Source organism: Urocitellus parryii, chromosome 6 (genome assembly GCF_045843805.1).
Source record: "Urocitellus parryii isolate mUroPar1 chromosome 6, mUroPar1.hap1, whole genome shotgun sequence".
NCBI lineage: Eukaryota > Metazoa > Chordata > Mammalia > Rodentia > Sciuridae > Urocitellus > Urocitellus parryii.
Window position 1 is genome coordinate 154,571,503 of NC_135536.1, and position 144,179 is coordinate 154,715,681.

Consider the following 144,179-nt stretch of genomic DNA (forward strand, 5'->3'; position numbering starts at 1 on the left):
ATCAAAAAACACTTCATAACCTGTTTCTTTTTAAAATTGTGAATTATTTTCAACATAGAAAAATGCAGACAACATGAAAAACATGTAGACACCTGTCAGATTTGACAAATACTTGATAAATCTTAATAATTTGCCATATTTGCCTAGAATATATATTTTCATATTGTAAGCATAAATAATATTTATAAATTCAGGGTAAATGATAAGACCAACATATTAAAATCATTCAAAAATATTTTAAAATATACATTTTCCAATGTATGGTAGAAAATTCTAGAAAGACAAAACCAAAATTACACTGTAATATATACTAAAGATTTTGGCTCCATCTTGTATTTTTATAGTGAACAATCTTTAAAAATTTATTAGAAAATGAGTGGCTATCAATGATGAATGAAGAATATGGCCTTATTTTTTTATACTCACATGAAGTTGAGGGAATATTTTGACCAGAATTTACAATATATATGTGGTAGATATATATATGGAATGTGTATGTGTATATATGTATATGTATATATATATATATATATATATATAATATATGTATATTTTAAAGAAATAAGCTGCTACTAATGTACTAATGCACTGAAATTCTTCTTATGCCACCCACCTTCCTGCCCCTTCTTTGCACTTATTCATTTATTTTTGTGATGCTAGGGATCAAATCCAGGGCCTAGTGCCTGCTAAGCAAGCACTATATTACTAAATTATATCCAGACCTTTATTTTATCCATCCTTTTTTTTCTTCTCAGAGCCAATCACTTTCTTGAAGATTTCAGGAATCTCTTATGCATGTTTTTACCCTTACTACATATGAACCTTTTTATATATGGTTTAAATATGAGTTCTTACCAAAAGCTCATGTGTGAGACAATGCAAGAATGTTCTGAGGTGAAATAGATTGTGAGAGTTATAACTTTATCAGTGCATTAATCCACTGATATGAATTAACTGGGTAGTTAACTGTAGGCAAGTAGGGTATGGATAGAGGAGGTAGGTGGCTGAGGGTGTGTCTTCTAAGTAGTTTAGACTATAAGTGTGTACTAATACGTCTGATCTAAGTAAATTTTTGTATATAATGTAGAGACTGAATTTCTATTTTTGCATGTAGCTGTCTAGTTGTTCCCTCATCTTTTGTTGAAAAGACTATTCTTTCCCCGTGAATCAATATTCCATTAATCTATGTGTCTATCCAGGACCAAAATGTCTTAATTACTGGAGGTTTTTGGTAGGAGTTAAAATCAGGAAGTGCAGGAGTGTCAACTTTTCTTTTTCAAGATTGTTTTTCGCTATTCTAGGTCCCTTGAATTTCATCTTGTCAATTTCTACAGAGAAAGTAACTTGAATTTTTATTTCAGAGACACAGACAAGATTTATTTAGGAAAGCACAGAGATATATTCAAGGAAAAATGTGGGCTATCTTGAGAGTAAAACGTTTTGGGGAAAAACAAGGAACAGACATTCAATGGAGAATATGGGCCATCTATAGAAGGAGAAACAGTGGTCAACTTGAATTTAATGGACACTGCACTCATCACTTTGTTTCTTGGTGACACTTATAAATATGCTAGTTCATATTTCTATCAGGAGATTTCACTTGAAGAGCAAATGTGTTCCCATGTTTTCCTCTTGAACAAATTTAAAAGGACATGTTTATTTTGGATACCACATATAAACACAGGGTTGGATATCACATATAAACAAAGGGTTTCAGTTTATTTAAAGTCTTTATTTCCAACAGATGTTACAGCTTACTAGTCGTAAAAATCATCAAAATCATCAGCGGATGTGTTATAGTTTCTAGGACGCAAAGCAGCTTCAATTTCTGAGTTACTGTCATCAGACTCTCCCCAGAAGGCTGGAAAAGAAAAGCAGACAGCTATTTAACATTTTCTGCATATGAGTTTGTAGAACAGCACTCTACTGTCAAAAAAAAAAGTTTATGAAACAGCACAGTGGGACTGGTTAATTAGAGCACTGGCCTGCAAGAGATCTAACAGGGATACCACATAATGTACCTTACCAGACACACACAGAATAAATGTAGGTACTGTAAAAATAAAAATATTTCAGTGTATTCTATGCATTGTTATGGAAATTCCTTTGCAGACTATTTCTTTTCTCTTGTGCCCAATTTTTTACTATAGGATAGGGATTTAAAATCAGGCTTTACAAGGAAACAGGGCTGCTGGGGGTTTTCATCAGGCCTGATACTAACTAGCTTCCTCTGTTCTTTCTAAGAGCAGAGAGAAGGGGGAGGCATGGTAGAGGAATAAACAGTGATGCTAAGCCTAAGACAGGATGTGGAAACACATCATTTATTTTGAGAGGTGATCTTATGAGCCATGTGGAGGGGAGTGGGAGAGTGCCACAGGGAAAAGGTGAAGCAGTAAAACATATATTAACAAGTGGGTGCTGGCAGGGCACAAAAGGGACTAAATTCTGCTCTGAAAGACTGTGTAGAACTAGAACTCACTTCACATTGTCCCAGTGAAGACTAAAGAAGTAGGGATATTGATCCATCAACTCCCGTTTCCTGGTTGAGAGTTCTCAACTCAGGGCATCAACTCTCTGCACTTGGGCTGCCCTGTGAAGGCTAGACATGCTGCATCCTGTGGCCAGAGAAAGCCTTTAGACAGAGATTCATGGCTGCTTGATATGGAAGGCAGCAGGCATGTCCATGAACTGGAGCTGAAGTAACCTCTGGACAACTGTTAGGATGTGGTGAGGTCACCAACAGTGAGTACTACTACTCTGACAATCTGCATGACTACTGATATCTTCTCACGTCTTGAGAAGTCCTCAGATCCCACCCTATAGGCACTGCAAGGATGCAGGCACACTTCACAGTCCTCACATAAGGATGCAGAAGACTAATACATGTCATAAGCAACTGTTTTGATTAAAATTAAAAATAAAAATTTTTTTGTCCAGTTACTTCTCTTACCATTTGACTTTATATTGGTCATAATTTTCTTTTTGTTTTCATGCCTGTGAAATAAAGAAAGCAAATGAAAACAAATGACATAAAAGTTTTACAGACTACATTAGGGAAGAAGCACTATTATTCATTAGAAGGCCAGAAACTTCATATACTTCTCAGATTTTTTTAAAACACAAAGAAAATGTCAAGACTTATTGTGGCCAGAGCTATTTGCTGATGCTTTGGTGGTACACTGCTACTCCAACAGCATCACCAGTGACCTTTGCATGTTCCTCTCAGCAGGCTCTGCCCAGGTCCCCTCTGCCCTGATGTGCCATGTGTACATTGAGCACAGTGGGTTCTTGCTGGAGGGTGATCACCTGGGAGAGTAGGCAGAGGATGATTTCTATCCAACAGTCCTCTTAAAACACTAATGTATATAAAGTTTTATTGCTTTTAGGTAAACACAAAGGGAACTACCTGAAGTAAGGAATTCAAGATGTTACAATGCAAAGAGATGTTAGTGAGGAAGTTAAAATATGTATCTCTCTACTGCCAGTGACAGCAATGCTAACTAAACTAACTAAAGGAGGTCACCAACAAACATGTGGTAGGAAAATGCAAGCATGATAGACACTTACATGTTTAGGTTTCTATGTATCAAATACATAAAAATGCTAGAATTGGTTTCATCTAGTTAGCACCCAATGACTTGTCTGCTGAAAACCAGGAACCTGGCTCTGTGGGATGGGATTTCTTACTGTGCCTTTTTAGGAGCTTTTGCAATTTCAATGAATTCTGAAGTCCACACTGGGAGCAGTGTTTAATTTTTATTATACTTAAATCCTTGAAGGCCTGTGTAGAATGGACAAGTGGTCAAAGGAGATATTAGGAAAGTGTGAGTTACTGTCTCTATTTGGGGCCACCATCGCTCTTCTCATGGCTGGGACACTGTTCCTCTTGATGCAGGAAACCCTAAAAATTCATAGTTTTCTTCCCCTTGGGCCAAGCCTGGTTAACTCATGGTTTAAAAATCTGCCTTTTGTCATAGCTGCCATAATTTACTTATTTTTTTCTTTCAGTAAAATAAACTCCAATGAGGTAAAATTTTATAGGTTCAGTAACTATCAATACTCCCTTGAAATTTTGTGCCTGTTATTTGCTATAATCAAATAGTACCTGTGTTGTTTCTCCACGAAAGCAGAAAACCCCTATCACTCTCAGAAAGGACCTAGCAGCTAACCAGTAGTCAAGCTACTATTAAAGTGGGCAACCAATGAAGAGAGCTTAAAATAATTTGTATTATAAAAAGTGCAAACACATGTGTGTGTGTGCACATGCAGACAATAAATGTGACTGTGGGTTGAGTCACTATTTACCCATCTCCCACTACCTGAAGACATTGGGCTAGGTGCTTAAGGGGAGGGGTGGATTACAAAAATACCTGTAGGCATTCAAATATGCAAAATTTCCAGGCATGGTTCAAATAATAAGACTCTGGGGGAGAAGGCAAGTTTGCTGCTGCCTGGGAGAACTGGGAACTCAGTGTTGAGGGATGGGTAAGGGACTGCAGGATCCCCAAGGAGGCAAGGTGGCTCTGGACTCAGACTCAAGAGATGGTGAGGATATATCTCAAGACAAGGGAGGAGGAGGCAGTAGGGAGCCTTGATACAGGATCAAGTGCACAGAGGCAGGCAAGCTCAGGCCAGGTTCCTAGAATCTGGGCCACTTTTCTGAGCTCCAGAAATGTGTCCAGTGTCCAGCTGGTAGTACCATTTGGCCTCTTCCAAAGCACCTTGTGGTCAATATTCCCATCTATGAACAAACTCACCAACCTTCCAGTATGATCCCCCTCCCTTGCCAAACCAGGTTTTCCTCTCATCTCAGTAAATGATCCATAACCTTCCATTTCCTCCCAAGTACACCCAATCAGCCTATATGTCCTGCCAAGTTGACCTCCCAATACTTTTCAGGTCTTCATCATTTCCCTGCATACTGCCCCCACACTGATAAATGAATTGATATCTCCTTTCTGGATCTCTGCAAAAGCCTCTTCATTCTGGCCACATTTACCTTGTCCTACTGTCTGTCATTCATTTTCTACTCAATAGCAAAAGTGAGTTCTTTGAAACACAAACCTGGCACTTCATTTCCTTGCATAAAACTCTTTAATGCCTTCACAGTGCTTTGGGCACAAAGACCTAAATGCTGAACAGTGCCTCCAAGACTGATCTCCCAAATGAGACTGGGTTCTCCCACTATAGTCTTTCCTATCCCTCACCCTACCCCATCCCACCACCAAGTCCTCATCAAAGTTGCTGTTTTCCACCCATTTGTGTCACTAATTGATTAGCCATTTTACACCCATTTGTGTCACTAGTTGATTTCCCTGCTAGGCTAGAAGCTCCATGATGGAAGCAATCATACCTGCTTAGCTTACCTGGGTAACCTGGTGCTTAGCACTTAGTAGGTGCTCTGGGTGGAATGAATAAATGAACCTCACTCAGCACCAGACTCTGCTTAAAGGCACATTATCAATGTACAATGATATAATATTTGATTTGCATGTTTTTAATTAATATGTAGCTTTAGAATCACTTGTTCACCTTTTTTTTTTTTTTGGCTTTTATAAGCTGGCAAGTGGCAGGAGGTGGGAGTGGTGGGAAAGGGACCCAGAAAAGCCAAAAAAGAAAAGAAAAAGAAAAAGCCTTGCACAATGCTGCATAATTGCCAAGTGGAAATCATCTATGCAAGTTACTGTTCATAACCACACAACTCATCAAAAGCAAGTGAGCTAGCAATGCTGAGTGCTACCATGGAAGGTGACCCACAGAGCATGTCAGGGACTCTCTCATTCTACACAGGGCATTCTAGGCTTACCATATCTTTGTGAGGCCACTTGAACTTATATTTTCCGTTTGTCCTGTAGTTATACAATGTGACTTTGAGAACATTTAAGCCACAGGAATCCGGTGAACATCTCAGTAAAATATGAATTAATTATGCAATAGTTCTTAATTGTCTGATTTATTAGATTTTTTTCAAGAGAAATATATTTCAGAACTACGTGCATCACAGTTCACCCACTGAGAAAGGTGGAGGATGCTTTTAAGTGTTTTCTACTCTACTCTAACCTAAGCAGCAATTATTTTTTCCTTTGGGAATCCACCTCAAAGAGTCAATATGACACTGCAATTCAAGGTTGATTTTTATTAAGTACAATTCTTAGGGTCAACATTTCTTTCTCTGGGTCATACCTAACATGTAAAGCTATGGCAAGGCTGAAAAGAACAGAGGGAAAATTTCCCTTAGAGTGCTGGATAGAGCCAACTTGTTAGCTGCCATAGTCAATGAGAAAAAAACAACCAAATTTACTTCTGAAAGCAAAAGAAATGAATGAGTTAAAAGTTACAGACTAGGGGCTGGATTGTGGCTCAGTGGTAGAGCGTTTGCCTAACATGTGCAAGGCCCTAGGTTTGATCCTCAGCACCACATATAAATAAATAAAATAAAGGCATTGTGTCCAACTACACCTAAAAAAAAAATTAAAAAAAAGTTACAGACTAGGGGATATGGTCACCACACTCCATCATATATGCTTGGAATCTGATTGCCTAATATCTGCAAGTGTGAAAGTGACATGTCTGTCTTATACGGCAGAGGTTGGCAAAGGTTTTCTATAAATAATCAGATAGTAAGGAGTCAAGATGGTAGATCAGAGGCACCCAGCATTCTCCCGCTTTTCCATGAGATTTAGAGCCAAAACAATAGTCAAGTTCAGAAATCTGAACACATTAGGTGGGTGCTATGCCACTGAGTTACACTCTCAGCCTAGCTGAGAGGAACTGTATCTAACTCCAGCCATGACCCAGCCCTGCCCAACCTAAAGGATAGAGGGGACAAAAGTTCCAGGTCAATGATATGTCCACAAGTGGGTATAGATGGTGGATAAGGGGTCCGATGTTCTACTCCTAGATAGTCACTCCCATAGAAATAGCAAAGAGAAATAATTATTGTGAACACTATACTTATGAGGGTTCTTAGCATTGGTTGCTCCTACACCATGTCAGATCTTACATTGGCAATAAGACTGAACGTGAGTGCCAAAGAGAGGGAGCTCTGATCCTGGCATTTGCCTTGCCACATGAACCACCAGGAACTGTACTAGTAGCTAAACAGAGGATAAAAAGCTTCAGGCCCTTCACTGTGACTGGAGCAGCTATTATCAGAATGAGTAATAGAGTCAGTATCAGCAGTACCCACTGAAACCACCACTATGTAATAGGGGCTTCCACTCCTATTGTACAAGTAACCACAAAGGGTATACCTCATATACACTATGGTCTACACCACACTATACTAAGTTATCAGAGGGATCTTACTCTTGCATGATCTATAGATAAAGTGGGACACTTGGGCTCTGATACAGTACACATTGTATCAAAAATCACTAATGACAGCTAAAGAAGCCACAGGGAGATTACACTGTGAAGCTTAACTGAAAATAAATTCTACAGAATAAACTGAGATCCCAACATACATGGCCAAGAGGTTGCTTATTAAGAAGGTCCTCAAGGGGCTGGGATTGTGGCTCAGCGGTAGAGTGCTCACCTAGCATGTTTGAGGCCCTGGGTTCAATCCTCAGCACCACATTAAAAAATAAATAAATAAAATAAAGATATTGTGTCCAACTAAAAAACAATTAAAAAAAAGAAATAACTTAAAAGAAGGTCCTCACATTCCAAAGACATCAAAATTGATGAAATGTTGCATAAAAAATTCAAAAGAATGTCTTTTGAAAGCTCAATGAATTCCAAGAGAATACAGATAAATCAATGAATGAGTTACAGAAAGATAATGAGGGATATGAATGATAAATTTAATATAAAGATTTTGATAAAGAGTCAAACAGAAATCTTGGAAATGAAAAGCTCAAAAGTCAGATAAAAACTCAGTTGAAAGTTCACAAGCAGAATAGATCAGGCAGAACAAAGAATATCAGAGCTTCAAGACAAGTCTGATGAAATATCATTTTCAGGAAAGTATGAATACCACATACAGGATTACTGGGACAACGTTAAAAGATCAAATGTATATATAATTGGAATACTTAAGAGAGAAGAGCTATTAGACTAAAGGCATAGAAAATTAATTCATTGAATAAATAGCAAAAACTTTCCCAAATTTTGGGAAAGACATGGACAGTCAAGTGTAGGATACATTTAAAACCTCAAACAGCCATGACCAAAGAACCACTCTACAACATATTACATTTAAATGGCCCAAACTACAGAACAAAGAAATAATATTAAAGTCTGCAATTCTCCAATTTAAAGATGTAGAATGGGTGACTAGATTAGAATCCAAGACTCAAGCTAGGTGCAGTGGCACAAACCTGTAATCTCAGAGGCTTGGGAGGGTAAGGCAGGACTGCAAGTTCAAGGCTAGCCTCAGCAATTTAGCAAGCCCCCAAGCAACTTAGAAAGATCCTGTCTCAAAATATAGAATAAAAAGGGCTGGGGATGTGGCTATGTGGTTAAGTTCCCCACAGTTCAATCCCTGGTACAAAACAAACAAACAAACAAACAAACAGAAAACCCCAAGACCCAACAATACGCTGCCTACAAGAAACTCACCTCACCTGCAAAGACAAACACAGACTGAAAGTGAAAGGATGAAAAATGATACTCTAAGCAAATGGAATCTGAAAGCAAGTGGAAATAGCTATGCCTGCATTTGACAAAATAGACTTTAAAGCAAAATCAGAAGAGACAAAGGTCGCTATATATTGATCAAGGGAATAATTTGTCAAAAAGATAAAATAAAAAGAGTAGGGGGTATAGCTCAGTGATGGAGCTGGGTTCAAACCCCAGTAATACAAAACAAAAAGAAAAAAAATCATACTATAGATTGAATAAACTTAACAGACATCTGTAGGATATTCCACTCAATAGCTGTAGATATTTATTAGCATGTGGAACATAACCAAAACAGATCATATATTAGGCCAAAAAGCAAACCTGAAGAAATTTTTAAAAATTGAAACAATTTCTTGTATCATATCTGATTACAATGGAGTGAAACTACAAATAAATAGCAAGAAAAACTGCAGAAATTATACAAATTCATAAAGATGAAACAACACACTACTGAATGAACAGTGGGTCATTTTCAGAGGTGAGATTTAAAACTTCTTTGAATCAAACAAAAATGGAAATATAATATACCAGAATTATGAGACATGAAAGCAATACTAAGAAGGAAATTTATAGTGGTAAGCGCCTACCTAAAGGGAAATGGGGACAAGGAGATAAATATCTCAAATAAATAATGTCATTAGGTGTTTGAAATTAGAAAAACAAGAAAAAACTCAAACCCCAAATTAATAAAAGGAAAGAAATAATAAGAATAATACAAAGCATTGATGGAACAGAGTTGGTTCTTTGAAAAGATAAACAAAACTAACAAACCTTTAGCTAAACTATCTAAAAGTGATGTCAAGAACCAAATAAAATTATAAATGAAAAGGAAGACATTACAACAAATAGTACTGAAATTCAAAGGGTCATTGGGGAATACCTTGAAAAATTATATGGCAAAAAATTGTAAAACCTAGAAGAAACAAACTTCTTGATGCAAATAACCTATCAAGATTGAACCAAAGAGAATATAAATAACCTAAACAGATCAATAGGTCAACAAGTAATGTAACTGAAACAGTAATAAAAGACTCCCCCAAAAGAAAAGCCCAGGACTAGCTAGATTCACTGCTGAATTTTACCAGATTTAAGCACTAACACAAAACCACCTCAAACTATTCCATAAAATATAAAGGAAAGGAACTTTTCAAATTCATTCTATGAAGCCAGTATTACCTTGCTACCAAAATCTGATAAGGACACAACAAAAAAGAGAGCTATAGACCAATATCCCTGATGAATACAGATTAATAAGAATTCTCACTAAAACACTTGCAATTTCAATTCAATGGCACATTAAAAAGATAATTCATCATGATCAAATTTATTTCATTCCAATGATGTAAGGATGGCAAAACATATGCAAATAAAAAATTAATATACCACACAAATAGATTCAAGGATAAAAATCACATAATCATCTCAATGGATACAGAAAGTCTTTGATAAGATTTAACATCCCTTCATGACAAAAACTCTGAATAAATTAGGAATAGAAGGATCTTATCTCAATATAATTAATGCTATATATGACAAACCTATTGCCAACATCTTACTAAATGGGGAAAAAGACCAGGGTACCCACTCTCAACAACTCTTATTCAATATGGTACTAGAAATTTTAGCCAGAGCAATCAGGCAAGAGAAAGAAATAAAAGGTAAACAAATAGGAAAGTCAAATTATCCCTGTTTGCTGATGATAAGATATTCACACAAAGAAAGCCGAAACTGTAGACACCTCTCACCCTATATAAAACTTTACTCAAAGTAGACCAAAGATATAAATGCTTGGAGAAATGATTCAACATACTGGCACAGGTAACAATTTCTTGTATATGGCTCTAATAGCTCAGAAAAAAATAAGAAAAATGAATTAACAAGTGGAATTACATCAAATTAAACTAAGGAAACAAGAGGATGAAGAAGATAATTATTGAATGGGAGAAAATCTTAATCAGCAATTCATCTGATAAAGGATTAATATCCAGAACAAAAAATTTAAAAATAAAGACCCAAGTAATCCAATTTTAAAAATGGGCATACCACCTAAATAGAGACTTCTCAAAATAAGAACAATTGGCCAATAAATTTATGAAAAAAAGCTCAAATTTAGCCATCAGAGAAATACAACTTAAAACTACACTGAGGCCAGGCCTGGTGGCATGCCCCTGTAACACTTGTAACATCAGTAACTCTGGAGGCTGAAGTGGGGAGATATGAGTTGCCAGCCTGAGCAACACAGTGAGACCCAATCTCAAAACAGCAGCAAAAAAACAAAACAAGAAAACTACACTGAGATTATACCTCATCCCAGTTAGATGGATATATATATATATATATATTTTTTTTTTTTTGCTGGCAAGGATGTAAAAAGAAAGGAGAAAGGAAGGCTTATGCACCGTTGGTGGGAATGTAAGCTAGTACAGCCACTATGGAAAATAGAATGGAGGTTCCTCAAAAAACTAAAACTAGAATTACCATGATTCAGCTATACTACTCCTTGGTTTACATTATAAGAAAATGGAGTTAGAATATAAAAGAGACACTGCATACCCATGTTTGTTGTGGCACTATTCATAATAGTCAAGATATAGAATCAGCCTTGTTGTCCAACAACAGATGAATAGATTAAAAAATACAGCACATATATACACACGCGCACACACATATAGGAATAAAAAGAATGAAAGCCTATAATTTGCAGGAAAATGGATGGAACTGGAGTACATCATATCAAGTGCAATAGTCAGACACAGGGAGAAAAGTATCCATATTTTCTATCATATGCATTAACAACAACAAAAAAGTAAAAGTAGAAGAGGGTTTGGGAAGGGGGCAGAGAAAAGGGAAGGGAGAAGAGGGCAAGAAAAGGTAAAAAGGAGGGTGGTTGTGATCAGTGCATGACATATGCATGTGTGGAAATGTCACAGTGAAACTCACTGATTTGTACAGTTGTTGTTGTTAATTAAAGAAAGAAAAAAAGAAAGAAAGAAAAAAAGAAAGAAAGAAAATGAAGGAAAGAAAGGAAGAACAAACCAGAAAGTAAACAGTTCAGGTTTTGTGGGCCATATGGCCTGCCAATTCTGTGGTTGTAGCAAGAAATCAGCCATGGACAATAGGTGAACTAATGGATGTGGCTGTTTTCCAATGAAACTTCATTTTATAGATACTGAAATTTGAATTTCATATACTTTCAGGTATCATGAAACATTCTTTTCCTCAAACTCTTCAACATATAAAAATCAATTTTACCTTGTAGGTTATACAGAACCAAGTCTGGTCTTGGCTCAAGAACTGTTATTTGCTGAACCTGTTATGAGCACTGCCAATGTGTAACACATGTGCAGCAAAACAGACAGCCTGCCTTTCCCCTTCATGGCCTCTCAAGGGTAACTCTTGGAACCCAAAACAGACAACTTGAATTTTTTTCCTTAAAAGTTTACAATTAGACTGGAGGACCTATTTCAAAACAAACCACAGACAATTGATTGAGTAAACTACAACATAACTGCTGGTTCTGCTTGTCTCATTATATTGGACAATTATCTCTGCAGAATTTCTCAGTGGCTTTGATAATTTTTCCTCCAGCTGTACCATGAACTACCACATACCCATCAGGGGGATGTTCAATGATTAACATCTTGCCATATTTTCCTGTTTATCCATCAAACCATCCCATTTTCAGATGCATTTTGGTAACTTTTTGAGTTCTCCTGCTATGAATAAATCAGGTTAGAATGATGTAATTCAAAGCCACTCTCTTGGTTCTCACTCTTGTTAAACTTAAGAATTTAAGATGGGCCATAATCTTATAATAGCTTTCTTTAAAAGCAGCCCTGGCACAGATGAACATTCCTACATAAGTAATTATAGTGGCAGAGCATATTAATGAAATTATGTGCATCAGTTGTTCACTTTCTATGAGCAAAAGGCTCATAGAAAAAGTCTACACAGTCAACATAAACACAAAATTAGGTGGTAAAGATTATTGCAAGTACTAGGTTTTCCTTTGTGAAGCTGGCAAATGGAAAAAAATGAGATGAAGAAAACCTAACACTAAGAAATCAATTCTTAAATTAAAACAGAGCATTTATGTACTGCAAATCCAGATCCTTCACTGTATGGGCATATTGAGCCCAAAGGGGTTGAGGGATGTGTCCCAGGACACAAGAAACATCCTAATAGAACAGAAATGGAACAAAATGGACTTATGGTATACTGACTCTTATAAAATGTATGTATAAGTTGCAAGCACCTATTTTCACCTTTTCACCAGCCTTGTGAGAAGCAATACAATACCAGGGTGAAGGAAAACCTTGAGTCAGTTCCACAGGGACCCTGCCCCAATGTGGGACTGGTTGTGTTGAGTTGCTTTCAGGAATTAGGATGTATCTACTCTGTATCAAGACAGTCCTGGCTTCCAGTATCCAACTCTATTCACTTTGTGGTTATGGGCAAGTTCCCTACCTCTCTGAGCATCAGTCTTCTGGTCTGCAAAACGAGAATAGTAATTTCTTTCTTAATGTATTCTGAGAAGTTAAAAGATCATGTCAAATGAAAGCATGAGCAGCAGACTTCAGTAAACAGGTGCTGCACTGTCAAAAGCATTTTCGTGAATAAAGTAATACTTGTCTGGTAATGTGCAGGTGTGGGCTCAAACTGGTGATGATGAGTCTTCAGGTACAAGGCCAATGAAAATCAAGGTTTGGGACAGGCTGAGAGGAGACAAGCCTGTGTTTCCTTGAGGGGCCTGACAGGTGGGAACACTGAGGATGACCTGTCAGAACCTCAGAGGAAGAAAAGTGCCTTAGCTAGGCCTTAAAATGAGTGGGTGGGCAGAGTATCTAGTCTGAGTTCATGCACTCTTTTTTTTTTTTCATTTCTTCTTTGAGCAAATGCAAACAAAAATCAAAAAACCAAAAACCAAAAACCAAAACAACAACAACAAAATAGGACATTATGAGTCAGGCTCTAGGATGAGGCAGCAGTGAACAAAACACTACAGCACCAAGCTACATGTCATATCCTTAAACAACATGCTGTTCCATGTTCATGTCTTTTATACCTGTTCTCTTGCTGGAATGCTCTTCACCTAGTTTTGTTCAACCTTCTTAAAGCAAAGGATCTGGCTGTACAGGATGCCCCTCCTGTGGCCTCTGGGGCTGTTCCTATCATAATCTAACACAGGCACCTTCTACTCCCTACCCACTGTGTAAGCTTTCCTTTGGGGTGGCAGGAATGTACTTGGCTGTGTTTCAGGGTTTGACATGTATCCTTTGCTCAGGAAACTTTAAGACTAAATACTCTGCCTACCCACTCATTTTAAGGCCTAGCTAAGGCACTTTTCTTCCTCTGAGGTTCTGACAGGTCATCCTCAGTGTTCCCACCTGTCAGGCCCCTCAAGGAAACATAGGTTTGTCTCCTCTCAGCCTGTCCCAAACCTTGATTTTCAATGGCCTGTTGTTTCAGGTTATGACATGTAGCCTGGTGCTTGATCTCTGCTCTCAAGCAGCTCATGCTCCACTGGGGAAAACAGATACCAAAATACTAACTGTGATATAGGCAAACTGTGAGAATTGCTGAGAATTGATGGCAGTGGAACTGCAGGATGACATTCCAGGTTCCTGACATGTGCCAAAAGTCTGTACACCTATGCCAAGGTCAGGGCAAGAGCCAGATAACCTTTCCATCAGCAGACAGGACAGCAGTCAGGAAGGGACCCAATAAGATTCTCTATAAGTACACTCCTCCAGGTTCTGCTTCCTGAAACTGTGAAAATGTAATGGCAGAGCAGAGAAAGCCGAGTCAAAACTGACCATGATATTTCTCTTTGAACATGTGTACACACACACACACCACACACACATATTCCACACGTGCAGATAACTATAACATACATGACTCCATATATCTCTATATGTGATGCCATATGGAGATGAGGGCACTTGTATTATTGACTCTTGTAAGAAATAACACTTCAGTAAATGGTGAAACTCTATATTGATGCTCACTCACTCAGGAAATTCAACTATTATTCAGTGCTTGAGATTGAGAAACCTGCCACCCCAAAGGAAAGCTTACACAGGGGGTAGGGAGTAGAAGGTGCCTGTGTTAGATTATGATAGGAACAGCCCCAGGGGCCACAGGAGGGGCATCCTGTACAGCCAGATCCTTTGCTCAGGAAACTTTAAGAAGGCTGAACGAAACCAGGTGAAGAGCATTCCAGCAAGAGAACAGGTGTAAAAGACATGGACATGGAACAGCATGTTGTTTCAGGGTATGACACGTAGCCTGGTGCTGTGAAGGATATTCTGGGAGCAGGGGACATAGGAGATAGGCTGGCAAGGGCACACTGTGTATAGCTTCTCTGTGCTAGAGGGGGTGCAGGTGACAAGGGCCTTCTGAAAGATAGGCAGCAACAGAGGTGAAGATATTGGGTTGGGGACTCAGATTCTTGTTCCTGGCTCTCAGGGAAGGAGAAATTTGAAGAACAGCACATCTTGGGGATGTCCTGTTAATAACACATTGACTCTCAACTGCATGGACAGTATCTCTTTTTTTTGGTAACAGAAAAATATATCCAAAGTTTATTAACAAACATATCCAAATTACTGTCACTTTGAGGACATGTCAGTTAAATTTGGAGATGAAATTGAGGGGTTCTGCTAAGAGCACAGTCTATAGTTTGGTGCTGGGGACAAGGAATGGCTCCAAGTAGTGTCCTTCTAGTTCTAGGGACTTAGTATAATGATGATTGAAAATAATTAACTCAAGTTGTGGTCTCTAGGGTTTTTTTTTTTTTAAAGAGAGAGTGAGACAGGAGAGAGAGAGAGAGAGAGAGAGAGAGAGAGAGAGAGAGAGAGAGAGAGAGAGAATTTTTAATATTTATTTTTTAGTTTTCAGCGGACACAACATCTTTGTTGGTATGTGGTGCTGAGGATCGAACCCGGGCCGCACGCATGCCAGGCGAGCGCGCTACCGCTGAGCCACATCTCCAGCCCCGGTCTCTAGGTTTTGAATTCTAAAAATTTTATGATTTTGACTGTTAGCTGAAATCAATATTAAATTCCTTTAATAGCATCTTTAGTTGGAATTTTCCTAAAGCAGACATAGGTTTCTAAAAAGATAGAAGAAAATAATCCAGAAAGAAAAAAGTCCAATGACAAAGCCAATCAATCTGTAAATACTAATTTTAAGTTTTAAAGATCCATTCAAATTGGAGGCTGTTTTGATTTGACAAAGTCTGAGTGCCCCCTGATGGTTAATTGAGGATCCTACAACAGATACCATTTTTCAGCTGCCTGGGGACAACTTGTTAACTTCTTCCCTTCAAATAATGAGTGTACTGTTCATATTACAGAATTGCTCTGTGTATTAAATAAAAATCAAAGTATATGGACGGGCTTATGATAAGAAATGTGAAATATTTTGGAAGCTGCTAATTCAGTAGAATTTAAAGAGAATGCAGATTTGCTAAGCCAGAGATGGAGATGGGCACTTTTATAAGATAAACTAAAGAACTTCCAGGAAAAACTCATTTTTATTTCACTGGACAATTTGGTTCTTTGTAATCTTTATAATATCCCAGGGAAAACAGCACAGTGACCAGGCAAAAGGAATCCAGGGCCCCCATCAGAGCATCAGCAGCAGGCTGGCGCCCCCCACTGGTCGCTCCTATTGCTGCATGGCTGGCACGGAATGCCACCCACAGCGGCCCTATCAGTGTGCATTGGCTGGGTGACTTCTGCTACCTTTCCTCCAGGAAATTATGTTGCAAGCACACACCCCTTGGTTCTTTTGGCAAAACCTGGCATCTCCAACCAACCAGTAAGCTGAAGTTACAAGGCAGGAACCAGTAAGCTGAAGTTACAAGGCAGTCGTTTAAGATATACTCTCCATTGAATAAATGGATCAGGGAGAGTGAAAACGGCTTCCTGGGGAAGGTAAAGCGAGACAATGTTTGCAGAAGAGAGGAAGCTCTGGCATGCACCCCTGAACAAAAGGGAACAAGTGGTCTTTACTTGGAGAACGGCTTCCTATTAGGACTCACTCCTTCGTACATTATGCCTTTCATCCCCACTCAACCACAAAATGATTTTGCTAAAGCAAATACAATGGTAGAAAAAGATTTACACTGAAAGAATCTTTAATAATAAACTGTTGCCGATCTGCCTACTTGCCAGTGATTTATAATACAATAAACATCGGATTCTATTACGGCTCATGCACTGAAGCCGTTGCTCTGAAAAACGGAATATGAAAGCACCCAGACCCCACCACCATCACAATGAAATGAGCATGTATAAATGTGCTAAGAGTATCTCTTTGCATCTTTTATAGCTTGTGTGTATTAATCTGTAACGCTTATTAAGAAAGTCATTGCTATGCAAAGCAGCACCCAATCCCTTTCTCTGGCTTTTCAACAGAGTGCACTGTTTAGCCAATAGGACGGACCCTCTGGCCTTCATTCTGCATTCATCACAGGCAACATTTGCACAATGTATCTCTCAAAGGCGGCTGAAAAGAAGGCCTTAATACTCATGTAAACAACTGCAAACCAATTACTTAATGAATCAGGCCCACACATAATGAGGTGCAGACAAAGAGCTATAAATGCATTTTTGCGCCCAAGCCGCTGCTTTAAAGTAAAATCCCTCAGCTGTAGTTTGGGCTTAACTAGCACATCATAATTATTGTCTCTAGGACATCAGAGGAAGCCTTTTTTTTTTTTTTTTTTTAGGTCCAGCGGGGCCTTTTTTTTTTTTGAGGTCGCTCATCAGCTCACTGACAAAATAGAGCAAAGAAGAATTTTTAAAAGTGCTACAGCAGCGCTGCACTGTTATGTTTATTCTCAAGTACTGGGTTTCGAGACCACTTGTAAAAGCAATAAAGCACAAGGAGTGACTGCAGTAAGTGGGATCCTTAAATGTAAGCCTCTAAGAAATTTCAGTGAAGCCAGGCACAAACAGCAAAACCAGAGCTCTCCAAAGCCCAGGGTGGGGTATTAACAATACCAAACCCGGCACAAGAACCAAACTGTGACAAACAGCACACCAAACCCAGGCACTCGAAGGCCAGGTCTTTTCATCACTGGATTATTATCAAGTGTCTAAAACCAAGGGTTCCTTGAAGATCTTTTTGAGGTTTTTTTTTTTTCTTAAAGGTCATAAGATTACTTGTAATTCATTTTCATAAAGAAGCAATAGTAATAAGAAAAGGTCCCTGACTTAATTTGAGGAACAAAAAAAGTTCAATTTTAGTTGGTGAAATATAGACATGATGTGAAATTTTCAAGCTGATAAAATGTTCTGCAAAACCCAATTGCTTTTGAATGTATTAAAAACTACCCAAAGATCATATATAAAGTAAGTTTAAAAAGAATTGTTTTAGTGTCTTTAAAATGTAATGGAGAAAAAAAATACATATGTACCAAACCTATTTGAGGAAAAATGTCTCTGAAAATCACCAATATAGACTTAAATAAAGGAATAGCAATCTCATGTTCTTGGTAATTTCAGTGTCATTAAGATATTAAGTTTCCCCAAATGATATGCAAATTCTATGTGATCAAAAAATATCATTTAAAAAGGTGGAGCTCTTTGCATTGCTTCTATATTCATGTTAAAAATAATGATACCTAGTTAAAAAATTGTGAGGAAAAATACAAAGTAATATTAATAAAAATTATATATATATATACACATGTATATCTAAAAAAATGTAATGAAAAATACTTCTAATAATCTTAAAACTACAGGGGTATATTATTAAGCCAAACTGTAACATTAAACCCTGAAAACTATCTGTAAATTTATTGTCCTTTAACAACTTGAATTTATGATATAATCATAATAATATAATACTTTAAGACTCTACCTGACCCAGTTATCTCCCACTTTCTTTAACAATATGGATAAAAACTTGAATATAAAGACAATAATTTCTGATAATTAAATGAGCAATCTAGATGCTTGTCAAGTTTAAAAAGCAAGACTTTTAGAAAACCTACCTCATTTTATTATATTCCAAGTCCTAAAATATTATAATGTTTTTTACAAAATATAAATAAAAGAAAGATTCTTTTCATTTTCAGTTCATTTTAATAGGACATTTCTGGATCAGATCATTTTATATTATGGGACATAACATTAGAAATGTAAAGTTCCTGTTTTAGAACTTCACCAGGGTCAAGTAGTAAATTCAAATGTAAAGCAATCATCTAAAGGACATCTTTTTAATGACCGATGCTATTACAAAAGAAACTTGCTATGCTGTTTTAAATGATATTTAGCCCAAAGCAAAAGGGTAGGCATTTCAACAGATAGTTGCTTACATTCCCATCTATAAATTCTTTTTAAGACTTGAAGCCACTGAATGATTAGTATTTTATCCTGATGACAAATTCAGCATACGACTCACTTACTGTAGTTCAAAAATTTACACAAGAAGTTTCACTGTTTATCAAATGTGAGAAAAAAAAATGTGTTCTTTAAGTAAAATAAGAAAGTGCCAGAAAAGGAAAGAATACTGTAGCCTAAATACTTGACATAAAAGAAGAATACAAAACCTAATATCCAACATTTGCTAGGTTATGTATCAGTGGTCTCAGAAAGAAGAAAAATGCCACTTTATTTCTTTTAAGGCCTGATGTTTTCTCTCTGCCCTTTTTCTGACAAACTCCATTGTGTGGTCTCTAAGCAGTCCTACTGAGAGCAGCTGTAGACGCTAATTTGTGGTTCACTGAGGTGTCAATTGAGTCTTAAACCAAGGAAACAACAGCTGCAAAACAATACTTGGCTCTGGTGCAAATATTTTCAAAGGTAGACTAAAGTTTCAACTGTTATTTTAGATAAACAAAAACCCAAACCATCACCCTCCATCAAGTCACACAACAAAATAATATGTGGCCACAGTTTAATTCATTGTATGGTGACATTTCTCATCTTGTTGCTGCTATTCAAAGAGGCTTTCACGACTTTACCTTGACAAAGGACTTCCTTCGCTAGATGAAAAACTAGCTTCCGAAGGGATTTTGTGAGTTGTCTTTGTCTTGAGTGTACTGCTGCCAATATTCAAACCTGTGGTAAGCACAAAACATGGAGAGCGAGCCTTAGCTTCTGTGCAGCAACGGAACAAATGAATGATGAGCGGCCTCCCACTAACTTTGGTAAAACAAACACCAACAGAGAAAGATGTTCAAGCCAAAGAAGTCATGGGAGCTTCTGAGGCAGACTGAAATGTTGCAAACATACTGAAAAGAAATGAGGGGGTTTCCTTGTGACACTCAAACAGAAGCCGCAAAATGTAAAAATGTAAAAAATAAAACCACCCAAAGAACCCTATTTTAAATGACAAAGATGCATGTTGATAATACGCACATAAGTCTCGACTATGGGATGGAGTATTGGATAATTCAAATTGTTATGACAAACAGGCAGTGACAACTCACCAAAGTATCAGGTGCTGGAAGCTGGGGCTCAGAAATAATCGACAATCCTGGTGATAGTTACCTACCCCATCTACTTTTAAGCCCCTCTACCAAATCCTCTATTTTTCACCCCACAGAGGAAAATAAATCTGCACTGAAATACCATCAATGCCACTCTTCCCAGTCTGAAAAGGTGGAGGAAGAAGATACACAATCCACCTCTTTGCCTAGGGCTGAAGGAACTGAACTGTATCCACTGCTCCCAGCTTCTCTGATCACTGCTTCCTGGGTGCCTTCAGCCTTGGATATTTCTGCTACATCTGGTTCTTAGTTGGTAGTCACCTAAGATCTCAAATAGATAGTGCATGGGCATCTTAGCAAAGGATTTACTGAGTTTCTAATCTGTAACCTGTTCGCCTTCATGTAACCTCAGCAGCAAAGCATTTCTCTGAACCATATGTTCACACTAAGGCTCAACAGAGTCTCCAACATGATTAGCAGGAGAAGGACTTTTAGAAATGAAAACTGAGGCTCCAGGTTTAAGTGGCTTTCCATAGTGACAGGTCCAGGGACAGAGACCTAAAATATCTGATTCAGAAAGTAACTGAAAAATGAACTGCTTCTTCACAGTTAGATTTGGAGGTAAGATCTATGTTCAAAGCACATTTACACCACTACCTATAACAGTGCTGTGAAGTTCCCCTTTACCCTTCCAACTGGCCTTCTGCTTCCCATTGGAACTCAAAAAGGTCCCAGGATCAGAGGGAGAGAGGGGTAAAAAGATAGTTCCTGACCACATGTAAAAATGAAAACCAGAGGCCCTATCTAAGTATAACAAAGGCCAACGCCACCAGAAGCACTTGTGCCTGCCCACCCACCTTCCTTCCTTTCTCTCTTCTTCTATACACACTGGAAATTGATCCCATTGTCATTTTACGACCTAGCTCCAACCATTTCTATTTTTTATTTTGGGACAGGGTCTTACTCAGTTGCTGAGAATCTAAGTTGTAGAGGCTGACCTCAAAATTGTGATCTTCCTGCCTCAACCTCCCAAACTGCTGGGATTAACAGACACCTGGCTGCACTTGTGTGATTCTACCTGGAATGTTTGGAGTCTTACAAAGTATACAATATAATTTGGGCTATGAAGTGAGGGAATTGAATCTCAAGATGTTTGATTTATAAAGTATCATTTTACTTATAAATACATTAATAATAGTACCATACTTTTTTATACATACCCAAGGGACTACAACTTATGCCAAATTTATTCATCTTTTGCACCTGTACAGTTAGGTACCAAAAGATGCTTTCCAAAAATATTTGTGGAGTCACCTTCCCGATTATGTGTTTCTGCTAAGCAGCTGTCATGCTTGGAACAAGATTTTTAGTCTATTTGTTAAAAGAACTCAAAAACCTCAAACATTCTAGTGAGGGCAGCCCAGCACAACTCTGCCCATTTGATGATTAAAGAACTAGGAGATGTAGAAAAGAGAAGGAATTTGGGGCATCTCCTCTGGTGTTTACTGACGAGCTACATGGCAGGCAGAATCCAAGGTCTGTAGAGGGAACTTCCATGCTGGGTCAGTGCACATCAAGAAGGAAGGACTTCTAAATGACTACTTCCCTAAGATGAAAAAGTGCTTATTCATTTTGATCCAGTGACAAACTGTTACAATGCAAGTTCCAGAAACCTTCAAAGAATGACCACCTTTCCTTCAACCCAGTACTGGTTGCTGCCTAGGCCTCTGGACACTGGCTTTGAGTGCTAAATTTGCCCTTATTTACCTGAAAATTGTGATGTAGAAGCATGTGCCTTTGGAAATCTGTCTTCAATTTGGTTTGTATTATCCTGAAGGGTAGACTTCTTCAGCAACTTGTAGGCTTTTGTTTCTATAATTTAAAAAAGCACACAAATACTAAATTTTCTACTCTCCAGAGAGGTTTCTTCTTTTTAAATATTTTTAAGTAGTTAATAGACCTTTATTTTATTCATTTTTTTATATGTGGTGCTGAGAACCGAACCCTGTGCCTCACACATACTAGGCAAATGCTCTACACTGAGCCACAACCCCAGCCCCCCCAGAGAGGTTTCTTAAATGTTTCCTATAATGTTAATATTTCAAATTCGTAAAAATGACTTTTTTTGAACTGTCACCTTTTTAGAAACTCTAACTACAACAACAAAAAACACAATTTAGTTGAATCCAGGTTTCAAGACTCAAAGATGAATTTTAAGAGAACATTTGAGGCAGCAAATGCCCGTTATTAGGGGAGCAGGTCTGTGGATAGACTCAACATCATAGTACAATAGATATCTTGCATCCAGACCTTGCAGAAGCATCCCCCAGGAATGAACTTGAAGAAACAGTACTGACTTCCTAGGTGGTCAGGTCACTGGGAATGCTCCCTGCTCCAGGTCTCAGGTTCTTACACTGGAGCTGGGAAGTTCTGGGAGAGGGCTGGGTGAGTGGTGAGAGGGTCAGGAAGGACAGTGACAACAGGGTAAGGTCAGAGTCCCACAATTGAGGATTTAACCCCATGGGATTGAAGAGGGAAGGTATCTGAAGAGAGTAAAGCCAAATGCCCAGAGGGTCAGCAGCAGCCTAGACCTGGCTCAGGTTCAGGATGCCCTTGGCCATGTAGGGTTTCTAATGGCATTTGCTACAAGTTACATTGAAGGTTTTTGGGAAAAACAGTAATCAAAAATTATGAAAAGGACCTGAGTGTTATAACCTTTCCTATTACCTTACATCTTGAGGACATCTGGATGAAATGGAAACTGAAGAATTAAGAGTTTTAGCACAGATAAGACAAACAGCATCCTTGTCTACATCTTCAATAGGGCCACTGCTGACAGTGTCAGGAATCAGTTGTATTCCTGCTTTTGCTGGCTCAATTTAAGAACTTAAGTGCAACTTCTTTATTACTAAATAAAAACTATTACATTGAAGAATAAAGTATGCTTTACTGAGAATCAATCAAGTTAAAAAATGAGTCTTTAAAATGAGCACCATACTTGGGAATACTAAATGTTGAATAATTAAAATACTTACGGATCTGGTACTCTTAACTCTGAAGAAAAGAAATCCTAAGGCCACACTTTTTTAGTTTACTGGATTGTGAAATAAATTAGATGTGATGGAACTAATATTTTTAAAACTTTAATAAGGAAATCATGAGATCTAGGGAAAAATATAGTGAGTGTGGCCTAGGGTAGAAAGTATTTACTGGTGGAAGTATGGCTCCAATAGGATGGCTCTGAAACACTATTCAATTGATCCTAACATCCATACTATTGCCAATGTGTTGTTAAGTGATTTGGGGAGGAAAAATTAGAATGTCTGAACTTAAAGGTAAAGAATATACATACATATATTTTTTTTCAACTCTTAGGAAACAGTCCAAATCTTAATAACCACAAGCTATTACTACATTCAATTAAATTTATTTAATTAAAAAAAGAGAGGGACCAGGGTTGTGGCTCAGTGGTAGAGTGCTCGCCTAGCATGCACAAGGCACTGGGTTCAATCCTCAGCACCACATAAATGTAAAATAAAGATATGGTGTCCACCTTAAAAAAAACCTAAAAAATAAATATTAAAAAAAATTAAAAAGAGAGACAGCAAAGATTGAAACTAAAAAAAGAGGGGCTGGGATTGTGGCTCAGCGGTAGAGCACTCGTCTAGCATGTGCAAGACCCTGGGTTCGATCCTCAGCACCACATAAAAATAAATAAATAAAATAAAGATATTGTGTCCAACTACAACTAAAAAATAAAAATATCAAAAAAAGAATAAAAAGGGAAGTAGCTGTTTCAAAAAAAAAAAAAGATTCTGGTTACTGGCCCCTAGAAGCTAGACCAGAGTTTGCAATTCCTATCTATTATTTCAAGGTAAAAATCATCTGACTCCAGGGAGACTCTCTCCTGCTTTTCAGAAACTGGTAAAAACCGTGTCACCAACTTTCGGAAGAGGATTTCTGGGAGAAATGTCAGGCTTATGAAATAATTTCAGATTTGGGGGAATTAAGCATTCTGTCCAAACATAAGATAATGCTAATGTCGAAAAGGGAGAAAATTATCAGTGTAAAGTGAATTGACTTTAAACAACACTCTGAAAATGATGGGCCCTTTTCATTTTCCCCACACTTTCTATCTGGTCTCTTTCTTTTCCTATTTGAAGGACTCAGGCCCAGTCATCAGGCTTTTCCCTCAAGGCTGCCCAAGTCTGCTTTCTGCTGACCTATAGACTTGGAGGGAGATGGCTTACTCTCCTATCGCATCCCACCAGGACTACCCTTTCCTAACCAGGATTCTCCAGTATTGCATCTATAAGCCTTCTGTAGCCCTTCTCCAATCATAGAGTCATTGATAGTTGCCCAGAGAAAATCAATTTGTATCTAGGATGTAGTGGCCCTGTCCTGAGTAAAAGGTTGATAAAATCAGGCTGAGGACTGCTGGACATGTCGTTTACTACCTGCTCAGTGCATGCTTTTTTTGATGATTTAAGGACAAAGTGAAGTTTACAAGGAACAAAGATGAAGTGCAAACACTTGGAGGAATTAACAGGAATTGAGGCAGGGCCAGAGACACAAACCAGCACAGGAACAGGACATTCTGATTGAAGAGTCAGATGTAACAGAACTGAAATAGTTCTCCCTATGGAGAACTATTTTATTTTAGTCATAATTACTGCACAAAACAACATATGAAGGATTAGGAGATGATCCAAAGAATAAAAACAAAATTAATAGGGTTTGATTTTAAAAAATCAAAAGTTAAAGGATACGCAGTCTGCATAGAAACAAAGTTGGGTAAGGGAGGGAGCTCAAAGACAGATATTGCAAATGGAGCAGACAGGAAGGGTACCATGATTGCAGATACCTTTTAGGGCCAAGAAAGTACACAAAGAAGTGACTCTGTCCAGGTGGACACAATGAAAAAGGAGAGCCCTGTAGCAGGCTGGGGGCATACCCCTGTCCACAGGGACAGCTGTTCCCTGGCTATAGCCTATTGCTGCCAGGTGGGAAAGTGGGCCTAGTCTTGCTGGACTTGTGCCTTTTCTTTTTTCTTTACATGAAACACTACACAAGCTAAATGAAACACATTTGCAACCTAGAAACTAGATGTTAGTAAATAATTTTTATGTTTACTAAAAGTGGCACAAGAACACTTAGGGAAACTGCAGCCAAAGGATACCAAGCTAGATGCTGAAAAAAGCTTTTTGTTGAAAGGGTTGAAACCCTGGAAAATTATCAAGGGAGGCTGCAACAGTTACATGAAGATTTTTAAGTAGCTATCTGTATTAAATGGACCAGGTTACAGATTCTTTGGATTGAAGAGAATACTTTTTGCTAGGGGTTTTCAAGCAATTCAAATATTCTCCTCTAACAGCCAGGATGTCAACTTCATGATGTAAAAGACACATGAGCCACAAGTAAACCTGAGTATAAAATTTGAGAACAGAGTGATCATTAAAGGCTTCACTTCCTAGCCTGTAACTTAGAATTCCAGAGAAATATTTCCTCCCAACAATAATATTAAACTCTCAAAAACTATTGAGTAGTGAAAATAATGAGATAAAACAGACATTTCTAAAGGATTCAATTATTTTCAGTTGGAATGTTCTCATATACACAGAAACAAATACACATAGGTGCTCAAGCTTGCAGTTCTGAATCTCAGTCAAGCATCTATTATATACTCGAATCTGTGTCAAGATTGAGTTTAGAAAGTGAAAAATATAGCAGTTTCAATCATAAAACATGGCAATGGGTCCCATCCTTTGTAGTATCCAACTCCAGGAGATTAAAATCTATCCTTGTCTATTCCAGACTGATGACACAATAAGATAAACATATTGTCCTTACTTTGTTACATAAGCTGACTGAACCCAATCTTCCACCTTCTTGCACAGTGCTGAAGGATCACTAAGACTATTTTTTTCCCTTTTTGATATATATTTTTGTGTCTAGAAAATAGAAACAGCTAGAGAAAGAAAGTGAAAACCTGATGAATAGAGAGAGGTAGGAGAGAGATGATGTTGAAGAAAGGAGAAAGAAAAAGCCTAAGTTATCTTTTATTCTCTTTTATATGCAAATGTACACCTGCCAAAATACTTCTAAATCTACAAATAAAAAGAAGAAGAAAATATCTGATGAACAAGTGCTTTTTGCAATCTATTACAAGAGCCAGATAAAGGCGTGGCTCGTCAGCCTCTAAGGGTGTCTGGAAGCAGGGAATTTGCCCATAGCTTCTGCAGAAATCCTTAATAAAAAAGAGTTGGGCCTAGACAGGAAATAACAAAGGGAGATGCAAACAGTACTATCACTAAAGCTAGAAAAAAACAACCTTGAACCCACAAAGAACTGGGCATCTTCGAGTAAGGATAAGCACTATTCCTAGATGAGGTGGTTAGAAATTTTAAAACTAAACTTGAAAAATATCTTTTGTCCATAGGGTTTTTACTTGCTTTTGTAAAATAAAGTAAAACGTCTAAGATATATTTCTTAAGTTAATTTAAAAGACAAATATCATCACTGAATATCCAGAAATTATCTTATAATCTGCTCAAACAAAAATGATAAAATATTAGGTGGTATGTGCCTTTTCAGTTCTTAAAATCCAGAAAATTCACCTATATTTAGGACTTTAAATAAAACTGTAAGTCTATGTGAGTTGAGAATAAAAATTTTTGATCCAAAACAAAAATTACTTTTCACAGACTTTCTATGATAAACTCAATTCCTCCAGTAGACCTGGTCCTGTAAACTTACTGCAGAGGTCTCTCTCTGTGGTTTCACCAAGAGAGTTGGTGCAGGAGATGAACAACTCTTAATTTGTAGGAGCTGCATGGGGATGACCCACGAGACAGAGATTTACATTACTGTCTTAATTTCTATGAAGCAACTCAACACTGAAACTTGAAAATAAATGCCAGATTTGCAACTGGTATTTAATGAACATTCCCAAGATTATCTGAGACATTTTGGGGATATTACATTAAGCCCTCTCTATACTTGGGTTCTGCAACCAGATTCAAACCTAGATTGGAAATACTTGGGAGAAAAAAATGCATCTGTACTGAATACATACAGATTTTTAAAAAATTATTATTTCCTAAACAAGACAGTATAACAACTATTTACTAGCATTTACACTGTATTACTTTTCCTAAGGCATCTAGAGATGCCTTAAAGTATATGATGTTAGTGAGTTTTATGCAAATACCAAGCCATTTTATATATGGGAGTTGCAGTCTTTGCAGATTTTGGTATTCAAGAGAATTCTGCAACTGATTCCCCATGAATACCAAAGGATATACTTCCAACACTGTTCATGGGAGGTGATTTTTCAACTCTCAAACTCATGGAACCCTTAAGCCGGTATAATCTTGATCAGAAGTTAATTTTCTTCTTCTTTTTTTTTTTTCTGGTGCAAAGATTGAATCCAGGGCCTCATGCATGAAAAGCATGTGCTATACCATTGAGCTATGCTCCCAATCCTAAATAACTTTTTTAAAAAAAAACATTTTAATCAATTTGTACTTAATAATTCAAGAGAGGAATCAGAAATAATGGCAATCAGTATTATCTTTATCATCTAAAGAAAGACTAGAAATAATCTGTATGAGATAAACTATATGTTAGAAATGTCAAATATGGACCCCCCCACTCCCACCACTGACTGTAGCAGGTTGAATGGTATTTCCCCTACTCAGCCACCTCCACCCAAATTCATGTCCATCCAGAAACTCAGAATGTGATCTTATTAGGAAACAGGTTCTTGCAGATGTACTAGCTAGAAGGTCAAGATGAAATCCTCATGCACTTACAGTGGGCCTTAAGTCCCTTTAATAAGAGGAAATGACCCAGAGACAGAAAAGAAGATAATGTGAAGATGGAGGCAAACATTGAAGTTGTGCCACCATAAGCCATCAGAGGCTGAAAAAGACAAGGAAGAATTTCCCCCCAGAGTCTCTGGAGGGAGTACAACTGTGCTGACACCTTGATTTCAGACTTCTGCATCCATAACTGTGAGGGAATAAGTTTCTGTTATTTCAAGTTTATGGTAGTTTGTTTTTGAGACTTGCCTAGGCTAGTCTCAAACTTCTGGAATTCAAGTGATCTTCCGGCCTCAGCCTCCTGAGTAGTTGAAACTACTAAGTTTGTGCCACTATGTCTCACTATGTTTGTGGTACTTTGTTACAGCTGCTCTAGGAAAATAATAAACCTTCTGGGCCCCGATTTTATCAAAATACCTAAACCATGACTTCTTTTCTCTTTTAGTTTGTCTCCCGTGCAAAGATTGAACCCAGGGCCTCTTGCATGAAAAGCATGTGCTATACCATTGAGCTATGTTCCCAATCCTAAATAACTTTTTAGGTGGTACTTCAAAACATGATCTACAAAGGCACTATGATGGCTTTGAGACATCTGCTCTATTCCCAAACTTGGGTATTCACCTGGATGTGTTAGAAAATGCTTATGCCTAGGTTCCACCCACCAAGGGTTCTAATGTAATTGGCCATGGGTATGTCATGGGGATCCCACATGGGATTCTATCATGCAACCACTGTGGAGCATCTCTCCACAGAAGCAGTTAATTTCCTTGAATGCAGAAGCACTCATCAGAAAGGTGTCTTTTATTCTTTAATGACCACATTAACTAAACACCACCACCCAACAATGAAATAAGGAATGCTGGCTATTGGAAGCAGCAGATAGGAGACCCCACAGGAGAAGCCCCAGCAGACTGACTCCTGCCCAAGAGACAGGACCATGTAGACTGCAATGGACAATCCCACAGCATATGATGGCTTCCCTGGTTTTATATAAGTAGGGGATTCCCTGTCCCAAGCACAGCAGGTAATATGTCTCCACTGATTCTAATTAGTAAAGCATCTGAGACAAGACAGGGGAAGCACATTCTAAGCAAAGCCTTGGTACTGGAGATGATATGCCACTATATTTTGGAGGTCCAAAGTTGTCAGTGCAGTCTTTTCTTCCAGGATAAATCTAATCACTGATGACAACCTGGCCATTGTATGTTTTTAACTCTTTTCAAATTTAGTGTAAAACTCAAATAACAATGTTTGGGGAGGTAGTCCCCCAGAACTCCAAGTGGCATCATGCAAATCTATGCTGACCCCCAGGAAAGATGCTAAATGGATGTGTTAGTATGACCTGAAATATTTCAGCTTGCCAAAGAATATCAGTGAGGAATGGCACAGGGAGGCAACCACTTTCAACACAGCTTGACCAAGAGAATTGGTGTCAAAAGAATAAGAGGCTGAATGGACATTCTTAGAGGCTTAATCCTCTTGAGATAAAAGCAGAGAGGCCTTTTCACATGGAGCTTAAGGAGATGAGTTTTGCCAGGATGGGCACGTGGGTGGGAAAAGCATTGGCGGAGTAAATGACTGAAAGAGACAGTATTCTGGTCTGAATCAATAATTTAAAGAAACTACTTAATATCCCCATTTTTATTCATTTGTTTGACAAATTAAGTGTCCACTATGTGGCAAACACTGTGTTAGGTGCTGGATTTTCATGACATTTAACATAAGGTAAAATGAAAACTCACTGCTAAAAGTTAAATTTAGGTAAATTTAGTGTAAATACAAACAAAATTTCCAACAGAAGAATTTGACCTTGGAGGGTTATAAGTAGTTCAAAGGGCAATATTCTCTTATAATATTGATAATCCTCACTGTCCTCCTGGCCTGAATATTTCTGGGAAATACTGTTCAGAATTTCCTTTTACCTGCACATGATCTCAGAGGCCTAGCTATGTTGACTAGCCCCACTTTCCTCTCAGTATAACCTGTACTTGGAAATTGTTGGGAGTTGCTCACTTTTCCAGGCATAGCCCAAGAGAAAGAAAAGGTGTGGCTTTGTATATCATTGCTTTCAAAAGCATTCTTGTGGAGCTCATCTTTGTTATGATATACACTGATATTTGATTGAACTAGACACTCTGTTGCAATTGCCTTTTTAGTAAAACAAAAGAAACAGGTGACAGAATAAAAGGAATTCAGGACTCAAATCCTAAAGTCAGTTTTATTCCTGATCCAACACACCAATTACACAGCCCTGAGAAAGACATACCCTTTCTAAGTTTCTGTTTGATCATTGTAAGATGAGTTACTAATATTTACCTTACAGGATTATTATGAAGATTAGAAATGATGGAGGCTTACTGAAAACAGGGGCCCAGTCAGTGCTGTTGTTGGTATCCCAGAATTCAGCACAAGAAAAGATGTAATACACATGTAAATGATACTGCTTATTATATATGGAAAACTATATACAGATATCAAAATTAATCTTTAATTTCCATCTGGATACTTTAGTGAGAACAACAGACAAATAAAAGTGTAGACTGTATTAACAACAGAGGATTGTTAAGACTATGGGAATGTTTACTCTGGTTGTGTGTGTAGATTTGTGTACATGAGGGCTTCTACGTAAATCTTAGGACAGAAAACGCACATAATGGTGATTAACAAAGCAAATGCCTTTGGAATGACAGCAAACTCCTTAAGGATGAGCCCTCTGCCAAGAAAACTCAAGTTTTGGGGGTGATCAGGAAATAAGAAGGGAAAATAAAATATGAGAATGTTGGCATACTGATTCCTTTAGTATAGAATAAGAATTATGGTCTCAGTATTAGAATGATGCCAAAGTTCCCAGAAACAGGAATTTGTTCCCTTAAGAGAGCCACGATTCCTGCCACAGTTCAAACACCCGGCACAGAATCTTACACCTGGAAGACAGCTTAGTGTTGCTGAAATGAAGAGCTTGAAAGTTCTTTTATTACTGAGCCATACTCTATAATTGTGTTCTATAAATGTTCTGCTTTGTATATGGCAGTCTCTCAAATATTTAAAGATAGCATTATGCCCTTATCAGGTTAAACATGCCCAGGATGTTTCATCATTGTGAAAATGGTGTAACTTCAGAGTTTCACACTCCAACACCTCTTGTACTTGCCTTGGATCCCACCTCACCCTCTTTCTTTACTATGTGTCTTCTGTAATGGCTGCAAAGCTAACAGACACAGAGAGAAGGATCCACACTAAAGAAAAGCACTCTGGACTACTGAAAGTTACCAGCACCAGGTGTGATGTTTAATGCCTATAATCTCAGTTATTTGGAGGCTGAGACAGGAGGATAGCAAGTTCAAGGCCAGCCATGGGATCTTAGTAAGACTCTGTCTCAAAATAAAAAAATAAAAATGACTGGGATGTAGCTTAGTGGTAGACTTCCTCTAAGTTCAATGCCTAATTAAAAAAAAAAAAACAAAAAAAACTAACTGCTGTAATCTGGTCAATTTGAAGAACTGCTTTAACATATAGCTTTTAACTAAAATATCTGGTTGTAGTTACATTAGAGTAACCCAAAGTCTCATTTGAAAGCAATACTGTCCACCAGGGAGGTTCACACAAAACAGAGCTACAAGAAAACAACAAAGATAACTTTACTGTAATGAGAAAACTGCCCCTATTAGATTGGTTGTTTTAAAAAACATTCCATGCATGTTTGTGTTCTTCCCACTCCATGTTCCATGAAACATTAATTCTATTGGCTGTTAATAGGAAGTATTCCATTTTCAAATAGATGATAACTTATTTGAAACTCTACGTTTATACTTTTTGAATAATTTCTCCACTGAAGGTTTTCTTCACATCTTCAATATGCTCCTGTGTATTCTGTATATTGCAGAGGGAGACAGATCACACAGGGTTTGGCCATAAAAAATGACACATTGTTGAAGTATTTTCTGGGTGAAGCATTGCATAGAACACATTTTGAAAAATGCTACATTCTATAAACACTTATAAGGCTGCACATTAGGGGAGGCTTGCTGCCTGGTGATCAGGTGCCCTGCAATGCCTTCAGCTGTGAGCACATGAGGGTTACTAGGGGCAGGCAGGCACTCATGGGCAGAGATCCAGCTTTGACCAGTGAGACCCCAGCTGACTCCATCAGCTTTCTGAGATTCTTCTCTAAGTTTTCCTAATTAGAAGTCCCAAAGTAACATGAAACTCTCTTCAAGATTCCTTTTTGATAAGGTAAACATCCTTCTGGATTCAAATCATCAAGTATGTACTCAAGTGGAAATTTTGCAGGAACTAACTTGATGGTACTAAATTACAGTAGGTCCATGCTTGGGCTGGTCTTAGTCCTAAGAGGCTACCACAAATCAGGGAAAGTAAGCAGGTGACAAATGACAGACTGGAGGTGTCCAGACACCATCTGGGGGCTTGTCATCAAATTTCTCTTTCTGTGACATGGCATCCCATTTCCTCTGCTTCTTTTCTTCTTTAGAGTTTGCTTTGTGTGGTTCCTTTGACTAGATGTCATTGGTTTAGAATTTTGGTTTAGAACCAGCACAGAAGAACAACAACCCTACTATTATTTACAAGATTATTATTATACATCAGACATAATATGTACCAAGTATCTAGTTTTTATGTGGCAGATGAACATGACTGCATTTAAACTTGGAAGACAATCCTGTCAAGTCCGCTTTCTCTGTACAAAGGCTCAGTAGGTAGAGAAACAGAGCAGGGAGTGAAAAGACATTGATGGCCGATGCCAAAGCCTAGGCTCAATTGCTATACTGCCTTAACTTCTAGGGGAGAGTCTGATATTCCTTTTCTTTGGAATATTTTAGAAAGAATTCAGACCATACAAACACAACCAGTAAGCACCTATACAAACCCATACTTCAACAGAACTATTATAAAGGGGTGAGTGGAATCTGTCTTAAATCAAACAATACACTTGCCTTATTCTACTAAAACACAAATCTTTAAATAATTATGCCAAAACCACAAAAATTTAATGATGGTCAGAAACTTAAGAGACCAAGGTGGCTACAATGACAGCAATAGTAATAAGCAGAACCAAGATGCAAAACGCCCTTCAATAAAAACTTTGTGGGAGATTCAAGGGTTGGGGGCACAGAAGAATGAAAGTTTGATGGCAAAGACAGAGAACAGCAATGCTTTAACAGGCAAGTGGCTTTCCAAAAGTTTTTCATGTCCAGCAGGTTGTTGGAATTGTAGTTTCTTTTATAAAGTCTTACTTGCAAATAGACTTGATTACTTTTAGACACATCATACTTCTTTCTGCATGAAAAGAAGATTTAAAACCTTGAGAAAGTAAGTGACACAGACATAATGAAGAATGAAATTATGTCATTTGCTGGTAAACGGATGAAACATTGAGCTAAGTGAAATAAGTCTGATTTAGAAAGTCAAGGATTGAATGTTTTCTCTTATGTGAAACTTAAGGACGGGGGAGATGGGGGAGAGAATGAATTCTAAATCTACCAAACAATGCTGTGTCCATGTACGAATATACCACAATGAATACTGCTTGTATAATTATAATGCACTATAATTAAAATAATAATTATAGAAGGAAGATCAGTAGAGCAGAGTAATAGGGTTAGAGAAGGGAAGAGGGAGGGAAAGGGTAGATACTGGGGAATGGGATTGATCAAATTATGTTATGTGCATGTATGATATGATATAATGAACCCCACTATTATGCATAATTATAATGTACCAATAAAATTTTTAAAAAAGAAAGTCTATGAGGTAATAACATTTGCATTAATTTGGGGGCATTACTTACAGCAAGGGAGATGGGAAAAAGTACAGAAAAGAGAATTAAGAAAGGGCAATGCGGTCATTTTCTGGTTTCTCCTCAATAAGCCTTATAATTTTAACTCAAACAAATCCAGAGACCATTCATTACATACTTCTGCATTCAAAAGTAAATACAAGTAAAAGGCATCCAAATGATTTCCTAGTTATCTTCAGTTTAGGATCTTCTAAATTTCTCCTATTAATAAAAATAATCAAGTGGAGACCATAACAGTTTTCTCAAAACAATAAACATCACTGAAAAAAAATTTAAAAGGAAAGAAAACCCCTGTATTTTGGAGTGAAATACTATCTGATATACAAAATAAATAATAATTGTTCCATTATAAGCTCCTTTTTTAAAAACCAGAGTTCATCACAGAAGCATGAGTTTAAAAAATTAATCATCATGCCATGAATTGTACTGCCATAAAAACAAACCATTCTTTTCTGCTTATAAACAAGAACAAAACTTCCACATATGCAGATGCATGCCTTAATACCTCAGTGCAATGGTGTATTTACTTGTATAAATATTTAAAGTCAGACCTTTGAATTTATAATGAAGTAGTACACCCTTTACAAAATAAGGTGCTAGTAAATTTAGATGTATAATAAATAGAACTCTGTTTAGAATACTAATTGCTGTTGTTGATATTCTAAACCTAAAAACAGTAATTATATCATTCAGATTCCCTCTAAACACACCTAATACTTGTGCGGAAATCTTAATAGGTCTTGATGAAGGCTGACTGGTAAAATTTTTGAAATACCAGGTAGGATGTGTAATGAGGCACCAGAAAATTTCCTGTCTGGAACTTTTTTCCCCTGTTCTTATTTTATGGATACACCTGTAATTATTACAGGAAAGAGTAAAATCAGAAACATCTGTACTTCATCATGCAATAACTGGGTGTTCCTCTGGGGACTGACCATTCTCATACAGATGCAGGTGCTAAAAGGCTGCATGATGGAGGATGCTCACATGTGTAAATGTATAACAACATCATGATGAAGAGTTCAATAGACATGGTCTTCTGCCACCTTAGTCTAGGATAATGTAAGTTTGTATGTTATGATCTTATAATTAATGCTCCAGCATACTGTAGTTGAATATACTTGCTCCTAGCAGGGTTCACAAACCACTAATTATAATGTTCTGGTTATGTAAAAAGACTACAGACTATGTTTGAAACTGTCAGGCAACCATAATTTTACCTGTGATTGGGACCTTTGCAGCCAGGCTTTCTTCTTTACTTTCATCTTTGCTGCCACTTGAAGCTTCTAAAAGTTGAATACATGATCATAAAAATGTATTTCAAAGTGATGGAACAGGGTTTTGTTTCCTCTATCCCTCCCTCCCTCCCTCCCTCCCTATTTTTGTTGTGCTAGTGATGGAACAGAGAGCTTTGCACATGCTAGGCAAGTGCTTTACTACTAAGTTATCCTCCTAGCTCCACTTTGGGCTTTTAACTGCCATTCATTTTATTTTCACTGTCTCTTCATTCCTATTTTTGGTTAGTTTATTTCTTGTCTGAAATAGCACTGCTTCTAAGAGGAAACTTATACTAAGGTGTCTCCATGTTGATGTCATGAAAAATAATTTAGCTTTGACATCTATCAAATTTGGAAGGGACTTAAAACAAATGAGCCTCAAATCCTCTGCATGTAAATTGGCTTATGGATATTTTTTAAGCAACTCATAGCTATCTTGGAAATACCATTAAAGTGGTTTACTGGCAGGTCTTACTAGTAATGCCAAAATAACCACAGTTTCTAGGTACTAACAATTGATTATTAAAATTTGGAGCATAAATTCACTGATTCCTAATTATCTGTGTAGACTCTGGTAAGGTTCTATTACAATTTAAAAGCATGTTTAAAATTAAGTGGCATCAAAAACTTCATAGTACTTCACAGAATCATTTTAATGAAATCATCCTCATCTTTATGGGATCAAAATTATCCGCTGCCAATTGATTAGATTTGCTAAGATTTCATAACTTATAAATTCTTACTCCATTAGAAATTCTGCAGAGCTACAGACCTACAATTAAGTTTTCCAATCCTGTTGGACTAAATGAGAATGTATCTATCTATTGCAAGGTGAAATAAAACAAAGAACATTTTGCATCTTAAAATCAGAGATAGCTTCTAGTCATGGTATTTTATAGGTATACCTTAAGAAGGATGATGTTGCATTCACTCTGAATGCCTTTTTGCTGTGGATAGACTAACAATAATTACCTTGTTCCCTTGTACAAACACTGTTGAGCCACAGAGCCGGTTTTGCTTCCTTTATTCCACTATTGTCATTCAGAATAGATGGCAAGCTGCAAGATGATTCATTACTATGAATAGCTGACCTATCACCACACTCTTCTGTAAGGGCTTTTTTCAATAATGCTGTTGCCTACAGTGTTTCAAAGAAAGCACAAAGAAATCAAAACAAATTGTAACCACATTCTCCTTGGTCTCAAAGACCCAGCCTTCAAATTTAATTTTAGGTTAAGTCTTACTTAGGATTTAATTTGCTTCCTAACATTAACTGAAATTAAAATGTCCTCAAGATAAAATAACATCTGGTTATTTTTCCAGCATAACTTAATTCTTCACAACCATTTACACTTATAATAATATATTTTCTGAGGAATGAATCTTATGTAGTGCAGAAATGTTCTTCTACTTGTGAATTATGTGTATAAGATGTGATCACTTCTGTTAATCTGGGCTGTTTTATCCTTCCTTCAATATATATAAAAGTCAGAGTGGCTGACCTCCTTTCTGAAGAAAAGATTTACACTTTCATTGCACAAATCCTAGTTTCCAGGCATGTAACACAGAGGTGGTCTGGATTGAGAAAGACATCTGGAAAAAAACATGACCATGAAGTATCCCCAATCTCCTAGAGGTGACTCCTGAACTCCCTCCAAATGAGAAGATGGCAGAAAAACTTTGTGGCCAAGGAAGATACACTGAGCAAAAAGATAACTGACCTGATTCTAAATCCTAATCTTCAATCAAGGTTAAAGAAAATCTGCACTTTGCCTTTAAGTCTGCTGGTGAGATGGGAAAACTTACCTGCCATACTGCCTATCTTTTTTCAAAGTGCACTAGACTGTCTTTCTTAAGTAGGGGGACACAGATTTTATCATAGCCAACTTGAGAGATGAAAAAGTGGCAATAAACAGGAGCAAGGTTAGAACCCATATATTTTAATTTTTCAGTCAGCACTTTTCCCCAAAGACATAAAAATATGCTGGTAAGAGAGTTAAATGTTTAGTACACAACCATTGATCACATCCTATTAAAAAACGACAATTTGCTAAGGTAGTTGAAGAAAAAACTTAGGTGGTAGTGGTGGTCACCTTTCACTGCTATCTGATAATGACAGAAATACAGGGCAGTGTCCAACTCAACATGTGAGGAGTGGACACAAGACTTCATAATATGAATAAAATAACTGGCCAAAACCTCACAGGTCATCTTTAGTCCATGACTGTATAAGTAGTACAATTACTCAGCAAACAATGAGGAAAAGAATAATCTATGCTTGTAATTAACACAGAAGAAGACAGAGATGCTCTGGCAGGGAGAATCAATGAAGCAGAGCATGGGAGAACTAGCCTTGCTCATTTAGCTCTAAAGATATTTCAAACCACTGTCTTTAGTCCTGACATCCCTGCAAGGATATTGCCTTCTGCCTTCCTAGAACTGACTGGTTTCTTGGACTCAGGGAAGGAACAGCTGATTTGGGAGATAGGGATAAGGGATTCTAGTCATTGGTCAAAGGACTTGGGGTCAAGTTAGCCCTGAAGGCAGGACCTTGCTGCAGTCTAGTTCTAGCGACCAGAGGCTTTTGCTCTGTTTGTGTAAACTAGTTCCTGGGTTTTATTCTAATTGAGATAAATCTCTGTTGGAGTGGTCTGCTCAGTATTCTCATTTCTGAAGACTGGGAGACTGGGCCTTTAAAGCTCAGGCCAAAGCTGGTTCCCATCACTAGCTGTCATACTGCCTCTATCCTAGCAGCATATGTGGAACTCTTCAACTTACCTGCTTCCAAAATCTGCCCAGAAAGAAAAAGGGAAAGAGTAGATATTGCCTGTTTGAACTGCCATCACTCAACTATGAATGTGCCCTCTGGACTGTCCTGAGGGTCTCCATCCATCCTGATCTAGTTGGTGCCTAGTAATCCTAAGCATATGAAAAGCATTTAAAAATATGAACAAAAACAACTGGGCTGAATCCTGTAGCAAAAGCTATAATTTTCATTTGCTGAGGTTTAAAAAAGTTGATTCTCAGAGGCTTCAAATCTGTACTTCTAAATTATATTACTTTATGTAATAGCTATAATTAATAATTTATTGATGTGACTTCTTAATAATAATTTTTTTTAAACAAATTAGAGTACTGAACCCAGAGGCACTTTACCACAGAGCTACATCACCCCTGCCCCACTGAGCCACCCCACCCGCCCTGTTTTTTGGAGATAGGACCTCACTAAATTAGGATCTCTCGCCTTTTGAACTTGTGATCCTCTTGTCTCAGTTTCTTGAGTAGCTGGGATTATAGGTGTGTGCTACCATGCCTGGCAATAATCACTGTCTTAGCACACATTTTAAGAATAAAATTGTTAAAGGTCTTTTGAAGTTTTTAAAACTTTTTTCCTGTAGAATTTGTAATGCAAAGATTTATAGTTCTTTTTTTCTCTCCCCAGTATTGAGATTGGACCCAGGGACTTCACCACTGAGCTATATCTCCAAACCCCTTTTTGTTGTTGTTGTTGTTGGACTTTTTTGGTACTGGGGAATTAAACCCAGGGGTGCTTAAGCACTGAACCACATCCCCAGCTCTTTTTATTTTTTGAGACAGGGAAGTTGCTTAGGGCCTTGCTAATTTGCTGAGGCTGGCTTCAAACTCATGATCCTCCTGCCTCGGCCTCCTAAATTGCTGGGATTACAGGCATAGTCCATCATGTCTGGCTTTCCTTTTTGTTTTTTTCTTTTGATGGGATCTCATTAAATCTCTGAGGCTGGCCTCAAAATTTACAATTCTACTGTCTCAGCCTTCCAAGTAGCTGAGATTATAGGCATGCACCACTGGGCCTGGCCCAGATTCAGACATTTTAAAGTAATTTAAAATAAAACAACTTTATCATTGCTCTCCTCCCCTAAATCCTGAAACTGTTTTGGATTATAAATGACTCAGATTATTTCTCTCTAGTCCCCAAGCAAGGTATCAGAATCAAAAGGAGACATGTCAAATTAACAAAATGGAACCAGAAAGGCCATATAAGAAAAGTCCTTTATATATATGCTTATGACAGAATCTATGCAAGGAATTCCTCAAAACTGCAGTATTCCACTCCACACAAGCCAGCTGCAATATTCCTGTTTAAACAAGGACATTTGCCTAACAATAGCTGTCTCCACTGGGGCATGAACACTAACTTCTGCAACAAGCTCCTATAATCAAGGTCTTTGTTTTAAGATAGTTATGTGGACTTCTCCATTTCTAGCACTTCTCTTTTAAAGGTGCCCCTTTGTCTAACCACTTTGGATGCACCTATGGTCCACCACAGCATGTGTATCCAGGATTGCATGTATCTATAATCACAAATAAACTCTGCTTCAGAGAGCTGGTATCTGTTAAGCATTTTAGACTGACACTCCTAATGCTACAAATTGATCTCTCTGTTTCATGTGTCTGTTTCATATAGACCCTTTTCTTGTTTGAGATGGATTTGAACTGGGCTTCAAAAGAATACAGAATAAAATGCTGTAATATCTTTCTAATATGTCCCCATATGTTTGATAAGAATAACAATACTACCAACTAGTTCTGTGCTGAGATCTCTTCTCCATGGTGAGATCTCTACTCGATGGTGAAGTAAGTAATGTGGTGGGCATACCACTCCAAATTTAACACATTAAACCCATATTTTGAATTCTATGAATATTTCAATAAAATTAACACTTAAAATATGTTGAAAATCATAATCTAAAGTTTACATATCCTTATATATCCTACAAAATTTTCATATATATATATATATATGAAATATACATATATTTTCAAATGCTTGAAAAACCATCTATTTATTACTTTTCTCAAAAGAATACAACTCTAAAAGCATAACATTATTTCAAAATTACCATATGTGGTATATTGATTGACCAATTTAAGTTTTTACAGGTTTTGCTCATCTGGGATGATAAGATTTAATGGGTTAATTGATTTTATATATTTTATCCCATTTATGTTCACCAATCAATATTCATTTCCAGAATTTTTTTTGACAGAAACATTTATAAAAGAAAGCACTCATCTCAGGCTGAGGTTGTAGCTCTGTGATAGAGTACTTGCCAAGCACATGTGAGGCATTGGGTTCAATCCTCAGCATCACATAAAAATAAATAACTAAGATAAAGGTATTGTGTCCATCTACAACTAAAAAAAAATTAAAAAGCAATCATCTTTTAGAATACTTCTGTAGGCAATTTCTCAAAAATGAGTAATTTATATCCATAAAGATTTTGGCGGATGGTAAAATTGCAACATAAGAAAGAATGATTTGACTCTACTAGACCATGGAACCAAAAGAGAGAGCTGTGGATCTGCCTAATTGGTCATCTGTAAAGGAATCCACAAGTTCCTAACAAGCAGGAAATAATGATAAGGGGATACAGAAACAAAAGTCAGTCTTAGGCAAGGAGAGGTTATAAGTATTCTAGTCAAAGACAACTTCTTCAGAGTCAGGGAAAACATCTGTAAAAAATTCTCAACACATAATGCTTGCAGATGTCCCCAAAATAGGTACTTGTGGGGAAGCCCCAATTTGAAAGAGCTTATCTAAGAATGAGGAAACAGGGACAAAGGCCCAGAGAAGGGTTAGCAAGCTGTTTTACATATCTCACACTGGGACTGAATGAGTTTTGCAAATTAGAGTTCCCTCTCAAAAAAATACTGCCAGATAATCTACCATGGTCCTTCTGATAGGGCTTATGAATGGCCTATGCAAAGCTTTTAACTTGTCTACTACTAATAAAGGCTGTCTTTGAATTACATATTTTTGGAGCCCAGGAAGGGAAACTGAAGAGTATCTCACTGTTCTCAGTAGTCTGAAGCCTAGGTAAATACCAACAAATAAGTCCCTCACCTTTCTGCCTTTCCAGGAGCAGGAGACAAGACTTGGAAATCAAGCACCAGGGCATCTATGAGTGACTGATGCTGATACCTCTGTATTTCAGATCTTACAGCAGTTAAGTCACTCTATGAACTATACTTAGTAGTTTATTTCTAGAATTATAAACCCAATTCTATTAGAACTTTCCTCAAAGTTCAGTTTAAATATGGATCTTATGATGTTTAGAACCACAAGGATCATCTAGGCTGACTTAAGTTACACCAAGAAACAATTTACCAATTTATATATTCAAATGCATACATAGCTATTAATGGAAAGGACATTGTGTTCTGACACCATTAAGAAAAAGGAAAGGCTGCTAAAAATATTTAAACAAAATGCACAAATTTATATTTTAAAAGTTCTCATAAATCAGTAAGAAAAAGTATTACTTATCTAATGTACAAATGAGCCAAGAACATGAACTGGCAAATTATAAAAAAGGTACAAATGGCTAACAATTGGGTAGGAAAAAGTTTGACCTCAATTGGAATAAAAAGGTCAAATGAACAACAACAAAAAAGGGATATCATTTTTACTTCTCAAATTGGTTCCAAAAAATTGATAATATTTGTTTTATAAAGAAATCAGAGAAATGATATTTTCATTTATTATGGCTAATTCCTATGACCCTTCCAGAATGAGATCTAGCAATGAATAGCAAAAGCCTGAAAGATGTACATATTTTTTGACCTAACAATCTATACCTAGGAATTCATTTTAGGGAGATATCATAGATACTTGAAGAAACCAAATTGTACAGATGTTCTCTGAAGCTTTCTTACGGGATGAAATATTAGAATAAATTTATTTGTTCAACAACAGGTAACTAGTTAAAGAGAAAATGACAAGGAATCTGTGTAAACTCATTTGAAGTGAGGTAGAAGAACATGTATGAAAGAAAATTCTTTTGAGGCAAGTGGAGAAAAAAAGGAGGTTATGTGTATAAAAAATGGAACGCATGTTTGTCAATAATATTAAATGTTAACCTCAATGCCAACAGTTATATATGAATTATATTTGTTTATCTTGGTATTTCAAAGTTTTCTTGCTTCCTCCTTGATTTTTAAAGAAAACACATGATAGCTCTAAAGGAATCTGATTTCTGTAAGGGTGGTACAAATACAAACTGAATATGAAAGGAGCTGATAAAATTAAATTCCCTTCTACATATAAACCAGTTCTACTAACACAGTTGCAAAAAAGCAAGGGAATTAAAAACCATGGCTATAGATGGTAGATGACATTTTCCCCTACTACACAGATTTAATTGACTTTTCCTCAAGAAACTTCTTTCTGGACACCAGAAGTAATTTTTTAGTGTTTAAAAGGAAAACAGCACCATCACTTAAATTATACTTAAGTGAAAGGAGAGGAAGATATTTTGTGCATTTAACAATTAAAAGAAAGAGGAAATATTCATATGAGTCTGCAAATGAGTATTTAGGAAATAAGAACAAGAAAACAGCCCATCATTTAGGGACTGAATCTTACTGGTGAATACAATTAGCATGTGTATGATGGGGGACATGACTTATTCTGAGTTGCTCTGCCTTGTTGAAGTTCTCCCGATTGGAAATAAGTATCACTTAGGAAAAAAAAAGGACTTTTAAGTCAATTTGTATTTTTTTTTTTTTGAGAAGGGTACCAGGAATTGAACTCAGGGGCACTGGACCACTGAGCCACATCCCAATCCTCTTTTGTATTTTATTTAGAGACAGAGTCTCACTGAGTTGCTTAGGGCCTTCCTGTTGCTGAGGCTGGCTTTGAACTAGTGATCCTCCTGTCTTAGCTGCTGCAAGTGCCACTGCACCAACCCAATTTGTATTTTAATGAAGCATCCAACTCACATTTTTTTCCAGATAAAGTAATTACAAATATTTCTGAATTAAAAGCATGCAGCTCAATTATGTAATTGCTCAATGGTTATATGGGCACTGCTGGATCTTATCTGGTCTCAAGAGGATATAATCTGAGTTTCTGTGGCTTTGATGATGTATTTACTCAAGAGAAGGGATTGACTGGAGCTGACAGCACAGGGACCCACAGGTAAACATGATTTTCATGTGGCTGTTTAATTAGCCATTTACCCAAGAGATCAAAGTAAATATTTTAATCTTTACCAGACTCTGAACCAAGTAATTTCTAATAAAGCTTTCTTAAATTTTGAAAATGACTTACTTTTAAGATTTTATCCAGAGAGAGATATTTAACCCATAGTATTTACTAAATTTATATATTACTTCAATACACAAAACAATTAAAAGATACTGTATTTGGCTAATCATTAAAGGATGGTGTGGTCTGGGGACAAAGCTCAGTGGTAGAACTCTTGCTAGAGTAGGGACTACAGAAATCATTTCATAGCACTGTCCAAACACCTCCACTAGCTCTCTAAAACCTACTAACTGAACAAAGTCTCTCTAGCTTGGGACTAGAGTAGTGCACAATATGGCCAGGGATTGAAATCAGGGGCACTTGGCCACTGAGCCACATCCCCAGCCCTATTTTATATTTTATTTAGAGACAGGGTCTCACTGAGTTGTTTAGTGCCTCACTTTTGCTGAGTCTGGCTTTGAACTTGTAATTCTCCTCCCAAGCCACTGGGATTATAGGCATGTGCCACCATGCCTGGCTGGTCCACAATTTTGATTAAGAAAACAGGTTACTTACCTCTTCTTTCAGAGGATTATGTTCTTTCAAGGTGGTAATACACTGACCCAAATGTGCCCCCAGTAAGTCTGGGACTTGTTTAGATCTGTAAAACAAAACAGAAGACACACCACAGATTTACAGCATAATATTCCCACATTTTAAAAGGCAAGTTAGTAGGAGAAAGTTTATCCAGAAAAGTCTGGAACCAAACATATTCTGAACTAAAGAAACTTTGAGCTTTAAGTCCAAATATTTTTTTTAATTTTAAAGTTTTTGGTTATGATTTCATTGCTAAATGAGCATTCTCAACTTTGGCTGCACAGAGAACCACCTGGGAAGCTTTGTAAAATCTGGTACCTAATATCTTACAGAGTATAATGGAATTGGGCTATGGTATGGCCTAACTCATGAAGTGATTCCAAAGTGTAGCCATGAACTTTGGAAGTCCCTCCAATTAAAGGTAAGTAGAAAGACTTTTTTTTAAAAAAAAAGTATTTCAATCATTCCTGTAACTAGTGTAGGAAGTACTGTGTGAATGGTTAATTTCCTAAACGTTCTTAAGAGAAACAGATCACATTTGTTTCACTTTTACCATGTTCTGCTTATAATTTAAGAAAAAATTAAGATACTATTATCAGAAAGTTAAAAAGTAAGTCTGACAGGAGTGAGATGAAATCTTAGAGTAGTTTTGATTTGCATTTCTCTAATTGCTAGAGATGTTGAACACTTTTCATATATTTGTTGATCAATTGTATTTCTTCTTCTGTGAAGTATCTGTTCAGTTCCTTAGCCTCGAATCATCAAGAATACAGGCAACACAGGCTGGGGCTGTAGCTCAGTGGTAGAGTGCCTGCCTCACACATGTGAGGCACTGGGTTCAATCCTCAGCACCACATAAAAATAAAGATATTGTGTCCACCTACAACTAAAAGAAAATATTAAAAAAAAAGAATCTAGGCAACAATAAATGTTGGCGAGGATGTGGTGAAAAAGGCACACTCATACATTGCTGGTGGGACTCAAATTGGTGCAACCACTATGGAAAGCAGTATGGAGATTCCTCAGGATACTGGTAATGGAACCATCATTTGACCCAGCTATCCCATTCCTTGGTCTATACCCAAAGGACTTAAAATCAGCATACTATAGTGACACAGCCACATCAATGTTTATAGCAGCTCAATTCACAATAGCTAAACTATGGAACCAACCTAGGTGTCCCTTAACGGTTGAAAGGATAGAGAAAATGTGGTATATACACTCAATGGAATATTACTCAGCTTTAAAGAAGAGTAAATTTATGTTATCTGACAGTAAATGGTTGGAGTTGGAGAATGTCATGCTAAGTCAAATAAGCCAATCCCACAAAACCAAAGGCTGAATGTTTTCTCTAATATGCAAACACTAAGTCACAATAAGGCCCTGGAGGTGGAAGGGTGGGCACTAGGGAAGAATAATGTTACCATAGATTAGGTAGAGGGAAGTGATGGGAGGGAAAGGGAGGGGATGTGAGGATAGGAAAGATATAGAATGGAATAGACATTATTATTATATGCATATATGTAACTGTATGACCAATATGATTCTGCAACATGTACACTCAGAAAAATGAGAAATTATATTTCATCTATGTATCAAAGTGCATAAATGCATTCTGTCACATATAGCTAATTAAAACAAATAAAAAAATTTAAAAAGTAAGTCTATACTGCTGTGTAGACAGTGATATTATTAAACTAAAAGCAACCCAAAGAAATGTCTCATTATATGGTTGCAGAAAATGTACAAGATGAATCTGGAGCATCCTGCTGTACCAGAAAATAAGGAAGCTCTTAAAGATAGGGTTATGACTGAGTCATGTCAAAAGGACTTAAGGGCTATCATCTTGAAGGGGCTCCCATTGGTCAAAGATGGGACAATCTGAGCCACAAAAAGAATAACAAATGTAATGGACTGAAACACAGCATAACAATCTGTGAATTCATTTAAAAGTAAATAATAAAAATAAATAAAACTTTAAAAAATAATAAAAGCCTTGGGAGTCAGTCCTAAAAAGGGAGAAAACCTCATCCAATATAATGATATACATGAATCCTGAGGACACTATGCTTTCTGAAATAAACCAGACACAAAAAAGACAAACACTGTATGATTCCACATATGAGATGACTAAGAAAATTATATAACAATACACTTTTATACTGGTGGCGTCAATCTGCCAATGCAGTCTCAGCATCACTAACAATGGGATGATAAGATGTCATATGCTGCCTGAGGAGATGGAATGAGAAGTATCAGTGCCATCTATAACATCCTTTTGCTTAGTCTGAAACACAATCACATATCCAGATCTCTAACAGTTTAGAGGTAATAGAGGGAGAGAGGAACTGGTTAAAGAATACTATAAAAATATAACCAGCCAAATCCAGCATGTGAATTCTCCAGGACAAATGACCCCACTCTTTTAACAAACTGATGGTATAAAAAAGCAGAAGGAGAGCCTGTTACAAAATTTTAAATAAGAGATTTTAAGAGACCTACCAACCAATTGTAACAGGGGGACCTTATTTGAACCCTGATTCAAACAAAACAAATGTAAAAAAACATGGACTAGGCATTAAGTAAACTAACTGAAATCTAATTAGGTAATTAAATTAATATCCAGTCATTGGATAACTAAAGAATTTTGTATTAGATCCTTATATGTTAGTGATGCAAGTATTTGTAAGTGAAATGATATGTTGTTTGTTTTAAACTACTCAAGAGAAGTATGCAGGTAAAGGAGAGATATAAAACAAGACTGGCAAAATGTGGACAGTTGATGGAGCTAAGTGACAGGTATGTGGAGCTTCAAATGTTTAAAAATTTTCAAATACAAAGTTTTAAAAAAGGGTACTGATATTTGACACTTACTCTGAAATACACAGGTATAAGAGACTGATAAATGAACAGAATAATGGATAGAAAAATATGAGGGTGCATTAAAACATCAATGGCAGAATCTGAGTGGTAGATGTTCACTTTTCAGTATGATTGCAATTTTTTATAGTAAAATGTTTAGAAGATGTGTGGACAAGGAGATGTTTTAAGCTGCTTCCTTGTCATTTGGTATCATTGCCTTCTGCTCTTCATGGGTACAGTGTCCTCATTGAATCCTTTGTCCTCTAATGGGGACAGTTATGGGCTTCCTGTCCCCATTAGGGCCATGCTGGGGCTCTGCCTTGATCAAGATTAAAGTCCCAGTCTCATACTTGCTCTGAAAACCAAGGGTCAGAGCCCTTTTCTCTTATTATTTTACTATTATAATTAATATCAGTTTTCTTGTAATAGAAATAAAGTTTGAACTTGGAGCTCAAAAAAAAAATGTTTGGAAGGAGCTAGAGATGTCACTCAAGAGTACAGCATTTATGTAGCATGTGTAAGGCCCTGGGTTTGATCTTAAGCACCAATAAAAATAAATTTTAAAAAGTAACCAATTAAATTAGAAAAAAGTAAGGATAGGTCAATTCAAAATTTCATTGAATATATTATATTAAAACATTTGCCTAACCCGACCTTAGTTTTTACTAAGGCTTGAATAAAGTGGGATAAATCAATGGGATCCTGTAACTTATGGAAAAGCTTCCAAGGATGATTCTAAGGCTTCTGACTCATTTAATAGAAAGCCCCCTTCAGCAACTTGCCTTTGCTGGTTCCTACTATACCTCAATGATGTTAAAAAAATTAACATTCAATTCCTTTGTTCTGACTCCATGTCATAGGTGAAGAAACCTTTACATTTATATTTAGTTTTTCACTAGATTTTCCTATTGAGAAAATGCCCTGACTAGCCTCTAGCAAATTCTAGTCTATTCAACAATTATATTTCCCATAAGTCAATTGTGTTTTTGAAAGCAAGTTTAATTAGGATGAATTAAATAATGAGAGAGAGTCTTTCTGGTGATGCATACATGTGGTTTTCTGCAGAAACAAAGCCAAGGTGAGGTTATACTTACTATCACTCCAGCCAACTGCAACTGCCCTTTGGATAGCAGTGTGCAAGAACTAGCTAAGGTTTCCATTTATTGTATTTATTTCCCACAAAAGGGCTAAACCAATTAACTTATTTGCTCATGGTCAAATAGCAAATGAACTGTTAAAGGATGTACAACAGTCTAGGATTTGTGACTTCTGCGCAGCTGAGCCAATCCATAAAACCCCAAACCAAGCTTTCCTACAGATTTACTTTAATACATATTAGGCAAGAAGTGTAAGAATCATGGCTATCCTTGAATGAAGTCTTGCTTATGTCTCTACATAAACACACCAAATCAGGAACTGATATGTGGGTATGATGAATTTAAAGAATTTTTTTCTCTTGAATTTTACAATCGGAAAATGTGTAACATTGATGCCTCACTGAAAAGCAAAACAAAACGACAACAACAACAACAAAAACCAAAAAAATGCCAAAAACATGCAAAATAAAAAAAGCTTGAGCTGAGGCTGTGGCTCAGCGGTAACACACTTGCCTGGCATTGTGAGGCACTGGGCTCAATTCTCAGCCCTGCATAAAAATAAATAAAATAAAGATCAATCAACAACCAAAAAAAATTTTTAAGAGGGAAGATGGCGGCAAATGTAGTGCATCACCCCCGTGTACCACGTCATTGCACGGGTGAATGACGAGTTAGAACGGCCAAAAGCTATCTTGTTAGGAATTTTCAGCAAAATTGGGGTGCACCGAAACCTAGAGGAAGGATTTCCATCGCCCGAGGATTGGTTACTGGGGCTCAACCGCGAGTAAACTGTCCGCCCAGAGATACAAACTGTTTATTCAGCGGCCCGCCCCGCTGCTAGAGACTGCGGTGCGCTGGGAAACGGCGAGCTAGCAACGCAGAGAAACGGTGCTGTAGATTCTGTGGACTCCTGCTGGCTGTGCCCTCACTGTGCTCAGGGCTGAGTTCTGGGTTTGAGACGGGAGAAGGAAGCGGTCCAGTTCTGTCCTCCACACCGGTCAGCCCACCGAGGAAGCCAGTGGCCACCATCTTGGAGAGCTGACATCACCATCGCCAGTTTTCGACAGATTGCAGCTCATTCAGCGATAGAACAGGTGTGTGTCACTTAGATCATCTCCCATACAGCAGGGAAATTGCATAAAATCTCTCCCCAGCTTTCCGGGGGCGTGATTAACAGAGTGAGTGTAAATAGAGGAGTGGGGAAAGGTAAAGGCACCTGACCTCCAACTCCCCCCTCCCACCAGCGGTGAAAACGAAACCTGTCTCACCAGCTCTAGGAGGAGGGGCTAGCGGAGGGAATCAAAACAATAAGGTGCCGGTTCCCAAAAGCTGCACTCCACGTCCTGGAAACTGCAGGCACAGAGTGTAGCTTGAACTGCTGAGAGGTATCATACTGGGAAAGGCCTGGCTGGAAGGCACAGCACCACCTACTGGCAGCGAAGAAAATAGAAGCCTAACAGTGTCCCTTTTTTCTTTATTTTTTTTAATTTTTAAAATTTTTAAATTGTAATTTTTTTCTTTTCTATAATTATGTTATTATTTTTTAAATGTAATTTTTATTTTACTGCATTTTATTATTATTTTTTATTATCATTTCTTTTTCTTTTCTATTCTTTTCTCTTTCTTTCCTCTCTCCCTCTCTCTTTCTTGGTTTGCTTCCTTACCTTTTCCCCATCTTTACTCTTAAGCATGAACACCCAGACTATGTACAACTTACTAAATGCAAACAGACGAATACTACGAATTGGTCCATAGTCCGCCTAAGTACTCCTATCTATTCTCTTGTTAATATCCCCCAAGTACTCCTATCTATTCTCTTGTTAATATCCGCCTGCATTTGAGCAACCCCCCAAAGAAGCTAACATATACTAACCTCCATATCATCAAATCGCCTGACCTCAACATAAAATCCTAAGTTCAAACCTCAATTCTATATATGCCATCAAATTCTGTAGGCCTTTAATGAAACTAATGAATTTACCTTAAATCACGATTAAATCCAACATCGCTAAACATTGTCTCCCAACACAAAGGAGAGATATTGGAACTATAAAAACCAAAACAAATTTAAAGAGGAAAACAGAAACGCAGCGGTCAAACAGAGTTGGAAAGTAACGTGAGCACCATGAAAAAACAAGGGAATAAAGGATTACAAACAATGCAGGACAACTTAAATTCACAGGAGAACCTAGAGGCATCAGAAAAATGGACAGAAAAAGAACTCAGGGCATACCTAACTCAGATGGAATGGAATCTTAGAGAAGACATTAGACAGCAAGCCCAAACAAGAAAGTATACTTTGAAAACAAATTACATAAGCAAATTCAAATGGCAAAGAACGAGCTCTACCACGAGATAGAGATTTAAAAAAAAAAATCAAACAGTAATCCTAGAAATGCAGGAAACCATAAACCAAATTAAAAACTCAAACGAGAATATTACCAATAGACTAGATCAAATAGAAGTCAGAACATCAGATAATGAAGACAAAGTTTATCAACATGAAAAGAATATAGTCAACACAGAAAGGATCCTAAGAAATCACCAGCAATCTATCCAAGAGATATGGGTTGTCATAAAAAAACCAAACTTGAGAGTCATCGGGATAGAAGAAGGTATAGAGGTTCAAACCAAAGGAATGAACAATCTATTGAATGAAATAATCCTAGAAAACTTCCCAGATATGAAAGATGGAATGGATTGCCAAACCCTGGAAGCCTACACGACCCCAAACATACAAAACTGTAATAGACCAACTCCAAGACACATAATTATGAAGATATCCAACATACAGAATAAGGAGAGAATATTAAAAGCTATGAGAGAAAGAAGGCAGATTACATTCAGGGGTAAACCAATTAGGTTAACGGCTGATTTTTCATCACAGACGTTGAAAGCAAGAAGAACCTGGAACAACGTATTTCAAACGCTAAAAAATAATGGATTCCAACCAAGAATACTGTATCCAGCAAAATTAAGCTTCAGATTTGACAATGAAATTAAAATATTTCATGACAAACAAAAGTTAAAAGAATTCGCAGCCAGAAAACCAGCACTGCAAGGCATTTTGAGCAAAACACTACAAGAAAAGGAATTGAAAAACAGCACCCAAAACAAACAGTGAGAGGTAACTCAGTAAAGGGAAGAAAAAAAAATAACCAAAAAGGAAAAACGAGCCATATTAAAGTAAATAAATAAATAAGCATGACTGGAAGTACAAACAATATATCAACAGTAACTTTAAATGTTAATGGCTTAAATTCACCAATCAAGAGACAAAGGCTAGTAACCTGGATTAAAAAAACAAATCCAACAATATGCTGCCTTCAGGAGACTCATATGATAGGAAAAGACATACACAGGTTGAAAGTGAAAGGTTGGGAAAAATCATACCACTCACATGGTCCTCAGAAGCAAGCAGGAGTGGCCATACTCATATAGAATAAAATCAACTTCAAACCTAAGTTAATCAAAAGGGATAAAGAAGGACACTATATACTGTTAAAAGGAACCTTCCACCAATAAGACATAACAATTATCAATATGTATGCACCAAATAATGGTGCTGCAACGTTCATAAAACAAACTCTCCTCAAGTTCAAGAGTCAAATGGACCACAACACAATAATTATCGGTGACTTGAACACACCGCTCTCTCCATTGGACAGATCCACCAGACAAAAGCTGAATAAAGAAACTATAGAACTCAATAACACAATCAATAACCTAGACTTAACCGACATATATAGAATATATCAACCATCATCAAGTGGATACACGTTCTTCTCAGCAGCACATGGATCCTTCTCAAAGATAGACCATATATTATGCCATAAGGCAACTCTTAGTAAATATAAAGGTGTGGAGATAATACCATACATCTTATCTGATCATAATGGAATGAAACTGGAAATCAATGATAAAAGAAGAAAGGAAAAATCCTGCATCACCTGGAAAATGAATAATATGTTACTGAATGATCAATGAGTTACAGAAGACATAGAGGAGGAAATCAAAAAATTCTTAGAGACAAATGAAAATACAGACACAACATATCGGAATCTATGGGACACAATGAAAGCAGTTTTAAGAGGGAAATTCATTGCCTGGAGTTCATTCCTCAATAAAAGAAAAAAACCAACAAATAAATAAACTCACACTTCATCTCAAAACCCTAGAAAAGGAAGAGCAAAACAACAGCATATGTAGTAGAAGGCAAGAAATAATTAAAATCAGAGCAGAAATCAACGATATTGAAACAAAAAAATTGAAAAAATTGATAAAACTAAAAGTTGGTTTTTTGAAAAAATAAATAAGATCGACAGACCCTTAGCCATGCTAACGAAGAGAAGAGAGAGAACTCAAATTACTAACATATGGGATGAAAAAGGCAGCATCACAATGGACATTACAGAAATACAGAAGATAATTAGAAATTATTTTGAAACCCTATATTCCAATAAAATAGAAGATAGTGAAGACATCGATAAATTTCTTAAGTCATATGATTTGCCCAGATTGAGTCAGGAATATACACACAATTTAAACAGACCAATAACAAAGGAGGAAATAGAAGAAGCCATCAAAAGACTACCAACCAAGAAAAGCCCTGGACCGGATGGGTATACAGCGGAGTTTTACAAAACCTTCAAAGAAGAATTAATACCAATACTTTTCAAGTTATTTCAAGAAATAGAAAAAGGAGATCTTCCAAATTCATTCTATAAGGCCAACATCACTCTGATCCCGAAACCAGACAGACACTTCAAAGAAAGAAAACTACAGATTAATATCTCTAATGAACTTTATGTTCAAAACACTAGAAAAACTAGGGATAACAGGAACTTACCTCAACATCGTAAAAGCTATATATGCTAAGCCTCAGGCTAGCATCATTTTGAATGGAGAAAAACTGAAGGCATTCCCTCTAAAATCTGGAACAAGACAGGGATGCCCTCTCTCACCACTTCTATTCAATTTAGTTCTTGAAATACTAGCCAGAGCAATTAGACAGACAAATGAAATTAAGGGCATAAAAATAGGAAAAGAAGAACTTAAATTATCACTATTTGCGGGTGATATGATACTATATCTAACAGACCCAAAAGGGTCTACAAAGAAACTACTAGAGTTAATGAATTCAGCAAAGTGGCAGGATATAAAATCAACACACATAAATCAAAGGCATTCTTGTATATCAGTGACAAATCTTCTGAAATGGAAATGAGGACAACCGCCCCATTCACAATATCCTCAAAAAAAATAAAATACTTGGGAATCAACCTAACAAAAGAGGTGAAAGATTTATACAATGAAAACTACAGAACCCTAAAGAGAGAAATAGAAGACCTTAGAAAATGGAAAAATATACCCTGTTCATGGATAGGAAGAACTAACATCATCAAAATGGCGATATTACCCAAAGTTCTCTAGAGGTTTAATGCAATGCCAATCAAAATCCCAAGGGCATTTCTTGTAGAAATAGATAAAGCAATTATGAAATTCATATGGAAAAACAAAAGACCCAGAATAGCAAAAGCAATTCTAAGCAGGACATGTGAGTCAGGTGGTATAGCGATACCAGATTTCGAACTATAGTACAGAGCAATAGTAACAAAAACAGCATGGTACTGGTACCAAAACAGGCGGGTGGACCAATGGTACAGAATAGAGGACACAGAGACCAATCCACAAAATTACAACTTTCTTATATTTGATAAAGGGGCTAAAAGCATGCAATGGAGGAAGGATAGCATCTTCAACAAATGGTGCTGGGAAAACTGGGAATCCATATGCAACAAAATGAAACTGAATCCCTATCTCTCGCCATGCACAAAAGTTAACTCAAAATGGATCAAAGAGCTTGATATCAAATCAGAGAATCTTCGCCTGATAGAAGAAAAAGTTGGCTCCGATCTACATATTGTTGGGTCGGGCTCCAAATTCCTTAATAGGATGCCCATAGCACAAGAGTTAATAACTAGAATCAACAAATGGGACTTACTCAAACTAAAAAGTTTTTTCTCAGCAAGAGAAACAATAAGAGAGGTAAATAGGGAGCCTACATCCTGGGAACAAATTTTCACTCCTCACACTTCAGATAGAGCCCTAATATCCAGAGTATACAAAGAACTCAAAAAATTAAACAATAAGATAACAAATAACCCAATCAACAAATGGGCCAAGGACCTGAACAGACACTTCTCAGAGGAGGACAATCAATCAATCAACAAGTACATGAAAAAATGCTCACCATCTCTAGCAGTCAGAGAAATGCAAATCAAAACCATCCTAAGATACCATCTCACTCCAGTAAGATTGGCAGCCATTATGAAGTCAAACAACAACAAGTGCTGGTGAGGATGTGGGGAAAAGGGTACTCTTGTACATTGCTGGTGGGACTGCAAATTGGTGCGGCCAATTTGGAAAGCAGTATGGAGATTCCTTGGAAAGCTGGGAATGGAACCACCATTTGACCCTGCTATTGCCCTTCTCGGATTATTCCCTGAAGACCTTAAAAGAGCGTACTACACGGATACTGCCACATCGATGTTCATAGCAGCACAATTCACAATAGCTAGACTGTGGAACCAACCCAGATGCCCTTCAATAGATGAATGGATAAAAAAAATGTGGCATTTATACACCATGGAGTATTACGCAGCACTAAAAAATGACAAAATCATGGAATTTGCAGGGAAATGGATGGCATTAGAGCAGATTATGCTAAGTGAAGCTAGCCAATCCCTAAAAAACAAATGCCAAATGTCTTCTTTGATATAATGAGAGCAACTAAGAACAGAGCAGGGAGGAAGAGCAGGAGGAAAAGATTAACATTAAACAGAGACATGAGGTGGGAGGGAAAGGGAGAGAAAAGGGAAATTGCATGGAAATGGAAGGAGACCCTCATTGTTATACAAAATTACATATAAGAGGTTGTGAGGGGAATGGGAAAAAAAAACAAGGAGAGAAATGAATTATAGTAGATGGGGTAGAAAGAGAAGATGGGAGGGGAGGGAAGGGGAGGGGGGATAGTAGAGGATAGGAAAGATAGCAGAATACAACAGTCACTAATATGGCATCATGTAAAAATGTGGATGTGTAACTGATGTGATTCTGCAATCTGTATTTGGGGTAAAAATGGGAGTTCATAACCCACTTGAATCTAATGTATGAAATATGATATGTCAAGAGCTTTGTAATGTTTTGAACAACCAATAATAAAAAAAAAAGACCACCATTGTATTCAAGTGTGGATACTGTACTTAGGAAGTTGGACCCCTAAGGCCCAGCAGTTTTGCTCACCACTGTTTGTGCACCAACAGTGCAAATGCCAATAAAATAAAGGAAACAAATAGCAAAAAAAAAAAAAAAAAAAAAAAAAAAATTTAAAAAATTGACGTTTGATACTTATGTACTCCTTTAATTCAAAACATAATAAAAGTATTGTACTGTAAGTCATGTTTAATTAGTTTCATATTCTTTTTTTTAAAGCTTTATTTATTTATTTTTTTTAATGTGGTGCTGAGAATTGAACCCAAGGCCTATCACATGCTAGGCAAGCACTCTACCACTGAGCACAACCCCAGCCCCAGTTTCATATTCTTAAAGTGGCTTCTAATCAGAAAAATACAAGTTAAATATATCAGCATTTTCTTTTTTTTTTTTTTTTTCTCCTCTGCTCTCTTTAATTCCTCTCCACAGAACATACTTTTTCTAATTTTAGCCAATCCTTTGTGGATATAAACGGGGATTTTTTGTGGGGTAAAACCAAAAACAATACTCTCCCCCCCTTTTATTTAGCTATTGTTGTAAGTACAATAACTTGGTGAAAATCTTTATGTATGTGTGTGTGTGTGTGTGTGTATTTGTTATATCAGCATTTTCTAACTACAATTGTTTTATAACAGATTGATAATTTGACCATAGTTTTTAATGAAAAGTAGTAAATATTTTGAATTTTATTCTGAATATAGACAGAATAAAAATAAAGTTTTTTTTTTACATAATGTAGTCTGAACAGTATAAAGCTGACTCAATGTAGACCTGAGTTTAAGAGCATAATATATCTGGAATATATCTAGGTACTAATAGACAATTAATTACTCCTGGAAAAAAATGAACAATTGGTGGGTAGTCTTGTGTTTTTCATATATGATAAAACTATCTAATGTTAAAATAAGTTTTCCTGAAAGTAATAATGAGTAAAAATTTTTAATCAATTACCTAAATGACATGAATAATATTTTAATAATTCATAATTGTCTAAATTAATATTTGGTCCTTCACCTTATAGTAATAAGGCTTTAATATAAAAGTCTTTGAATATTTAATCCTTGATATAACATAAATCAATAATGATGACAGCAGTGGTTTTGAACTTTTTTCTGCTTCATTCTGTGAGCATGAATTCAAAAATCTTTACATACCTTCTAGAGTATGTTCCACTTTACAGAAAAGATTAAAAAAGATGCGGCTGCTGTTATTTCATCAGGGACAAGGCAGGGCCACTGCTACATTGAACATTACTCTGACAGGCTTTAAGGATTTCATAACCTGTTAGAGCCTTTCCATCTTATCTGGATTTGAATTATATGACATCAGACAATTAATAAACAAAAGTATGATGTATGACTGGTGATGTAGCTCAGCACTAGAGCATCTGCCTAGCAATGCTGGAGGCCCTGGGTTCAATCTCCAGTATGGGGGAAAATTAAAAATAGATCATTCTTTCCAAATCAATGTTTCTAGAATAGTTGATTTAATTGGCTGGTTAATTACTTGGGTTCAGGAGATCACCAAGCAGAGAGAATAATTTCATTTAGGGGAGTTCCCAGAAAGAACTCCTGGGTGTTAACAGATTCAGCCAGTAGCTGGTGCAAGGAGAATGGGGGGAGGGAAAAAGAGGTCACTTGCTGATTAAAATCCATTATAAAGAATCTGCATTTCAAAAACTGACTGATTATCTTTCATAGGTCAAACACACTTGGAACTTATTCCAAGGCCAGAGAGTAAACCAGTGACAATCAGTGTGCATTAAAAAAAAAAAAAAAGCATCTATAGTGACAACATATGTGGCAATTCTAATCATAACAGAACATAATGCTGACAGCAGACATCATTTCTGACTTCTTTATCTGGCTTTAAAAAATTACTGTGGTAAAAAAGCATCCTTGAAGTCTCTAGATATTAATTTTAAAATTTGTGTTGGTCATAAAGAAGGATTGCTTCTTATGGAAAGCTGATTTATACAGAACTGTAGATCAATAGTCCTATAAAATGCAACCTTTCATAATGGAAATCAAGGCTGTGTTATGAATGTTGAGAAACTTTAACAATCGTTAGTCTAGTAGATGTAGACATCATATCTTATCACCCACAATCTCAGTTTGGCAGCCTGAGTTAAGAGAGTCACACGATGAATCATTTAGGATAAAAAGTCAGTTTGCCCAGAGAATTATAAATGCAAATAGACTTTCTATGTCACATACCACATTATTTGGTATGCCAAATAGTACATAAACAGATATAAAAGGCAGCCAGAAAGAAGCAGGAGATCAGTTAAAGAGCCTTGCAATGCATCATCACCAAACAACTTGTGGAGCTCCTCCCATGTGAGCTTCCTCCACCACTTTGTAGAAGAGCATTTTAAGACTGCAGGTTTTATTCTGTATGATAAAAATGGGAAAGAAGTTTAAAAAACTACTGACTTAAAGGGTCATTTCTAGCATCCTCCTTAGTTCAGATATCACTAGGGCAGATGCAGAAGCTAATGTAAAATGGAACTGCCTAATCTCGTTAAGTTTGTGTCTGCGTCCCTTCAGAGACTAGTATCCTGACTTCTATCCACCCTATGATGTAATCCAAGATATATTCAATGTATGCTGAATTCTACTCTAAAAAAAATGCAGTCATCCTCCTCCCTGTTTGTATCATGAACATAAAATAGCCAAAGTTTCACAAGAAAAGTGGAGAAGATTGGGCTAGGGATGTGGCTCAAGCGGTTGCACGCTCGCCTGGCATGCGTGCAGCCCGGGTTCGATCCTCAGCACCACATAAAAATAAAATAAAGATGTTGTGTCCACCAAAAACTAAAAAAAAAAAAAGAAAAGTGGAGAAGATGGTATTTATTAGATGTGAGCTGAGCCAAAAGTCACTGGCTCTGTTAGCCAAACACATAGGAGGGTTTTCACGAATAAGCATTTACTGACTACTCCTGGGTAATAATTTGTTCTCTGCTAGTAAGCAGTGTACATATATTTGAATAAGAGAAAATATAGTCATTTCTCCCACCAAAAGTAAGAGTTATCAATATCACTATCAATATCAATATCACTACTATTGAGAGACATCCCCATATTTTGAGACAGGGTTACACCAGGATGGCCTTGAACCAGTGATCCTCCTGCCTCAGCCTCCCAAGTAGCTAAGATTACAGCCTTGTGGCACTGTGCCTGGACACATTTGTGATACTATGAATGAAATGGCTCAGATGCCACAAAGCCATGAATAGAAACTCAAGACTATCTAAACAGCGGGTGGATGGTGTAGAATAGATTTCTGGCTAATACAGAAAGGAGGTCTAAGAATCTTGGCCAATATGTGCCTGCTACCCTAGACCCACTATTCCTCTCTCTAATTCCAGCTTTATGGCCATTTAAGGTACACCTTTAGGATGGTGGTTCTCAAATTGGAACAAGCAGAGTCCCCTCAAGGGTTCATTAAAGCCCCGATACTGGCTGATTTGTAGTGGGGTAGGGAGAGGGAGCATGGGAGGAATAGACAAACTCTAGATAGTGCAGAGGGGTTGGAGGGGAAGGGAGGAGGCATGGGGTAATTATTGATGGTGGAATATGATGATCACTATTATCCAAAGTACAGGTATGAAGACATGAATTGGTGTGAATATACTATGTATACAACCAGAAATATGAAAAACTGTGCTCTATATATGTAATATGAATTGTAATGCATTCCACTGTCATGTATTTTTTAAAAAAAGCCCAGAAACTGGGCTCCACCCTCAGAATTCCTGATTCAGTGGTTTGGGATGGGGTCTGAGAACTCAACATTTCCAACTAGCTCTCAGATCTTGTTGATACTGCTGGCCCAGAGATCACATTTGAAGAACTAGATAGGCTGACCTTGAAAATCTGGGAAAAACACCTGGGACTTGGACTGGCCAAGGACTTCCCTCTAGCTATGCTGGATATATCTTGCATTGTTAATCAGGACATGAATACAATAAAACCTATGCCTCCCTGCCTCTCCCATCAAAGCATGTACTTTTCTGTATCCCTTAGTTTAGGTACAAACCTAATCAAACACTGCTATTAGCAGGCACTGAGTGGATAAGTCCAGTTAACAATTAGAACCAAATACATTTACAATAGATGGGGAAGTTCATAAAAATATTGTGATGATGACGACAAGTATGTATCCCTCTGTGGGCAGTATGGATTAGTATTTTGCCACTTTGTGATCCTTTAGATTTGAAGCACTGGGAACAAGAATAGCTATTCTACCACAGCAGCAATTTCATGTCAGTAATACCTGACTTGCTTTTCATTGCTGTGGCCCTAAACTGAGAATCTGGAAAGCTAGTGAAGGACAGCTTCTCTGAAAGCTTCAAGGTCTTCTTTCAGAATGTCACTGTGATTACAGGGCCTATAAAATAAAACAGGTGCTACTAGGAGATGTTTATTTAAGCACAGACTGCCAGTTTCTAGAATCTATGGTGGTTTGCTATGGTTTATTGAAATATATCTGTAATATAATCTAGACATAAAAATGCAACAACTATACTGTCTCTTGACAAAGATGTAAAACAGGGCAGCTTGAAAAATTTGTTTGTATGTTTGCGGCAGTTTTAAATCCATCCGAGGCTGAAAAACTTGTTTGTATGTGGCAATTTTAAATTCATCTAAGGAAGTAACTTTTAACCCTTTGATGACTTTAATGATGTTCAAATACACAGATGGGCAATCTCATTCCACATTCCAAGACTGATAGAAATGTTAGATAAAATCTTAACAGCAGAAAAGGCTAATTTTATATTGTCAATCATAATAACAAAGTTAGATCTCCACAATTCATATAAAATTTACTTAAATTGTCACCACTAAGAAATTGAAAATTTGGCTGAAATATAGGTTACATACTCTATTTCTAAATGGAGAAAAATGACACTCATTTTTCTATTCAGATGCCACTGCAGTAAATTTTCTATATTCTTTTCTTTTTGGTACTGAGGACTGAACCCACTTAATCACTGAGCCATATCCCAGCCCTTTTTATATTTTATTTAGAGGCAGGGCCTCACTAAGTTGCTGAGGCTGGCTTTGAACTTGAAAGCCTCCAGCCTCAGCCTCCCATGTAGTTAGGATTATAACTATTGCACCTGGAAAATTTTCCATATACTCAAGAAGAAAAGTAAGGTTTGGAAAGAGGAAAGGTATTCACTGATAAGTAGTAGAATCTTATAAGTCTACCACTATATCATAGTAGTCTCCAAATCATAGTAGTCTCCAAACAGATTGGATTGTGACTACCTTTTAAAATATGTCTATATGGGGTGGGGAGAGCATGATTCTAAAACACTATGGGAGAAGATATCAACAACAACACAGTGAGCCAGGCATGATGGCACATGCCTGTAATATCAGTGGCTCAGGAGTCTGAGGCAGGAGGATTGCAAGTTTGAGGCTAGCCTCAGCAACTTAGTGATCCTGTCTCAAAAATAAATAAATAAATAAATAAATAAATAAAAAGGGCTGGGGATGTGGCTCAATGGTTAAGTGCCCTCTGGGTTCAATCCCTGATACCAAAACACATGTTTTTTATTTTGAGACAGTGTCTTGCTAAATTGCTCAGGTTGGCCATGAACTTGTGATCCTCCTGCATGGCCTCTAGAATAGCTGGGGTTTCAGGTATGCGTTACCACACCTGGCTTAGTGCATTATAATTAGCATAATAGTGACAGCGATGAACCCAATAATTCTATCCTAAGATTGGGAACCATCTCGTCACAAAGTTATGAAAAGTTCATTTCTGTTTTACAAAGATATTTATTTGGCCTGACCATATTCTGTGGGCTAATCTTGGTTAATTCCAAACTCACCCATGCCGGGCTCTACTTAACCAGATAACAACCCTTCCTAAAACTTTAGTAGAACCTCATAAACTCTGGCTTTCCTTGACAAGATAACAACCCTCCCTAAAACCTCAGAAGCACCTCATAAATTCTGATGTTGGAATCTCAATTTACTCCCTACCTTGAAATGTAAAGCCATGTAGATTATTAACCTGCTATCTTCCTTTGTTTTATGCTTGCCAGAATCCCGTTAGCCGTAAGTTCCCAAGACACCCCCCTTTGTAACTTTTTGTGCTATAAAACCTTTTTTCTGGGCTGGGGGGCTGTTCTCTAGCCTGGCTTTGGTTGAGACAGTCGCTGGCCAGCTCTCTGTGTACACAATATAAGCTTGCTTTAATTTAATTTAAAATTGGAGTTGGTGGTCTTTCTTTGCATCGTGGTTCAACAACAGCTGTGGTTACATATTTGTACATGTACATGATACATAACAATTTACAGTTGGGAATATTCAACATGTGTCACAAAAAGAAGATGAAGATTATTTACAAAGCAATCTGTTAATTTACAAAATATTACTCATTGATAATTAGTATTACAGTTGGATAAGTTACTGAATCTAATTAATGGCCATGTCTGACACCACAAAAAATATGGAGGAGATGTGGTCCATCTGCTGGAGGTAAGGTACAACTCAGACTCTGATGGGTCCTCTGCCCATGAGCTTTGCTGCCCTTAAACTTTCTGAATCCAGGCCTACCTGACTTATATACGTATGAGAAACCTCTTGCTACTTAGGCAAAATCTAGATCTTGATTCTTCCTGGAAAACTTAAACTCCCAGAACAACACATGCCCTTAATTCCCAAGAGGTAAACCAACTTCAGAGTAGTTTAAGAGACCATCACACTAGCAGGAATTATAAAGTAACAGAGAGATCCTTGGAGTACCAAGGATCTGATTAAAGAAGAGGAACGTTAGCCAGTCAGATTTTAGAGTGTAGGATAGAGGTGGTAATGTTTGAAGCCAAGACACAGGCAAAGGTAACAGGAAGTGGCAGGGTAAAAGGGGTATGAAGACCAGCCAGAGAGAAAAGTTTGGATGGGTGGGGGTTGCTGTTGGTGGTAACAGGATAGTAACAGAAATAAATTTAATATGAAACTTTTGACAGAATACAGCAATAAACTCATGGATTTCTGATCCATCTCTGGTTTCTTGATAGCAGTGTTTTTGAGAGGGTTTAGCCTGGCAGTCTTACCTGGACAGAGTTGTTGAGGAGGTTAAACAAAGTCCCTTTGAAATTAAAAGGTCCCAAGTGTTTCTGCTCCTGAATTCCCTCATGCTGAGAATGAAAACAAAACAAATAAAAACTACAAACAAACAAACAATATCTGGGGCAGGCATATAAGGAAGCTAAAACGAACATGTTCACTAACAAAGCCTAGCTAAATATCCATATGCATATATCTCCTGGCTTTTGTTTCTATAAATTAAAACTGCTTCTGTAGGACAGGCTGAGAAACAATCTAATTGCTTCTCCCTGGTTTGATAAAATTGCATTAAATTCAACTTTCCTTTCCACATCGTTTGCCTATTTCTTAATGTGGGTGGGTGCTGAACCCTATCACCAACCAGGATCCAGGCAGGTTCCCTGGTTTGGCAGCCAGTAACAAAGAGGCTGATCTTATGCAAAGGAAAGCAGGTAAGTGTGAGAAGGAGGCAGGTGTTCACTGCTTATTGGGAAGGTAATGGAGAAGGCTGGAGTTGGAGCTATGCTGTCTGCTGTTGGGCTGGGGTTGGGGCTGAGTCTTCAGAGGGTTGGGCAAATGCCTCCATCAAAGGGTCAATCACTCTCAGCTCCTACCATGTGTCCCAGTAAGGCTAGATCTTTCTAGTTCTTAAAAGAAGCTAGAAATTAACAACTGCAAATTTTATTTTTATGTGAAATCTAATTTTTTAACCATGGCAACAAATTCAAAACAAGGATAAGCGCTGCACTGGATAAATGGAAGGTATCTGCAGCCCATGGCAGACCCGTGGACCACTGGCTATGATCGCCTGCTTAGACAGTCTTTAGTCTCACTTCTCCAACAAGACTGGAAACCTGGAGCAAGGCCCACAGCTTAATATCTTTGCCCATCCTCTAAAATGTGAATGTAATGGTGGAACTTGGCAGGCTTGTGATAATGCTGGTGGAAATGTAAGTATTGCAGTGGGTAAGTCTCCTCCAAGGGAGAGAATTTTATCTGACATTCTTAGTAATGGTGTTAAGAAAATGCAGTCTGATTTTTAGTGGTTTAGATACTGTTTAAAATTCTCCACAGGAAATGCATCCCCTTATTGTAGGCATCTGAATCTCCCCAATTCCCTCTTACCACCACCACAGCATGTCAATGCTCAGAAATACCTGACTGCCTCTCCAGGGCAAATGTCAGATAACCTTTGTTCCAACCTAATCACTTCAGTGTCAGGCTTACTTGGACTGGCTCATGCCCCTCTAGAAGTTCCCTGACTACCTCATGCATAGGGATCTTCTTATCCTTGAATTCCTTTAGCACAATGTAGACAGCTTCTTATATTGCACAGTTCTCTGGTTATATCATGTCTGCCTAATCTCTTTAACAAGACCAAAAACTTGTTGAGAACAGTAACTGAACTTCTGAATTTTTAAGTTTCTCACAGAACTCAGCACAAGGCTGAACATACAACTTAATGACACTATGCATTGAAAGAGAGATCAAATTTAAACATAGATAAAAGAAATTAAATGACACATCTATTTTTACAGTATGTATTTTTTATGGTTATTTTATCAGTCTAGTGCTTCCTATGGTCTTGGCACAGGGTGATCAATAAAATGGTCACAAGAATTGTCTGTACAAAACTTATGAGCTACTCTAGATTAACGTAGAATTTTCTCTAGCTAAAAAATGATTAGTCTGTGCTGAGAAATTCTAACAGAGTTCTACCCAAGGGGGTCCAAGGAGGTCCCAGAGAGAAATATCACAATTCAGGACCATGTGGTCCTTGACAGAAAAGGTACATGACAGAAAAGAATTTCAGCATGCTTCAAATACTGAGACATAGAGATTTGTTTAGGAAAACAAGAAGTACACATTCAGGGAAACTATGGACAGTGAGGTGCACCTTGAAGGTCTTAGGTCCTTCTTTTAAAGGAAACTTGGTGAAAGCTGGGCAGGGGAAATTTTCATAAGTGGTTAAATTTTCAGTAATTTTAAGATGGTGAGCAAAGGTCTCAGATTTCCCAGAAATTTGGAAGCAGACAGGCCTGGTGGAAAACTGGCTTTGGGTCTGAACTTAATATAAAGCTTTCAGATTAAGGTTATAATCTCCTTGTCCTTCCTATTTTTTTCCCTCCTTTCTACCTATATTTTTCTACCATACCTTTACACCAGACTTTAATTATAAAATATTCAGTAGTTCTTTTGCTGAAAATAACTCTACAAAGAATTCCAAAATTGTATGGAGCAAAATATTAAAGATTATGTGTTATAAAAACACTATAACTACTGTGGAACTCAAGACCTCAATTTGTTTCATCTCCTATGTGCATTTCTACAAAATAATCCCAGCTGGAAGGGAACTGACCTCAGGTACCTTGTCCAATCTTTTATGAGAATATATGAAATGGCCTGACACCAACATGCCAGCTCTATCATCATCCTCTTGTTCCCTGTAAAGTCTAGCAGGTGAACACAACTGCTGAATGGCAAGCAATCCCTAGAAACACCAATTACACTTTAAAGAGGGATATTTCCTTTTATTCAGCAGCAGTTAAATCATAATAAATTTTTAAAAAATTTTGGGCCAAATTTAAAATAATTGCTTTCTTGCCACATTTCATCTTTTAGTCATACATAATTTAGGAGATAATTTAAAAGAAAACAACTCCACTGCAAGCCATTGTGAACACTCAAATTAAGAAACAGTTTAAAAAAAAATAACAGAAGATAGAAAAGGTACGGTGCTTTTTCTTTTGATACTGCCAGTTGAGAATTACTTCATGGCAAAAATAATCTGATAAGAGCTACAGAAACTAAACTTGTCCTTAATCCTACCAGATAATTTTTACATATTCCTGGAATGCTACCTTTTAGGGAATTAAACTCCATGCTTCATGCTTCAACTGCAGCACAATAAGCTTGACTTGCAGGTATTATTTTCTCTAGGGTCAGCAGTCTCAAAACAGTGTGGAAACCAGTGATAATAAATAGTGACAAGTTCAACTGCATAATTTACATGTTATGTAAAATATTTTTACTAGGTTTTTAATGAGACTAAAGAATCATAAAGTGGGTGAATTTTTAGTAAGAGGCATTGTTGGTCCCATCCAGAACAAAGTTTTAAGGAAAGAAACTATTTCAAAATGAAGCGTGCACATACAAAAAGCAATTTTTAGAGAAGTGGCCCATAAGTGAGGAACATTTAATTTAGGAACTACCCATATCCACAGAGGTGGGAAAGGGGCAAATTCCAGTGTCTGCTAAGAACCGGGAAATTCACCTGCTGCTCTTACAGGTTTGGCCCTATCTTCCTGGTCTGGCTCCCAGGAGTTCTAGCTTCCCTTCTTTAAATCCCAGCTTTACTGCTTTCTCACATTAAACTTCTTTGGTCTGTGGCTCCATGCTTTTTTTTTTTTTTCTTCTAACAAAGAAACAAATTAAAATAAACTTGCTGGTCAAGCTCATATACTAAAAACTTCTTTTCAGGTGCAAATCAAAAGTAAGTTCTCTGGATTTTCCCCCCTTTGTTCTCTTGTGGCATATGTGCACAAAAAAGTAAACACAAAAAGTAGACACATAAAAGTAAACTACACAAGTTTCCTTGCTTCCTAATTACTTACAATTTTAAATCATAATACTTTCTTTTTGCCTCTGTGGGCCCAGCCACTGTCTCAACATTTTTGAAAGTCATAAAACAAAAAACAATCTAATTGTGGTTGTTTCCTTGGAACACCAAAGACCCTGCTTTCGCCCACCTCCCCCTTCCTGCGCCACCCCCCTCGGCCCCTGCCGCCCCAATGCCTGGCCACAGTGCCTTTCTTCACAGGTCTGAAAACACCAAGATGCTGCTGTCATTTCCTGGGGAGCCCTCAAATACCCTTCAGCCATGCATTCAATTTTCTTTAAGATTTCTTAAAAGGGTAATATTTACTTATAGACAATTGCATCTACCCTCCTTCTGTCTGGCATATCTGTTACATAGAAAGTGTGTAGACTACAGGGTCCTTTTAAATTATATTTTCCATCTTGACCACTCTTAGCAAACAATATAATTATTTTTGCTCTATGTACAACATCATTATAATGGCTAGCACAAAGTTTGGCATAGACATCATAAATATCTGGTGAGTAAATGAACAAATATTTCATGATGGAAAAATGGTGGGAGTGGTCATTCAAATGTTCCAAATTTTCTATTTCTATCCCAACCAAGCCAAATTTCTCTCCCCATTTCCCTCCTGTACCTTTTTTTTTCTTTCCTTTCTTTTCTCCTTCCTCTCTCCCTTCCTTTCTTTTTTTGAAATAGGAATTAAACCCAGAGAAGCTTTACAGTTGAGCTACATCACCTTTTTATTTTTTGAGACAGGGTCTCACTAAGTTGTTGAACTTGCCATCTTCCTGCCTGAGCCTCTTGAGTAGCTGGGATTGCAGGCATCTACCACCATGCCTGGTTCAATTTTCATTTGTTTAATACAGCTGAATCATAACTCTTTCTTTTTTTTAGACTGAACTCATGACCTTCTAGTGTCCATCCATTGCTTTGCCCTCTATCCCTTGCCATTCCACTTACGCTATAAAACTCACTTCAGGCCAGTGCTGAGCATCTGAAACTCAACTTTACACTAGTGAAAAGAATTTAATTTATTGCCATAGGGCAATCATACTAAGATATAATCTGGAATAGAAATTACTTTTAAGACTATCATTTTATTATGTTATGGCTGTTTATTTTATATTTAATTTTGAAAGAAATCTGTTGGTTATAATTAACTTTGTAAAATCCTCCTAAGACCCACAAAGATTTTTAGATTTAAACAGATGTAGCAAGATGTATCCATGTACCAAACACATAAGGACAACAACTACTATAAGATATAACTAATGAACCAAATCAGACTTGTCAGTCAAAACCTGAGACACTAATGCAATTTGTGTGTGGCAGACTGAAACCATTTAGTACCTTCACCAGTAAGAGAAACCCTCTAGTGACCTCTCACCCTCAGGTATACAAATACAACTAAGACCACAGAGAGGTCTGCAGAAGTGCTACCTCCATAAGGATGCAAATTAAGATTTAAACAGTGTAACAATCGGCTGGAGCTAATCCTTTTACAGAGGTGTAAATGGCTATTGAGAACAAATTCCGGGCTGCTAGCTTTTGTTCAGCAGCATTACAGACAAATTTCACTCAAGAGCAATGCCCAGACTCCAACTCTAAGGCCTACAGATAAAAAACAGTATAATAAGGCCAGTGCAACATGTTTGTTTTGATATCAAATATCCTAGTCATAAATCCAAGCATGTGAATATAAACCATATTAAGAATTAGTGCCCTGGGAAAATAAACTGGAGGCAACTATCTCAAGCCTGATACCCTATGGCTGAAACAGCTGTATGTGAGGCCACAGTGAAGTTTGTATATGGGGTTTTGTTTGCCACACAAAACGGGTGTAGAAAGGACAAACACATACATAGTTAAACAGTATTTTTCTTTTAACAGCCTATCTTACAAAACCTATGTTTTGGTGGCTACTTCGGTCCCCATTGTGCAGCCCCCTGGGTGGTCCCTTCTAGGGGGCCACTTGAAGGGAGCACAATGCCCAAAAGGGGGGAAGGAGGGGACAGTGACACAAAGGCCAACAGAGCAGGGCGGTCTGTGGCAGGCTGTGGACCAGGGGTCAGCAAACAACGCTGCTTCTCTTTACCCAGGAAACAAGGGCTCCTTCTCTTTACCTGGAAACAGTGTGATTAAGCTGACAGCTTGAATTATGGGCTACATTTTGCAGGGTACTGTCCGTCTGTGCTGAAGTCCTCTTCATTGTAGCAGTGACTGCACAAGTAAAATCCTTGCCTTTCCCTTGCCATGGCCTCTAAACAGAGCTCATCATTCTGTTCCATTTTCATTCTCCGAACTAGCCTCCCCCGCTGCCTGAACAACTTTTTTTTAAGTTCCTTAATGAGGAGCTGAAAGGCCTGGGAGAATTTACAATGGATGCTTCCCTCCACCCATAAAGGGGTAACCAGCCCGAACTCCTTATGCGTTTCTAGTAGCCAAGAATCATTAGTGATGGCTGCAGACGCCCTGAAAGAAATGGATACATGTTCTCAGTCCATTCTCTGATAACTCTACCATCCTACACTTAACAAATGCATTGATAAAAAACCCTCCTGGTTGAGAAGGTAAAGGTTGGAAAGATTTACTCTTGCTTTCTTGGGTTTCTTTTAAGTCAGTATCTACAGGTTGATAGCGGGAATCAGGGTATTGGCTGAGAAGTGAAGCCAAGGACAGGGAGAAACCAGGACAGTTCTATGATTTGCCAACCAGTCACCAGTAACAAATGCCAACTGTTCTGATGAACCACAACTCCCCCATTTGAACCCATACACATTGAGTGGGGCACGAAGCATAGGGTCCAGGCATGCACCAATGGTATACTCCTTTTGCTACAGCGATTGTATAGGAGCTGGGCACATGACATGGTCACAGTCAATGAGAGATTTTGATTCAGAATGACAGGATAAAGATCTCTGGCTACTGTGTCTGAGAACTGAGCCAGTCTAGAGAAAGAAGAGCCAAGAAACAGAAGTCAGAGCCCACTAGCAACAGTTGAGCTTTGGGCAAGGCCACCATGCAGACTTTTGACCCCTGGGCTTCATTGACATGTGCTAGTAGAGTCTCTTTTTACTTAAACCTGTTTAAATTGGGTCCTCTATGATTTATATCAGAGTCCTAATAGGTATAAACAGAAAATGAATTTTACAAAGAGGATGAAAAGGATAAAAATGTCCAATAATTTACTGCTTCTGTATCAGTTTTATTTTTATTGTAAGCATACAAAAGATTTGATTATAAAATATAAAATACTTTGTATGGCATGAAAAATGTTTGGTACAGATGTTTTTAAAAATGGGGGTTAAAAGCATCCCCTTTATAGGAAGATTCTGAAGGCCATTAACAAAAGCTGTGACACCACCTACACAACCAAAGGTGCTCTCTCCTCTGCAGGGAAAGTAACTCTGTGCCTGGTTCAGGAGTAGATCATGATTAGTCTAAGCCAGGGATGACATATAGAGTCTCAATCTGTTTTGTACAGCCCTCGAGGTAAGATTTAAAGGGAAAATAAAGAGGAGGAAGAGGAGGAGGAGGAGGAGAAGGAGGAGGAGAGCCTAAAATTATTTATTATCCAGACTTTTATAAAAAATATTCTTTTAGCTGTAGATGGACACAATACCTTTATTTTATTTTCACGTGGTGCTGAGGGTCGAACCTAGTGCCTTCCACATGTGAGGCAAACACTCTACCACTGAGTTACAACCCCAGCCCTTATTATTCAGCCTTTTATAGAAAAGGCTTTTCTAGGCCAATTATAATACATATTGCTAGTGATTATCTTTGGAATGGGCCTGTGGTTAAATTTTAGTCAACACAAACTGAAGGAAAGTCTATGGAAGACTTTCTTTTTTGTTCTCTCTCAAGAAGAGAGTCTTTTTCTATCTTTGGAAGCTGTGGTATCCAGATGAAATTTGTGGCATATATGTCAGGATACTACAACAAAATACAATAGACCAAGGGACTTAAACAATAAAATCTATTTCTCATACCTCTAGAGGTTGGAAAGTTTAAAATCAAGGGTCAACTAATTTGGTTCCTGGGAGGGCCCACTTTTTGGCTTGCAAATGACTACATTCTTGCTGTGTCCTCCCATGGTGAAGAAAGGGAGACTCTCTTAAATCTCTTCTTTCATAAAAATACTTATACTCATCATGAGGACCCACCATTTTAACCTCATCTAACCTTAATTACCTCTCAAAGGCCCCATCTCCAAATACCATCATACTGGGAGTTATATAATAGTCCATAATAGTACTGCTGCCACCATTTTGCTCATGGACTTAGGATAAGGTCAATCAAAAAGACTAAGAAGAAAAATGAAAAGGACCTGAGTCTTTGATGACAAAAGTGAGGAAGTATTAACCAACTAAAAGGCCTCCTCTATCTTTGGACTTACAGAAATAAAACATAACTAATGTGCTTAGTATTTAAGGCAGTGTTCCTGTTACTTGCAGCCACATCCTGAGACATCAAGATAATTAATAAGTGAATGTTCAATAAAGCCAGAAAGCTGAGTTTGGAAAAAACTCTTAATGGAGGCTTTTCAGTCATTCAAATTTATGTTTCACTGAAAAGAATTTAGGAGTTACCTTAAAATGACAAACGTGCAACCTTTTCAAAAATGAGTTAGCATTTTTGAAGAAAATGAGCTTAATCACAAACCACAGGCCCATTCCAAAGATAATCACTAGCAATATGGCCTAGAAAATCCTTTTCTATAAAAGGCTGAATAATAAGGACTGGGGTTGTAGCTCAGTGGTAAAGTGCTTGCCTCACATGTGGAAGGCACTGGGTTCGATCCTCAGCACCGTAGAATTCTTGCCCTTGGTGTGGCTTGACCAGTATGAATCTAGACTATGTGACTGCTTATATGATGCGACTGGAGAAATGAGGAAAAGACTCTGCAGATCCTGAACGCATCCCTTGGCCTGCATTGGTGCTATATGTTGATTTGTGAGCTACCACTTTGGCTGGAGCAGCCAACAGTTTCCTAGACAAAGGCCACATTGGCTTGTCTTCAGGCCTTTACTCATACTGCAGACCTCCCACATAATGTGGAAGGGCTAATTTCCTTCACCAGCCAAACCAACCATCATGGCTGTTCTACTTAGCTACTGCTATGTAACAAAATAACACAAATTTAGCATTATAAGCAATTCAACAAGTTTTTTTTTCTTTTTTTAATGCTTATGGATTCTGTGGGTCAGGAATTCGGATGAGGTCAGGGCACAGTATAGGTGGGATTTTTTGTTCCACAATGTCTGAAGTGACCCCTTGAAAATTTTGGTGTGACTTGAAATGCAGGGTCAGGAATTATTTGGAAGTTCCTGCTTTCATGTGGGAAGCCTGAGCTGGGATGACTTTAGGCTTACTTTGGATAAATGACTGAAGCTACTATTCATGGTCTTTCTCTGAGGCCTGTTTGTGATTAAGCTTATTTTCCTGGAAATCTACCCATGTTTTGCTTTCTTCTACATTATTTGCATTTGAACAACCAGGGTCTGATTTCCAGATCTAAGTTCTGAAACCATGGGTAAACCTGTTCCACTTAGAATAAACTACTGTTAGATCTCAGCTGGGCATGTTGATGCATGCCTGTAATCCCAGCAGGTTGGGAGGCTAGGCAGGAGGACCTTAAGTTCAAAGCCAGTCTCAGCACTTAGTGAGTCCCTAAGCAACTTAGTAAGACCCAGTCTTTTTTTTTTTTTTTTTTTTTTAGAATTTTTAATATTTATTTTTTAGTTCTCGGCGGACACAACATCTTTGTTGGTATGTGGTGCTGAGGATCGAACCCGGGTCGCATGCATACCAGGCGAGTGCGCTACCGCTTGAGCCACATCCCCAGCCCAAGACCCAGTCTTAAAATAAAAAATTAAAAGGGCTGGAGACGTAGCTCAGTGATTATGCATCCCTGGGTTCAATCCCTGGTACCAAAAATTAATTAATTAATTAAAAAATAAAAATAGAACTACAATATGATCTTGCAATCCCACGTCTGGTTATTTATCCAGAAGAGAAAATCAGGATCTTAAAAAAAAAAAAAAAAGTATTCCAATGCTCACTGCAGCACTATTCAAAAGAGTCAAGATGTAGAAACAACCTAAACGCCCATCAACTGATAAATGATTAAAGAAAATGTAGTACCTACTTTGGAGTATTACTGATCTATAACATGGATGAACCCTGATTGGGTTAACTAATCTAGATATAGAAGTTTCTACTGATCTATCTTCCAATAGAAACTTGGTGTTTCCTCCACCATGTCCAAACCAATGACAGGCCCATCAAAGGTATTTTTATTTCTGTTACTGTGTTTCACTTTTAGTATTTTACTTAGATGTCTTTTCTTTTTGATACTGTGAATTGAACCCAGGGCTTTACACATGCTAAGCATGCCCCTGAGCTATAGTCCTAACCTATTTTCTTTCTGCTTACACATCACTCATCTGTTTTTCATGCTGTACATTTTTTTCTATTCTACCTCTACCACAGTTACTTTAAATTCCCAGTCTGATTCCCCAAATCTGCCATATCTTCTTCTAGTATAACCTTTTAATTTTCTGTTGAAAAGCAGACATGATGTAGTAAGTAAATAGGTCTTTAGGGTAAACAGATTAACAGGCCTTCAGGAGGAGGTTTTATGTTCATCTGGCTAATAGTAAGACTGTGTTTACTGTTTGCTATAGTTGTAAATGTAGTAATCAGAAGCTAAAATTTCCTTGGGTGCCCTTGTTTCTTGTTTGTGTCTCCCTGTTGTCTTCTGGTTTCCCTAGAGACTTTCCTCTTCTTTTAATTAAAAAAAAATTTTTTAAAGGCACAAAAATTTATTTAGGAAAGCCCAGAATACCCATTCAAGGTAGAATACAGGCCATCTCAAGGGAGAAACAACCAAGACTTTTTCTTTAAAAAGTTATGGACAACAGGGTAGGGACGAAGAGCTTGAGAAGAAGATTTACATTAAACAGGGATGAGAGGTGGGAGGGAAAGGGAGTGAGAAGGGGAATCGCATGGAAATGGAAGGCGATCCTCAGGGTTATACAAAATGACATATAAGAGGAAAGGAGGGGTAAGACAAGATAATACAAATGGAAGAAATGATTTACAGTAGAAGGGGTAGAGAGAGAAAAGGGGAGGGGAGGGGAGGGGAGGGGGGATAGTAGAGAATAGGACAGACAGCAGAATACATCAGACACTAGAAAGGCAATATGTCAATCAATGGAAGGGTAACTGATGTGATTCAGCAATCTGTATACGGGGTAAAAGTAGGAGTTCATAGCCCACTTGAATCAAACCGTGTAATATGATGTATTAAGAACTATGTAATATTTTGAAAGACCAATAATAAATAAAAAAAAAGAAAAAAAAAGAAAAAAAAGTTATGGACAGATAGTTCTTTTAGCTGTATTCCCATTATTATACAGGAACCTTACTGACATGGTGATAGTGTGTGTCTGTGTGCACAGGCATGAGTGTGCATGGGGAGAGGGGAAGATGGAGGGAGAAAGAGAGGGGGGAGGGAGAGAGGAGTATTATATAGTTTTAGGATTAGAGACCTATGCTCCTGAGCACCATTATAAGTACTTATAATCCCTTTTGCTCCAAGTCACCTGTACTTTGACAAAGGTCAGAAGCCTCTGGTGAGATGGATGGCAAAGGCTGGGGAACTAGGTTCAAGTTGGATAATGGAGACTTCTTTTAACATCTCTTGTATAGACACTTGGTGATAATAACTCTGATTATCACCTACTTTTCTGACGATCAGCTCTCAGTACTCCTTCCCAGGAAACCTAGTTCTAAACTTTTAAATATTTAAACCAAAATAAGGATAAGGAAAGTCTTGCATTTTTTTTAGATGAAAATAGGTCAGCCAATAGGAAAGAAGAGGCCAGACTGGGAAAATGAAGTTCCAGGCAGAAAACAAAGGGAATACTCTAATGGCCATACCTAACAGCACTGGGTTGTTTTTCCAAAAGTATAACACACAATCACCTTACTTTGGAAACAAAGACCAGAATCTTTATGGTGTCAAAGGTCACCTGTAATGAGAGGGCAGAGGGTATATTATACACACACACACACACACACACACACACATATACACACACATGTATATATGTATATATATATAAACAAATTATATATATATATATAAACAAATTATATACATATATAAACAAAAGTGTGTTGAAGAAACCAGCCATCTAAGAACATCTGAAGACATCATCATATTTAAAGAAATACTGAATTTTTAAATATGCTTCCAGTTTCTTATAAAGTAAATTTAAATTTTAAGAGAACATCATTCTAACCTATTATTCTAGATGATATGATTTCTAGCAGCAAATCTTTCTCTAATGAAATAACTTCTTACCTATATTTAACTTTGAAAAGGGGTTAAATTAAAATCAGTAGAATGGGATTCAATCTATGTGATCACATTTTTATGACCTTGAGAAACCAAGGCTTTCATTTCACTCCAGTCAGAGAAAGAACAAAGCAACTTTGTACTTTCTTCAATCTTGAAGAAAGGCACATAGTACTTCATCAGCTTATTTGCAGCTAGAAGGCACAAAAATCAATATGGTGGAGCAAAAGGTCAAATTGTCACTGCTTAGTTTTTTTTTCCTTATTAAAGAATCTAATTTGTTTATTAAGCTTCCATATTTAACCTTACAAAATACCTTTGATGATAAACCAGCTATGAGCATTACTGGGAAACAGTATACTAGGAGTAAAGAGTTACTGGTAATAGTTAAGAATGTCAACTTTTTTAAAAATATATATATTTTTTAGTGTTGATGGACCTTTATTTTATTCATTTATTTAAATGCGGTGCTGAGAATTGAACCCAGTGTTTCACACATGTGCAGCAAGAACTCTACCACTGAGCCACAACCCCAGCCCCTAAGAATGCCAACTTTGGGAGCTGGAGTTGTAGCTCAGTGATAGAGCACTTGCCTAGTATGTGTGAGGCACTGGGTTTGATCATCAGCACCACATAAAAATAAATAAATAAAAGTACTGTGTCCATCTACAACTAAAAAAATATTAAAAAAAAAAAAAAGAATGCTAACTCTGAACCCAGATGGCCAAGTTCAAAGTGTACTGAGCCACTCTGTGACTCTGGGTACGTTACCCAACTCTCTGTGCTTCAGTTTTCTCATCTGTAAAATAGTGATGATGATAGGATTAAACTAATTATTATATTTATAAAAAAACCCAAACAAACAAAATAAACAACTCTTACAAGAGTGCCTGGCAGAGTTGGTGCTTTTGAAGGGTTATCTCACCATTATGATTAGGATTTGGGTGATAAAACATAAAAGAGTAAGAGCATGAATGTGGACGTTAGACTGTCAGTTTGGATCCTGGAAGCACCACTGAACAGATTTTTAAAGGTTATTTAATCTTTCTAAACTCCACTCAAAACACTACTTGGCATCTGCAACAACTTCTTGATTCTCCTTGAACTCCCTTATAATTCTGAATTGGTCTGAATTGGTTCTTTTTGATCTTCCTGACCTTGAATGTGGAGTTAGGCCTTGGGTCTGTTTCTTATTTATGTTCACTCCCTAGCAATCTTCTCAGGGCACATGGCTTTAAAATACATTAATCCTCATATGATTTACAAATTTATTTCTCTAGTCTTAACATCTCTCTAAATTCCAGATTCATAAAATTCATCTGTCTACTCAGCATTTCCACTTCAATGTCAAAAAGGTATCTCAAGTTAACATATTCCAAACTTCCATCTTAGTTTTCTTTTCCCTCAAACCTGTGTCTCCTATATGCTTCTTATCTCAATAAATACCTCAATAGCTACTCCCTTTGTAACTCTGCCCCCAAACTAGGGTCATCCTTCTGCTTTTTCTCACAATTCACATCCAATTTGTAACTAATTGTGCTGGTATTTGTAAAAAATATGCCCAGGATCTATTTACTTCTTATAACTTCACTGCTACCATCCTAGTCCAAAACAACAGCACCTCTCCCCTGAATCACTTAAAAAATAAATTTTTAATATATATATTTTTAGTTGTAGGTAGACACAATACCTGTATTTTATTTTTATGTGGTGCTGAAGATAGAATTCAGTGCCTCATGCATGCTAGGTGAGCTACAACCCCAGCCCCTAAAAAACAAATTTTTTAAAATAAAACAAAACAAAAAATTTTAGTAGCTTAAAACAGTAACCAATTTATTAATTTATTAGTAGTTCATGGTTTTGTAGATTAAGAAATCAGACAGGGGCCTGGGGATGTGGCTCAAGTGGTAGCGTGCTCGCCTGGCATGCATGCGGCCTGGGTTCGATCCTCAGCACCACATACAATAAAGATGTTGTGTCCACCAAAAACTAAAAAAAAATAAAGAAATATTAAAAAAAAAAAAGAAATCAGACAGGGCTTGGCTGAGCAATACTCCTGTTTCACATGCTATCAGGAAAGTTCATTTGGTGATATTGAAGATGGGCTTGTCTGGAAACTCACCTGTGCATCCGAAACCCTGGTGAGGATGGCGGAAGGAGAAGATTCTACTGGGACTACAGACCAGAGTAAATATGCCTAAATAGGCATAACTTCTTTAGCAACAATAGACATGGCATGACCAGACTTCTTATATGACAGCTCTTGGTTCTGAGAATGAGTGTTCCAGCAAACAGGGTTAGAAACTACATGACTTTTTATAACTCAGCTTCAGAAGTCATAGCATCAACTTCTACCCATGCTCTACTTATTTAAAGCCTACCCATATTCAAAGGAAGGTTAAGAGGAATGCTAAAGAATTTTCAGTCATATTTTAAATTATCACAACTCATAGCTTACGCAAGAGCTTTGGGCCTAATGGTATTCAGAAAATTTTGGTTGAATCAAAATGGAATTAAAGGATGGATTTTTTCAATTATTGTACTATATTTAGAAGGGAGACTGTCTTAATTCTTTAATATGGGGCCTTAGAAAGAAGAATTATATACTTTCAAATCATAAAAAAAGGTAAACATCAAAAGTTAATACATAATGTCTAGTAGACTGGACATAGTCAAGAAAAAAGAATCAGTAGTCAGGTGTGGTGACATATGCCTACAGTCCCGGCTACTTGGGAGGATCAGGCAGAAGGATCCCTTTATCCTCCCTGAGCCCAGGAGTTCAAGGTCAGCCTCAGCAATGTAGCAAGACTCCCGTCTCTTTAAAAAAGAAAGAATTGGTGGGCTTGAAGTTCATGTCAAAACAAACCTCCAAAATTAAAGTATAAAGAAAAAAGAAGAAATAGAAAAATGAAATACAATATCCAAGAACTGTCGGAGAACTACTAAGGATGTAACATACATGTAATGAGAATACCAGAAGAACAACAAATAGAGAAAGGAAGAAAAGAAATATCTGCAGTAATGATGGCTGAGAGTTTTCCATAATTAATGACAGACCAAACCATAATCTAGAAAGCTCAGAGAACACCAAGGAAAAAATACCAAAAAATTTATATCTATGAACATCATTAAAATCCTTAATGTGTACATGCCTGACAATAAGGCATCAAAATACATAGGCAAAAACTGGTAGGTAGAGAGAGATAAATCCTTATAGTTGGAGACTTGCACATACCTCTATCAGTAACTGACAGATCCAGCAGGCATTTAGTAATGAAACAGACAAATTGAATAGCACCATCAATCAATTATAGAATACATCATCCAAAAATAGCAAAATATAGATTCTTCTCAAACTCACATGGAGCATATGCCAAGAAAGACCATATTCTGGGCAACAAAACATACCTTGACACATTTAAATACAATAATAAAATCATTATTGTGATTAGGAAGTATGCTTTCAGAGCAAACAAAATATAAAATCCCACAGAGTGGTTGGCTTAAACAACCAAATTTATTTCCTATAGTTCTGGAGGTTGGAAAGTTCAAAATCAAGGTATCAGCGAACTCAGTTTCTGGTAAGGCTTGCAGGTGTCCACCTTTTTATTTCTTCACATGGTCGAGGACAGTGAGTTCTGGTGCTTCTTCCATCGATAAAGGCAAGAGTCCTACAGGATTAGGGCATCATCCTTGTGACCTTATATAACTTTTACTATGTCCTCACAGGACCTGTTTCCAATTATAGCCACACTGGAGGTTAGGTTTACAACACAGGAATTTAGTAAAGATACAACTATCTAGACCATTACATAAGCTAACTAAAGACAAAAGACACAAATATCAGAAAATGTGAAAATCAGAAAGATACCATCATTAGTTATCCCATAGATAGTAAAAGAATAATAAAGGAACAGTTGTGAACATTATATACCTAGAAATTTGATAACTTTGATGAAATGGACCATCCTTGAAGGGCATAATCTACCAAAATTTATAGAAAGAGAACTGGATAATCTGAATATCTGTATGTATTAAATAAACTGAATCAATATTTAACCTTCCAAAACCCAGATCAAATAGGTTTACTAGTGAATTCTTCCTCTTCCTCCTCCTCTTCTTTTTTTTTTTTTTTTTTGGTGCTGAGGATTTAACACAGAAGTGCTCTAATAGTGAGGAGCTACATCCCAAGCCCTTGGAGACAGGGTCTCCCCTATGTTACTTAGGTCTTGGTAAGTTGCTGAGGCTGGCTTTGAAATTGTGATCCTCCAGCCTCATTCATTAGTGAATTATATCAAATATTTAAGGAATAATATATGACAATTGTCTACAATCTCTACTGTGCAAAAGATACTGTTATAATAGATGGAAAAGTCAAGACAGAGACCAGGAGACATATATTTCTGATAAAGGATTTGTAAGCAAAATACCAAAAAAGCTATTAAAATTCAACAATAAGAAAATACAGAACTGAATTAAAAATGGGCAAGAGATTCAAGTGGATTTCTCTTCAAAGAAGATAAAGAGATAGCAAATATCTTATGAAAAGAATGGCAACATATGCCATTAGGGAATTGTAAATTAAAACAACAGTGAGATATTACACACTCATAAGAATGGCTAAAATTTAAAAAAATAACTGAGAATACCAAATGTTCACAAGTATGTGGACTAACAACTTTCATCCACTACTATTATAATGCAATGGTACAGCTAAACATAAGCTTGTCATATGATTCAGCAATCGCATTCGCATTCTTTTTTTATTTATTTATTTTAGTTTTTGGCGGACACAACATCTTTGTTTGGTGCTGAGGATCGAACCCGGGCCGCACGCATGCCTGGTGAGCCGCTACCGCTTGAGCCACATCCCCCGCCCCAAGCAATTGCATTCTTGATAAGTTGAAAATGTATGTCCACACACCTGTACATGGATGTTTATTACAGCTTTTTTTCATAAATGACAAAACTTGGAAGCCACTAGATGTCCTTCAATAAGTAAATGGATAAATAAACCATATTATATCTAGATAATAAAATATTTTTCAGTGCTAAAAAAAATGAACTAGCAAGCTACGAAAAGATATGAAGGAACCTAAAATAAATACTGCTTAGTAAAAAAGTTAATCTGAAAGGCTTGATTCCACCTAAATGACATTCTGGGAAAGCCAAAGCTACAGAGACAGTAAAAAATCCAACCCTTGCCAGGCATTCAAGTTGAGGAAAGAGAAGAGGGATGAATAGATGGAGCATGAGGGATTTTTAGGCAGTAAAACTATTCTGCATTTTGTATACTGCTATAAAGACAGATACATGTTTTTGTGCATTTATAAAAAAAAAAAGCAAAATAAAAATCCTCAAAATTTCATTCCTGTGATTATGGCATTTTATATAACAAAGGTTTGTACAGATATAACAAAGGTTTTTACAGATATGATAAAGGTCTAGAGAAGAGCCAGAGAAATATGTTAGCACGAGAAATGGCTTGTTGGTTAATGTAGACGTGCACAACCACTTTTACAAGTCCTTATCATTCTACCATGTTCTATCCTTGCTTACCTGAAAGTGGCCATGCATGGAAACACATTTCCTCAGATGATGAGAGTACAAAGCAAGGAAAAGCTCAGGTTCCCTTGGCTGCTGGGCTGCTTGTTGCTTGGCTCCCTATTCCCATTCATTCCTGGAACACATGTGACTGAGCCTGCTTCTGGTTGTTATGAGTAGATACTTTTAACCCATACAGTGCTTCCAAAGATAAAATCCTTGCTTCCAAATTCTTCAGTTGGATTGTATTAATTGTCTATTACTACATAACAAAGTATCACAAATTTGGCACTTAGCACAAACATTATTTCATAGCTGTTATGGGACAGGAATTTGGATATGAGTTAATGGGGTCCTTCACTCAGGGTCTCATCAGGCTGAAATTAAGGTATCAGCTGGGGCCTGCAATCTCAGGTAAGGCTCAGGGTACAATTCTAAGCTCAATGGTTTTCAGCAGAATTCATTTTCTTGTAGCTGCAGGACTGAGGTCCTCAGCCTTTCTTAAGGCTGTGAAAACCATTCCATACAACGTAGTTTTTCAACAAGATGGTATTTGGCTTCTTTCAGAATATTTCAGCTGCTCTGAATCTGATTTCAGTAAGGGCCCATTTTCTTTTAAAGCCTCATCTGATTAGGTCAGACCCACCCATTTTGATTAGTTCAAGGTCAACTGATTTGGGACCTCTATAGTATCTGTAAAATCCTTTGTTTGTTATATAAAATGCCATAATCATAGGAGTGAAATCCACCTAATTCCCTGACATTCAAGGTGAGAAGATTATACAGAATATACACAACAGGGGGTAGGTCTCTTGAAGCCATCTCAGAATTCTGCCTACCACATGGAGAATTAATCCTGATGAAACTAATACTGTCAGACTAATCTTTATCTGATACTCACTATCTGACTTTCTCTTAAAATATCCTTCAACTGTTCTACAAAACACAAAAAAAGAAGTCTAAATTCATTAATCTGATATTCAAGCCCTTTCTCAATTTTTCCTTAGGTGACAGTAAAGCTCAACTCCCACAGGTCCCCCATCAATAAGCCCTCAGTCACCGTCCCTTTGCTCTGGCCATCCCATGCCCCTATGTCCTCTGTGTCTGCATTCCTTCATGCATTTTTCCTCCAAACCTAAGTTGCTCTTTCACTCCTTATTTAAAACTGACCCAGCCTTCTAGATATTGCATTGGTCCTCCCATAAAACCTTTTCTGATTCTTTGGACTCACACTGACCTTTTCTTCATTTGCATTTGTCCTGAATCACTATGGTAGATTGCCAAAATGATCATAACTTCCCATCCCCGAGTGTGTACCCTTTTTCAATGCAATTTTACTGCTCAGCCCAAAAGATGAACTGGATTTCTCTAGTCCTGACTCTGAGCTGGGCCCTGTGATATTGGCAAATATGATACAAGAAGACACTATAAGGCACTTATGTGCTTGGGCTTGTTCTCTTGCTATCTTGGGAACCTTGCTACTACCACTAGGTGAGAGGCCAGACTAGCCTCCCAGATGATGAAAGGCATGAAGAAAGTCATCCTTGTGGCCTCAACTGACACTCTGCCAACCATTTGCCACATGAAAAATAACAAATGTTATTTTACTACAAGTTATACAGCTTTGTACCAACTTTTGTAGCAAATTATTTACTAAGAATAGAAATTCAAGGTCATCCTTTTAGTAACATTTATTTTACTTGGTTTCATTCTAGTATGCTTTCTTGTGAAAGAGTTGATTATAGCTTGTGATGGAGAAATTGTACACGAACTACAGTCTGGTTTTTAATATCTGGAAGCATCTTTTGGAGGGTGTCATGAAACTTCAAAAAAAAAAAAAACAAAACCCAAACTTGAAATTTAAGGTTTAAATAACCCAAATGTCCACTGAAAGATGAATGGACAATGAAGTGTGGTATATCCATATAAGAGAATACTGTTCAATCATAAAAAAGGAATGAGGGTCTGATATATGTTACAACATGAATAAATCTTGAAGACATTATGCTAACTGAAATTAGCTAGACATAAAAAGGTTAAATATTATATGATTCCACTTATAATTAGTACTTAGAATAGGAAAATTCATAGAGCAGTAGATTAGCACTTGCCAGTAACTAGAGTATAACTAACACCACCAAATTATGTATTTAAAGATGACAAGTTTTGTTTTTTTGTGATACTGGGTATAACCCAGTACCTTGGGTATGCTAGGCAAGAACCTTACCACATCCCTAAAGATGGCAAGCTTTATGTTACATATACTTTATTGTAACATTTTAAATTAATTGCCTTAAACTGTACACTCAAAATGTGTGACTTGAATAGCATGTGAACTATACCTCAATAACACTGTTTTATAAAAATTAAAAATACAAGCAAAAAACCCAAAACAACACTTGGTTTCAATTTTCTTTTTAGATGTGAACTATCCAAAAATATTACACATCCCTTTTCACCTTTGCTGCTAGAAAACTCAAGACCAAGTTCAAGCATAGTAACTTGGATGGTACATAGATGTGCTAAACCATAATAGCTATCATCATTTTTCTTATCACTGTCACCATATCAGAGGTTCCAAATTCCTGTTTATATCCTCTTTTTTGGGGTGGGGGGTGGTACCAGGGATTGAACTCAGGGGCACTCAAGTAGTGAGCCACATCTCCAGACCTATTTTGCATTTTATTTAGAGACAGGGTCTCACTGAGTTGCTTAGCACCTCACTGTTGCTGAGGCTGGCTTTGAATTTGCGATCCTCCTGTCTCAGCTTCCTGAGACACTAGGATTCAGGCATGAACTGCCATGCCCAGCCTACATCCTCTTGGTGTGTTTTTCTTTGTACCATTTCTTCATCTTTGTTTACTAAAATTAATTCACATGATTTTTATCCAGGCCCCTGACAGACTCTAAAGTAAACTGAGATCCTAAACTTCTGTGATTATGGTATTAACACCGTAAATACAATGCTATAATCCCAGACTAATAACTCTCAGAGCAAGGAAAATAAGAGATCATGCTAAAAAATAAATTAAGAGAATAGGTGCCGGGGTTGTGGCTCAGTGATAGAGTGCTTGCCTAGCATGTGTGAGGCACTGGGTTCGATCACTGGCACCACATAAAAATAAACAAATAAAGGTATCGTGTCCATCTACAACTAATATACACACACACACACACACACACACACACACGTATATATACATATATTTTTTTTTTAAGAGAAAGAATATATGTCTTTAAAAGCAGTGGGGAACAAGTGAGCCAGCATTATTTAAAAACCACTTTCAACCTATTTCTGGGGAATGCTTTACCACAAAAAATCAATAGTCTCAAATTTGGTAAGAGTGACACACCAATTATTGACTGACCTTTTCATTCTGCAGGGCATCTTATTTATCTAAGTATTCAAAAATTCACCAAATGCCAATTTTTCTGATAAATATTTGAAAACTACATCCAAAAATTCAAAGAAGCTTGGATTTAAGGTCATAGAAAAAGGTCATTCGTGCAGGAGAATGGGAGATAGAATATTCTTGACATTTAGAGAAATGTTAAACAGTAATTCCACATATTTACACAACTATTTTTTTAATTTCAGAAAACCACCAATTCTTGGGTAAATATGGTAGTCCCTTAATTAGCCTACCAATGTACTAACTTATCCAATAATAAGCCTACAAACACAAAAATGCAAAACTTTTCCAAAAATAAGCCTACAAACACAAAATGCAAAACAGATCATTTCTACCTCTAGGAACAAAGTTTCTGGTGTAAAAATGTGTGAAGTAATACTTCTTTGATGAGATATATTATTGCTAGAAAAAAAATCCATTTGGCTTGGTTCTCCAATGGATCAAATTTACCAATGGCAGAAACCATAGTAACATGTATTTTGAACTTACATATACTCTTAATAAATATATCCTGAACATCTGAGTCAGACTATCAATTAAACTTTTTGTTGTAAGTGAATACTGAATAATAAGAGGCAATTTTTTTAAAGTGGTACTGGAAATTAAACCCAGGGGTGTTCTACCACTGAGTTACATCCCCAGCCCTTTTATTTATTTATATATTTATTTATTTCTCAGGCAGGTAGTATCTTACTAAGTTGCCTAGACTGGTCTCAAATTTGGATCCTCCTGCCTCAGTCTTCTGAGTAGCTGGGATTATAGGCATGTGCTCCTGTATCCAGCAAGAGGCAATGTATTAAAAAACATAAGGGTGCTCTGAAACAGAACATATGCCCTCATATAAAAGAATTCTTACTCAGTTTTCCACTGTTGTCAGGATGATTGAGGTGAAAAGTGACCAGCATCACAGCGTAACTGAAAGGTCTGAGGGTGGCGTGGGGGGATTGGAAGGCAAGCTGTATAGAGTGTTCTGCCCCATTTGTAATACGTAACACTACTATGTGATACATGTACAAGGTGAGATTTATCTTAGGTTTACTTAGGTTCCTTCTCCACCTAAAAGAGATTTGATTCTATTGATGCTAATTTTTTTTTAATCACAGAATCAGTTTTCAACACAGTAGATAGAAAACTTGGATGAAATAAATCAACAGTATAAAGTATACATTAGTCTTTATGAGTTCAATATTGTAAGTGCACAAAATATATAACATTGTGTTCCTGTCTTACATTAGAGACTCCAATAGCTAGATATTTATATTCCTAAGAGGAAATGTGACTTAGAATGACATGACAAAACCTTACTAGCTTATTTAATCATATGATAAAAAATGACAAGTATATGAGGATAAAGTAATTAATTTAGTCTCTAAATCTTTAAAACTTTTAGTTTCTAAAGCTGAATACCTAGTAAGTTTACCCATTTGTCACTTTTTATCATAACAAAACTTCAAAATGGATTTATTTTTAAAAGGCCTGAAGATAGAAAGTGGGTAAAATAACTTATGCACTAACCAGGGATTGTTTGGATATAATTATAAATTGCCAATCACCACAATTAAATGATACTTAGACTTTTAATAGTTATTTTGTTAAAAAAAGGAAAGAAGAAAGAAAATCAGATATTATCTAACGAACTAATTATGAAACTTAAGACATTTACACATTTGTGGCTGAGTATTCAACAAAACATTCCCAGTGGAATGGTCTCTAAAAATATCTATAATTAATACAGAACAGTTTTTTTAAAAAAGGCTTACTGTCTCGGTGAGTTAGCAGAGAATTCCTCTTCTGAATCAGGAAAGCTTAGGGTTTGCCAAACACGATTATTTTTTTCAGTGGAGAGGGCATCTCTTTCTTGCTCAGGGTGGATTAATTTTAAAGCCTCTGTTCCATTTTCTCCCTCTATCTTGTCACTTGGATTTGGTTGTGGTTCTGGACTCTTTAAAATCAGATCATCTTCACTTATAGAGACTGTGAGGTCATTGCTACTGCATAAACTTTCCTTCTCCTGTTCTTCCTGCATTTTTTGTAACTGTGGGTCCCCATGGGCAAGATGATCTATAAAAGGGGATATGAACAGATTATTGATCAAGAACTTCCTGGAGAATCAAGGTAACGTGGAACAGAATTATCCATCAGTTAAAAACATGCAGAGGGCTGGGGATGTGGCTCAAGCGGTAGCGCGCTCGCCTGGCATGCATGCGGCCCGGGTTTGATCCTCAGCACCACATACAAACAAAGATGTTGTGTCCGCTGAAAACTAAAAAATAAATATCAAAAAATTCTCTCTCTCTTTAAAAAAAAATATTTCTAAAAATATGCAGAAAAACCAACAACTAATGATAGTATTTAAAAACCCAAAAATATTTTTATCTTATTTTTTATTTTATTTAAAAATTTGTTATTTTTGTGCTGGGTTTGAGCAAATCCAGGGCCTCATGTATGCTAAACATGTGCTCTACCAATGAGCTACACCCTCTACCCTCAACAAATACTTTAAAATATTTTTTAAAAATCATAGTGAATTTAAATTATCAGGTAAACTAATTGTAAAATACCATTTACATGTACACATTTATGAATTCATTAAAATGGAATTCATTCACATAATAATCACTATTTGGGTTTCTGGCAAAGAAAAAAAATAGAGTATATTTTATCCTTATGTAAGATCACTAACACCCAGAAAAATGAAACACTAACAAAAATCTGCAAACTCAAGTCAGCCTCTCACCCCACCTGAGAAACCTTCCCAAGCAGAATGCTTCTCTTGAGACCACTTATTTTCAGATGCACAGTGTTCTGAAACTGATATCGCAGAGACAGGCGGGCTGGCTCTTTCTTCCTCAACTTCAATATGTTCTCGTGTCAGTATTTCTCCCTCTGATCCCTCTGATCTGCTGGAACTGTCACACTTTAAATCAGTGGTCCTGTTCTCTGGACTTAATCTTTTCTGTAAAGAGGAATGAAGTTCAGCAGACTTTTTGCCTTCTGATAAATTACCATTGCTATGATGTATGTTGCTTCCTATCTCCAAGCAATGAGTTTGTTCCTCCTCAGACAATACACTGGCTGTGACTGGCGTTTTCTCACCAATCTGAAGAGATGTCTTTCCATCTATTCTGTCAGACTTATTTAAGCACTCTGTGTCACTATTAGTTTGTACTACACAGCTGTCTGTCACATTGCTTTTCTGGCCTGTCTGTTGGTGTGAATGTGGGTCAGGAATTGAAAAGTTCTTTGTGGGTTGGGGAGATTTCTGCTCTATACTGAAAGCTCCAAGGCTTGAGACGGCTGACATTTGGCGGCCCATAAACATTGTTGCTGGTTGATACAATCCTTTTGACACAGTTGTCCCCAAGTTAATTCTTGCTTGCACTGCAACCTGCAATGAGATGTGAGTTAAACATTATGTGTAACCATCAGGGTTTTTTTTTTTTTTTCAATCAGATTGTTTTTAAAAATGAAAGAACCATGACCATGGAAATTAGCACTTACCATAATTTATAAAACTTGTTCCTCCCCATGTAATGATGAACAAAAACAGTACAGTCCATGCTATTTAATTTTAATAATAATGTGATCCACAAAGCAACTAATGCCAAGAAACTATGAAATTTTTTTGAAAAAAAGAGAAATGTATGTACTTAATATAATTAAACTGCATGCTTAAAATTAAATTAAAAAGGTAAATTTTATGATATGTACAGATTTTACAACTAAAAAAAAAAAAAACAAAAGAAGCTATGAGTTTTAAAAGCACTCCATGGAGAAGCTCAGATTCAATGGAGCTATTTGATCAAAGTAATTTGACCAAAGGAAAAAAACGGTATGGGAATGGGTATACAAAAAACTATTGGAGGTTTCAAAGTTCTATTTCTAGTATTATAAGTAATATAAAAATTTCTTGGGCTGGGGATGTGGCTCAAGCGGTAATGCGCTCGCCTGGCATGCACAGGGCGCTGGGTTCGATCCTCAGCACCACATAAAAATAAAATAAAGATGTTGTGTCCACCAAAAACTGAAAAATAAATATTAAAAAACTCTCTCTCTCTCTCTCTCTCTCTCTCTCTCTTCTCTCTTCTCTCTCTAAAAAAATTCTAATTGGGCTGGGGATGTGGCTCAAGCGGTAGCGCGCTCGTCTGGCATGCGTGCGGCCCGGGTTCGATCCTCAGCACCACATACAAAGATGTTGTGCCCGCCAAAAATTTAAAAATAAATATTAAAAAAAATTCTCTCTCTCTCTCTCTCACTCTCTCTTTAAAAAAAAATTCTAATAATAGCCTTAAGGATAGAATTAAAATATATTGGATCATGTACAAAATATTCATAATTTATAGTCCAACTGTAAACAATATCTACTTTTCCTGACCATCTTCAAGTAATTTTACAGAAATTTCAAGCAATTTCCACTTATTGGCATGTGTATAGGAAGAATGAGCATAATCTCTTACAGAGATATATAGAGAGAGAGCAAAGAGACACTGAAGCAACTAGTTTGTTGGCTTCATCAAGGATGCATAGAGGGAAAAGGAACTAGAGGTAACAAGCATGAAGACTTCAGAAAGTTAAGTGCTTTTCTTCAAAAGGAACCAAAATACTTCCACACATATAAGAACATTTATTTCACAGAGATAAATAGAGTATATAGGGAGATGTATTTGCACCCCTCTGCAGATGAAAAAACCAAGGGTCAACTATTAAGAGAGAAAATGTCGTACACACAGCTGAAACAATCCAGATCTTGCTTCTCTTCAAATACACTGTCTTTTCTATGCAAAAGTAAAAGAAATAACTTTGATGTGAACCAACCAATGACAGGGATATCAGAGAAAGTGGTAGAATCAGGACCTCTAAAATTTCTCTGCTCCACAAAAGAGATGATAATACTGGGAAAAATTTTTCAGAATGACTTTTCAGAACTCTGGAAATTAACCAGGCTTGCAACAACCTGGGGGTGCATTTAAGAAAAACAGCTGTATCTTGATAATAACAGAGAGCTTTATGGTATGTTAACTTATCTTATTCCCATTCCTTCCCAGAGGTCTGCAGTAAACTTCAAAACTTGTACTCACAATGAAAACCAGCAGCAACGTTAGAGAAGATTATGCTAAGTGAAGATAGCCAATCCCCAAAAAACAAATGCCAAACGTTTTCTCTGATATAAGGAGGGTGTCTCAAAGTGGGGTAGGGAGGGAGAGCATGGGAGGAAGATTATTTCTAGATAGGGAAGAAGGGTGGGAGGGAAAGGGACGGGGGGAAAGAGATTAGCAAGGATGGTGGAATATGAAGGTCAACATTATACAAAATACATGTATGAAGATTTGAATTTGGTGTCAACATACCTTATATACAAACAGAGATATGAAAAATTGTAGTATATATGTGTATTAAGAATTATAATGCCAAAAAAAGAGTTCATGTATAATGGCATAATTTGGTGTGAACATACTTTATATACAAAATTACGAAAAATTGTGCTGTATATGGGTAATAATGAGTGTAATGCATTCCACTATTGTCATGTATTTTTTAAAAAAATTAAAGGAAAAGCCAGTGAAAGAGCTGCCTTGTGGAGGGTCTGAAAAGCTCCAACCTATTTCTGGGAATCTAGATGGCTACCTACATGCTCAGGGATGTGTTTATGCTCAGGAAACATTTCAAGAAGTTCCTAAACTTTCACCTCTGGCTTGCCTTGAAGCACTGTACAAGCAGGAAGTAAAGACTAAGGTAGGGCTGCAAACTACCTGGATGAGTGTACAAAATATGCCCCAACACACATCAGGGCCTGTTGGCAAAGACTATGAGAATTCTAGTTCCAAGTATTAAAGAAAGCTCTGTCTAGTCATTACCTGCCCTCACTAAGTAAACTAAACAGAAACGTCAGTGAACAGACGTGAAAAATAATACAGATTTTACATATTAGTTCAGAAAGTCACTTAAACAAAAAACACAAAAACAATTCTGGGAAGGGGAGAATTGTCACATTTTATTGTTTAAAATGTTTGTTTCAATAAAAAAGCAGAAAAAATGAAAAGAAATAAGAAACTACGGGTCTTACATGGAGAAAAAAAAAAGCAGTCATTAGAAACCATTCCTCAGGAAGCCTAAGTATGGTATTAAACTTACTAAAGGCATTAAAAGTTATATTAGATATGTTCAAGGAACTAAAGGAAATCAGGTCTAAATAACTAACATAAAGTATGAAAATAATGTACAAATAGAGATTATCAATAAAGAAATATCAATAGGTCCTGAGGGTAGTACAGTGTTAAAGGTTCTTGCCTAGTATACACAAGACCTAGGTTCCATCTCCAGCATCCCACACAAATACACAAAAAAATTAATACAAGAAATCTAAGTTATAAAAAATAGAAATGAATATAAATGTGGAATTTATGCAGTTAAAAAGTACAATTGCCAAAATGAAAAATTAACTACAGGGCCTCAGCAGCAGATTTGACTAGACAGAGAAAGAATCAGCAATATTGAATTTCTCTGGTCTGAGGAAAAGAAAGAGAAATGAATAGAAAACAAAGAAAAATGAATAGAGCCTCAAGAGACCTGTGAGACACATAAGCATACAATTAAAAGTCTCAGAAAGAAAAGGAAAGAAAGAGTTCTGAAAAAATAATGAAAGAAAACTTTCTAAATTAGATTAAAAATAAGCTACACATGAAAGAAGCTAAATAGAGTCAAAGTGTGAGAAACCCATAAAGACTCACATCTAGACACATCATAATCGAATGACTAAAAGACAAAGAATCTTTTGGTGTATATATGATGCTGATGATGCAACCCAGAGCCTTGTATGTGCTAGAAAAGTGCTCTATTACTGAGCTATACCCAACCCTCAAAGAGAGAATCTTGGAAGCAAATATAGAGAAGTGATGCTGTCACATCCAAGGATTCCTCAATAAGGACAAAAGCTGATTTCTCATTAGAAACTATGGAGGACCGGGTGGGTGCAGTGGTGCATGCCTGTAAACCCAGAAGCTTGGGAGGCTGAGATAGGAGGGTTGTGAGTTCAAAGCCAGCCTCAGCAATGGCGAGGAGCTAAACAACTCAGTGAGACTTTGTCTCTAAATAAAATACAAAATAGGGCTGGGGGATGTGGCTCAGTGGTTGAATGCCCCTGAGTTCAATCCCCAGTAACACCCACCCCCAAAAAAGAAACCATGGAGGTCAGCTGGCACATTCAAAGTACTGAAAGTAAAAGACTGTCAATCAAGAATTCTATACCGGCCAACACTTTCCTTCAAAACTGAAGGAAAAATTAAGGTAGTCCTAGATAAACAAAGACAGACTCTGTTACTACCATACCTGCCCAAGGAAATACTACAAAAACACTTCAGGCTGAAATAAAAGAACACTCAAGAGTAACTCAAATCTACATTAAGAAATAAAGAATACTAGTAAAGAAACTGGTAAATACAAAAGGTGATGAGATATACATATATTTTGTTGTTGTTTTACAACTTTTTTCTCCTATATAAAGACATCTTTGTAAAACAATAATTATAAATCTGTATTAATATCCAACATATAAGGGGCTGGGTTGTAACTCTGTGGTAGTGCACTTGCCTAGCACGGGTGGGGCACTGGGTTCAATTCTCAGCACCACATATAAATAAATAAATAATAAATGTCCATCAACGACTAAAAACAATTTTTTAAAAATATGTAACATGTAAGATACAAAGCTATAGCTTGTATTATAATAATATGACAAAGAAGTAAAGACAGAATGGAGTTATATAGATACAAAGTTTTTACATGCTCGTGAAATTAAGTTGTTATTAATACAAACTAGATTATTATAAATGTTGTCTTAGTCCATTTTCTACTGCAATAACAAAATACCTAAGGCTGTCTACTTTATAAAGAAAAGAGTTTTATTTATACCAAAGTTCTGGAAACTCAAGAGAATGGTGTTACCATATGATTGGCTCTTGTGAAGATGGCTACATTACATGGTAAATGGCATCACTATGAAAGCATATGTAAGGGGCAGAAATCACATGGTGAGTCAGGAAATATTCACAAGTCATGCTTGCTTTTATAAATAACTATTCTTACAGAAATTAACCAGGGTTCAACAACAATGACAATCTTTTCCAGGGGCAGCCCCCTCTAACTTTCCACTAACCTAGCTTTCCACTAGGTCCCACCTCTTAAAGGTTTCATCACTTAAATACCACAATGCTAAAGACCAACCTTCTAGCAAATGAACTTTTGGGAAACACACTCAAATATATCCAAACTATAAAAGATGGTAACTGAAATACCAGGGCACTAATAGGAAAATAAATGACAAGAAAATTAAAATGGTGCATTAGAATATTCTGTTTAACACAAAAGGAAGTAGTGTTGGAGAAATAAAGGAACAAAATAGGTAAATACCAGTAATTCTATCAAACGTAAATGTATTAAACACTTCAATTGAGGCCAGAGACTAAAAGAATGTACTTTAAAAGAACATGACTATTCTTTTAAACAATGCATATATACTTTTCAGAAATAAAAAATATTACAAGGGAAATCTTGAATAGATGTATGCCAACATATTAGACCACCTTGACAAATTAGATAAAAATCTTCCTTTTTTTAGATAAAAAGTTACTATCAAAACTGACTTAAGAAATAGAAAATCTGAATAGACCCATAAGAAGTTAAGCAACTTAATTACTGATCAAAAACTTTCCACAAAGAAAGTCCAGGACTAAAGGGGTTCACTGATGAATTCTACCCATACTTAAAGAATTAAAATCAATCCTTCACAAACTCTTCCAAAAATAGAGTGAAAAAAACATTTCTTGCCCAGTTTATCATGCTGGTTTTTGACACCCAACTCAAAGGTGTCACAAGAAAACTGCAGGGCCCTATTTCTTATGCATAGAGATAAAAAATTCTTAATGAAATAAAGCAAACCAAATTAAGCAACATATAAACAGGACTGCACATTACTACTAAATAGGAGTTTTACCCAGGAATGCAATCTTCATTCAACATACAAAAATCAACAAACTCCACAATTCATATATACTTCAAAAACAACATGCTGTACATGGCAAACACATACAATTTTACCTGTCAACATGCTGTACATGGCAAACACATACAATTTTACCTCCTCAACAAAGAGAACTCCCCCAACCTGATAAAATGCATCTATGAAAAAAAAACCACAGTCACAGTGAATAGTAAAAGATGGAAAGCATTCCCCTCAAGATCAGAATTGACACAAGAATACCCCTTTTGTCACTTTCACTTAATGATGTGCTACAGGTCCCAGCAAGGGCAGGAAGGCAAGGGGGAAAAAAGAAATAGAAGAAGGGGAAAAAAAGAAGTAGAAGAAGGAGGAGGAGGAGGATGAGGAGGAGGAGAAGGGGAAGAGAAGGAGGAGGAGAGAAGGAGGAAGAGGAGGAGGAGGAAGAGGAGGAGAAGGAGGAAGAAGAGGAGGAGGAAGAGGAGGAGAAGGAGGAAGAAGAGGAGGAGGAGGAGGAGGAAGAGGAGGAGAAGGAGGAAGAAGAGGAGGAGGAAGAAGAGGAGGAGGAGGAAGAGGAGGAGGAGGAAGAGGAGGAGGAGGAGGAGGAGAAGGAGGAAGAAGAGGAGGAGGAAGAAGAGGAGGAGGAGGAAGAGGAGGAGGAGGAAGAGGAGGAGGAGGAGGAGGAGGAGGAGGAAGAAGAGGAGGAGGAGGAAGAGGAGGAGGAGGAAGAGGAGGAGGAGGAGGAGAAGGAGGAAGAAGAGGAGGAGGAGGAAGAGGAGGAGGAGGAAGAGGAGGAGGAGGAAGAGGAGGAGGAGAAGGAGGAAGAGGAGAAGAAGGAAGAGGAAGAGGAGAAGGAGGGAGAGGAGGAGAAGGAGGAAGAGGAGAAGGAGGAAGAGGAGAAGAGAAGGAGGAAGAAGAGGAGGAGGAGAAGGAGGAAGAGGAAGAAAAGAGGAGAAGGAGGAAGAAGAGGAGGAGGAGAAAGAAGAAGAGGAGGAGGAGAAAGAGGAGGAGGAGGAGGAGGAGGAGGAGGAAGAGGAGGAAGAGAAGGAGGAGGAGGAACAGAAGGAGGAAGAGGAGGAAGAGAAGGAGGATAGGGAGAGGGAGAGGAAGAGAAGGAGGAGGAAGAAGAGGAGGAGGAGAAGGAGGAGGAGGAGGAGGAGGAGGAGGAAGAGGAGGAAGAGAAGGAGGAGGAGGAACAGAAGGAGGAAGAGGAGGAAGAGAAGGAGGATAGGGAGAGGGAAAGGAAGAGAAGGAGGAGGAAGAAGAGGAGGAGGAGGAGGAGAAGGAGGAGAAGGAGGAGGAGGAGGAGGAGGAGAAGGAGGAGAAGGAGGAGGAGGAGGAGGAGGAGGAGGAGGAGAAGGAGGAGAAGGAGGAGGAGGAGAAGGAGGAGAGGAGGAGGAAGAGGAGGAGGAGGAAGAGAGGGACAGGAGGAGGAGGAGGAGGAGGAAGGAGAAGGAGGAGAAAGGCATATTCAAATAAACTACTACCTTTATTTGAAGATGACATGATCTTGTATAAAGAAAATTCTCAGGAATACACACATACACACACACACACACACACACACACACACAACTATTAGAAGTAAAAACATGTTCAGCAAGGTTATAGGATACAGAATCAACATATAAATACCAACATACAAGTAGAAATAATTTTTTTACATTATCAATAAAGAATCTGTAATGGAAATCAGAAAACAATTTTGTTAACAATAGCATCAAAGAGAATAAAATGCACTGGAATGAATTTAACAAAGAAGTTCAAGATTTGTATAGTGAAAACTACAAAACAGTGATGAAAGAAATTAAAAACCTAAACAAGTAGAAAGAATTGTCCTCTTAACAATATTTTATTAAGAGGACAATACTCCCCAAATTGATTTACAGATTCAAAATCCTGGCTGGCATTTTTACAGAAACTGACAAGCTGATACTAATATTCATATGGAAATACAATGAATACAGAATACCCAAAACAATATTCCAAAGAAGAAAAAGGTTGTAGTACTCTCATTTTCCAATTTTAAAACTCACTACAAAATTTACTTATTAGAGTAATTTTATACTATGTGGTACTGGATAAAAACAGACAGTGGAATAGAATTGATTGTTTAGAAATAAATGTGTTGGGCTGGGGCTATGGCTCAGCAGTAGAATACTCACCTAGCACCTGCAAGGCCCTGGGTTTGATCCTCAGCGCCATATAAAAATAAATAAAGGCATTGTTTTCCATCTACAACTAAATAATAAATAAATAAATAGATTTAAAATAAATAAATAAATAAATGTGTCTATAGTGAACTGGTTTTTGATAAGAAGTCAAGATAATACAAGGGGGAAAAGAAAAGTCTTTTGAACAAATAGTGTAAGGACAGTCACATACTAAAGAAAAAACTTTTATCCCTCCTTTCCACCACATATAAATTTACTAAAAATGTAAATTCTACATTATCTCCAGCAATTATTTAAAACTTTATTTAAAAATCTATGAGAAAATTGAAAAAATTAACTGCTAATACTTTTGTACTGGCTCAACACTATAAAATATAAGCCAGGCTTTTGTAGGCTAACAGTTTTCCCGTTTGCTGAGATCAAGTCTTAAGACAGGTGTCTTTTCTTTTTAAAATAGTCTAATATGTTATTTTCTTAACAAGAAGAAATAAGGTACTCTTTAATCTTAAATTCTGAGCCTTATTATGTATCTTCTCAGAGCAGTCTGAAACTGAAAAGAGAATGCCATGTTTACATCACTGTTGACATTGTAATAGTATTAGGAATTCAAAAGATTTTGAAAGAAAAATGTTATTGAGAAAAGAAGGCACATATATCAGTATTTAAGGGTCTAACTACCTTTTTCATGACCTCATTACTTTTGATTGTTGAATGCTAATGCTACATCTATAATCCAAGATGTTAGGTCAGTTCTTTCTTTTCCTGTCATAATTATCCATCTTCAATCTCTTAAAAAATGTTGTATGCCTGTAATTCCAGTGGTTTGGGAGAGACTGAGGCAGGAGGATTTTGAGTTCAAAGCCAGCCTCAGCAAAAACAAGGCACTAAGCAACTCAGTCAGACATTGTCTCTAAATAAAATATAAAACAGGGCTGGGGATGTGGCTCAGTGGTCGAGTACCCCTGAATTCGTCCCTGGTACACACCCCCCAAAATGTTGGAAGTTGGGGAAAATAACAGCAAAGCAAACAAGGAGATATTAGCAAGTTTAGAATTGATATAATGATGTCTTATTATGAATGTTATTATTCAGTATTCAAAGTAGGTAGATCATCATCATTATTTCACTTTGAAACAATATATTTGCTATATATAGTTCATGTTTTACAAAATGCTAAGAAAATTTAAATTTTGTCTTAATATTTGTTTCTACAGGCAAGTTAAGTAGAAATGGAGCTATTAGACAAAATTTTCAGTTTTTCACATAGTACAAGTTATCACTCTTAATTTCTGTGTAAGCAAGTCTTTAAGTCAAATTGGTAAATTTTTGTTTTTGCTTATCCCTTAATAATAACTAACATGTCACAGTCTCACAGGAAATATCTTACTTTGCCATTGTTAAGGACTGAATTGTGACCTCCCTCTCCCATTCACATGCTAAAATTCTCCTCACCAATGTGACTATTTGGAAAAAGGTCCTAAGGAAGTAATTCGTGTTAAATGAGATAATAAAGGTGGGATTTTTAATCCAAAAGGATCAATGTCCTTATTTAAAAAGTCAGAGACACCATCAGACTGTGTTCTCTTTGTGTGTATGTGTGCACACAGAGAACAGACCATGTGTAAACAATAGAAGAAAACACTGTCTGGAAATCAAGGAGACAGAATTCACCAGAAACCAACCCTACTAGCACCTTAATCTTGGACTTGTAGCCTCTAAAACTGTGAAAAATAAATTTATGTTGTTTTGATTCCACAGTTTGTGGTATTTTGTCATGGCAGCACTACAAACTATTTTATTAATATTAATAAGTTATAGAAATAAGGCTCAATGTAAAGGTATGTAAAGAACAAGTTCTAGGGGCTGGGGTTGTGGTTTGGCAGTAGACCGCTCACCTAGCATTTGTGAAGCGCTGGGTTTGAACCTCAGCATCACATAAAAAGTAAATAAATAAAATAAAGGTATTGTGTCCAACTACAGTTAAAAAAATACAATTTAAAAAAAAAAAAAGAACAAGTTCTATTATTTATCTCTCCACTCCTCTCCATGAGGTAATTAAGCCAAAACACTTACTATATTATCCTTCATGTTTTTCTTCAAACTCACATAAACTTAATTCCCCAGATAGGGGTTTGGGCATTTGTGCAAAAGAGAGAGCATGCACAATCATTCATAGCTCTCTTCAATTTGCTTTTCTCTCTTAGCAATATACCCTGGACACCTGCCCTGCCTTGACCAAGAGGAATACACTTGGTTCTGTTTAATATGTGCTGAGTACCGGAACATGAGGATGTACCATCCCCTCCCTCAGCTCAGCCAATTCTATCCCTGGTCTTTTGGATTGTTTACATGTTTTTTTGTTTTGTTTCTGGGATATTGGGGATTGAACTCAGGTGCACTAGACCACTGAGCTACATCCCCAGCCCTTTTTATTTTTTATTTAGAGACAGGGTCTCGCTGAGTTGCTTAGGGTTGTTATTAAGTTGCTGAGGCTGGCTTTGAACTCTCAATCATCTTGCCTCAGCCTCCCGAGCCGCTGGGATTACAGGTGTGCACAGCTGTTTCCATTTTTCTGAGACTATGGATAATGCTACAACAGACAAAGGATATTTTGTCATTTTAAACTAAAGTTCTTATTCCTAAGGAATAGATGATCAAAAGCAAAACTACTAGGACAAAATATGTGTATATTAATTATGATGGTCATTGTCAGATTACTCCCCCAAAATTTCTAAGCAGTAACACTTATTTTTAGATTTCAGATATTTTAGAAAATATCTCTTTCTAAAAATATAGTGAAAAAATATAAGCAAATGATATTTGGAAAGTTTTCTGAAGAATAAGAAATAAATATTTGTTCTCCTGTGGAACTTCTCTAATCTTCTGCACTATCAAAAGAAACAGTATTTTCCACAAAATGCATTTTCCTCTTGCTAAATTGACTTACGTTTCTTTTCACTTTCTCATTCACTTTCTCTCCTTTTCTGTCACTCCATATCATGTACTTATATCTGTGAATACAATTTTCTCACTTGTGAGAGCCTCTTTCATTTAACAAACATGTCGCATGTATTTTAACATTAAGGAGAGCAAAAGAAGATAGTTACCTAGCCAAATGTTCCTTCAAAAGCTGTTTTTAAAATATCTGTTTCTCTTTCTTTTAATATTTACTTTTTAGTTGGACACAATATCATCTTTATTTTATTCATTTATTTTTTTATTTGGTGCTGGGGATTGAACCCGGGATCTTGAACGTGGTGGGTGAGCGCTCTGCCGCTGAGCCACAACCCTAGCCCTCTTTCACTTTTGACTATCACAGAAAACAAATTCTTTCAAGAAATGCCCTCTTCCACTATTTTCCAAAGTAAATGACTTAATCCAGTAACTGAAAAGTAGGTCAATTTGGGGGGGGGGGGGCAAGAAGTATTTATTTATTTATTTATTTTTGCAGTGCTGGGGCTTAAACCCAGGGCCATGCATATGCCAGGCAAGCACTCTGCCACCACATGACATCCCCAGAGCCAACAAATTTTTAATTAAGGCCACAGACCCCCCCCAAAAAAAATGTTTCTAAAAGACAAAAAAAATAGAAAACAAATTTAAATAAACAACAACAAAAGCTTCCAGACAAGTCTGCTGGAATGTGATTCCTAACTCTACCTCTTACTAATTGTGTGACTCGGAGACAAGTTGCTTAATTTATTTGAGTACCTATTTCCTAATCTGTAAAATGAGTATGAAAATAGTATATATTTTGTAAGGTTGTTATAATGGATGTGTATATTTATATACATATTTCCTAGAACAGTACATAAAACAAAGAAAGACTAATATAAATATTAGCTGTTGATTTGAGCCATACTCTCCATCAGCTACTTCAAAGGTATCCCCAAAAGGAATCAAAGAAAGAAGAGTCCAAACTTCATCTATCTTTCAGCTCCACATGAAATAGGGCACAAACCTCATTCAAAGAGAACAGTTCTCAGTTCTTCATCCTTTCATGATGGTAGGCCATGCTGGTGCAGGCGGAAAGGGCCCAGGCCCTGCCCTGCAACAGCTAATAATCTAGAGAATTGTGAGAAGAGCACTTTTTACCCTCTCCTAGAAAAAAGGTCTGTGCATTTAGTTTTAAGGCATCTAGTTTTGAGGAACTATGTGTGTAATTCGGTATAATTTTTCATTGTTTTATGAACCAAAACATATAAATAAAAAGCTATTAATGTAGAAGACGTCCACTGAATACAAAAAGAAAACCTTTCTACTTGTTATGGCTCAGAGTCAAATACAGCCATAACTTTGAGGGTCGAAGGTTGTCATCCCCATGAAGGTAGCAGCTTAGAACTCCATTTGAGAGCTTTTGTATTATTTAAAATTGAGCAGTTATTCAAGGAGGCTGTTTCTGAGGGCAGCACTGTGAGTTGATAAGGTAAGAAATTGGCCTTGCATAGATAACTCTAATAATTCAACTCTACTTCCTCTACTCACTGTTCTTTCCCACAGTAGGTATGAGAAAGACTGGCCCATATCCCTGGTCCCTCATCATCCTAATACATACACAGTGTCCTGCAAACAACTGTGTCTCTTGTCCTGAGTACTTTTGTCAGCAGCCATGCAGCAGCTGGTAGTGCAGCCAGATACATCACTCAGTGGCTGAGTTAGAAGGGAAACACCTTTCTTGCCTTCCTCATGGATAGGATACTTCTGGAGCACATGCTATACAGTATTCCAGGGTTCCCTGTGGATCTGAGTGTCACAGGCTCACAATGGTGATCTACTCAATTACACACTCCCAATGGCTTCTTTCTCTTCCCTGTGTCAACATTACTCCCTCCTCCACTGAATGTACTTCCTGGGACTACCTACTAAATAAACTGTTTGCACTCAAATTCTTATCTTGGGATATACTTCCAGGGAATTCCAACCTCAGTCATTTGCTTTTCAATGGGGATACTGCAGGATAGTTTTAGGACACTTTATATAAAGGTGTCTGTTCCTTTACCCATAGGCAACGGGCTTTGCCCTACAGTGGCTGCTCTGGTCTTATATATACTGCTCAGATTCTGAGAGAAGCAGTCTTGACCTATTAGGAATGAAAGAATGCTTCTTGCCATCTAACACTGGGGTGTCACTTTCTGTCTGATGCCTCTCCTACAGTAGGGCTATTCCTGGTTACAGTTCAGTCACCTCTGCTGACAAGTTAAAATTCACGGCTAAAGCTACTGCATGGCTCGTCCCTGCACAGAAGGCATACATCTGTTTTTGATGACTATTCAGGCTTTCTCTCTTCAAGTTCTTCTTCAGTTGAGCTTTAAAGTATTTCTTCTGCTTGGACAAGGTTGGATGCTCCTTTCTGGGCAGTTTAGAAACGGGCACTCTGCTTGCCATGGTTGACCTGATTCAACTGGAATCTTACAGCACCAAGGGAGACTATTTCATTTCCTCCTGTGGTTAGGTTAAATAGTAGTACATAGAGCTGGGGCTGTAGCTCAGTGGCAGAGTGTTTGCCTAGCATGTGTGAGGCACTGGGTTTGATCCTCAGCACCACATAAAAATAAAAATAAAATAAAGGCATTTTGTCCTCTACAACTACAATTTAAAAAAAAAAATGTAGTCCCTAAAGTTGTTTTTATCACAATGGGAATTTCTCCTGACTTTGAAAAGCACTGCCTTCATACTACCTTGAAGACATTGTGGCAAGGTGGCTAATAGCACAAGTGTTCTGGATTTGAATTTTGGCTCTGTTTAACTATGTAGCCTTGGGCAAGTTAACTAACCTTTCTGAGCCTTATAAAATAGGAATAATAATAGCATCTATTTTCAGGATTATTGAAAGGGTTAGAATTGGGCTGGGTTTGTGGCTTAGTGGTAGAGCACTTGTCTCACACACAAGGCACTAGGTTCAATCCTCAGCATCAGATAAAAATAAATAAATAAATAAAGATGCGAAAGGGTTAGAATTGATGCACATAAAATGTGAATGTAGCACTTAACACACAGAAAAAGTCACTACCTGTTGTAGAAGTAACAACCTACACAGCCATTCTCCCCATGATCCTTGCAGGTAGGGTTACAACAATGGAGGGGACACTCCCCAAGCAGACTTTAGTCCTGTGATGAGATTCCCTGAACTTGCAGTGATCTCCAGCCCTGGCAGAGTATTATCAGTTCACTTCTGTTTCTAATAGAATATATGTCACAGGACAATAGAAAATTTATACTCTCACTCAAAAATGCCATGACTACATACGTTTTGATGTTTTTATATATATATTCTCTAATCACAGCTCATACCAAAACACTCAGCAATCAGAAGAACATGTCGAAGAACATGCCTACGGATAAACAGAATTAGAGTTTACCCCAAAATAAAAAATAACAATATGTAATAGAGAGGAGGATTATTAAATTATAGTAAAATTTGTGAGAATTCAAATGAGGCCTTGACTTTGTCTTTTCACTATCTACTTTTTTAAGTTTCTAACTAAATTAAGAGTGGACAAAGAGGAATGAAGGGAAGGGAGGGGGGATGGGAATAGGAAAAAGACAGTGGGATGAATTGGACATAACTTTCCTATGTTCATATAGGAATACATGACCAGTGTAACTTCACATCATGTACAACCACAAAAATGGGAAGTTATACTGCATGTATGTATGATATGTCAAAATACATTCTTCTGTCATGTAGAACTAAAAAAAGCAAATAAACATTTTTTATAAAAGAATGCAAATAAACTTGGGGGATGATAACCAGTTATTCATCCTTTTAAGAGAATATGTGACTCTGAAGAGCAGCCACTGGATGCATGCAAACAATGGATGTCTTACAACAAAACTGAGCCAGAGTTTTACATTTAAAAAATTGACAACCACTACTTGATGATTTTCTTCTTGGCATGCAAGTCATTGCTTTTTGCTAAATTTTTAAAACTATCTTTTTATGATTCAGAATCATCACTAATTTGATACAGCCTCCCCTCTTATTAGTGCTTTCCCCTGCAACAACCACCCCAAATCCAGGCCCTTGGTTAATTCCTCATGTTCACATTGTCCCTGATTTCCTCAGCTCCATACACTCATTCCCCAGGTTCATACTACTTTGTACTGCTAGCCTCATCTTCCTGCAGCTTCAGTCCTATAATAGAACCACTGTACTCACAAGTCTTTCCATCATCTGCCCCAACACACACTCTTACAATGATAATTCTAGGAGTAAATCTCAATTCCTGAGCCTGGGGCATTAGTTCCAGGTACCAAGTCTCAAGATTTATCTGTCCATTATCTCTACAAGCTCTTTAGATTTCAGGCAGACTGGACAACTACCCTCTGGTCTTTCCTATTTCTACTCCTTTATTTAAAACATCTCCTACTCCTAGAGTATCTACACACCTCCACTGATCGTTATTCTACTCATCCTTCAATGCTTGCTCAAGCACCAACCCCTCCACCAAGGCTTGGGTTACTCACTGTAAAAGAAGCAGTCCCACCTTTCTTCATGTTGCTCATGCCTGTTCCCTGTAATTGTCACTTATCATACACTATCCTGTGCCTTAGAAAGAGTACTGCTTTGTAAGAAAGCACCTTGAGAGCAAGAGTTGTGACATTTATAGAGGGACCTACTGTGGCTTCTCAAACATAACAGTTGCTCAACAACTATATACTGAATTCAGTCAGTGAGACTGTATGTGCACTAGGTAAGTCCTTGGAGACCAGAGACACTAGGCTCAGAGGCTAATTCATATGACTACTAAAAGAAAAAGAACTTGGATTTCCAACAAAAATACAACATTACTCATATTATAAAGAATCTGGGAATTAGTGTATAATAAGGATTAACTAAGTCATGATTTTTTTTGCAATGTATTTACCTTTTAATTGACTGAACATCAGTAGAAAATTGAAAAAGGCAAAATGTTACCTAATTGATTCTTACAAATAGTCAAAGATTTAATAATCAAAGATGACAATTTTCAATCAAAAGGGAAAAACTTCATTCTAGTTATTAAACATTTTACAGTGTTGTCAGCACTGTGTCTCTTGTTTCTGTTTAAATATAACTTAAAAGAAGACTCCATAACTTTGTGCAAGGTAGTGCAAATAGAAAAAAAGTCTCCCACATTACTTAAGTACCATTGACACTGCCATACTAAGAATGTGTCTATCAGAAATGGCATAGAAAGAACATGCTAGTTTGTAGATTAAAAACATGTCAATTATTTCATGACTGAATGTCAAACAGGAAAACTGGCTGAATGGTTTAGAAGTCTATCACATCATACCACATTTGGCCTACATCTAATGGCATATAAATCATTTATCATTAAAGGCCTTTTTATATAGGTCAAGGTTGCTGGAGCTTGGTGTTTTGTATCTTACAGTTTAAAGAATGCTCTAAATTCTAGGTTTTTTAACTTTTTAATCTATGGGGAAGAAAAACTAAAACTTCCTATAAACTCAGATTAATGCCTGCTAATGCACGGAAGAAAGAAAAACTAAAACCTTCCTCCTACTATAAAAACAAAATAGTGTGGCCTCTGTTTCTTTTCTGATAAGAGTCTTAAATACCAAACAGTTAACTGCATAATAACATTTACTGGCAGCCAGGCAGCCTGCTTAGCAGATATATAAAGCAGGTAAAAGGAGAAAAAGTTAATTTCTTGGCTGAATGATTCCATCGGTAGCTATAGGGCAAACCTGAAAGTCTTTTAGTAAAGTAGCAGTTGATTCTTCTATCAATCTGTAGCACACATACTCTTCCAAGGAAAGCATTAAATATGAAAATCATATCCCGTTATCATCTGTTTCCAGCTTTCAGCCCAGTAAGCTTTTCTTAATGAATGCTGCAGCCTAAGGAACAAGCACGCTTTTGGCTTTTCTGAATAATGGAGTGATGCTACCATTTTTGCTTATTACAATATCGACTGGCTGAGGGGGTTTCACATATAGTCACAAGTGACTACTCTTGCCAGCATGCTCCAAGTTATTACAAGATGTTTTTAGACATTTCATCTAAAAGAGCTTTACTGCTTTTAGTGAAGAAAACATCTATGGTCTTGAACAGAATCATTTATATGGAGATAGGCAGGAGGATTAGAAGCCTGCATTATGGCAGATACATAGCAGAATTTATTTAAGTATTCCTTGCTGGTCTTTTTGTCTATTGCTTAGATATGCAATCTCTTCTTTCCACTTTCTCTGTGAGAAGGTTAAAATGTACAAAATTATATATAAAGGAAAGAATCAAAATACCACATTTTCATTGAAAACATTTCTCAAACTAAGAAAAAGCAGTTACAAAGCATTATTTAGAAAAACACAATTTTACCTACTAACTCTGAGGTTTTCTTGGAAATCTAAATCTTAACCCCAAAGTGATAGCTTTCAGCCAATTTAATTAAAGTTAGACATTAAAGCAAGAGGAAATAGGTAAAAATCTTTAAATAATCACTTAAAGTTTAACCAAAAAGATGTTTGTTAATAGAAATTTTATCATTTTAATTTGTTACCTTCTGTCTGTCTTCATTTTTCAGTTCACCCTTTATTCCCAGTCTATCTTTTGAGAGTAGCTGCATCTTCTTAAGTTGAGACTCATATTCAATCTAAATATAAACAAATTTGATTTTGTGCTGGATATTATTAACTAGAACTTATTCATATCTTGCAGTCTTAATAACATAAAAGGAATAGTAAATTAGAAAGTAAAAGCTGATGTTATCAAGAAATTCAACTTATCTTAGAAAAATAGACAATTTCAAAAGTAACATATACCAAAAAGTTGAATTCAATAAAACTTTACATACATTTTGAAATAAAACAAGGATTGATGGAGTTTCACTTATTAAAATCTATTTAGGGAATAAAACTTTGATATATTTAACAGCTTGATACTTTCATTATATTATCATGTAAATCTAGTTACTTGGTTATGAAAGTAAAACATTTGACATCAAAGATTTTCTTTGAAAAGTTATATCTTAAAGGGGAAAAAAATCAGTCCAACTGATTTTTATTTACATGACATCTACATTATATCATTCATGGTCCTAACAGTCACAGCCATTGTGTATATTATTTGCTAGACATCAACTTAAAGTAGAAATATACTGCAGTCAGTCATTAGTACCTTAAAAATCAAGTTTGCTCTGGTACTAATAACTACATTAAGAATGTCTGCATCATTACCATACTGTAATAGATTGAAATGATTAAATCATCAAATGACTTTTCTTAAATGCAAGGCATAGAAAAAGCACCTTGATTCAGTACACTAGTAATTAAAGCCTTAAAAAAGTCACTGCTTGTGTTCCATCACAGATAAGTATCAGAACATTTTCTAAATAAAACAGCTGCTCATTGCAATAAAAACATACATAAAAATAAAGTTAAAAAAGAAACACACCTATGAGATAATCAAATTAGAAAGCTATTTCATCAGTTCTCAGTCTGAATGGTAAACAGGCCTAAGCTTTGTTTTGACAAACAAAAAATGCATAGGCAAAAATGGCCAAAACTGATTTCTTTCCCTCAAAATATTTTAAAAGGTATTATATGCTGCCCCCTTTTTAATAATAGGCATTTTTTTCTGTAGCAAAATGTTATTAACATGATGAAGTGCAGTAATAATCTAAATAGATAAAATAGATACCTAATTAAAGTTTTATAAAGCCAGTACAAGTGACAATAAAATAAACCAATAAAAGATAAACAAATAAGGCAATTATGAAAATACAATTTACATTTCTGTGTTTTACATCTACTCCTTTAAATTTATAGATGTTTAGTTTTTAACTTTAAGTGCCTTAAACAGGCATACTTTACAGATTCCAAAGGAAAGTATCTTTAAAAAGGGAGGTTAACTAGGTTACGATATAAACATCTAATTAGAGATTTTTTAAAAATTATTTTTTCTTGTGGCTACAAACATTTCCTTTTGCTCTTTGAGATCAGTGGGCTTTGTACCTGATATTTTCATTATGGGATCATTTAAGTAATACCTTCCAAAGATAGAGCATTTTCTTATGGAAACATGAGTTTTATTTAATTCATTTTGTTGAAGCAAAATAAAAGTGATAACTACATAAAGGCTTCATAAAGAATAGTTAAAAAAAAAAAAATACAGGGTATGGTGGCACGTGCCTGAAATCCCAGCTACCCTAGAAGCTGAGGCAGGATGATCACAAGTTCAAGGCCAACCTGGGCAACTTTAGTGAGATCATCTCAAAATAAAAAATAATAAGAGCTGGGGATGTAGCTCAGTGGGAGAGCATTCCTAGGTTCAACTCCCAGTACCAAGGAAAATAAAAGAGTAAGAAAAGTATCTTAAAGAGTCCAATTTAGATTTTTCTTAATATATCTGAAAATTTTACTGAACTATAGGTTACTCTTTCTAAAGTACTAATGCACAGAAAAACTGTACAATGTATTTTGAAACCAGAGTTGTACTACTGACAAATTGATAAAACAATAACTCTGCAACCACTAAGAGGACAGACACATCACTACCTAAAAGTACTTTGTTCTCTTTTGCCTTTTATTTATTTTTTGCCTTTTGTTTTTATACGTTTATTTTTACTTGGTTATTAACAATAAAATCCACCTTCTGAAAAGCTGGAGAGGGGGGGGTTTCAACTAGGCTCTGCTGGACCATAAGGTTCCCTAGTCCCACTTCGTTCTAATTGCATTATAAACAAAGGATTCTACTACTTTAAAGATTTTTTTTTTAAGTTTGGAAAATAGTGGGTAGATTAATCTTTCTAAGACTTTCCCAGTTAAAAACATCTCATGTGACATCAGAGTACATATGACCTTATTTGCACCTCTATCTCTAATCGTCAGTCTTTCAACATTCCATTCCTAATTTCTTCTCCAATCAGGCCCTCTGTGTTTCTTCTATTTTCACAATACATCAGGGTTTAGAATGTATTCCTGTCCTCTTCCTGCCACATGACCTAAACTTTTCATGGTCAAATTTGTTGCTTCATGGGCTAAACAACCCATGCCCTAGTAGCACTGTCTGATTCCTGTAAGGATAATCCTCTCATCTTTGCCCTTGACCTGGGAAATGAAAGCTATTTTAATAAACCTAAGAGCATTGAATTAGCCCACCTGGTAACTCACTCTTCTCATTACTGTACTGCTTCATGATATTGGCTTGATGCTGCCCACCTAACATTAAAAGGATCTTCCCATTTAGTACCTCACTGCACAATTTATTTTAGCTTAATTACAAAAATCTGTTAACAATAAGCTGTGAACATGGGAAGAGGAGATAAAGGTTCTTGCAGATGTTTCAAATCACTGGAATATATATGTCTCTGTGACCATCCCATTTTCCTTTTTGCTTCCTTCATCTTTCTATATTCTTACTTTCCCTTCTCCATTTTCTTTTGTCACACTGTTGTTTGCCTGATGATGCCACCACTATCTTTTTTTCACAAGCTTCCTTGTTTCACTTGGTCCTTGGGATTGCACAGTAATTCTCAATTATAGAAAAGTGAATAGTTGAATTGAATAGATATTTAAGATCAGCTGGACCTACCTCCTCATATTACAGTTGAAAAAATGCATTTTATTAAGTAAGTTGATTTGATTCTTGGGTGAATACAAAATATGAGACTATAATTCACAGGTTTTTTTTCTTCTCTGCTTCCTTCTAGATGGTGAACTTTTACCAAAGATTTGGGGGAACATTTATTTATTCAATTAATAACTATTAACAGGCAAGACATACTAGTTGATAAAGAATAGGATTTGCTACAGATCTTGTCCTTCAGGAGTCTGAATGTCGTGACCTGCCCACAATGTCTGCCATAATGTTTAGCAGAAATCTGAATGAGCACTCAAGAGAACTGTTCTCAAATTTTATCCCCTTTCAGCACAGATAACCTAATGACAGAATTTTCAAGGAGAATCACAGCTTTTAATAGTGACATATTTTCATGATGTCTCTGCTATTAAGCCCAAATGCTTCCTGGGAAGTATAACATTTGGTATAATCAATTCCACATTAATTCTTTCATAGCTGTTCATGGTCCATAAGAGAAAGAGACAAAAAATATGGTGGAATTAATTTTCAGTCAAGGGGGGGATCTCAATGCTTACTGAGTGCTTACTGCATGCCATCTTCTGGGTCAGACATTTGAGAGCATTGAAATAATAAGACAAGGATCTTGAGGCAAAATGGGAAAGCAGACATGTAAACAATTATAATACCATGAAGGAAGTGCTTACTAATTATGACACAGACTTAAGGCAGGTCAGGCATAAAGGCCTTCTAGTTGAAAAACAGTTATAAGATAATGTGAAAATTTCAAAGAAATCTAAATTGTTCAGCAGGTTTAAAGTACTGAGGATGCATGTGAGTAAGTATGAGTGTGTACATATGTGCATGTTAGAGAGAGTGTGAGAGAAAGCAAGTACACATGAGTACAGGAGATAAAAGATGTATAGAAACAGTGGGAAGATATGGAGGTGAACAAGCTAGAGGACCTCGGGGAGAAGGAGGTGGGGTATTGAGCGTAGGGAGAGGCAAGGAGACAGAAATAGGGAAAAGATGAAAGGAAGAGACAGAAATGGGAATAAGGAGATGGGGACATGTCAGGGAGAAAGGAGGCAGAAAATTGTACACATCTGTATACTCGTGTAAGAGAGAGAAACAAGGAGAGGCAGAAGGAGAGCATGCGCACATGTGTGTTTATATGCAAGACTGAGGATAGATGGGCTGTATGCAGGCAGAGATCAGCATCTAGGGTTTGTCCTAAAAATACTGAAACAGCACTTCAGGCAGGGGAGAAACATAACAAGATGACAACTCTCACCCAGTAAAGGGACCCTTCTTGAATGCCCTGATGTGTCAGCTCCATGCACGTCACTGCTATTGTGAGGGAAGTTATGCAGATGTTTGCAATGCTCTACACCTGTCCCTGGGACCTTTCTGGGTGCTCCCAAGTTCCAGTATTTGGGTCTCTGTGCCTCCTCAGAACCTGAGGAGGCTGCTCTGCTCACAGGAGCATATGGTTGGCTCTCTACTCCCTGTACCTCCACCTATCAATTCTCAATCCATGCTGCTCAGGAGCCACTGTATACATATCCCAAATGCTTCCAACCACTTGCCAATTTCCCTGTATGCTTAAGCTTTAGTGCCTACTGTGAAAGTTGGCTCAATAACATACCCTGTCACCTCCCCTGCCTCACTTCTCTCATTGCCTACTGATGTTTCTTTATCTTACAAATAAACCACTTATAGTCATTATCTCTGGGTTTGCTTAGGGAGAATCCAATCTGAGACAAGGACAAAGGGCACCTGAGAAAAACTGCTCTAAGTTAGGACCAACTGGGTTCCCCTCTATAAAAGCATTCTGGGGAGCAGAATGAGGAAGTGAAAGACATAATCTTCCAGCACTATTAATACTAAAATTTACATTTTCTCTTTTTTTTTTCTGGGGGGGGTGCATTTACCAGGGACTGAACATGACAACTGAGCCACATCCCCAGCCTTATTTTGTATTTTATTTAGAGACAGGGTCTCACTGAGTTGCTTAGCACCTCGCTTTTGCTGAGGCTGGTTTTGAACTTGCAATCCTCCTGCCTCAGTCTCCCAAGTTGCTTGGATTATAGGTGTGTGCCACTGTACCTGGCAAAATTTACATTCTTGCATTGAGTTTATTCAGCCTCTTCACCCGTCTGACAAGTGGCAACACAGCCACACAATATTCTCAAAACAATTTTAAAAGATCAATATCTTTAGCAAGCCCTAAAAATTATTATAGGCCCCCAGAAAACATTATGATTCATAAAATCAATTGAAACTCTTTTTCAGCTTTTATCCCATTTTAAAATATTTTAACATTACATAGATACTAAGGAGGGCCCATCCCATTTCTATAAAGAAGGAGAAATCTTAGTAAAATTTGGGCAAAATACCCACCTCTCCCACACTATTTTACTTTGTGTCACTTTCTGAAATTCTACCAATTTGGAATTCATTTGCATTAAGTGTACACTTCTCAGGGGGAAATATCCCTGGCACTTTGGGGTGTGTGGGCAAAGCACTATGGACACCATTCTCCTACGATTTATCTGAGGTTGTCCTACAAAGAAGGTAAAGATCTGATACCTGAATGCAGAAGCATTAACAGGAGATGAGTGGTTCCATCATATCTAAGGTCACTATCAGACACTGGCATAGAAAAAAGCAGCAGAAAGAAATGAGAAGACACAAAGGACCAACATGCCCTACTTGAACCTATGCTTAGTGGCCAGTCTACTGAACTACTGGTATCACTGGCTGAGTTACTGACACCACTGTCTAGTTTTATGGACACACAATAAGCACTTGACTTTAGACTCAGGGTGATGGTTACAGAACAGTTTTTCATAGAACTCTTGTCTTTCACAACTGTAGCTACATGATCTGTTCTTTTAAGCCATTAGCAGAATTACTTTAATTATTAATTTTAATAAATATAATTTAATTATTATTTTATGAAAGTAAGAGGACATTTGCTATTATGTCCTTTATTCAGTTGGGAAGGTAAAAATTCCCTGTTTTGTCTACCGCTTTTCTCTGGTAGACACTTTTCTCACTTTTCTCTGTGAAATCTCCAAAAAGTGGTTTTTGGAATTTAAGCATTCTACCTGAATACTAGTAAGAGACAAAACTGAAATGCTGTAGCTAAAACTTGCTATGGATTGAGCACAGTTAACCCCCAGAGCTTGGTTGCTAAACACCCTTCCCTGCTCAGAGCAACCATAGCTCTCTAGGTAAAAGGCAATATCTATTTCTAAGACAGGGAAAATATTAGGCAACCTGAAATATCTTGCTATGTTTAAAGAAAAGAAGGCTTGGAATTTAAGGGGTTTTGTCAAAAGGACACAGGAGCCAATCTAAAGAGATTCCCATTGGCTGGAAGTGTAGCTCAGTGGTAGAACGTGAGGTTGGCATACACAAAACACTGGTTCCATAACCAGCACCCTAAAAACAGACTCCCACTGGCCAAGTTTGGGACAACAGGAGCAACAAAAAATAATTATAGTAATTGATAATATACTGATTAAGGAATTCATAAGTCCACTGTGATATTTTTTAAAAAAGAAAGAGAATACGTAGAGGGAGGGAAGAAAATGCTCTTTGTTATAGAAAAGTAAGCCACCAGAAGATAAAAACAGAAAAATCATCATTTCACAATCTCCACTGTAATAATTGATTCAGGCAAGATTTATTAACAGATCCCAAAATCACTAGATAAAATTCTAGTGATGAACACGATAGTCCAGTGATGCCAAAACATTACTCCACAGATAATTTACTACTTACAAAGCTGAACAATGGAGATCACATTTAGAGATCACTATCTTGCCCAGAAGATCAAAGTCAGCATCACTCAGGTGGGACTATCTTATATCATGGGCTTCCTTATGGCATGTTGTGGTAAGTATAATATTGCCTGTAACTACTTAAATTAATTAAAATTAACAGAATTAAAAATACAGTCCTCAGTGTCATGATCCACATTCTAATGGCTCAGAAGCCACATATGGCTAGTAGCCATTGAATTAGCATTAGCATAGATATAGAACATTTCTATCTGCAGAAATTTTAGTTGGGTAGTGCTGGTGTCAACCACATTTCCATTTACAGTAAAAATGGGGAAATTCACAATGGTCAGTAGCTGACCTACTTTCAAAATACCCAATGTCATGGAAAAAGAAAAAATGTTAAGTGGAAGGCCATAGGAGATGAAATCCGATTTAAAAAATTAAAAAAATAACAACACAATACAACAAATAATAGTGGGCTTATAGTCTGGAAATATAAGGTACTTTTGGGGAGAAATGGGGAAATTTGAATATGAACTATATATATTAAATCATATTATGGAATTCTTATTAATTTTCTTATATAACAATGCATTATGATTATGTAGGAGCCCACCCTTATTTTCAGGAGATCCACACTCCAGTGCTCAGGAGAAAAGTGTCATGATATATGCAACAGACTTGCAATGGCTCAAAGAAAAAAAAAATACAAATGGCATGCAAAAAGCAATATAGCCAATATTTAAATTGTTGCATCTAAGTAGATAATATATAAGTGCTCATTAAAAGAACTTTTATAATTTTCTGTATATTTGAAATTTCTGCAATAAAATTAAGCTAGGGAAAATCTGCTAGAGCAAAAAGAAAGGGAAATACATAAGCCAATTTTTCCTGTAACTAGTGTTTATTTGGTTAATTTGGGTATCATGCCTAATCAGGGAAAATAGTAAGGAAGAATGCCTCTTTCCTGGCTTGCCACACTTAGCATAATTTGTGGAGCAGCAGGAAGCCAAATACTGGAGAAGAATAAGGAGCCCAAATCAGAGATGGTCTCAGAAAGCAGTTGCTCTAGGTCACATAGCCAAGGAGCATGAAAGAATCCTCAGGGCCATTTCCACCCCTCAGGGCTTCCCAAGTGCACATTTGACCTGAAAGAGCTCAGACCACATAAAAATGATTTTTTTTTTAAGAAGGAAGAAATTTCTAAAGGAAACCCTAATGCTGCTTACTTACATTCAATGATTGCTTCAATAAATACCACGTTAGACCCTATACCTTTTACTGACTAGAGACCTTGCCTATGTTGTAAATATTCCATTAATTCTTCAACTACAGTAGGAATATTAGAAAATATAACTTAAAGGTTTAAGATCAATATTGGTCATGTGATAATTTACAGAAAAAAGCTGATACTTAGTCTTCAACACAAACAGCTGAACATTAGTGACTGCCACTAATCTGAAAAAGATTTTGGCTGAGTGCAGTGATGTAAGCCTGTATTCCCAGTGGCTTGGAGCAACTTAGTAAGTTAGCAAAACCCTGTCTTAAAATAACAAAATAAAATAAAATAATAAAAGGGTTGGGGACATGGCACAGTATACTACACTATACTACAAAATATACACTATACTACAAAAGATCAGGGTTAAGTGCCCCTGGGTTCAATCTCCAGTACAAAAAAACAAAAAAAAAAATTTAAAAAACAGTACAAAACAAGACATCACCTTCAGTTCTTGAAGCTTCTCTATATTTGTGGTAAAGTGTCCAACATGAGCTTTAGCACACTCATATCGTTTTAAATATTCTTGGTTTCGAGTACGAGCCTTCTTTTCAGATTCACATATTTCCTTCAGGTATTTCTTTAGTTTTACATATTTCAGCTTAACTCTGAAAAAAGATGTTTTTAACAACAGAGTTAGACTTTGACTCAACCTAAGCAGAAGAGTATTCTTTAATAAAACTGTTGATGAGAAAATCAAATCTAAGATATTTTACCCAAACAATAAAATCCAAAGGACAGAACGTATATATTTTTTAGGGAAAATTAATATGATGCCACTAAGATACTGTGTTGGTTACATCATGGCAAAAACTCTCCTGAGAAACGTATATAAGAACACATGATAATAGTGTTTATTATAAAGATTTATATGGATTTATTTCTCAAAATTAAATGTGATTTCAGCAGTGGTATCTACATGACCATTTTTAAGATACACAACCTACAGACGTCTTTATAAAACAATGTAAAAACTATTTGCTCACATGGAAACAGAATCAAACGATAAACCATAATCCAAAAAAATGCAGAAATTTTTAAATACCAGAAAAGCTTCATTTATATTACATAAAAATATTTTTAGACATTACAACATTATTATTAAAGTATTCTCTAATAATATATGGACTATGTGGAAAAAAACCCCACAGCTTACTCTCCATGGTACTGACACTGCTAATTCTGATTCTTAATGCTTCACAAATATTTAAATTATAAAAGAGCACCGATTGTGCAGTATTTATGTTGTTGCCTCAAAAAACTATTCAATACTTTTTCATCAAGCAAAAATAGTTTAAAAAGTCACAAACATATTCATTCTCAAAACACCAATTTGCAAAGATGGGGGAAGGTTTCCAAAATTAATTAATCATAGACCTTAAACCTTTAACCCTATCTCTCTCTCAATTTGTTTCTCAATAAGAACAGTGAGAGAGAGAGAGAGAGAAAGAAAGAAAGGATGGAGGGAGGAATTCAGTGACCACTTACTAAATGTGGGCTTTGTGTTGGGACTATATATGCATTATCTCATTTAAATCTTACAATAGTCTCATGTGGGAGCTATCATCTTTATATGGGAAATGGAAAACAGATTATACTGAAAGGGTAAAGTTTCTAAACTGGAAAGCTTGAATGTAAAAGATTAGGTATTATTAAGTTCCTCTGTTACACCCAGAACTTGGAATTCCTGAGATAGTTAAAACAACGCCCTACTGGCCATTTAGCCTAGGGCCCTGTGCAGTTTGTCACAGGGCCCGAACCAATCAGTTTGAATGTGTAACCCGCTTACGAATGACCAATCACCCCCGCCCGACCTGTTCCCGCCAATCACGTCTCAGAGTTGTTGTTCAATTTCCCCGCGCCTCATGATGATTTGTTCTGATGTATGCAAAGCCCACCGCCCTCTCCAAAAAGTGTACTTAAGCTCCACCTGACCTCTGTTCTGGGCTCTGAGCTGCGCTCCCTTCTTGAGTGGGCACAGAGTCCCAGCGCGCTGGAATGGATCCCCAATAAATCCCCTTTTGCCAATTGCATGGAAAAAAAAAAAAAACAAACCTTTAACCCTAAACCAACAATTTTCAAGAAATTATTGTGCTAATAATGCTGTGCTCTGGCTATGGTCGGATGTCTCCATTTTTCTTACTGAATAAAAAGTTTATTTTTATTGCTGCTGTATTTTTGACAGTAATAGAGGCAGAACCTAACCTACTGTCTTTCATACTCAAGCATATTAGTAAGCTGGTGGTGGTATCCAGTGTCTACCTGGAGTAAGTACAATAGTAACCATGCCTTCTGCCACCCAATACTCTTCAAAGCTGATTAAATAAGTAAGTCATCCATCCATCCATGTAATCATTCATAGATGCAGCTGCAGTCAATAAGAAAACAAACAACTAAAAACAGTGTGATAAATGCTATGAGGCAAACTAAAGAAATTTTTCTAGACCAAGCAATCTGACCTAGTTGAAAGGGCAGGGAGGCCTTCCCAGTGTAAATAAGTTTTCAGCTAAGACCTGAAAGATGAATAAAAGTAAACCCAAACTGAGGAAAAGCAAGAATGAAGAGATGTAGAGGAAAACACTCCAGGCAGAGGCAACAGCATGTTGAAAAGCACAAAAGCAATAAATAGGAAATAATGAGGATATTAACAAAAATACAATAAAAATAAAATTATTAACTCTACCTCTGGGTCAGTGTTTTAAGGCACTTTACATATTAACTCATTGAGTGCTCATAAGTATCACTATTCCCATTTGACAGATGTAGTCACAGAATACTGAAATAATCTCTCAAGGTCACTTGACTAAGAAAGAAGTGGAGAGTCTCAAATTTAACTAAGCACTTGCCAATAGAGCCTGCTGATTACACTTATACTACAAAAAATCTTATAGTGCTTAAGATATTGAAGTTTCAGTTAGTGCAGAATTTTGGGGAAGGGGGAAAAGAGATGATGAAAATGAAATATGGAGGGACAACAGAGAATCCCTCAGCTGCAGCAACCTAATAGCATTAGCCTCAGCTATCCACATACTTCTCTCACACTCACTTTCCTATACTACCATACCAAGAAGCTGCCCAAGAACAGACTGTATTCTGTTTTCTGTCTGCTCCTGTAACCATCAGTGAGAAAAATGGCACTGCACAGATCTCTTCAGACTTGGGCCCACTCTTGATGCCATGACATTCTCAATACTATTTCTTCCAGAGACAAGACAAGCCTATGGTCTCTTTTCCAGAGAGAATGGTCATCTCTTCCAGTCAAGGATGTCTACCTTGACTGGAAACCTTAGAAATACTAAATTTTAAAACCAAAGAATAATTTTGAAGATAAGAAAATAAATGGACTTAATGGTGATTTGGTTTTAAAGAATTCTTAGACTTCTTTTTTAGATGAGATCTTTTCATTTTTCACTCTTAGTGTGGCATGGATAAATCACAAGTTTAATGCTATTATAGTCAGAAACTCTTCATATGAATTATATAGGAGATAACGCTATCCATTTGGCTTAAGGATGAAGTTTAATAAAATTAAACATTAAAAATATATTCTTAACATATATTACATGTATATGCATATATATATATATATATACACACACATACATATATATTTCCTACTGCTTATAATACTTTTAATAGTAATTCTCATATATCCATAAACAAACGAGATACTAGGTAATCCTGCCTATTGCAGTTTTCTTCAAAATTTGGCTATTATAGTTATATGCCTTAACCATTATAGGAGCTCAATATGTTTAAACTGTAATAAAAAAGATAAGACTATATACTGTATCTCACATTAAAATACTTATGCAAGACAGTCTTGAAATAACACAAATACCAAATGATTAAAATAATTTTTATTGATAGTGATTATATTAAATTGCAGCATTCACTTCAAATCATTACAAATACAGAATTTATGACATATTAGGGTTTAAATTTTGATTTAAAATTTAAACATATTTACATATGATGTCATGGCATCATATGTAAATTGGCTCGAAAAATGTCACCGCTATCATCTCTTACCTGCATATATCAGACTGATTATATTCACAAAGTTTCTTTTCCAGGTCCAACCTCTTCTTTTCACTATTATACGAAAAGAAAACATTGCATAAATCATTACATTGATAAGTAATAAACTGATAAATTTAGACCATGATCATCTTCAAAATCATATCACTTTGAGAGACTACTTCTCTTGGTATTTCTAAGAAGAAAATGCCAAATGTGTTTGAAATACAAAGACACAAAAATATTTACCACTCACCAGGGAATTCTAAAAAACAAAAGACACAAATATGAAGCAAAAAGATTTTCGAAATCAGGGGGGAAAGTATATCCTGAAAAAAGGCTGGGAAGCAAGTTCATTAATTTGGCAAGCATTTCTTGCATGCCTGTGCTAAGTCAGGTACTATTCTAAGTCTGAAGACTAACATGGCTAGCCAAAGGCCCTGTCCTAAGGCAGGTGACATATCAGGGGAAGGATAAATAACAAAGAAGATAAATCAGTAAAATATGGCCAGTTTTCTCTGAGTCAGCAGCATTTGAACATAGGCCTGGATAACGATTCTTCTCCAAATCCACTTTGGACTGAAGATTGGAAGCTTCCTCTGCCCCAATCAGCAAAGCTGGGGCATAGCCAAATGGCTGAGTTCAGAAGAGGATTCTGAAAAGCAAATCTGGCTTCACATTTGATGAAGAGCAAGATGCTTAACACTTATCACTTCAAATTTCAGGAAATATCTTTTTATAACTTTGTAATGTCACCATTACTTGTCAGCTATTTTTTGGGGGGCGTGTACTGGGGATTGAACACAGGGGCATTCAACCACTGAGCATCCCCAGCCCTATTTTGCATTTTATTTAGAGACAGAGTCTTGGGCATTATGTAAAATTGTGGATGTGTAACCGACGTGATTCTGCAATCTGCATTTGGGGTAAAATTGGGAGTTCATAACCCACTTCAATCTAATGTATGAAATATGATATGTCAAGAGCTTTGTAATGTTGTGAACAACCAATAAAAATTAAAAAAAGAAAAAAAAAAGAGACAGAGTCTTACAGATGTTGCTTAGCGCCTTGCTTTTGCTGAAGCTGGCTTTGAACTTGCAATCCTCCTGCCTCAGCCTCCTGAGCTGCTGGGATTACAGGCATGCACCACCATGCCCAGCTTGTCAGCTCCTATTAATAGACTTAATCTGTGATGGTCAGGTGAGTGCTTGCAGTGAACTAGAGGAGGAAGCCTGGGGAAGAAGCTGGAGAAACTGGGTAGCAAAGGTGGCAATAGTAGCCAAAACCATGAGGCTGGTGGTTTTTGGCAGGTTCAACCTTAACTAATGGCTATTAAGACAAATTCAACATTAGAAATTTTAATTAATCACTTTTCTCCCTTCAAAGAGTTCATAAATCAGTTGAGTACTTTGATCATGAGGAATGAACTGTCATGTATAACTAAAAGGAACAACTATAAAAAGAATGAATCATTGGGTAGTATGGGCAATTTGTCATTAAATTAGTAGGCCAGAAAGACTTTTAAGTACATCTATGAGGGCTGGGGATGTGGCTCAAGCGGTAGCACGCTTGCCTGGCATGCATGTGGCCCGGGTTCGAGCCTCAGCACCACATACCAACAAAGATGTAGTGTCCGCCGAGAACTAAAAAATAAATATTAAAAATTCTCTCTCTCTCACTCTCTCTCCTCTCTCACTCTCTCTTAAAAAAAAAAAAAAAGTGCATCTATGACCCCGTGCCACCAATGCAATGCTTTATTTCTGTGGTATTCTTGACAAAAATGAATGACTGTGATATGCTCATGAGGCATCAGATGGATCCAGCTTGAGAGTCACTTTCTAGAGCAAATATTGAACTCTTTGAAATTATCAAAAACATGAAAAAGGGAAAAACTGAGGAATCATTTCAGATTGGAAATGGCTAAAGAGACATGGTAAACAAAATGTAATCCAGTAGTCCTAACATACATTGTTAGGACTACTGGTAAAATCTGCTGGTAATCTGTAGACTGGTAGATCAAGAATGAATCCTGACTGGGAAGGTTGTATGGTGATTATATACAAAAAGTGTCATTGTTTTATGGAAATATACACTAGAGATTTTAGGAGTAATGGGGCATCCTATCTGTCAAATGGTTTTAAAAAGACTAATGATTTTAGATAGGTAGATAGAGAAAATGAAAATGTAATAAAACAGTAGTTGAAGAATCTGGGTAAGGGGAATATTAGAAGTCTTTGTCCCACATTTCCAACTTTTCTGTAATCTTGAATTTACTTTAAAGTAATTTAAAAGATTAATCATGGTATCTAGTGAAAAAAGATCACAATTTTTGGAAATCCATCACCTCTCAAGCAGCAAGTTCTTTTTAATAATGAAAGCAAAACTTCTTTTTTCCTGTCGTTTATTCAAGTAGATGCAGATACCTACTGGTCACACTCTCTATCAGAACATTTCACATACTAAAAAACCAAAATCAAACACCTCTTGGTCCTCTATTTTAGGCAAAAATGCTGCTAATCTTATCACTGGCCTATTTTCTAAACCCCTCATCCATGCTGCAGCACCTCTGAATGCTAAGTTATTCGCATCTGTTTTAGATGTAAGACTTAAAGTAGATTGTTATCCCAGTAAAAAGGCAGGGAAAAGCCTATTGTTGGATTACCTTATAATTCCTACATATTAAGTTTCTACTACAGAATCCTGTCCTGGGATACTTAAATAGTCCTCATTTTTAGTCCATTATACCCCTTCCTCATCTGGATCTTGTGAAGTTTTACACAGCTGGATAATCCTTATATGTCTGAGTTTCATCCTTTTGCTTCAACAGCACAACTCTCCATTGTCTTCAACTTTATTCAACTAAGATCTGTGTCAATTTCTAGACTATTATGATATGTCACCTTGAATCAATATTGGCAGAGAAAAAACTGGAACTAATTAATGGGCCTTTTAAAAAGATGTTTTTATATACAATAATTCTAAGAGTCGATTCTACTTATGTTTCTACCATGTTTATGGGCAGGGCAGTATACATACTATAACAAGTTACTCCATTAGACTCTTCTAGATTCAATTATTGACTTTTACCACAATGAAAAGAAAATAGTGTATAAACACAAGAAAACATTCAGATAATAAAATTCCATCTATGGGAGAATACAGATAAGATGACTTGGGCTTGAAACATGGCAGTTACAAGGGAAAAGCATGATTATTAGATCAGGTAACATTTCAATGACCTCCTCTAAAGGGGCTGAAAAAGAATAAAAGGTGGGTTTTTTGTTGTTGTTGTTCATTTGTTTTTTGTCTATTTTTTAATCTTCCACTCTCAAGAAGTTTCTAAATTTAAGCATCTGACTACTTCCCAGCTTACAACTTTTGAAATTACTAGAATTTTAAGAGACAATGAACCCTGTAGTCAATGGGATTGATTTTTAGGAAAAAGTACACCCAAATATTCAAATAAGACATGGACAATGATATTCTTTATGTATTGTTTTGCAAAATTAGAGCTTACAATTAAAAAAAAAAAACTTTCAAACCCATTATAGTAGAAAAAAAATTGTGGCTCTAATAGTCAAGTCCCCTTATTTCTAGAAAAGAATCAAGGTTCAGAAAGGCCAAATGACCTTCTCAAGATCTCAAAACTGGTCATGGATTAGAATTCGGATTTCCACATTTTTACCGTAGCTTTCTATGTATTTAAAGTTATTTGCTTCTATTTTGTGTGTACTGTGTATTAATTAGAATTAGTAATGGATTCTTCAAATGAAAAAATGAATACACACAGCAATAGATATATACTAAATTAGGAGTAAAACATGAATCCAAAAACAGAAGTGTGAATAGGCCATAAAATTTGACTTGAATTTCTCAATTTCAACAGCCTCACCTTGCTTAATAATTAAAGGAATAAGTGTTAAACATAAAGTGGGCAATTATTTAACAGTTATTGTACCATAAAGACTATAAACAACCATGTATTCCTAGTATAGGAATCAAAAATAACTCACAGTTAACTTAGTTCAGAAAGAAAACCATTTAAATCAGTAACATTTTAAGATCAAATCTTTGGCTAAGACACAAATAGCTAAAAACCTGGGATAGCTAAGCCACCCTTCAAATAGAATAGACACGAAGTCAAAAAAACACTTTACATGTACTGAAACACGTTAACTTGTTTTTTTAATTATCAGGTATATGCAGACACTTAAGATCATCTTGGAAATATCATAGGATCCATTCTACCTGGTTGGCTGGAAAATGGTCATTATTTAGTAACAATATGTGGCTGCTCAGTTCTATTTAAGATATTCCTAACTCCTAGACATAGCTGGTTGAACTTTGTGATTTCTTTCATAAATTCAACAAATATTTATCAAGGGCCTCCTTCGCCACATTTCCTCTACTGTGAGCTTAAAATTCAGCTAGATATGGTTCCTGTGCCCCTAGAATTCTTAGTCTAGGCAACAAGAACTTAAGCCTCCATGAAGAGTGCTATAGGAATGCTGAGGGTGCAAAAAATGTGTTGGGGCAGGGAAGGTTCTATAGGGAACAATTTTTTTTTTTTTTGATTTGCAGATGAAGAAGATCCTGGAGTAGGCGATTGACAGTATGTTAGGGAGAAATTTGGATGTTCAAAAGAAGATAAAATATAATGAGGACAATTAAGGAGGCCTGTTGTAGATGCTCTGTAAAATAACTGACAAAAATTAAATCCAGCATAAGATGAATGCAATTCATTTTCAAAATCACTTCTGCCTTTACCTTACATGTAATTACTGTACTGTTATCATTTTAGAATTGTGACATACGCAGCTCTCCCGTTTACTAGAATGGTTTTATAACTTTTAATACTCATTAAACGTTTTGTTTATCAAGAGATCCAAAAATCTATTTCCTTTCTTGTCAACTAATGAGATTTCTAACTCCAATTAATTTAGTAGCTAAATAAGAGTTCCAACAACTTATCTTTCATTTGGTTATTAATAGTCAATTGCTTCATAATTTTCCCTCTTTATGCACTCTTAGATGTAACTGTTTTCGATGGTTCTCATCTTTCATGTCTTAATCAAAGGCAATACGAATCCTCTGGAAGCTGAACTTCTCCTGCTAGAAATTTCATCTTTTTCCTGGATATCTAGCTAGGCCCAGCTTCCCCCCCCCAAAAAAAAAAAAGTCTCCAGCATTTGAATAGGGCATATGTTTGACAAACACTCTCTCTCTCCAGCCTGCGTTCCTGGACCTGTCATCATTGATGCAGTGCAGCTGTCAAGGTGGGATGACAATTTGAAGAGAGAGTGAGGAGGGGGCATGTAGAAGGGGGCTAGAGGAATTCATAAGACTTGATGGAGAGTGACAGGCAGGAGAACTCCCACTCTCACTTATGGGCAAATCCAGAGTCACTTATAGCCGAATCCTCAAGGGGGGACCCGGCTTTAGTTTCTGTAGGGGGAGGGGTGTCTCACCTATCTCCGCGCGCACCACTTACACAAGAGGTATTTCTGGCAAACTTTGAACTCCAGGCTCCACTCGGAGCTTCTGGGGCGTCGCAGGCGGACTCCAGGCCCAGGTGAACCGCAAGTAGGGGAAAATGGTAAGGAACAGAGGGCAGGGCACACAGAAGACCCTCAGAGGCGCGGGCCCACTCCCCGCCCTCTCCCATGGTCTCCCTACCTGTCCCGTAGCCCATGCTGAAGGTGGCCCACCCTCTCGTAGTAGTCGGGGCTCGCCAGGGGTGCTGACGAGGCGGGGGCCCGGTGCATGTTGCCGCCACTTCACCCGCCCTCTTCGCCTCGCCGCTGGGCAGCGGAAGGGTCTCGGTTGCCCGAGGAGACCGCCCCACCATGCACTGCGGGTAAACACGCGGCCAGGCCTCCTGCAGGGGGCGGAGCTACGTGGGGCGGGGCGAGATGCCGAGCGGGGCGGGGCGGGGCGTCGTAGAGGGCGAAGGCAGGACGTCACGGAAAGGCGGGGCAGAGGTCTTGCGAGAGCCGAACTAGTGCGGGGAGGTGGTGTATGCAGATCCCACGGCCTCTGAGCCCACGGGCGGAGACTACAGGCAGATGGCTGGGTAAGCGGCCCTGAGTCCTGGGTGTGCTTCCCTCTTCTCCCCCGTGTTTCCCTTGCCTCATCCTTCGGGATTTGCACAAATTGCGTTACAAAATGCATTCTCTCGCTTCCTTCCTCTTGCCCTCCCTCCTTTTTTCTCAGGATTTGCTGAGAGCCAGGCACTGTGGTAAGCTTGTTTCCCCACCAGCACCTAAAAGCAAAACAAATACCACACAAAAAACAATCCCAAATACTGCTGTGTTCAACCCCTTACTTGAAAATCCACGCTGCCTCTAAGGATGTGTTTAGTGCTGCAGGTGCTCATGGGTGGAGAGGGAAAGGTTGTTAACTAGTTGCTTGGGAAACAGACATTTATTTGTGCAGACCTCTCTGAAGGACAATATTCCGGACATCCTGTAGAATCCTCCAGCAGAAGCTGTGGACTCAGACAGCCTGGGCTCAGATCTCTTCTTCCGCTACCAGGCTGTGGCCACCTGCAATTACCTTCTTCACTGAAGCCCAGGTTTCCTTATACGTAAAATGATGAGGCTGTTACAGCAGGATTCATTTAAAATTAGATTAGTTAATATGTGTTATTGATTTGTTTTTGTTTTTGTTTGGCTGTGGGGGAGGAGACGTACCGCGGATTGAACTCAGGGGCACTCGACCACTGAGTAACATCCCCAGCCCTATTTTGTATTTTATTTAGAGACAGAGTCTCACTGAGTTAAATAGCATCTCGATTTTGCTGAGGCTGGCTTTGAACTTGTGATCCTCCTGCCTCAGCCTCCGGAGCTACTGGATTATCGGCGTGATGGCACATGCCTGGCAGTGTGTTATTGTTAATAAGAGGGCCCAGCACTTAGGAAGCATTAGCTTTTACAACACCATCATCAACATGACAAAAAGCTTCCTGAAGAAAGGCAACCATATTCTAAAATCCACTGGGCAGAAAAAAAAAAAAAGAAACTTTAATCCCTTATTGTTCACTTCTTTTGGTGATTCAGTTATTAATTTCACTTATGTGCAACTTGTGACTTACACTAGTAAATTGATCATTAGAACAGGAGACACTCAACAGTCAAGAATATAAAATCATAATATTACTTAGCCTTTCTTTCACACTCTGGTGGTCCAGAGCAAGAATAGGGATGAAGGTCCTCCTACCATTTGCCTAAATATGAACAGTTACAAATCAAGATAATAAACTAAGTAAAAAAGGATCTCTTCTCATACATTGACCCATATGCTCTCACAAAATCCTGGAAATCCAGGATGGAATTTCATTCTGACTCCTTCCCTAGTCTACTCCCTAATTTCTCACCCCAAGCTCAGTCTTGCACCATGAAGGACCTCACACAGGGGCAAAGATATGTGTGCCTTTCCTGCTCCCCACACCCACAAATCCCAGCTGTTTACATGCCTACCTTCTCTTGGCCTAAGGGTGAACTTCAGGTTGAACTTCAGTGAACCATGAAAGAGGGTTTTTGGTGTTTTTTTTTTTTTTTTTTTTTTTTTTTTTTTTTTTTTTTGTAGTTGTAGATGGACAGCATGCTTTTGTTTTTTATTTTTATGTGATGCTGAGGATCGAACCCAGTGCCTCACATGTGCTAGGCAAGCACTCTGCCATTCAGCTACAGCCCCAGCCCAGGAAAGGTTTTGGAAGGCCTTGGAAAGTAGCTTCTTTAAGCAGGAATCAGGGAGTGGATACCTGTAACGTGTCCTACAAGGGAATATGAGTGTGTAAGCTTCTGATGGCATGTCCTCTGACCCTGGAGCCTCCTTGCTTTGTTCAAATAAGTAGCCAGAGGAGAGTCAGAACAGGCTTATAATATACAGAAGCTAAGGGCACGGTCCTCTTGCCCAGGTCTAAGGGTAGCGATGATGTAACTTTATTTAGTTGCTATATGAAATCATTGTATCAAATTGATTCTGAGGTAGTATACAACTGTTGATTTTATTGATTTTAGTGTGACCAAAATTTTACTAGTAACCCTCACCAAAAAAATATGCATTACATTTTTAGGATATTTTATTTAGGTCCACCCCCATTCAGGCTAGCTTTCATCTCAGGGGGAGATGAAATTCCCAAACAATATAGCTATTTTATAATTATTTTCAGTAAGTAGCATAGAGGAAGCAGATGATACAGATTTAGTATCATTTATTAGGATGATATTAGCCATTTATTAGGCCATTTTAGGAGAGTCTAAAATTAAATATAATTCAATAATAAATAGATAATTCAAAATAATGACAATTTGCATTGTATCGTTGATTCATTAATACCATGAAAATCTAGATGGAGGACACCCTCTACTAACAACACATAGTGAATGAAATATTTTTAATGTTTTTATGTTAAAAATGTGCATTCTAAATGGTGACAGACTTTAATAATTTAGAGTTCTTCACTTTGAATATTTAATTTGCTGGGGAAATCTCTTTTAGTATTTTTCTTCAGTTTTTTTTTTTTTTTTTTTTTATATTATCAAAGCTGATTACTGTAAGCAGCTCTGCTTATAGCCTACCTGGACTGTGAGCCATAATCTGCTAGATTGTCAAGGCTTCCTATAAGACTCATGATGTCTTGGCTAGAGACGAGGAGGAGGAGGAGGAGTCTATCCTCACCCCCTTATATTAAAAAGGAGAAAAAAGGTTCTGGAAGAGTAAGGGAGTTGGCCAAGGTCATATAGCTGGTGATCTGTATAAAAATTCTAGTTCAAGATATGTGTCCCTGGGGCTGGGGATATGGCTCAAGTGGTAGCGCGCTTGCCTGGCATGCGTGCGGCCCGGGTTCGATCCTCAGCACCACATACCAACAAAGATGTTGTGTCCGCCGAGAACTAAAAAATAAATATTAAAAATTCTCTCTCTCTCTCTCTCCTCTCTCACTCTCTCTTAAAAAAAAAAAAAAAAAAAAAAGATATGTGTCCCTGATAGCCTTATTAAGCAAACAGCAAGGGAAACCCTTGTTTCAGCTCAGTAATCATGTGATCTTATGGTGAACCACATGAAATTGTCATTTTTGAAACTCAAAAACAATTAAATTAATGAATGAAAAAGTTGGCTTTAGAGATATATTAAAATTAGAATTTTACATTTTAAAATGCATTTACCATGTACTTTTCTCCCCCCTGCCACTAAATCCTGTATATCTGAGTCAACAAATTGGATATTATATTAATTTGCTAAGGCTGCCATATCAGAGCACCACAGATTAGATGGCTTAAACAAGACGATTTATTGTGTCACAGTTCTGAGAGCTAAAGAGCAAGGTCAGGATATCTTCAGGGTTGGTTCTTTCTGAGGGCTGATGAAGAAGAATCTGCTCCATACCTCTCTCCTATCTGCTGGTAGTTTTCAGGTAATCCTTGGTGTTCCCTTGGTTTATAAGCACATCCCCTGCCTTGATGTTCACATAATGTTCTTCCTCTGTGTAAGGGCACCAATCATGTTAGATTAAGGGCCCACCTTCCTCCATTATGTTCTCATTTTAACTAATTACATCTGCAATAACCCTATTTCCAAATAAGGTCATATTCTGAGATATTGAGAGTTAGGACTTCAACATGTGTATTTTAGAGGGGATGCGATTGAAGTCATAAGAGATATGGGAAAATATTTCATCTTTTAATCACTACTGTATCCTATGCTTTGGAAGTAGAGTTATGATATCATATATATCTGTGTATGTAACTTTTTCTGCCATTGAGGACTTATACTGATACAAGCATTATTGCTTCATTTAAACCTATGACATTCCTTTAAAGGATCATAATATTAAACAACTGTCCTAAGATCACATTACGAGTGTGTTGTCAAGCTAATGCTAGTGATAGGATTTGGACACAGACTTATTCCAGAGTCCATATCTCTTATCCTTCTTTTATTTAAATGTATTTTTCAGTTGTTGATAGACCTTTATTTTTATTTATTTATATGCGGTACTGAGGATTGAACCCAGTGCTTCACACATGCTACGCAAGTGCTTTACCACCGAGCTTCTTTTTTATTGTTGTTTTTTTTAGTTTTCGGCGGACACAACATCTTTGTTGGTATGTGGTGCTGAGGATCCAACCAGGCCGCATGCATGCCGGGCGAGCACGCTACCGCTTGAGCCTCATCCCCAGCCCCAACCCTAGCCTTCTCTTATCCTTCTTTTTATGATCTTGAAACTCATTAATTGACATTTTTAATTTCTTTTTTTAATATTTATTTTTTAGTTTTAGGTGGACACAATATCTTTGTTTTATTTTTATGTGGTAGTCAGAATAGAACCCCGTGCCTCATGCATGCTAGGCAAGCATGCTACCACTTGAGCCACATCCCCAGCCCTTTAATTTCTTTATGTGATAAATTAATCTGTTATCTATTGCTAATAACGAAGAACCACAGATTGGGTAAGTTTTAGAGAAAAGAGTTTTCTTTTGGCCTATGGTTGAGGAGGCTCAAAGTTTAGATATCTCCTTTGGTTTGGCTACTGCTGTTGGCCTTCTTGCTGGCAGGGTCCCAAGGTAGCACACAGCATCAGTTGACAAGAGACAAAGAGCACATATGTGAAAGTGTTTCTGTTGTGGTCTCTTTCTTTTTATAAAGCCACCAGAATTCAACCACAGGGGTACCACCTTAATGACTTTATCTAATACTGAGCACTTCCCAAAGGTCCCATATCTAAACATCTTAGTCAGATTGTTTCCACCCTCCTAATACTGCACAGTGGGGATGAACTTTCAATACATAAAAACTTGGAGGACAAATTCAAATCATATCCAAATAATTTCATATTATATGTAAAACGTATACTATGTGATCCTTAAGGTTTTTACATATAGGTGATTTATTGTTTGGAGAATAATATACATTAACATAGAATGCATTTTTCTACATACTATGATACAACATTATGTGTTCAATATTCTGTTTCATTTTTCTCCTTGAAGCTCAGAAAAACTATATTTTTCATTATCTCTAGCAGTTACATGGGTCTACATGATCAAGTTCGGCCAATGAAATATGAGCAGAAATGATGTAGACACTTTCAGGCCTAGTCCCCAAACATCCCACACGATCTTTTTCCCCCAGTTTTCATTAGTTGTCTGGTTAGATGCAGTGGATCGAATGGAGAACTCCTAGGCAATGGAAGAAGAGTGGATGACTACAAAGAGGATGTAAGTATGACTTGAGCAAGAAATAAACCTCTGTTGTATCAAACGACTGGTATTTTGGAGTTTTGTTTCACCAGCTTGCATTGCTTATCCTGATTCATACACAAGCATTCCATGGAGAGTATGAAAACACATCAAATTATCTTTTCAAAGAATTCTCAAATGAGGATTTATGTGACTGTACAGATAATAAGAGAAACCACAAACCTAGAATGAGAAGATTAAGAGAGGAGAGGCTTAGATAATGAAAGCAAGATATAATGAAGAACCATCTAGTGTAGCTCTATCTAATGGGACTTTCTAGAATGATGGAAATGTTCCATTCTGCCTTGTGAATATGGTAGCCACTAGCCACATGTGGCTATTGTGTAACTGAATGTGGCTAATACAACTGAAAAACTGAATTTTTCATTTAACTTAATGTTAATAATTAACATTTAAAATTAAAGGACTTCATGTAGCTAGTAACTATTGTGTTGGACAATGTAGATCTAAAGTGGAAAGATGGAAAAACATAGTAGAGAAAGAGAGAGGACTTTCACTGGGAAGTGGAAACACAGGAATTAGAATGAGTGATGTTGTCCTTGATGGGAGGTGATTCGGTCAGTTTTATGCATCAACCTATATAGGCTATGGTGCACCATGTTTTATTAATACCAGTCTAGATGTTTCTGTAAAGTATTTTTGAGATGGGTTTAACATTTAAATCAGTAGACTTTAAAGTAAATTATAGTCTGTATTAGTCCATTTTCCATTGCTATAACAAAATACCTGGAATTGGATACTTTGTAAATACAAGAGGTTATTTAGCTCACAGTTTTGGAGACTGGAAGTTCAAGATCAGGTGGTCCCACTATTTGGGCCTCTGATTAGAGCCTAAGAAAGGATGGCATCAGAATGTTGGAGCACATTTGAGAGCAATTACATGGTCTGATAGGAACCCAGAGAGTGAATAAGGATCAGGCTCATTCTTTTATAATAACTCACTCTTGTAAGAACTGGGGTCCCATGAAAACTATATTGAGCTCTTCTGAGGGGAGCACTGGCAGTGACCTAATTACCTTGCACTAAGCCCCACCTCTTAAAGATTCCAATACTTCTACACCACCAAATTGAGGACCAAGCTTCCTAAACATGAACCATTGAGGGACACACTCAGATCATATCCAAATATTATTTGATATGATATCAAATCATAATAAAAGCACCTTCTCTTATGTAGGTGGGCCTTCATTCAGTCAATTGAGGATTTAGGAGAAAAGACTCATATCCCCCATCCCCATGATCTCATGAACCTGTCCCCAAAATCTGTGTGTGTGTGTGTGTGCATGCGCGCGCACACACGTATATTTCCTTTTGGTTCTTTTTATCTGATAAACCCTGATTTATACAGGAAGGCTTGATTACTGAGAGCATTTGGTTTAATGACATTTGTAATAGCTAATTTAAGAGAATAAGAAGTAAGTTCACATTCCAATAAATAAAATGAAAACTCATGCATGAGTCCCTGACTCCATTCCCCAACACTAACAATAATAATAAAATAAAAACAATAGATTTCCTCATTTTATTTCAAATCATATAAACTAGCAGCTAATAAATGGGTTTCTAAAAATATATGAACTATATGAAAGCCAAATAACAACTCAAATGCAAAATAATAGAGTAGTAGTAGAAAAATGCTTGTTCTAACTATAAATACTGGTTAAATGAAATAGGCTTATTCTGTCTTACAACATTTGTATACCTATGATTCTACTGAAGTCCTTGAATTTGTGCTTCCATGAGGTTTCCCTTTGTAGACAAAAAGGAATCAGCTTTTTTAACTAGACTTAAAGCTCCAAATCCTCATACCCTTTTCTCCCTGCAGGAGTGGACCTTGATGTGCCAAACAGGGACAGCTCTGCAACCCTGCATCCCTGGGTACATGAGTGGCAGACTGTAGGTGCTGATCTCACATATCAGCAATCTTTTCAATGCCAAGATTCTCCTCAGAAATCATTTGATAGATTTCATAATTGCCACTCAGATGAACTTCTCATCAGGGTTCAACAAGTACTTCTAACTATAAAGGTTGGAAACAAAGGGATGCTCTAGACCTTCTCTTATGATTCACTCACAAGCAAGTTAAAACCAAGGAATTTTGCATAATAAATGCCATTTCATTCGTTAGCAATATGTTTATGTTTATAAGGTGTCAAGGCACTGGGTGTAGAATGTTCTACTTCTCATTGTCTACAATTATCCATGGGTCTTTGTAGAAATGTTGGCTTCATTCATTCATGGGCATCTCAGTGGTGAAGCTACATAGAACACCCTCCCCACTCAAAGGAATGCTTAACCATTATGTCCTTGGGAAGTGCTTGAATTCAGAGGTTGAGAATTTTGACTGAGGTGCCTCAGTGATGTGGTATACTACTACCTCCTCTTACAAGCTGTGTGACCCTAGTTACACCTCAAATTCTTCACCTGTAGATCAGTAATAGTACTCTTCCACTCAAGGTTATTGAGAGGTTTAAAGAGTGAACTGTGTGATGCTGTTGGAATCACACTGGGTAGAATTTGCCTCCAAGCGGCACAAGCAAGCATTGCTTTGTCAGGAGGCAAGAAGAATATCCCTTTGGGATTTTGGTAGGGTACATGTTCAGAGACCTTGACCTGCTTTTCCATAGTCTGTATCATTTCATGGTTTAGCTTCTCTCTGTGGTGGCAGCTTCCAAAAACTCACATATATGTTTCCATTATTATTTTTGAAGCCAAACGTACAAAATTCAGTTGTGAGTAGGAAAACACCATGAAAAATGTCCCTTTTTTTATCCCTGTTATCAGCCCTTCAGTATTTTTTCCCACTGTGTGTGTGTGTACTAGGGATCAATCCCAGGGCCTTAAGCATGCTAAGCAAGCACTGAGCTACATTTCAAGCCCCTCTTTTCTGCTTTCTTATTTTCCTTCCCCCCACCCCCAACTGGTGACAGGGATTGAACCAGGAGCACTTAACCACTGAGCCATATCCCAGCCCTTTTTGTTTTGAGACAGGGTCTTGCTAAGTTGCTTATGGCCTCACTAAGTTGCTGAGGCTGGTTTGAACTTGTGATCCTCCTGCCTCAGCCTCCCAAGTCACTGGGATTGCCTGGCTTACTACTTCTTTTATGCGGCCTTCCTAAGTTACTCTAAGCACATGGCTGTATTATGTCTGTGTGCATATACATGTGTGTATGTTTGTATATACATTTCAATATCTAGTTATTATATAATTTTAAAATGTAAATGAATTGTGTTGTTGCTTAATGATAAAGTGATTGCCCAGTATGCACAAGATTCTGGGGTCCACCCCACCACCACCAGCCACACACACATATATTTTTTATATAATGTATGCCAATGAGATGCCCAGCATTGATGAGTGGGTAGATTTAAAAGCCTACTACTTAATCAAGATGCTGCTGTTCCATTCTACATGGTCCCTTAGAGGTCCTCAGGTGAAATTAGCCACAGCTGCCCACAGTAGTAACCTGCTCATTTAGGTGCCTAATATCTGGCTTTCTTCCCTTCCCTTCTCATGCCCTCTCTCTCTTAATCACTTACTGGGACGGCCTCCTAAATGAACTAATTGTATTCAAAAATCTTGTGTTAGATCTGCTTTTTGAGATTTGAAACCAAGACAGCTCATTTGACAAATGATCAAACTAGTGCATATTAACAAAGGTAAACTAACACGAAATCAGGTCTTCTGACTATAGACTATATTCTTTAGTCTTACCAGATGAATAATAATACACTTGAAACAATGGCAGCATAATGCCCACTGGTCTATAATTGACACTCCTATAAACAGGAGCAGATATCAGGGGCCTGAATGAGCAGATTACCACTATGGGCAGCTATGGTTCAGTTCAACTGGGGACCTCTAAGGAATCATATAGAATGGAAAAGAATCCTATTGATTATGAGAAAGTAGGCTTTTTAATCAACCCACTCACATCACCCATCAATGCTGGGGTCCGCCTGAGGTGTTAACTCCAACTACAGTTGTTTGAGGCCCTCCAAAATTCACATGTTAAAATCTAGCACTCAGTGTGTTGGCATTGAAAGGTGTGGCATTTGGGAAGTAACTAGGTGTGATGGTAGAGCTTTTGTGAATGGAGTTAGTGCCTTACAAAAGAGACCTGAGGTAGACCATTTGTCCCTTTTGCCCTTCTGCCACATGAAGATCCAGCAAGAAGGCACCATCTGTAAAGTGGGGAGCCCTTACCAGCTACTGAATCTGCTAACACCTTGATTTGTACATCCAAGTCTCTAGAACTCTGAGTGATATTTCTGTTGTTGCCATAGTGCCCATTCTGAGATATTTTGTTATAGCAGACTGAGTGGACTAAGGCTACTTCCTAGTATTTCCCATTTTCCATGTATTCTGTCAAGCAGTCCTAGCCCCAAAGAATATTCTCAAGCAAAGAATGCAGGATGCCCTTGACTGCACAGAAACTATGAATGAAACCTCCAGGAAGGGTCAAGGGAAAATGGACTCTGACAGAATCTGCTGTTTAGAAACACAATATACATTAGCTATGAATATAGCCTTTATCTCCTTAGTGGAACACTTTATGATGGATCAATAAGTATGGACTTTTTGAGCACTGGGGCTTAAAGGTACTAGTTAGCACTTGGGGACACAAAAAAGGGTTTTGCAGAGAGCGTAAAATATGAGTCAAAAGACACTGATGTGTACTGAGTGAGCGCTGTGATTCAGTTCCAGATTCAGCTCCCAGATGGGCCTTTAACATTCAGGATCCCATCAATCCTAATGATAGCACAAAGTAAGCGCTTTTATCCTGAGACTTGGAGAGTTTATTCTCTTGTACAAGGTCCCATAGAAGACAGAGAAATCCAAGTTAACCCATGATCATCCACACAACAACTGTTCATTGTTTGAAAAGATCTAATAGGTCAGTCTAGAACAAGATACTCACTATAAAGATGGTGAAACTGAAGCAGAATACAGTACACACAGTCACCTCATGTTGTATCTATTGCTGTATGATAAGCAATATTTTAGATTACTTTTTATGGTTTTATGGGTTTACTGGGTTCTGCTGTTTCTTGCTTGGGACCTTTATCAAGTTCTCCAGGGAAACAGAATACACACACACACAAATACATATGCATACATACACAAACATAATCCTGATTTCCTGAGTTTCAAATTTCATCCATGGATTTGACCAACTGGGGATTAAAAATAGAGGGGAAAATATGACCTTGTTGCTGACATATAGTATATAGTTAGGTCTACAAAAGGTTGCAACTCTATAGGACATATACAGATTTTTTTTTCTTGTCATTATTTCCTAGACAACATAGTATAAAAACTATTTGTAGATATTTTCCATTTTTTAGGTATTCTAAGTCATCTAGAAATGATTTAAAGAATATAGGAGGGGAGCTGGACAAGCAGAGCCCTCAGTTCCATCTCTAGTGCAAAATAGAAAAGTTTATGGGAGGATGTGCATTATTTGTATGTAAGTATTATGCCATCTTATAAAAGGGATTTGAGTGTGTGCAAATTTTGGAAGATCTGGGAATCAATCCCCACCAAGGAATGATTGTGTGTGTGTGTGTATTTGCACGGGTGCATGTGTAGAGTAATTGACTCACATGATTGTAGGGTTTAACAAATCTGAAATCTGTATGGCAGGCTGAAAACTCAGGCAGGAGTCCATGCTGCAGTTGAGGCAGAATTTCTTCTCCAGGAAACCCATTTTCTCCTCTTAAGGCTTTCAACTAATTCCATATTGCCCACCCACATTTATCAAGGATAGTGTCCTTTATTTTAAAGTCAACTGATTTTAAATCCCAGCAACTCAGGAGGCTGAGGCAGGAGGATCACAAGTTCAGAATTAGCCTAGGCAACTTAGTGAGACCCTGTCTCAAAATAAAAAGGGTGGAGATGGTGGGGGCTGGGGTTGTAGCTCAGTGGTGGAGTGCTACCTTGTATGTGTAAGGCACTGGGTTCACTCCTCAGCACCACATAAAAATAAATAAAGTTATTGTGTCCATCTACAAAAAAAAGAATATTTTTTAAAAAAGATGGAGATGTAGTTTAGTGGTAGAGCACCCCTGCATTCAATCCCCAGAGGGGTAAAAAAAATCAATTGATTTTAGATGTTAACTACATCTATAAAATACCTTCACAGCAACCCCTAGATTTGTATTTGATTAAATGTCCGGGGGCTATGGCTTAATCAAATTCACACACAAAACCAAATATTGCTGTGGCTCTTATGTGGTTAGTCAGATGTAGGCTGAATTGCAGTATTCCAAAGGCTCAAGTGGGCTGAACAATGCAAGATGACTCACTCCAAAAGCTGCTGGCTGCTGCTGGCTGTTTTCTGGGAGCTCACTGGGGCTATGCACTGCATGCCTGCCTATAGGATCCCCCTCCACTGGCTGGGTTCTGAAAGGGTGTTTCTATAGGGTATGTCTAAAGAGCCAGCATTCAAAAAACAGGAAATAGAGGCTACAAAGCCAGTTAATGCCTACACCTAGAACTTATACCACACATTTCCACTGTGTTCTATTGGTGGAAACAATCACTGGGCCCACTCATCATTATGGTTTGGGTGTGGATGTCCCCAAAAGCTCACATGTGAGACAATGCAAGAAGATTCAAAGGAGAAATGATTGGGTTGTGAGAGTCTTAACTTAATTAGTGTAATTAATTAATTCAATTAATTTAGAATTAATCCCCTGATAAGGATTAACTGAATGTAACTGAAATGGTAGGGTGTGGCTGGAGGAGGCGGGAATTAGGACATAGCTTTGGGATATATATTGGTATCTGGCAAGTAGAGACCCCCCACTCTGCTTTCTGATCATCACGTGAGCTGCTTCCCTCTGTCACACTCTTCCCCCACGACTTTCTGCCCCACCTCAAGCCCTGAGGAACAGAGCCCGTCTTCTGTGGCCTGAGACCTCTGAAACCCTGAGCCCTCAAACACACTTTCCCTCTACAATTGTTCTGGGTGGGTCCTTTAGTCACAGCATCTACTTCTCAAGGAGAATGGCAAGGCTACATTGCAGACCATATGGGCTGGGAGATAAAGATATGGCCATTTTGGGAAAATACAAGGCTCTTGCAATTTCCATGCACTTTGGTTTGCTATCCAGTACCTGCAGCTCTTTGTTTAAGGGCTTTCTTTAGCCAGAGTAGGCTCTGCCTCTTGTGGTGCCAGTGTGAGGCAGAATAAATTAACACCTACTTGCAGTATTGTTCAACCAATGACTGATAAGAGATGGATACTACTATTTCTTATCCCTCAAACCAGGTATCTACACTGCCTCCCAGAGTTCCTCTAGTAGAATTAAGTTCCATTGCAGAAAATGTTAACTTGTGTATTGGTGTTCTCCTTCCTAGTTTTTTTCCTCTACTTCCCCTATTTCCTGAAATGGAGTCTAAAAACATCTACTTACATTCAAATCTTAAGCTCAGGGCTGTCTTCTGAGAGAACCCAGTTCAAGTTGGTGAATGACCTCTCCAAGGTCATATATCTGAGACTTGGGACTAAGATGAGATGACCTCCCAGTCAAAAGTATTTTTCCCTGGGACTGGGAATGTAGCTCAGTTGCCTAGAATGAATGACCTAGGTTTTGTTCCCAGCATCAGAAAGAAAAGAAAGAAAGAAGAAAGGGAGGGAGGGAGAGAGGGAAGAATGAAGAAAGGAAGGAAGGATGGAAAAGAAAACTTACTTTTTACATTTGTTATATTCTGAAAGAGGTCCAGAAAAACCAAAGTGTTCTGCTCAATTGATGGGGGAAGGGTTTACAGAAGAGAACTATTCCAAAGTTCATATGTTAGCTATTTTAAGCAGTGTTGTTTGGAAGGAGCACTGGACTAGGAGTAAAGAAATTTAAGTTCTTGCTCTGGCTGTGAGTTGTAAACAAGTGCCATAAATTCCCTGAGACTTAGGAGGAGAAATTAAATTCTCATCCCCCATTCATATCTCTACCAATCCAGCAAGAGTGAAATGGAATGATATATGTAAAAGGCAAATTAATGGAAAGAATTGATTTTTCTCATTTCAGTGACTCTAGTCAACAAAAACTTTATTTTTGAAAAAAAAATTTTTGAAAGTTTTTTATCCAGTCATGACCCTTATTCTACATTTCCGAATCAGACAATTAGAATTCTGCAAATCATGCTGTCTGGATAATTCAGATTGTGTTCAAAGTCCCAAGTTTTAAGACAAAGTGTTCAAATACTTTTTTTTTAAGTAGGCAGATGTGAATGGCCCACTTTAACTAGAAAGAGATCCTAAGATGGAAAGTGATCTCTCAGTCCCTGATAACAAATATTTCTGTCACTCTACAACATACGTAGGCATGAATTGCCTAGATAAAGGTGGACAAGATATTTTTTTTCATTGGCTTATGAAAAAATATCACACCATATTATGGCTTCCTCCCCCCACCCCCCACTAGCTTTGTAGGATTTATGAATTTTACCTAGCTCTGTGTGTCCGTATGTGTATGTGTGTGTCAGTGTGTGTGTTGAGTTTTGATACCTATCTCTTTGTGTGTAGTGAACAGGGTAGAAAAATGCAGACAACAGACTAATAGGAGAGAAAACAGCTCATGAATACACTGGGACACATTTAATATTATTGATGATATTCTATGATAAAACATAACCATGGGGTCAGGATTTATGTATTTATTTGTTTACTAAATTGATCACAGTTTCTGGTAGGAAAATTAAATGCAATTTAATGGCTAAGGATTTTGAACCTGATTTGGGTTGATATCTGTTTTTATTTTATATTTTAAAAAGGGAAAACAATTTGATTGGATCTAAGATTTGTTCAGAAACTTTGCTTACTAACTTAGCTAAATTTGTGGCCCTTTCCTAGGGAAACTGGCCTTCTGGTACATCCAGCTTAGTCTTATGCTAAGGTGGGAAGAGACTCAACATGGAGATTACATTTCTTCTAAAGATCAATTTCAAATTAAATATTTTTAAAAAATATGTTGGTTAACAGATTCATAGCTACACTACCCCTTCAAGAGAGGTGGGGAATGCTTTCCTTTTTGCTTATTGTTCTGCTGGTATGTTATTGTCTGAATACTGAGAGCTAATAACCCTTCTTTGTACCATGAAGACAGCTTTTTATGAGCACTTGCTTTTTGTATTTTGTGGAATAAAAACATAACTTAATTTTAATTAGTATATTCACTGAAAAAGGTCAATCTAATGGAAACAGGGAAAGGGAGGGAAATCACAGAAAATAAAGCCAGCTTCTAAAGACTTTAGAGGAGAACTCATCAATTATAAAATAAAAAACCCAAACTAAGCATTTAATTGAAAAAAGTTCTTTATTTTCCTTTGTTCGCATTTGTAGTATGCGAAAGACAGCCCCATTTGAATTAGGGAAAAGTTATCCTTCGAAATGACTTCAGTGATTTGGCTCCATCTGTATTTCAAACGCATTAACTTCACACCATCCGCAGTGGGTAATAAAGATGCGCAGATTCGGGTCAAATTCACCCTTCTGAAAATCTGCAAATTAAGATGTTGATTATACACCACCGGCTGTCTTAATCATCGTGATCAAAATCCAAATATTAAGGAAAGGGGCCTGAGAGGGATGCGTTTGGGCTTTTGTCAAACCCTCCACCAAACTCTGAAGCCCAGCCTGTGCTTCTCCAAATCTTTTTCCGGGTAAGAGCCCGCATCCGCCTGCCTGGGCCTCAAAATGTTTCTCAAGAGTGGTTAGTGAGCCCCCCATCCCCCAAACCCAGACACACCCCGAGTCCCATGAACAATTCTGGGCTGTCAAAACACACGGCTGCGTGTTCAATCCCAATAACTAGCGGATGATTAATGAGCGGCTTGATAATTTAATATCGCATGTGATTAAATTATAAGGTGTGGGGGAGGGGAGCTCTGCACTATCTCGACCGCCCGGGCGGAAGCCGACCAGCCAGCGGGTCTGGGCTGCGCAGAGAGACGCGCTCATCCTTTGCACAGTGCCTGGCTAGGCTGGGCAACCGCGAGTCTGCGCCTTCCCAAGGTCAGTGGGTCTGGGGAGGAGAGGGTGCATGGGGTGGGAGATGGGGGAAGCCGGAATGGCCAAGGGGAGGGGTAAGACACCGGACAGCTTAGGTCTGAGCCCTAGAGCAGGGTGAGCCGCTAACTCTTCCCAAAGCGAAGGGAGACGAAGGGGCTGGAAAATGGCCCCAGGCAGGGAGAGAACCGATTTTTAAATCCCACTTCGCTCCACCACAGAGGCTTGAAGAATTTCAGGGACCCCGAGATCCCCGGGAAGAGGGGGCGTGTGGCTTGGCCCACCTGGGTCTTTTCCCGGTCCCCACCTCCCTGCGCACCTTCGACTAAGAGAGGGTTCTCTTGCAGACAGGGCCCAGGTGGTGGTCACATTGGGTCACCCGAAGCCGCGTATATTCCGCAGTCCACGGACCCCCAACCCTATCTAGTGGCAAGCGGGGTTCACTCCATCCTGGGTTCCGGTACATTGTGGGGAAAACCGGGGCGTATTAAGCAGCACAAGAGCCCGAAGCTACGCAGAAGAGGAAAGATTACACTAGATGCAGGTTTCCTAGGGGCAGAGGCGTGTAACTGATGTACTGGAGGGACTCCTGGTCATCGCTCTTTCCTCCCGAATGGGGAGTAGAGAACGAGTAGAGACTCGGGCGTGGCCACTCCTTCCCCTGGGAAAAAGTGTGAACGCAGAACCGCTCCAGGTAAAAGTACCGTCGCCACGTAGTTTCACCTCGAACGAGGTAGGTGGCTGTGTACAGCGCCGGCTGGCTGTTCGCTGGGCACCACAGCCTCAGAGCGGCACCTGAGAGGCCACTGCGGAACACAGAAAAGATTTTAGGGCTTAACCTCCAGTGGAATAAGGTAGGACCCCCAGCAGGAGGGTCCCCAGAAGACCCTAGCAAACTGGACCCCCGGGGATTTCTCCAGACCCAGAGCTAGAGGGTGGAAATTAAAGCTCCATCACCAGGGCCCCAGAGTAACCCGAGTCCAGGCCGTCCCCTGGTTGGATTTTCAGACGGGATATGGTATCCAGAAGGAGATGCCCGTGGACTGAAATCAGAGCTAGAGGCCCGAGAAAATGTCAGGAACAGCGCTCCTGGAGTCCTGGGCCTTTAGCTCCAGGTGCGATAGCCAAATCTTCTTCTGAGAAAGGGATGGCAACTTCCTAGGACCAGCTCCTTGGATATGCAGGAATGACCATTTCTTTGTCAGTTTCTTCAAATATTTGGAAATAGCACCAAGGAAGGAGGAAAATCATGAACAACCGAATGGGCTTGTAAATAGAGGTCATAGTATGGAGAAACACACACACACACACACACACACACACACACACACACACACACACACACCCCTCCCAAAACACCCAAAAAGAACTGGATAAACTTGCCTACCTAGAGCAGAAACAAACCACACATTGATTTTAAGAGGCTCAGTTGAAATGCTCCAAATTAGCAAATCCAGGCTGTAGGCTGTGACTATAATTTCAGGATATTTGGTATACACAAAACTCTGGGTAAGGGGTAAAATCTGAAAGGGGACCAGAGGGGGAGATGCCCCGGAAGCCCTGCTGCGTTCCTGGACCGGGTGATTTTAAACCTGGATGTGCCTTTCTTTTAGGCCACCACTCCTACCGCATTGCCTGGGCCAACAGAATCCAAAGAGACCACTCCCCTCAAGGTACGTTAGTAATAATAAAAGAGGGTTTACCTGTAAGGCTTTTGCAAGCAGTGGCCTCTGTAGTCAAAAATAATTTTAAGGAGAGGCGCCTGGGGTATTTCCTGTGTGCCCGCTGCTGGCGTTCGACCTAGGGTACTCACACTCCCCAAGGTCGACAGCAGGTTCCAGGGTGCCACTTTTGTCCCTGTTATTAAAGTAATTCCTTCAATTTACTCCTTGTCCATGCTTCCAGACACAAGCTGATCTCTACATCTGGTTACCAAAAACATTGCGGGACCCGTGTCGGGCAACTTTAAAATTCCAGGGCCAATCTTTTTCTCCCAAAGATCCCACACACCTTAGGATAAATAACGTGTCTCTGGCAGACACAGTACCTTTCCCAGAAATTAAATTTGGGTTCTAGAAATCCGACCAAGAAGGTCGTAGACGTTAAGTATGCCCTCGCAAGAATTCCGAGTTCTCAATAAACATGTGGGTGGAGGGTAGCGGAGATGTGGGGCACCAAAATAGGGTTTTTATTTCCCAGATTACCGATAATCTGCTGATTAATCAAGACCAAGACACTAACGATTCCCAAAGTTGATAAAGGAGGAAGAGTGAGTTTTATTTTGTCATTCACATTAACATTCACTTCTAATGATTTCGGACACCTGTAAAATGATATCGAAATCAGTGGTGCATTGGATGGCATTGTTCGACGTTGCCAGGACGAGAGAGGTGCGGGAGTTGGCGCGCATTGATTTCACCCTTCACTCTCCGCCCTGCTGCCGAACACCATTTAGGCCAAGATAGGGTATAATGGGAAACACCATCAGCAGACAATTACCCTTTCAGAGGATTCACTTCTCCTCACAGACACTGTTATTTGAGAAATAGGATCATTTGATTTCATATTGCACTAAATAACACCCAGCCGGTTCAAATTGCCAGCTTCTTAAAAACCGCCCATTGGAATAAATTGCAGCGGCCTCTTTTGCTTTTCAGGGCAATACGATGGGCACCGGGCAGAACTTGTAAAAATAACTACAAAGTCACTACAGAGTCGTCGCTATTGAGGAGAATAGCTCTGCCACCCCTCAGGCAAAGGCATCCAGTTACTCAGTTCCCTGCCATCGCCCCCTCCACCGGTCAACTTTGGATGGTTCAACCACTTGGCTTTGGCATTAAAACGTACAATTCCAGCCACCCGGAGGAAGCGCTTCGAGCCACAAGTCGCAGAGCAAAGAAAGATGAGCAAGGGACACAAATTTCTGTTTTTGTTTTTTTTCTTTTCTAAATTGCCTGCAGGATTCGCATATTCGGAGACCGCTGCGGATTTGGGGAGCTGCGGCCCCGGGGTGCGCCGAGTTCAAGGGTCTCTGGTTCTTAGCGCAGAGTGTCCGGCGGCCACAGAACCGCGCGGGTCCAGTTGACTAGCCCTGCTTACTGGTGCGCCCTCAAAGTCTGCCAAGGCGTGGCGCCCATTTTTGATCTCACAACTGGCGCCAAGCCGAGAGCCGGGGCTCCAAGGGTCGGACCAAGGGGGCAGAAGGAGGAGGGAGCAGCATTCCGGTATTAGCGCCAAGTCGGGAAAGAAAGAGAAGAAGGCGAGCAGAGAGCTGCAGTTTGCTGCACACCCGCCACCAGAGACATTTCAGACAGAATTAAGCCTTTTGAAGTCGACCACTTACTGTGGTTTAATTGACACTGTTCAACTGAGTGACAATTGTTCAGTTGGATGGGGGCGATACACTCCCCACTTATTTTTTAATACGCAAAATAAGATTTGACGCCTTGGTTCTTGGTTCTTTTGTGACAAGGGGCGGGGTGTATTTATGACCGCCAAATCTGTCGGTTGAAGTACCCCCGCCCTATTCCCCTCCCTCCAGTTTCCGTTAAGTCTTTATTATATTTGTGTTAATGCACTTCAGGAAGGCCTTGTAAGAAACTCCCTCTCCTAAGCAAATTGAAGGTCAGATGCTGGAGCCTCACCGGTGTACCCCTATTTGGGGGCATGAGCTGGAAGCACCCTTTTACCGGGTCTAGAGAAGAGAAGCTTGTTAGTCTAGGCGTTTGGGGACAAGGTGGGAGCCTTTCCCCTTCTTTGGCACTGGGAGGAGCCAGGGAGCAGGGAGTTTTGTGAGCCCAGAGGGAAGGTCCGGGAGCAACCAAGTTGCCCTTTCTTGGATAGGCACAGGCTTTGGCTCTGGGGCAAGGTCGAAGGTTGCTGGGCAGACGTAGGCGCTGTCCAACAGGGAGGGGGGATGAGGAGCAGAAGGTTTCAGCATGCCTTCATTCACCACTAATCCTTGTCCTGCGGACCCTCGCTGCTACTCTCTGTCGCGTTTCTCCAGGACACTCTTCTACCCCGCAGATAAGAGCCTATCCACAAGGCCCAAGTGTATCCAAGCCAAAATCTGGGCCACGGGCTTTGGCGCTTCACTCTAGATCTGGGGAGAACGCCACGAAGCCCAATTTCCCACCCCACCAAATCTGCTCCTGCTGTCCAAATCCAAGGCAGCCTGTGACTGACTGTCCAACAGAGCCCAGGGAGAGCCCCGGAGTCTGCTCCATTCGGTCGGTAACCCAAGGCTGTGGTGCCCTCACCTAACGCCACACTCCGCCCACCTGCGTGCCTCCAGCGGCGCCCGCACGCAGTGAGGGCGCTCCCTTTTAACTCTCCATCTCCTCCTGGTGGAGGGTGCAACCGAAGAACCCTTTCTTGCCGAGTACTAAACCCAAACAGGCGGCTTTTCCAAGATGCCAGGAACAGAACGGTTAAATTCGAAGTTCGGGAAAACTGCTCTGCTCCAAAGTTCACTGCCCTTGCGAACCAAACCGCAGAGCTACTGATTGAATGGCCGCGCCGCCAACGTAGGGACTCTGACTTGGGTCCGGAGCCCGCGGGTTGGCGGAAGCTGCTATGCCAGTGGGCTGCTCCCCTGAGGACACCAGAGGAGACTCCAGGGACTGCGTGGGTGGGCCTTTCCCTCCGCGCGCGCCTTCTTCGCGGCCGGAACCCCAGCAACGCGTTAAATTAGGGTCGAACTCCAGCACTGGGTGGGGGAATCTTGTGTCCGCCCCGTCAAGGCCTGGGAGTCCTAACTTAGGCCAGTGAGAGCCAGTTGGTGCGGCTCCTGTCTGCTCCGGCCACCAGCATCGCCGGTGGCTGGCAGGTCAGCCCTTTTGCCCACTGTTCTGCCCCCACCCTCGATCACGTTGCCATGCGGGTCCCCACGCTACCCTCCTTCGCCCGCGCTCCCTCCAAGTCGCCGAGTTTACCAGCGCGTTTTGTTCCCGTTTCGGATTCCTGGCCGAGGGGCAGTAACCGCTCTCTTCTCGGACGGACGCTAATCAAGTAATTTCCCCATCCCAGCCCCATCAAATTGCTCTTTAGCTGTTGAACCGCGGAGTTTTGCTCGCCTTTTCACATGCTAATCACGCCCATTCAGCGGCTCTCGGTGGGGCTGTTTGTCGCGGGATAAATCTCCTTGTTTGCCCGCTGCATGATTAATTGATATTGTTGTCTGGCTTTTGTGGGGACCGCGAGGAGCTGAAAGGCGGCGCGTCGTGACTGCGCTGGGGGCCGCTGGCGACCTCATCGCGCTGCTGAGGTCCCGGCGAGGTCGGGCCGGGACTGATGACATTATGCGCCCGATTTGGTTTCCCTTATTAGAAAGATGATGAAAGACTTGGAAACCCCAGTCTTAGAACTCACCACCCGGTCGTAGAAACCGCATAGCGTTAAGCCACACATTCAGACAAAGCACGGGCGTTTGCTCAATTTAGGGAAACGAGTGGGTGTCACTTCTCCACGCTGGAGACAATTAAATCTTATTTCGGCCCACCCGGGATTTCAGTAGAATTGAACATGAAGCTGCAGAACAGTTTGTTTTTTCAAACAAAGAACAGCAACAACATTTTTTGTTGGTTCCAGGTTGTAAAGGCTGGTTAAAACCCTTAAAAGGAAAGTAAATGGAAGTCAATGTTCCGATAGAGACCTTATAGGCAATGGTAGAGGAAAGCCATGCAAAGGTGCTTCCAGGTTGGACCCCGAGCATTTCGGTTTGCCAAAACGCGCAGCATTAATTGGTATAGCCAGCCACCGTGAAGCCCCGCGCTAAAGCAAACTGGCGATATTACTAAGACGCGAGTCCGCCTGTAAGCCCATGTTTATTTGACTTCACCGGTCCCTTTTCTTTGCTGCATTTTCCCGCAGTCCTCAGGTGTTCAGTCAAACAAATTCCTCCTTCCCCTGCACCCCTCCCGCCTTCTCCCCGGTACCCTGGGGTTTTATCCTCCACGGTAGTCCCAGAAAACTAGGAGATTCAATTAAACAATTCCAGTTACGCGGTGCTCCTACTGCCTGCTTATTGCAAATATTTCCTTTTTCGAGTTCTTAAAAAAAAAAAAAAAGCAAAGAGAAGAAAAGAAACTGTCGCCTTCGCTTTCACTGAGCGCGGGGTAATTGATAGGCGCCATCAGAGGTCAGAATTTGCATAAGAATTAAGAGCAGTAAATTAATTTAATATTCCGTGCACATCTCCAATTATTCCTGGAGACCTTTGTCTCCACGGCTGCCAGAGAGGGGATTCAGCTGCTCTTCAACCAAACAACATCTGTGCGGTTAATAATTTGATAAACAGCTCATACAAATAGTTTCTGAATTATCTGGCAGCCCAATGACTATTCAGTTTGGAAACGTTTTGGCAGGGTCTCCCGGAGTCCTCTGAGGGCTGTAGGCACCCGCCCTAACAAATGTCTTCTTATCTTTTAAACATCAACAGACGACAATGTGTAAAATAAGCCATTATCATTAAGTAATAACCCTAACCCTTAAATAAAAAATCCACTGAGGTCATCAAGGTGGTGCAGGTCCTCTGTTAGAGACTCTGAAATGCATAAACAGGCTGGGCAGTAGAGCTGAATGAAGAACAACCTGCTAGGAAGGAAAGACCTGGGTGTTGTGGGGAGGGCTGTTTTATGATTTTTTTTTTTTTAACTCTTGAAATTGAGTGACTGGACTTGTGCTTGGAAAAATCTGCAAGAAAGGGCTCTGGGGGAGCTACTGGAAGGGAGCCAAGGTAGTGGGCTAGAGGGAGACCAACTTTTCACTGTATTGATTCTTGTACCTTTCACTTTTCTCCCTATATGCAGGTATTATTTATTCCAAAAATAAATATGTAAAAATAAGTTGAATCGCCATAAAACAGGGGTAAGTTATTTTGGGTGGGAGTAGTCCTAAATTGACTTGTCCTCTTTGACAGGGCTACCTTCCTTCCTACCTTCACCCCAAGATGATCCACCCTCATCCTGAAAGCAGCTTCCCACAAAGCATAAATATGTGGGAAGACATATGGAGAGAGCACACATTTTCCTACACTTCAGCCATAATATTGTGTTGTCCCAAATAGGGAAGGAGCACTTGTAGAATGATTCTGTCCTGTGTCCAAACAGGCCCAAATTTAGATACTTCCCCCTTGCTATCCTTCTCTATTTGAAGATTTTGTGACTGCGATTATGGTCTTTTATATTTCTGACACCCGTAGCAGAGCCTGTTCCTAATAGAAAGTCTAGAAAGGAACCATTTGATTTTGAATGAGATTCAGACTGCTCAAATTCTTGCATCCTGCACATTGCAGCTCTG

The 144,179-nt window shown here is 37.9% G+C and overlaps 1 protein-coding gene across 4 annotated transcripts; it reads right to left on the minus strand.

The window, feature by feature from the left end:
- Nucleotides 1–1,072: 1,072 nt before the first annotated feature.
- Kiz (kizuna centrosomal protein) lies at nt 1,073–121,465 on the minus strand. 4 transcript variants are annotated; one of them, XM_026393032.2, is made up of 13 exons: nt 121,280–121,401; nt 115,616–115,678; nt 112,029–112,191; nt 103,494–103,586; nt 85,564–86,209; nt 84,582–84,882; nt 43,574–43,658; nt 35,962–36,127; nt 34,933–34,998; nt 21,842–21,946; nt 19,607–19,703; nt 2,951–2,994; nt 1,075–1,861 (listed from the first exon to the last, which is right to left on the minus strand). In XM_026393032.2, the coding sequence occupies exons 1-13, from the start codon at nt 121,366–121,368 to the stop codon at nt 1,758–1,760; spliced, it is 2,022 nt and encodes a 673-aa protein (XP_026248817.1). In that variant the 5' UTR covers nt 121,369–121,401; the 3' UTR covers nt 1,075–1,757. The 4 variants fall into 4 exon arrangements, with proteins under 4 accessions (XP_026248818.1, XP_026248817.1, XP_026248819.1 ...); XM_026393033.2 differs by lacking the exon at nt 21,842–21,946 and having other exon boundaries at nt 1,073–1,861; nt 121,280–121,465; XM_026393034.2 differs by lacking the exon at nt 112,029–112,191 and having other exon boundaries at nt 1,076–1,861; nt 121,280–121,299.
- Nucleotides 121,466–144,179: the final 22,714 nt, after the last annotated feature.

Coding starts and splice junctions, on each gene's coding strand:
- Kiz (XM_026393032.2), bottom strand. CDS start 121,368: ATGCACCGGGCCCCCGCCTCGTCAGCACCCCTGGCGAGCCCCGACTAC. Junction 84,883..85,563: donor TGCTTGGGAAGGTTTCTCAG/GTGGGGTGAGAG, acceptor CCCCTTTTATAG/ATCATCTTGCCCATGGGGAC. Junction 2,995..19,606: donor GAAGGAAGTCCTTTGTCAAG/GTAAAGTCGTGA, acceptor TTTATTTCACAG/GCATGAAAACAAAAAGAAAA.